This window comes from Eretmochelys imbricata, chromosome 2 (genome assembly GCF_965152235.1).
Source record: "Eretmochelys imbricata isolate rEreImb1 chromosome 2, rEreImb1.hap1, whole genome shotgun sequence".
NCBI lineage: Eukaryota > Metazoa > Chordata > Testudines > Cheloniidae > Eretmochelys > Eretmochelys imbricata.
In genome coordinates, this window is record NC_135573.1 from 13624323 (window position 1) to 13768501 (window position 144179).

A 144179-nucleotide genomic window follows, 5' to 3' on the forward strand; every position below is an offset into this window, starting at 1 on the left:
GCGCTGTATGTTTCCACTAGCTGAGGTCCACTCATGGGACAGGGCATAATCAATAAATCATATGCCAGTTGCAGTTCTTTTGCATGTCAGGCCATATCTCTCCATATCAGCTTCCAGTCTCTTGCAGACTATTCGTTTGCTTTCTAATGTCGTACCTTTTTACCTTCTCAGTGTCAATTTAAGGGTTGTTATTTTTGGTTCAGAGTAATTGGAAAAAAATATATATCCCATCTGTTAGCTCCAAAACATGGAAATGGAATGATGGGAATAGACAAATCCTCTGGCTAAACTCCACTCATTGGTGTATAGTTAGAGGGCCAGATGCTCAGCTGGTGTAAACCAGTGCAACTCTACTGAAGTCAGTGAAGCAATGCTGATGTACTCCAGCTGAGGGTCTGATCATGAAGGCCAGAGGAGACCACTATGATCATCTTGTCTGAACTCCTTCATAACACAGGCTACAAAACTTCACTCAGTAATTCCTGCAATGTTCTTCACTACTATGTAAGTGAACACTTAATAAATTCACTGGTTGAACACATACAACTTTGGTAAGGAAACTCATGATTCGACAGGTTGCATGAAACAAAATGCCTTCCTCAGATGCAATCCATGTGACCTATATTAGTCACGTTCCTCTCTTACCCTGCCACCAGTGTGAGAAACCAAAACATTTTTGACATCTACTGATTAGTCGTTCATCTGTGTGTGATGTATCCACATCCATTTTTTGGAAAAAATGTTTCCAGATAGACAAGCAAACATGGCAAGCCGCTTGAAAGACCCACACAAACCAAACACTGAGGTCTAATCCTGGCCCCAAATTATAATCCTTAGCTCCCATGTTCTTCCCTGGCCCTGCAATGCACTTGCTAGGTGACTGTCAGCAAGTCCCAACATTTCAGTGCCTCAAGTAGCGAGGTGTCTTCACATATGTCGCCAGGAGGGTGACAAAATTAGAAAGGGTAAGGCACAAAACAAGATCATACTAGCTAGAGATATAAAGGGTAACAAGGAAACATTCTACAAATATATTAGAAGCAATAAGATGATCAAGGACAGGGTAAGCCCATTACTCAATGAGGGGGAAAACAATAACAGAAAATGTGGAAATGGCAGAGGTTCTTAATGACTTCTTTGTTTCGGTTTTCAACAAGAAGGTTGGTGGTGATTGGTCGTCTTACATAGTGAATACCAGTGAAAATTAGATGTCTTCAAGTCACCAGGGCCTGATGAAATGCATCCTAGAATACTCAAGGAGCTGACTGAGGGGATATTTGAGCCTTTAGTGATCATTTTTGAAAAGTCATGGAAGACGGGAGAGATTTCAGAAGACTGGAAAAGGGCAAATATAGCGCCAATCTATAAAAAGGGAAATAAGGACAACCTGGGGAATTACAGACCAGGCAGCTTAACTTCGTATGCAGAAAGATAATGGAGCAAATAATTAAGCAGTCAATTTGCAAACATCTAGAATATAATAAGGTGATAAGTAACAGTCAGCATGGATTTGTCAAGAACAAATCATGTCAAACCAACCTGATAGCTTTCCTTGACAGGGTAACAAGTCTTGTGAATGGGGGGAAGTGGTAGACATGGTATATCTTGACTTTAGTAAAGCTTTTGATTCTGTCTCGCATGACATTCTCATAAACCAACTAGAGAAATGCAACCTAGATGGAGCTGCTATAATGTGGGTGCATAACTGGTTGGAAAACCATTCCCAGAGAGTAGTTATCAGTGGTTCACAGTAATGCTGCTGAAAGGGCATAATGCGTGGGGTCCCAAAGAAATCAGTTCTGGGTCCGGTTCTGTTCAATGTTCATCAATGATTTAGATAATGGCATAGAGAGTACACTTATAAAGTTTGTGGCCAATACCAAACTGGGAGGGATTGCAAGTGTTTTGGAGGATAGGATTAAAATTCAAAATGGTATGGACAAACTGGAGAAATGGTCTGAAGTATATAGGATGAAATTCAATAAGCAAATTCAATAAACAAATGCAAAGTACTCCACATAGGAAGGAACAATCAGTTGCACGTGTACAAAATGGGAAATGATTGCCTAGGAAGGAGTACTGTGGAAAGAGACCTGGGGGTCATAGTTGACCACAAGCTAAATATGAGTTAACAGTGTAACACTGTTGCAAAAAAAGTGAACATCATTCTGGGATGTATTATTATGAGTGTTGTAAGCAAGACACGAGAAGTAATTCTTCCAATCTACTCTGCGCTGATTAGGCCTCAACTGGAGTATTGTGTCCAGTTCTGGGCACCACATTTCAGGAAAGATGTGGACAAATTGGAGAAAGTCCAGAGAAGAGCAACAAAAGTGACTAAAGGTCTAGAAAACATGACCTATGTGGGAAGACTGAAAAAAATGGGCTTGTTTCGTCTGGAGAAGAAAAGACGGAGAAGGGATATGATAACAGTTTTCAGGTACATAAAAAGTTGTTACAAGGAGGAGGGTGAAAAGTTGTTCTTCTTAACCTCTAAGAATAAGACAAGAAGTAATGGGCTAAAATTGCATCAAGGGAGGTTTAGGTTGAACATTAGGAAAAACTTCCTAACTGTCAGAGTGGTTAAGCACTGAAATAAATTGCCTAGGGAGGTTGTGGAATCTCTATCATTGGAGATTTTTAAAAGCAGGTTAGACAAACACCTGTCAGGGATGGTCTAGAGATAGTACTTAGTCTCGCCATGAGTGCAGCAGATAGGACTAGATGACCTTTTGGGGTCCCTTCCAGTCGTATGATTCAATGATTCTAAGTTTCAGACATGTAAATAGGGATGGTAACAATTACCTACATCATAGAAATGTTATGATGATTAGTTAATATTGGTGAAGCTTTTTGAAGACATGAAGCTATACATATATACATATGCTGTAATTGCCAAGTATGTCAGTTTCTCAGAGACAATGTCAAAGACACAACAGCAAACTATCCCAATGCAAAGGAAAGATAGGAAGAATAGCAAGAGATCGATACAGCTGTGTTAGGAGCTCTTTAATGACCTGAATATCAAAAAGGAATCCTACAAAAAGTGGAACCATGGACAAATTATTGAGGAGGAGTACAAAAGAAGAGCACAAGCCTGCTGGGACAAAACCAGAATGCCTAAGGCACAAAATGAATTACACTAGCAAGGGGCATAAAAGGCAATATGATGAAGTTCTATGAATACATTAGAAGAAAGAGAAAGATGAAGGAAAGTGGGTAGATCCACTGCTCAGCAGGGAAAGAGTGCTAATAGCAGATTACAGCAAGAAGGCTCTGGTGTTTAATGTTTATTTTGCTTCAGTCTTCTGTAAAAAGGTAAATTTCTTGACACAATTAATATTGACAACAGGGGTGGAGGAACGCAAGCCAGAATAGGAAAAGAACATGTTAAAGAATATTTAGATAAGTTAGATGTATTCAGGTTGGCAAGTCCTGACAAAATTCACCTTAGGTTACCTAAGGAAGTAGCTGAAGGATTAGTGATTATCTTCAAGCATTAGTGATTATCTTCAAGAGCTCATGGAAGGCAGGTGAAGTCTAAGAGGAATGGAGAGGGGCAACATAGCACCTATCTTTCAAAAAGGAGAACTAAAAGGACCCAGGGAATTATAGACCAATAAACCTAACTTTCAGTTCCTGGAAAGATACTGGATCAAATGATCAAATACTCAATTTGTAAACAAGTAGAGTATAATAAGGTGATAAGTAATAACCAACATGGATTTGTCAAGAAAAAATCATGCCGAACAACCTAATTTTATTCTTTGACAGAGTTACTGGCCTAACAGATAAAGGCAAAGCAATAGACATGATATATCTTGATTTTTGTAAGGCATTTGACACAATCCCTCATGATATTCTCATACATAAACTAGGGCAAAGTGGTTTAGATTAAATTACTATAAGGTGGGTATACAACTGGTGGAAAATACTCAGAATAGTTATAAGTGGTTCACTGTCAAACTGCAAGGATGTATCTAGCAGTGTCCCGCAGGGGGTCTGTCTTGGGTCTGATACTATTCAGTATTCTCATTAATTACTTGGATAATGGAGTAAAGAGTATGCTTATAAAATTTGTGGATAACACCAAACTGGGAAGCACTTTGGATGACAGAATCAAAATTCAAAGTAATATTAATAAATTGGACAACTGGTCTGAAATCAACAAGATGAAATTCAGTGAAAACAAGTGCAAAATACTATAAATATAATACCTCGGAAGGAAAAATCGAATGCACAGCTGCAAAATGGAGAATAACTGGGTAAGTGGTAGCACTGTTGAAAAGATCTGAGGTTATAGTAGATCACAAACTGAAAATGAGCCAACACTGTGATGCAGTTGTGAAAAAGGCTAATATAATTCTGATGTGTATTAACAGGCGTGTTGTATGTAAAACATGGGCGGTAATTGTCCCCCTATACTCAGCACTGGTGAAGCCTCTGCTGGATAGGGTGACCAGATGTCCCGATTTTATAGGGACAGTCCCGATTTTAGGATCTTTTTCTTATATAGGCTCCTATTACCCCCCGCCCTCTGTCCCGATTTTTCACCCTTGCTGTCTGGTCACCCTACTGCTGGAGTACTGTGTCCAACTCAGGGGGCCACACTTTATGAAAGATGTGTAAAAACTAGACAGAAACAAGAGAACAGCAACAAAAATGATAAAAGGCTTAGAACCTGACCTCTGAGGAAAAGTTTTTTTAAAAAAAACCACCCAAAACATGCTTAATCTTGAGAAGAAATGACTGAGGGGGCACCTGATCACTGTCTTCAAATATGTTAAGGGCTCTTATAAAGAGCATGGTGATCAATTGTTCTCCGTGTCCATTAAAGGTAGGACAAGAAATAATCAGCTTAATCTTCAGCAAGGGAGATTTAGGTTAGATATAGGGAAAAATGTCTAACTATAAGGAAAGTTAAGTACTGAAATAGTCTTCCAAGGGAGGTTGTGGAATCCCCATCAAAGGAGGTTCTTAAGAACAGGTTAGACCAGTTAGGGATGGTCCTGCCTCAGAGCAGGGGCATGGACTAGAGCACTAAATGACCTCTTAAGGTCCACTGCAGCCCTACATTTCTGTGGCTCAAAGATTATTACTAGACAAGGCATTCTTGAAAATCATTAGTCTGTGGTATAAGTAAAGAGGATATTTTATTGTAGTTAGACCTGTGTATCATTCTAAATTAAGGTTTCAGAGTAGCAGCCGTATTAGTCTGTATCCACAAAAAGAAAAGGAGGACTTGTGGCACCTTAGAGACTAAATAAATAAATGTGTTAGTCTCTAAGATGCCACAAGTCCTCCTTTTCTTTATTCTAAATTAAGGTTCCCAACATAACTGCCACGTTTAGATGTGCAAAACAGAGCCTTTTCCTTCAGAGAACCATACTATATAATAAATTACACTGAAACACTCTGTTACAATGATCCTAAGTGACTGTGATGGCTGACTACATAACTGACAAAGGAGCAGATTTGTGGCCACTAAGCTATTTGTTTTCCCAGTGCTGCTTGGGGCTCAATCTACATATAAGCTCATGTAGTTTGGGGCTTACTCTGACCCCATCTCACTCATTCCACAAGCTCTTTCAGCCTACAGAGCACAGGATACTTCACCAGGCTACGTCTTATTTTGCAGGATTTGATTCCAAGCTCCCATCGCTTAAGAAATCTCCTTCTCCCAGCACAGACAGCTGCAATGCTGAACTCAGTGCTGTGGCTCTCTCTGTTTCGATTCTCTTATGTTCTCTAGTAAGCAGAAGGAAATAGCACATTTATTTTTTGTTAACGGTTGCAAACAAGTTTCTGTGAAGTCTGTTTCTTTAACACACACAACAAGAGTCTCTCTATTGTCACCAAGGGATGGTAGAGCAGCTGTGCTAATTGTTCAGATATTAAGCTCTTATTTCTCCAAACAATCACAAGTCCTCTTTTTTTTTTAGCATATTTTGCTCCAGCTGTTTAGGAAGAGGGAATGCAGTGTAGGACCACTTATTATGAGGTTCTAGAGAGGAAAAAGACCCGCAAAGCTCCAAATATCTGCCTACACAGATACCTGAGAGTTGAACACCCTGGGTAGGGTTGGACAAAAAGTTTGATTGACATGCCAGGACAACCAACTGCAGGTCCATATGGCTGGCACTGCTCAAGCATGTGACTCACCAAAGAGAGGCACTGTTTGGGAGACCGGAGATGGATGCAAGAAGTTGGCTTCCAGGAACATAAGGAAATGCAACACCTCAGTTGCTCCTGAGGCAAAGGCGTTCAGAGAATGCAGCACCCCGGTCCCACGGTGAGCCGCTGAGAAGAGAGGAGTCAGTGGGATCTTCTGCTTTTGGGTGCCCCAGGAGGAAGACAAACATAATTTCCTAGCTCCAGACAGTTTACATCCATCCAGAAGGAGCCGTTAGATCATCCTGTCTGTGACTGCCTGTCCCATATGAGCCCAATGACTTCAGTTAAACTAAAGCATTTCAATCCTCAGGAAACAAAACCGCTGGGTGCCACAGGCAGAACACAGGAGAGGTTGAGGTGTCACCAATACCTGAGACCTCTCAGTGGTAGGTAATGAATGTGGTTGAGATATGTCCAGATTGTCCTAGTGGGAGATCTGTGCTCCAGGCTGCAGAGGATGGCGAAAAACACCTGTAGGCACCCACTATTGGAGGAGCCTCTGTACTAAATCGGGGGTGTTCTGGTTGGGAATAGCCTGAGGGCTTCAATCCAGCCTTGGACACTGCCATGATGCCTTGGGGAACAGAGAGATTTCTGCTTCCAGAGATGTGGGGAGCCTCAGTTTGGAGGCAGAGGTATTATTAAGTGGCCTTCATTTTGTAAGGGCTTCAAAAAGAGTAGCTTTTGAGTGGCTATAAGCCATGGGCACTGACTTTTCATTTTGCCGGTGGGTGCTCTACATCAGTTCCACCCGCTCCCCGATACCCCCTCCCCTGAGCGCCTTTGCCCCCCCCCCATTCCTTTCTGCCCCCTCCTGCCTTAAGGACAGGAAGTAATGTGATTTATCTAAACCAGATAAATGTGGCTTATTGAAACCAGATGAAGGATCTGTTAGATAAATGGGTCCAAGGAAGGGGTGTCACTAGCTTTAATGGAATGCGTGATTTGATAGCTCAGGAGCAATTCCTGAATATGTCCAAGGAGGAAATAAAACAGTGTTTATGGGATAAAGAAATGGACTCAGCAGAAAGTCTTGCTTCTTATGCTGATTGATACGAGCAGTCCCAGACCGCCAGAGAGGCGGGGCAAGCCGGAACAAAATGGGTGGAGGGAGGACAGAGGAACAACCCTGGTCGCAGTTGGAGCGGATACCAGAAGGGACACCCTCAGACCACACCTTACTACCGGGGGCAGCCCAAGGCCCCAACTACACACCAAGGAATACTCCAGTCACCTTATCGTCCTGCCACACTGTTCTCCAGCAACCCACCTTGCCCCAGTGATCCATCAGCTGGACGATGTTTTAAATGTAACGAGCCGGGGCATGTGAAGGCCAACTACCCCAAGAATCCCAGCAGATTACAGTTCATTGCACCTGAATCACACCAGAGGTCCTCAGGCCCAGATACCTTCCAGATACCCTTGGAGCAGAAGGAAACTGTGAGTGTGGGCGGGAAGAAGGTCACCGCGTGGAGGGACACTGGAGCACAAGTGTTGGCTATCCATGCTTCCTTAGTGGACCCAAATTTAATCGACCCAGAGATCCAAGTGACAATTCAACCCTTCAAGTCCAACTCTTTCAAGTTGCCTACAGCCAAGTTGCCTGTCCAGTACGAAGGCTGGTAAGAAACGTGGACTTTTGCAGTCTATGATGATTATCCCATCCCCATGCTGTTGGGGGAAGACTTGGCCAATCATGTGAAGCTAGCCAAGAGGGTGGGAATGGTCACCCGCAGCCAGGCTAAACAAGCAGTCACGCCTAGCTCTGTTCCGGAAACTTCTACCAGGATCCGGTCAGAGGTGATGAACCCAGACCCCAGGCCAATGTCTGCAACACAGTAGTGGATCCAGTCCCAGAGACCCACACAGAGCCAGTCCCAGTCCCAGAACTGGAACCGGCGGAACAACCAGCACCAGACCCATTGCCAGCACTGAATCCAGTACTTGCAACCCCAACACCAGAGGGCCCACCAAACCTGAACCGGCAGCAGTTGATAACCCTACACCAGAGGCTCAGCCAGAGCCTGAACCCCAATATAGTGCACCAGTGGAGAGCGGTTCACAGTCAACGGAAACAGCCCCATCCCCTACATCGCTTCCAGAGGGACCAGGCCTAGGTACACAATCCAATGAGGAACTGATGTATCCAGCATCAAGGGAACAGTTCCAGACCAAACAGGAAGCAGATGAAAGCCTCCAGAGAGCTTGGACGGCGGCATCTAGCAACCCACTGCCTCTCAGCTCTTCTAATCGATCCAGATTCGTTGTAGAAAGAGGACTTTTATACAAGTAAACTCTTTCTGGTGGACACCAGGAAGATTGGCATCCTCAGAGACAGTTGGTCAATCTCTTGAGCTTAGCTCACAATCATCCTAGTGGCCATGCTGGGGTGAACAGGACCAAAGACCATTTGGGGAGGTCATTCCACTGGGAGGGAATGCAAAGGATGTTTCCACCTATGACCGGTCTTGTGAGATATGCCAAAGAGTGGGAAAACCCCAAGACCAGGTCAAAGCCCCTCTCCAGCCACTCCCCATCGTTGAAGTTCTATTTCAGCAAGTAGCTGTGGATATTCTGGGTCCTTTTCTGAAAAAGGCACCCAGAGGAAAGCAGTACATACTGACTTTCATGGATTTTGCTACCCGATGGCTGGAAGCAGTAGCTCTAAGCAACACCAGGGCTAAAAGTGTGTGCCAGGCACTAGCAGACATTTTTGCCAAGGTAGGTTGGCCCTCTGACTTCCTCACAGATGCAGGAACTAATTTCCTGGCAGGAACTATGGAAAGCCTTTGGGAAGCTCATGGGGTAAATCACTTGGTTGCCACCCCTTACCACCATCAAACAAATGGCATGGTGGAGAAGTTTAATCGAACTTTGGGGGCCATGATATGTAAATTCGTAAATGAGCACTCCAATGATTGGGACCTAGTGTTGCAGCAGTTGCTTTTTGCCTACAGAGCTGTACCACATCCCAGTTTAGGGTTTTCACCATTTGAACTTGTATATGGCCGTGAGGTTAAGGGGCCATTACAGTTGGTGAAGCAGCAATGGGAGGGGTTTAGACCTTCTCCAGGAACTATCATTCTGGACTTTGTAACCAACCTACAAAACACCCTCCGAACCTCTTTAGCCCTTGCTAAAGAAAACCTAAAGGATGCTCAAAAAGAGCAAAAAGCCTGGCATGATAAACATGCCAGAGAGCGTTCCTTCAAAGTAGGAGACCAGGTCATGGTCTTAAAGGCACTCCAGGCCCATAAAATGGAAGCATCATGGGAAGGGCCATTCACGGTCCAGGAGTGCCTGGGAGCTGTTAATTATCTCATAGCATTCCCCACCTCCAACCAAAAGCCTAAGGTATACCATATTAATTATCTAAAGCCCTTTTATTCCAGAGAATTAAAGGTTTGTCAGTTTATAGCCCAGGGAGGAGATGACGCTGAGTGGCCTGAAGGTGTCTACTACGAAGGGAAAAGTACTGGTGGTGTGGAAGAGGTGAACCTCTCCATGACCCTTGGGCGTATGCAGCGACAGCAGATCAAGGAGCTGTGCACTAGCTATGCACCAACATTCTCAGCCATTCCAGGACGGACTGAACGGGCATACCACTCCATTGACACAGGTAATGCTCACGCAATTAAAGTCCAACCTTACCAGGTTTCTCCTCAAGCTAAAACTGCTATAGAACAGGAGATCCAGGATATGCTACAGATGGGTATAATCTGCCCCTCTGGCAGTGCATGGGCATCTCCAATGGTTCTAGTTCCCAAACCAGATGGGGAGATACGTTTTTGTGTGGACTACCGTAAGCTAAATGCTGTAACTCGCCCAGGCAACTATCCAATGCCACGCACAGATGAACTATTAGAGAAACTGGGACGGGCCCAGTTCATCTCAGGAACCTTGACACCTCCCAGAGCTAAGTGTTTCAAAATGTGTATATGGGGGTCAGAGGGGAGAACAAATAAAGGACAAACCTGTCTGTGTCTGGGTAGGGGAGAAATGAGTGTGTGAAAGGACTTCTGCCTCTAAGGGACCCATTGCAGGTAACATATTTTTGTGGCAGGCTGTTCCAGGGAAGGAAGTGTGATCTTATAGTATCACTGAATGGGACTCAGGAAACCTGCATTCAATTCTCAGTTCAGCCATGGACTTTATATATGATCTTGGTAAGTAACCTTAGGCCTGATCTTCAGAAGTGCTGAGCACCCACTACTCACCCTGTAGAACTTCAGGAACTTAGGCCCTCTGAAGATCAGGCCCTTAATCTCTGACCCTTATTCAGCAGCATACCTAGACACGTACCTAACTTTAATCGCCTGAGCAATCCCATTGAAATCTACAAAAAGAAAAGGAGTACTTGTGGCACCTTAGAGACTAACCGATTTATTTGAGCATAAGCTTTCGTGAGCTACAGCTCACTTCATCAGATGATGAGCATCCGATGAAGTGAGCTGTAGCTCACGAAAGCTTATGCTCAAATAAATCAGTTAGTCTCTAAGGTGCCACAGATACTCCTTTTCTTTTTGCGAATACAGACTAACACGGCTGCTACTCTGAAACCATTGAAATCTGTTTCCCATCTGTAAAATGGAGCTAAGGATACTTCCCTGTCATGTATGAGCCCTGTGAGGATGCATTCATTAGTTTGCCAGGTCCTCCAACAATGTGGTGATGAGGGCAGATATGTGCATCTATACTTCCTTTTGCAGACCTTGTTTGATTTCTTTCCTGAGACATCACTGCACTTTCTTCCTCTATCTTCATCCTCCTCAGCTGGCAATTGCAATCGAGACTTGGAATGCGATCTTCTTGTAGTATCATCTTTGTACTTGGCAGATCCGCTGGTGACATATGAGTCTCCACACATACTTGAGGCTGCTGATAAGCCACATAGTGTAAATGGCCTTCTCAGACTGAATAATATTCTCTTTGAGCTCACGTTACATTTGGGAGCGGAAACAAGCTGCTGTATTCAGTTGAGTGTAATTCCCCAGACCATAATTTGCAAGATCTCTGTTTTCAACATGAGCCATTTAAAGTTCAAGAAAAATCTGTGGACTACATGCGTTTTTCTATGTGTAAATCTCTTTGCTGGTCTTAAAGCTAGTACCTAAATTCTCCCCAGCTCTTCCACATTGCAACAGACAAAGCCTTTTGTTGGGGAGCTAAGAGTAAATTTCGTCCATTGTAAAAGAAATTAAGTAGTGCTTCCTCTTCCTCATAACAAAGCTTTTTCCATATGGTGAGAGCCCTGGAGTGCTAAGGAATAGAAAAGCAAACTGAGTGACCCATGAGTCTTTTAATTATGTTTGCAGAACCTTGGACATGCATAAGCATCTTCACCCTAACCGAGTAATTAATAAGAAGTCTATACGTATGAAATAAACAAATAATAATATCCAAGCAGAGATGCTCAGTTGCTTCACATTTCACTGCACCAAAGAAAAAGGATATTAGTTTAATTTTTAACATTTAAGTTTTACAAAATTTAATGAACCCCAACATGCCAATTGAACGTACAATGTATATCCGATATGGTTGATGTCTAGTACTATATATGACCATTGAACATGAATCATCACATGATTATTAGGTATGTGTACTACAGTTGTACCTAAAGGCCTTAAATGAAACTGAGGCCTAAATGTGCGACATGCTGTATATACACATAAGAAACAGCCTCTGCCCTATAGCATAGCAATGAATCCATGTATTGCAGAGAACTGCAGATTATGAGAGATATATTTTATACACCTGGGGAGTTGGAATTGGAATCCTGGACCTTCAAGCACCAAGATCACAGGCCTCTATTACTTGAACTAAAAGAAATCTATTGCCAATTGTGCCCACATATCTATTCAGGGGACACCATCACAGGGCCTAATAACATCAGCCACACTATCAGAGGCTCGTTCACCTGCACATCCACCAATGTGATATATGCCATCATGTGCCAGCAATGCCCCTCTGCCATGTACATCGGTCAAACTGGACAGTCTCTACGTAAAAGAATAAATGGACACAAATCAGATGTCAAGAATTATAACATTCATAAACCAGTCAGAGAACACTTCAATCTCTCTGGTCACGCAATCACAGACATGAAGGTCGCTATCTTAAAACAAAAAAACTTCAAATCCAGACTCCAGCGAGAAACTGCTGAATTGGAATTCATTTGCAAATTGGATACTATTAATTTAGGCTTAAACAGAGACTGGGAGTGGCTAAGTCATTATGCAAGGTAGCCTATTTCCTCTTGTTTTTTCCTACCCCCCCCCCAGATGTTCTGGTTTAACTTGGATTTAAACTTGGAGAGTGGTCAGTTTGGATGAGCTATTACCAGAAGGAGAGTGAGTTTGTGTGTGTATGGGGGTGGGTTTTTGGAGGGGGGTGAGGGAGTGAGAGAACCTGGATTTGTGCAGGAAATGGCCTAACTTGATTATCATGCACATTGTGTAAAGAGTTGTCACTTTGGATGGGCTATCACCAGCAAGAGAGTAAATTTGTGTGTGGGGGTGGAGGGTGAGAAAACCTAGATTTGTGCTGGAAATGGCCTAACCTGATGATCACTTTAGATAAGCTATTACCAGCAGGACAGTGGGGTGGGAGGAGGTATTGTTTCATATTCTCTGTGTATATATAAAGTCTGCTGCAGTTTCCACGGTATGCATCCGATGAAGTGAGCTGTAGCTCACGAAAGCTCATGCTCAAATAAATTGGTTAGTCTCTAAGGTGCCACAAGTACTCCTTTTCTTTTTGCGAATACAGACTAACACGGCTGTTACTCTGAAACCTATTTTAGGTCTGTTATTGTCTCCAAGGACCCATCACTAGGCCGCAGTGTTACACACAAGAAGCAAGCACGTTACTAGAACTCATCAAAGTGTTCCTGCAGAAAAGTGTTCTGTTGGGAAATGCTGATTTGAAATACTTGATATGTTTTGTGGGAACTTATTCCATTGAATTTTGTTATCGGAAATTACTGAAAGATTTTCATAAGGTCAAAATCTTTCATTCTGAGACGTCACAAACATTTCAATAAACTATCATATAAAAGTCAAAATGATAAAGTGCAAACAAAACATTATGATAAGGTCAAAATAAAATGTTTTTCACAATATTTTGTTTTTGTTTTATGAAAAATTCTAAGATTTCAACATTTAGTCCCAATTTGGGATGAGACCAAATTTAAAAAACTCAGAATTTCCCATGTGACAGAAATTCCAAATTTGGACTATCTCTACACACTACATTATGGCTTGAAGTGTGTGCCAGATGAAATCAACACATTTAGGCAAAACTCATCCATTTTAACTTAGTGTCACTTTGAGCTTTTAGGTTTGTCTGAACCAAAACTCAATGAATAATACCAGAGTTGCAAACTAATACTAATCAAAACCAAGGAAATTGAGAAGCAAGACATTGTTTTGATTTTGAGAGTGAGGTTAAAAATTACCACCATACAATACTTTCTGCTAAAGAATGGCATTATACATTGTCCTTCCATTTCCCTTTTATCGCTTGTAACCTTGGGCCTAATCTAAAGGCCACTGAAGTTAAATCATTGACTTGTGACTTTTTCAGTTTTCATAATCAAAAGGCTCTCAAAGACAATTGGCTTAGGTCATTGGTCAATGGACAGTGAAAGTTCTAATCTTTTGTAGTCTAAATTTTCAAAATGACCACCATTGACTTTGAGTATTTTGGGGTAGCCAAGAATAGACACTTCAAAAGCGTCTGATTTTCAGAAAGTGGGTGCTCAGATCTTTTCTGAAAATCAGGCCCCTTTATGGTATGTCTAATCGGCACCCAAAATCAGTAGGCACTGTTGAAAATTTAGGTCCTCACGTCTCTGGTAAAAGTATGGTACAGCTATAACTCCAGTTAATTCAGCTGAGCTGTACTAATTCACACCCGCTGAAATCTAGTCCTTAATTCTGATATTCTGTACTCTAGAAGACTACGTTTTCTGTGATCTTTCTATTATTCAAAAATGAATGTCTTCTGTTTTCTATTCATAATAAAAACATAAGAATATGGAACATGTTCTTATTTATTCCCTAGTATTATAATAACAAAAGAACTTTCTCCATGATGAGCATTACATTGTAAATCACTTTTTGCCATTCACTCAGCCTGAATGCAGAGTTATCTGAGATTATTATAATCTTCCAAAAATGCAAATTACCCTTTTTTTCCACATTCTCTGTGTTACAAACACAAATCAAAACTTTATGACACTTGGAGGGCATTTTTATTGGTCTCTATGAAGAGGTACTGTAAGAGAGCTGAAATCTCATTTGTCCATGTAAATGAGCCAAACAACAAACAGACTTGAGTTCCTTTAGTACTTCTGAAGCTGCAAAGGAATAAATCAACATCAAATAAGATTGGTATTAGAAGTGGGTAATGAGGAAGAATACGTTGGTTAATGAGAACACTACATCCCACAGATGAAAAATAATTACAAAACATCATAAATCTGTTTTTTATCAGATTTGATTGAGATGAAATTTTGGGTTTTAAGAATGACATTTGGAAAGAACTGATCTATAATTAGAGTTTTCTAAATTATGCAGATGAAAGAGAGCATGGAGATAGGAGACAAATAAACTGACTTACTGGGATATATTAAATGTTGTAGATAGAATAGACGCTTTTAAAATGAAAGTACTTTTCTGAGAAAGAAAATTGTGATTTACAAGAGCAATTTATGAACCAATATAAGTGCTTCATCCTTTGATCATTGAAGTCTACGGCAAAGGCCACATTGATTCAGTGGTGAAGAATCAGGACATAAGGCCCTGGTTTGGGAAAGCATTTAAGCATGTGATTAAGTCCTACTGATTAAAGCATTTCCATGAGATTCCATGATTTCTGTGGGAGTTAAATGCCTAGGTGCTTTTGAAAATCCTACTAGGTGCTTATCTACACATTTAGGTCCCTAAATACCTCTAAAATCTGGCCTGAAGAGAACTGTCCAAACTCACAGGGAGTCTGTGGCAGAGCTGGCATATGAACCCGGATCTCCTGAGCTCCACTCTAGTGTCTTAACAGCATGACCAACCTTCCTGTACTTGTTTCCTAAACAATTGTATTCTTTGTAGTTTATCCTTCTCAACAGACATTTTAGGAGCAAAACATATGAGTGGCAGTGTAGCCCAGAGGCTTGTTAGGATATAAATATTCAGGCCTGTCTTTAAAGACCTATACTCTAAGAGTTTGGGTGTATTCTTATCACTTAGCTAGTTCTAGAGGTATAAAAAAAAGAATCAAAATCACTGTCTGCCGGTGTAAGGGCCTTCTCTTACTGTGACAGTCTGAGGTCCTGTTCTTAGGCTAAGGCCTTTGGCTAAGCAGCAGAGGCAGCCATAAGCTGGGAAGCGACCGGTTACATCCTCACATCCCAAACTAGTCACATGGAAATAAGGTGCTATTGGGCTGTTAGGAATACAATCCTGTCCTGATAATGCCTATCGCCTCCAGAGAAAGGGAAGTGCCTAGAAGATGTAAAAGGAAACTTAGTTTGATAGCATCCTGTCTGGCAAGAACTCACTTATCAATAGCTGGGATGTGAAATCCTCACTTCTGTATTGTTTTGTCATTATAGTTCCCACTTTGCTATTGTTTATTTGCACAGTCTCTGTCTGGTTCTGTGATTGGTTCTCTCTGCTGTATAATTAATTTTGCTGAGTGTAAACTAATTAAGGTGGTGGGATATAATTGGTTAAATAATCATGTTACAAAATGTTAGGATTGGTTAGTTAAATTTCAGGAAAATGATTGGTTAAGGTATAGCTAAGCAGAACTCAAGTTTTACTATATAGTCTGCAGTCAATCAGGAAGTGGGGGGTGGGAACAGGGAATGGGGGTGGGGAAATTGGAATCATGTTTTGCTAAGTGGGGGGAATGAGAACAGGGAATGCGAGTGGGGACATTGGAATCATGTTTTGCTAATGAGGGGAATGGGAACAGGGACACAGATAAAGCTCTGCAGTGTCAGAGCTATGAAGGGGGACACTAAGGAAGGAAACTGGAATCACGTTTGCTGGAAGTTCACCCCAATAAACCTTGAATTGTTTGCACCTTTGGACTTCGGGTATTGTTGCTCTCTGTTCATGCAAGAAGGACCAGGGAAGTAAGTGGGTGAAGGAATAAGCCCCCTAACAGAGCTCATGCGCCAGGTCCTAAATTCTAATCCTGGCTCTGACCTGGACTTCCTGAAGCTAGTCACTTAATCTCACTGCCTCAGTCTCTCTATCTGTAAAGTGGGGATAATAATTCGTATAATTACCTACCACAAAGGACTGTTGTGAGGATTAGCTAATGTCTGCAAAGAACTCTGTGCATGCAAATCATGTTAGTCCATAGTAAGTAAATGTCTGATAATGGGAAAATATCTGTCAGATCAACATGTGAGACAGTTTTTTCTGTCACTTAGAGAAATGGGGCTACATGGAGCACACAAAGTCATGTTATCAAAGGAGAGTTATTAAAGAGTGAAGTCTTCCGCAGTACTAGCCAACACATATCAACTGGAGTAAACTTTCAAAACAGGGGTGTATGTGGGGGGGGGGGACAACTCCCCCACATTTGCAGGTACATTCAAATAAGTAATTGCAATCAGTGAGCAATTAGTAGGGCTGGACAGAAAACAAGAATTCCATTTAGTGAAAAACATCAGTGTTTCTAAAATTTATTTTTGTCTTTCATTGGAATGAAATGAAGACCTCTCCAAATGAGTGAGAGGGACAGACAGACAGACATCAACAGACATGTGAGTATAGCACAGCAGTTTAGGGCATTCACCTGGGATGTGGGAGACTCAGGTTCCAAGGCCTTGCTCTAAATCAGATAGAGCAGGACCTTGATCCTGCATTTCCTATGTCCCAGATGAGAGCTCTCACCATCATGTTATTGGCTATCCTGGAGTAAGGATGCTCTCCCTCTCTGCCATTGATTATAAATCCCAACCTGGATCTGAGAAACCTTCCTGAACATTGTCAAAACAAAAACATTTCACGGAAATGTGTCAGTTTCAAAGAATTGTCATTTTCTGATGAAAAAAGCATTTTGTCGCAAAAATTCCCAACCAGCTCTAGCAATTAGCTGATTTTTGCATGTGCAGGCTATGTTTTGGGGATACCGCTAGTGCAAGGCCAGTGTTATGAATGAAGTCGTGCTATGTTTTGGAAAATCTGCCTCAGATTATAATCTGAAATTAGACTCCCCCCCAGTTCAGAACCTTCAGTAGAAACCTGTCCAGACTAATCTTCAAATATCAGAATGTTACTTTTTCCTTTGCTAAACATTAATGGCCAATAGAATGGGAGAAATTGGACACCATATATCCAATATATCAAAGAATCAGGACTATAGTACATGCGATTTCCCCAGTCCTAATATCCAGGAAGGATTAATATATAAAAATCTCCAACAGGATAAGAAAAGGAGTACTTGTGGCACCTTAGAGACTAACCAATTTATTTGAGCATGAGCTTTCGTGAGCTACAGCTCACTTCATCGGATGCATACCGTGCAAACTGCAGCAGACTTTATATACACACAGAGAACATGAAACAATACCTCCTCCCACCCCACTGTCCTGCTGGTAATAGCTTATCTAAAGTGATCATCAAGTTGGGCCATTTCCAGCACAAATCCAGGTTTTCTCACCCTCCACCCCCCCCACACACAAATTCACTCTCCTGCTGGTGATAGCCCATCCAAAGTGACAACTCTCTACACAATGTGCATGATAATCAAGTTGGGCCATTTCCTGCACAAATCCAGGTTCTCTCACCCCCTCACCCCCCTCCAAAAAACACACACACAAACTCACTATCCTGCTGGTAATAGCTCATCCAAAGTGACCACTCTCCCTACAATGTGCATGATAATCAAGGTGGGCCATTTCCAGCACAAATCCAGGTTTTCTCACCCCCCCACCCCCATACACACACAAACTCACTCTCCTGCTGGAAATAGCTCATCCAAAGTGTTCTCTGTGTTTATATAAAGTCTGCTGCAGTTTCCATGGTATGCATCCGATGAAGTGAGCTGTAGCTCACGAAAGCTTATGCTCAAATAAATTGGTTAGTCTCTAAGGTGCCACAAGTCCTCCTTTTCTTTTTGCGAATACAGACTAACACGGCTGTTACTCTGAAACCAACAAGATAAGCACATGTTTTACAATAGCAATTCTACACACCACTTCTGGTTCATGGTGACAAGCCTAAAATACAAGAAAAGTGTACTACATGCACCAAACATAATCAAAATAACTAGCTCCTGTGAGGCTCTCTCTGAATCTTATAAATTGCTTGTGGAAATAATATTAAGCACCTCTACCTCTATAAACATGACCCTACGTTATAAGCAATTTTCCTGTAATAAGAATGTCAAGAAACACCACTGGGGCTTCATAAAATAGCTTAGCTGCTATTAATGTGCAATCCTTTTCTTTAAACATTGCTGCCTCGAAGGGGTAAGGATAAGGAACTTCTTTAAAAGTCCAAAAGTCGCTCAAGGGCTTCCCTCTAACGTAAAAATATTCTGTGGGCCAAAGCCTCAGCAATTGTAAATTTGATGTAGCTCCATTGAAATCAATGGAGACATGACATCTTATACCGCTGAGGATTTTGTCCTGTGGGTAACATTTTCAAGTGTCCACTAATTTCCAGTGCCTCAGCTTTTGGGTGAACAACTTGAGACACTTGGACTGTGATTTTCAAAGGTGTGATCATCTGCTGTTCTTGACTTTAATGGGAACCGTGAATGCCCATCACCTCAGAAATTGAGGCATCTTTAAAGTGCATCCAGGTGGGCAACCGAACATGGAGACACCGAACATTAGTGGACACTTTTAAAATTCGGGTCTATGTGATTTAACTACAATGTTAACGGCTAACTACAGACTACTGTAAAAGAGAGTAATCACTACAGGACGTCTAATAATATATAAAATGTGTTAAATATAATTTAAAAGAATAATTAACAATGACAAACAAAATTTACCATTCTGACAGTTTAGTGATGTAGAATAGTTCTCAGGGAATCCTGGTCCCTTTTGAATTAATGAAATATCAGAAGCCTTTAAAGTTGTTACAAAATGAAAGCTCTTAAATAAGTTCTTTCTATAAAAGCAAGAGGAATTAACCAACAAAGCTTCTGCAATTAATATAACTTTGTTATGGGCTCTGATCCTTCAGTATGTTGTAAACAGAGCTTGGTGGGAAATGGTTTTCTTGCCCCATGAGAATTTTCAAGATTACAAGATTTTTCCCATCCCAAATCAGGAATTGAAAATCTGAAAAAAAATCCAGATCAGGTCAATCAAAACATGTCAGTTCAATAATATTGAAATATTTTGTTTCAATTTGGTCCTTTTAAAATATTTTACATTTTTTTACTATGAATTAATTTAAATTTCAAAGCAAAAAGTCATATTGACCCAGAAAATGAACTTCTTAGTTTTGAAAATGTTGCAATGGGAAATTCGTCAAAACTGACGCTTTCCAGAGACCCATTTCGGTTTTGACAAATCAGCATTTTTCGATGTAAAAAATATTTCACTGAAAAATGCCCTACCATCTCTAGTATTAAGGTGATAATTCCCTGAACCCATCATATCCAAAAGATCACCTAAAGCTCCAGGGTGAAGACCATGGGTGGCTGCTCCACTCCTTAGTCACAATGAAACGGTCTACCATATGTATACAGCTCATTGGTGAAGCAGATAGAGATTTCTCAGTGGCCGGCGTGAGACTCTGGAATGAACTCCCCCAGGAATCAAGCACCATCATAACCCTCACAGTTTTCTGCCCCAAGTGCAAGTGTAACCTTTAGGTGGGTTTGAGTTCACTTCATTGCCCTTCTCCAGTGCCTAAAAACCCCCAACTCCTATAGAAAGAAGCTGGAGACCCAGAGTTCAGTCTCTAAGGATTTTCAGCAAGGATTACACAGGGTCAACCTCCCCACATCCAAGTCCCAAAAGGAACTAAAGAAATGAATTTAATCAAATAACTTTATAAAATCTTATGATAAAGAAACCAATAATAATCTAATTTTTACAGCCTAACATGGCTATTTTATAATCTACAGACATTATCTTCACAGTTATGCATAAACATAAATAAAGAAAACAAATTCAGATCTGAACAGTTCAGTCCCAACAGAAACACAGTGAGACGAGACTGAGAGTTCCCAAAAGCTTAGGTTGAGTTCACCTAGGTCTCAGTCAGTCTTTGATCACCAAATCTATACAAAGAAAAGGAAGACTTGTGCACCTTAGAGACTAACAAATTTATTTGAGTATAAGCTTTCGTCAGCTCACTTCATTGGATGCAAGGATGCATCGTAGCTCTCGAAAGCTTATGCTCAAATAAATTGGTTAGTCTCTAAGGTTCCACAAGTGCTCCTTTTCTTTTTGCGGACACAGACTAACACGGCTCCTACTCTGAAACAAATCTATACAGTTTGCTTAGTCTAAAACAACATCTTTCCTCCACTTGCTTGTAGAAATCTTAAGTTGGAATCCATGCAGAGTCTTCCTCTGTTGAAATCACTGCTAGCCAGTCATAGACTATCAGGGTTAGAAGGGACCTCAGGAGGTCATCCAGTCCACCCCCCTGCTCAAATCAGGACCAGTCAGCTGGCTGGTTAACCAACCACTCAGTTAAGTGTATAGATTTAAAGAAAAGCCGGTTACAAGAAAATACAAAACTGAGAATAGCAAAATAGAAATGACACTGTCCCCATTACTACATTTACAGAAAAGTTGGTAAATCGCACTAGTTGAGACAATGTAACTAGAACAGTTTGGCTAAAATCAAAACAACATTCAAAGCGTACAATTAAAATAGACAAAAGTTATTTTCCCCTCCCAGTTTCCCCTGGCTATAATTAGCATTGTTCATGCTGCCCTGTTAGAGGTTAACAATATCACTAACCTGCTGCAAAATGCTTCAGAGTTAGGGACAACAGCCTGCTCCTGGGCTCAGCTTCTCTTAACTCACACTGGCACATGGTCCTTTGTAAAGCAGCTGCCCTGACCGCTTGCCATCATGGAGTCTGACCCCAGCAACAGGGAACCAGTTGGAGCAGACCCAAAACTACAACACCCAATTCCAAAAGCTTCTGGATCTGGACTGCTAAATCTGCCTAGCAACAATGCCCCAGACACAACTCACTCCTACCTAAAGAGATATCTCCCTATTAGGCACATGGGTTACACAAGAAACATTTCTTCAACTAGCTTTCTGCATATCAACACAGAGCAGAGTGTTCATTAGAAACAACAACAATAATAATAAAGGATTGAAACACAAATACACCACTGCATACAATTTGCCCCTGTGGGAACAGGAGGAGGAGAGAGAGAGAATGAACCATGTTGCCATTGTTCGTCAGCCACCATAGTGATAAGGGCAGTAGAAGAACAGGTATAGAATAGTGATAAGTCCCTTAGAAATGTGATAGACTCTGGAGGGGCAATGGAGGTGGGACCTGAGCAGAGTCATGGACCAAGCAGTAAGGAAACGTTCTGAGAACAACGTGCCCACAGATTTCCCTCAAACCAACTGCACCGTTTCTCGGCATTCCTAGAGTCTAAATATTATTTAAAAAGTCAAACCTGTCAAGCACAATGAAGCACCTTGATCTGATTTTTGGTAATTGGTTATTTCATAGGGTACAAATAATCATAAAATCAAATGGTCTCTACTTATAATTTTATAGTAATTGCTTCTATATCACTTGTCAGTTTTTTTCCATAATAAAGTTCATGCATAATTAGCATATAATCTTCAGGCATAAATAACACCCTAATTAGTCTGTAATCTGTAATTATAATGTATTTACTGACTAGTTATATGCGTGTTTGGACTCTATAAAATAAAATATCTTTATTAAAGAAATTGAAGGAGAATTATGTAAATTTTGTGTGTGCAGCTCATTCTTGGAGCTGTCAGGACAAAGGAAACAAAGTTATAACAAATAGTTATTCTCCTTAATCTAAACAAAGAGGTGATACTAGGGGAGAGATAGCGAGCAATACATATCACTGCTGGGTTTTTAAAGGTAAAGCCAAGTCTTTCCTGAACATTTAAGGGTGGAGGCAAAATGAATAATACTATTTAATAGTCAATCAGAGAAACACCCTGCTGTCATGAAATGTACGAGCAATCACATCTGGAGAAGATGAAAGCTCCCGATGGACAGATTTAGTCACAAATTCATACATTAGAGAACAGCAAAGTTTGGATAAAAGATCTGGCAAATGACATCCAAGGAGGATAATGTAATTACAGCCTTAAAACTGTGACAATATTAGGTTAATTCCATAGTAGCTTGACTTCCCCTTAAAATTGTTTTTCAGAACTGTGGATACATGTTTGTGCTGCAGTCATGTACAGTAAAGTCTGAGGAGTATGCTTTATGATCAACATGCTCTGTAGCACTTACGTTTTCATTCTGAAGTTCAAATGATTGCAGATAGGCACTGGTATGTGTTCTGTCTCACAGTTTTTATTAGTATGGTTTGCAATACAGTAGCACCTAGAGGCCCCAGCTCAGATCACAGCACTATTCTATTAGGTTCTGTACAAATGCATAGTGAGAGACAGTCTCTGCTCTGAAGAGCAAACTCTAAATTACAGTTGGGATGAAAAAAAGGCAATTCCTTTCTGTGAAACATTTCTCAATTTGTTTTTGTTTAGCAAGCTGTTCTGGGGGTGGGAAATTTCAGCCAGCTGTCTTCTTAACAGACAATATAGACATAGGGGCGGGTAGAACCGTGGCTCAAAGGGTGTATCTACACAGCAGCTGAGAGGTGAGTCCCAGCACAGGTAGATAGACTTCCGCGAGCTCTGCAGTGTGCTGTCAATATCAGTGTGGATGTTGCAACACTGATGGCAGCTCTGAATAGGACCCAGGGGGTCAGGCATGCTTGGCCTTGGGCAACTAGCCCAAGCCACCACCTGTGCAACAACATCCACCCTGCTATTTTTAGCATGCTAGCTCAAATCCGTCTATCACGCTGGGAATCACACCTCCCAGCAGAAGTGTAAACATAAAGTGACTTGCGCAGCAACGGGGAAGCAAAGTCAGTATTTGGACCGATGATTCCTGAGACTCTGTAGCAGTGTATGCATGCCCCGTCTCCTGTTGAAGCGGACGATGGGTGTGCTAACACCACAGTTACAGTCTATCCAGCTGTTTCGGGACTCACCACGATAAGGCACAATAGCCAGATTCAAAAGGGGGGCTCTTGGGTTCAGGGCAGTGAGGCCTAGCGGCCAGCCTCAGTACCACAGCCTTTAAGTCCAGGGCCGTGTGGCCTAGGGGCCAAAGTCAGTTCAGCTGCCTCGGGGTCAGGGCTGTGCGGCCTTATGGCCAGAGTCAGCACAGTGGCCCTTGGGGTCAGGGCTGTACAGCCTTGTGGCCAGAGTCAGTACAACCGCCCCTGGGATCAGGTCTGTACGGCCTAGCAGCTGGAGTCAGTACAATGGCCCCTGGGGTCAGGACTGTACGGCCTAGCGGCCAGAGTCAGTACAATGGCCCCTGGGATCAGGGCCTAGCGGCTGGAGTCAGTACAATGGCGCTTGGGGTCAGGGCTATGTTGCATTTGGAGCATGCCCAGTCTGGTCCAAGGGATGGGACTTCCGCCGCCCATAGGGTGGGATTAACCCTTTCCTGCATAGTGTGGGGTATGTACGCCCTGTCACAGTCCCACTTTAGTGCCCTATCTTCTTGACCACATTACCTTGCAAATTTGAGTGTGATGTGAGTGTCTGTGATATTCTAACACTCTCTTTCTCTTATTTGGTTTCCTTTTACTACATAGGATGGTTGTAACATGAAAGCAGATCAAGTGTCCAGTTGACTGTCCTCTGTATGATGCTGGTGGGTGACATATAATAGATGAGATGGTAATTATTGTTTATTTGTTGTTGTTAGAGCTGCTTGGGGGGAAAAAAAAGGAAATTTCCCATCCCGTGGGAAATTTTGAGATTTTGACATTTATTTTTCTCCTAAATCAGAATGAAAAATCAAAATCCTGGATTGGTTTTGTGAAATTAAATATTATGATAAGGTCAAAATGTTATTTTGTCTTTATCTTTGTATATTATAGTCAACCTTATTGATTTATATAATATAATCAAAAGAATAGAATCAATAGAATAGAATCACCTTGTCGACATTAAGGCCAGAAGGGACCATTGGGATCATCTAGTTTGACCTCCTGCACATTGCAGGCCAAAGAATCTTACCCTACCCCACCACCAAAATGTTTTGAACTTATTGAAACAAAATAATCTGGTAGTTTCCTATTGAAAAAAAATGATAAAATGTACACTTTCCTGTCAAATATTTAGATTTTGTTAAATCAGCATTTTCAAAACCGCTATGTTGGAAAATTTCCTGCCAGCTTTAGTGGTTTTATATGACTGTGAGTCACTTGTGACCAACACTTCCATTGTATTCATACATAGTAGTTGTATAATTTTACTGCATTTTATTCTTCAGTGACTCAAAAAAGTAAAATGTATAGAAGTGAGAAAGGAAGAAATCCAATTATTTTTGTGTATGGCACCTGCAGGAATGAGTGCTTTATAAATGCTCTATAGCTAGAGGATGATTCTTAGTCCCTTTGAAGCTGTATATAGACATTTATTCTATATTGTTACACTGTCCTGCATGAGGTGACATCCTAAGATTCATGAAGAACTGAGGTTTAGTGGCATCATCTATAATCCAAAACTGATCTTTAGTCTTCTTACGTAAACACACCTAGATGTAACACTACTGTATAGACTAGCTCTTTGCACCTGTAGACCAATTCCCAGGAGCCCTCAAGAGAAGTAGGCCTTTAGGTGGATGTAATTTTCACGATTTTATGTGCACTTACAGTCCTGGACTGCTGCAAAGGTTCATTTCAGTATTGGGCAAAATCCACACTGAGCTGGGTCGTCTTAATAGCTACAAAACAGGGTCTGTTTTTTCCTGCTTTGATTCCATGGTTAAATGAAAATGCCATCTCCTACTCTCCTTATTGTCCTGTAAGTCAGTCAAATGGGGCTTGACCTAAAATCTATATAGCTCATTCCTAAAAGCCTAAACACTTACCTTCTCTGAATAGTGCCTATCTGTAGAAGGAGAACACTGGCTTCAGGGGGGTTATGTGTGCAATAAGGTACTATTTAGTGTTAATAAGGTGGCAAATTCTGGCTCTAAGAGAACCAGTGAAGGCCACTACCAACTTGAGTCATCCTTTCTACAATAGGAAAAAATAACAGCCTCTGTTTGTAACAGAACCAGTTACAAACTTTCTCTTCACTTCTTATTTTAATGTGACTATTATAATTTAAAACACAGAGCAATATTTTGTAGCTAAAATATGACCATCATTTTAAATCCGATCTGAACAAGGCATGGAAGAGGGTGGATTCTGGTATTCTTCTTTTGTTTTCCCCTGAGACACTTCTCAGAAATATTTGAATTGTATTCCTATGCTTGTAATTTCTCTGAAGCTTTGTTAGCACCAAACATTGTAAATAGCAAGTGGCATGGGAAAACAAACAAACAAACAAAACAAAAACCCCCCACCTGTCAGCTTCTTTACACTTGTGTCTTTTATGTTCCCTGAAAAGCTATCCTCTTGTCATAAAAAACAAACCTTCCTCTTTGCAAAATCACTACATCCCTATGTAACAAATGCCACTACACTAATAAAGTAAAGAATAAATCCATGGCAGGAAGGGAAACTGTGTGTAAGGAAAGGAATAATTGCTTGTGGATGAAATGGAGAAGCAATGGGCAGCCTAAGGAATTTCCTTTGGATCTTTATTACAGCAAGGGATTGGGGGAATTTGAAAATCTAAGGGTACCAGCAAACAGTAAAGTAGGAGCTGAGAAAATCTCTAAAAAAATCACAAACCTGGAATAAAATGGAAAAATTGATGAATTTAAAAAACAGGGTAAAAAGTATTTGTTGATTGCCTCCATCTGCATGAACTCTGTGGTGAAGTTTAAGCAAAATGCTGGGTAGAGCCAGTAACTAAGCCAAGGGCGAAGAAGAAATGGAAACCGTGAACAACACAGCAGAAGAGAAGAGCTCAATTTAAAAGCAGATCATAGTATTAATTCATCAGTAAGAATTGTAGGAGTTTTAAAAACCCTTTGGAGTCACATTTATATACAGTTGCGTGGAATATCTCTAATTATATTCACAATTATAACACCTATCTTTAGCAGAGAGGCAAAACGTATAAATGGAAGCCACAGTACAAGGATTCAGAGTAACAAGGTGACAAGCAGCTCAATGAACTGCAGGAGGAAAACCTTTATTTGAAATTAGAGAAGATGAGCGAGCGAGAGAGAAAGAGATGTAGCTAATAACACTGTAAAAAAAACCCAAATCCACACTCCAAATTGTAGCAGAGGAGGTGCTGTTTGCATAGGATCAGACCACTCAAGTGGGCCAGGCGGGATCAGACCACAGGAGCAGGGGCAAGAATAGACACACCATATATGTGCAGGAGGAGGTTCCCAAGAAGGATCACAGAAGGGAGGCACTCTGGGGTTTGTCATGCTGTCTGGAGTGGAGTCTATCAATCACAGGGCAGACTGTTAAGAAGCAGGGCACAAACCCAAAAATGGTTATGAGTTCTACACTGAGATTATACTTGTTACTTGGTTGGTGAAAACTCCTCAGGCACTATATAGTCTTAACATGGAGTCACTGACAGTCCCCTTGGGCATTCTGGTCTATCTTGCTACCCAGGCAAGCTTTATGCTGTATAGCCACTTTACCCCAAAGATCCACAAAATATTCAGGTTACTCCAAGTCCCAAAGGACCAGTCACTTACCCCAGGTCAATTTGCACCTTAGATCTTGCACCAAAGACAATGCTTATAGCCAATCCTATTGTAAACTACCTAAGGGCTTATTAACTAATAGGAAGAAATGAGTTATTTAAAAGGTTAAAACTGGCAAACCTACACACACAAGTGAATTGCAGTGTTAGGTTTCAGATAGTTATAGAGCTCCTGAAATATGCAATCTCTATAAATCCTTTAGGGCTAGCTCAGATTAATTCTGGGGATCCGTTGCTTATGTTTAGGAATATCTTCCCCTTAGAATCCAAACAGCATAAAAAGACCCTACTATCTTCTGGTTAGGGATTTTCATCCCCATCTCCCTAGAGTCCAAGCTGATGGGATGAGGGCTCCTACATGTCTCCATCTTCATGGGTGTACTGGGAGCAATCAACAAAGTCTGTGTTCTTTGATGGCTTCCAATGGCCCATTTGGATTCAATAAGCCTTCCTGTTGGCAAGAGATGACCCCTCCTCCAGAATGAAAACTTGTATTTCATGGTTGGTGACTTTTCTTTCCTGACTGGAATTACAGTTTCAAAGCAAACACTTTTATAGTTACAGAACAAACACAAATATTACCTTATAGAATTGGTAACAGCTATTATAAGGATTATATTATAAGTAGGTTTATATTATAATGCATGCAACAATTTACTAGCATTTCATAAAGTCTAAACACACTAAATACATGGTCACAAGTCTACTACCTGTTTTCGTAATACTAATACATGGGTGAGTCACACTCATTTCCAGCTATGCCTTCAATGGTGCTCACTTGAGGTCTAGGGACATTGGCATGAGCTGGCACCTGGTCTACCAGCATCACAAGGTCATCATGGTAAGCTCTGGTTGGCATGCAGTGATCAGTCACCTTCTATGCACTAGAAAACTAAAGCATTAGGAACTAACCTGGTGGGATAGCACCAGTCAAAGTACCAAATGGCCATGCTGTTTTGGATGCAGGTCAGTTGTACTGCACCACTGCAGCTGAATTGCCCTCTGGGTGCTTATCCCTCAGTTCCCAGTACAGCTTCCTGAAGCAGTGGTATCTGGGATATTTCAAAAGGCTTCAAGGAACCCAAAGGCACTGAGAGCTCTGAGATTAAACTCCCATATCCCGCCAAGAAAATTCCATAATGTGGTGAGTCTTCTGTCATTGATATCGCATTTATCCTGCATGTGCTAGTCCAAAGATGGATAAGTCTTGGATGCGATACTAAATTCATCATGCCACATGAAATCATGGTCAACAAGGAAAGATATGATCATCACAAATAAATATAAACCACATGTGTTGATGTATCCAAAAGCTCCTGATATAAATCTTCTCAAATTCTTCTGGAGAACTTACTTTCATCTCTCATCCTGCACCTGCATGTAATATTGTCATGTAGAAAAGAAGGGAAAGCATGATTAGGGTTATCACACAGGTGACATTAGCAATTAGTCAGCAAGTGTCATGGCATGATACTTTGGTGATACCTCTCTAAAAGCCATTGTGGCATGATAAGTCCACAACCATACGACAGAACAGTTACATGAGTGCACCACTGTGACGTTATCTGATAAAATATGACCATGTATATCATTGTTGCTATGGCTGTTATATAATTTCAACAAATCTTGTACAAAGTATGTCAAGTAAGGTGTCTATGGAAAGATTATGATTTGCTGAATACGATTATGTTATTTGTATGCATGCATCATTTTTATCTGAAGTTATGAATATTAACTATGTGCCTGTATTTCAAATGTTTGCTCATGTGGTAACAACAACAAGGTAATTAACTTGCACATCTTGAAGGGACTATTCAAGTTAAATGGCTCATTAAGGAAAACTTAACTCACAATGGACCGCGGAAGATGCCTATCTACACTTAATGGACTTTCCTGTTATAGTCTCTGCTATGACTAAGTGAAATCATGCATGGACATGTGACTTGCCCATGTGACTCAAACCACCATCTTGTTACCTGTAATTTTCCACAGTGAGAATAATGGGTTTCCTTTCCCATTGGAATTGGCAGAAGCTATAAAAGGCCCTGAAAACATCTCCATTTTGCCTCTTTCCTGCTCAAACCTCTGGACTATGGACTTACACTAATGGGACATTCTAACCAAAGGACTGAGGACCTTCCAATGATTTGGAAGCAACCAGAAACTTAACAAGCCAGCAGTTTTTTCCATCACTGCTACAAGCCTGATCCAAGAACTTTTTGTATGTATTTATTGTATGTATTTGATTCCTTTAAACAATTTTAACTTTCTTTCTTTCTTTCTTTCTTTCTTTCTTTCTTTCTTTCTTTCTTTCTTTCTTTCTTTCTTTCTTTCTTTCTTTCTTTCTTTCTTTCTTTCTTTCTATAAATAAACCTTTAGATTTTAGATACTAAAGATTGGCAACAGTGTGATTATTGGGTAAGATTGAAATAATGTATTGACCTGAGTGTGTGGCTGGTCCTTTGAGCTCAGAATAACCCTTTTGTTTGACTAAATTGGTTTTAAATAACCACTCAACTTTAAGTCTAGTGTCTGGGTGTTGAATTCAGGACTGGAATGCCTAAGGAGACTGCTTTTCTGACTTCTTGTTAGCCAGTGTGGTGAAACAGAAGTTTACTTTTGTTGCTGGATTCGTATATCTTATGAGAGAATAACCACCAATTTTGAGGTGTGTCTGCCCTATTTCTTAGCAGTGTGCCCTGAGTTTGGTATTCTCAGTTGTAACCCACGGAGGCATGGTTACAGCCACACACAAAAAATTGTTGCAGTCACAAAAATGATGCAAGCAATTATTGCCAATGCCTTACTGCCGGGAGGAATGAGTGTACTTGTTCCTATCTAGGTCACCTTCCAAGTGCAACACGGAAACAGCTTTTGCTGCTGGTGAGCATCATGCAATCCTTGTAAGTTAAGTCACAGTGGCTCTCTTGCCTAAAGTCATTCATAACAAATATACCAGATTATGATTTACTGAAATGGCAGAATCTCCTGTCACAACCATTGGATAATCACATAAACCTTTATGCTCGTGATGCCAGGGTCAAAGGCCTCCGCAGTAGCTCTCCTAGTTAAAGCGGCAAAGAGTCCTGTGGCACCTTATAGACTAACAGATGTACTGGAGCATGAGCTTTCATGGGTGAATACCCACTTCGTCGGATGTATGTAGTGGAACTATTTTGGGATGAAAGGCATTTCAACATCTGACTACACTGCTCACCCCCATGACCTCTAATAGGTGGCAACATTTCTCACATGTAGACCCTGAGGCAGACACACTGTTTGGGAAGATACTTCAGATTCACTAAGTGGTATTCTGCTCTGGGCTGCTACAGTGGTTGGGACTGGAATCCATGTTGGTTGTGGTGAAGCTGAGACAAGGCCCTGATTGAAAATGTCCACAATAGAGCCACCAAATGTTGAAGCAGGGATTGTTCCTTGCATGCTTAAACAGCACCTGTCTAACATGCGTCTGAAGACTATGTTTCCTGGGGGATGGTGGCATCGAGATGCTTGAGCCGACTCTCTAGATAGTTTAATTAAAGCAGCTACTCAAGTTGTTGGGTTTAACATGTGGATACTAGGTGTGTTGGTGGCCTGTGATATGCAGGACGTCACACAAGATGATCTGGTGATCCTTTCTGACCTTAAACTCTTACTTCTCTTATGAAAATAAAAATGAATATAAAGCACCAAAATCATAATTGAAACTGGAAGCTAAAGGGAGGAAGGTGGTTACTGCATATATTTCATATAGATTCCACTTCACCTCAGACAGTTGAAGCTTCTAAAGATATATAATTGGGCAATTATGACACAAAGAAAGGAATGATAATTTTTGTGAGTGTTATAGAACAATGATAAGCCATTAATTGAAACTCTAATTACCGCTTATAAGTGTTTGACAAAGTAGACGGTTTTTAGCACAGTGCTAGAAGCAACACTTAAGGCATTATTTCTATCAAAGCTTTTGGATTAAATTGCACAATTGTTTAGAACTATTATCTTCTCCTTTGAATGATGTGCCATTCTGAATCTTCAGTTTTATGACCATTTTGTACTATGTTAGATGCTATATAATGTAGAGGCTAGATTCTGCTACAAGCGCTCACATTGATTAGTAACTTACTGTGCTAATAGTCCTATTTGGTTTGATTGTCATAGATTCATAGATTCTAATGCCAGAAGGTACCACTGTGATCATGCATTCTGATCTCCTCCTCCAAGGGAAGAAAGTCAAGGGTTGGCTCAGTCCCTTCAGGCTGACACTCCAGATCAGCCTCCCTCAGCCACTTCCTACTTTCTCTGGGTTGCCTTCATTTTGGGTTATAGCCCAAGCCTTCTGTTTATACAGTCCCAGTAGTTCAGAGCCTCAGGTACAGGGAGGGCAGGGTGGTGGTGGGGGTTCCAAACTCACTTTCAGTGTCCAGTCATTCCCCTTCATCAGGAAAAAGGGCAGGCTCCTTCCCCTGTACATTGCTTTGCCTCAGCAGCTATAGCTTGTCTGCCTTCATGCAGCCAGTCTCTCCTTCACACTCCTCACTACCTAAGTGCCAGAGATCCCTTTTGAGCTGGGCTTCCATAGGGAGCATGCCCAACAGCTGCTAAAGGGGAGGGCCTCCTTGGTGCAGTTTTGCTTCACCACTCCTTTAACCTTAGGGGTGGGGTCTGTAAACCCCATCACTTTTGTCTCTATGTGTGTGTGTGTGTCTGCACATGAATGAACGAACATATTGTATGTGCCTTTTGGTGAGGGTCCAGCCTTATGGGCCTTTAGTCAGGGCCTTCATTATTCTTTATAGTTATATCTATGTTCTTTTGGGAAACCCTAGAATTAAAAAAAAGTTACTTACAAATAAATTTTAGTTTGCTGGCAAAGAAAACTATACTTCTAGTAGTTTGACCTCTTTTCCCACAATTTCCCTGGCCACCTGGGGTTGGTTCTTTTTAAGATCCATCATTCTCAGATTGGTTCCAGAGAATCATTGACTTTCCAGAGTATCGCTGTACTTCTGTCCTTTTCTCCAAGTTTGGCCTCGGGGTTTTCCTGTCGGGGATAACCTTCCTGCCACTACACCAGTCTTGGCCTCCTGAAACAATCCAGGTTAATCATCAGCACTTCCCCTTGGAGCTGTTTTTTAATAGTGATCTAACATGGAAACATTTGTAGACCATGAAGGGCAGGAGTATAAATGAAGAGGAGGCAGGCTCTCCGCCATACTGAGCCCGCTCCCATCAGCTGCACTGGACAAGGGCTTGGTCTGCCTAAACAAATAGCTAGCTCCTTCAAGAGACTCTGAGGACAACTGGTGTCTTATCACTTTGAAGTGTGGGAGGTTACCACTAGCCCCTCCTCCCCCGGGAAGTGGGAAGCTGAGGGGTAAGGAGTCATTAGGGAACTTCCAGCAGTATCCATTTCAGACTTACTGGTTATTCACTCAGAAAAGATTGCCCAAACATTGTGGAAAGCCTTTCCATTGATAGGATAACTGCAGAGGAAGGTATGGGAAAGCAATGACTACCCAGATAAGAGATGGAATTCTGCTGAAGAAGAGGCTCTCCTACATATAAAGATGATCTCCCTTGAAGGAATAGATAGTCTAGGGTACCTCTACTGCTAAATGGAGATTACCTCCTGCCATGATTCATTTGATGGGATCCAAAGGAGTTGCTGGGCATTGGTCCCAGTTTATGTGGCCTCAGTGACCTTGGTCCATGGTGACCCAGTCAACTGAAAATCAGCACAACACTCAATCTGGAGCTGAAACAAAGGAGTCTGTGGGAGCAGGCTCTTCATCCACGGAGCAGAGGAAGAAGAGCCTGCTGTGGGTGTCAGGCGCGAGTCATCCCTGTGGCCATTTGTCTAAGTGTCAGCTGATGGAAAGTGGAGGGGAGGCTAAGCTCTAGATGTACAGGACTAAAACAGCTCTTGGTTTCTGGTACAGACGTAACCCTCACACACTTGCCAGTACTAGTATGTGAAGGCCCATCAATGAAATACAATCTTACTTTATTTCACAATGATAAAGATGTAGGATCAGATTGTGTGTTCATTCTCCAGGATACACAGCCCAGAAGGTGCAGTCCAAAAAGAGTAAGGTGGGTATCAGGTGGTCTTAAGAGCTGAACTGGGGGAACAATGCAGGTGCACCTATGACAGCAATTCTACCCCATCCCCTGGTAGGCTGTTTATGGCCCCATGTGTCTCCAGAACGGCCTACAGGAGCCAGAGTAGGGGAATGGAATCCTTGCCCCTGTTTGGGACTGGTATTTTCAAGTACTGTAGAACATGAGGGCCAACTTCTGCTTGGGTTACTCATATGAGTTAATTGTTAGTGATCATTGGGAGTCCTTGGGTGAGCAAGGCAAGCCAGGTTTGGCTCTTAGTTTATTGGCAATGAAACCCAAAAGTGAAACTAATATTTACAAGGAAGCAGCTATGATGTCCTGTCCTTTTGCGCTGATCACTACACTTAGGCTTTTAATTAACACTGCATTATCACACCTCTCACATCACAACTTCAATTAGGGTCCCATCCTGTGGTGTGCCGAGCTCCCCCAGCTCCCAGTAGAGCCAGTGGGAAATGAGGACACTCAGCACCACACAGGACAGCACCTGGCAGAATCAGGTCTTTAATGGGGACAGTGCAGAAGCTGGGGAAAAAAGGGAGTTTGAAGTGTCTTACAATAAAAGGTGCAGGCAGCTCTAGAAAACAATTGTCCAACTTGCCTCAGCTGAATCAGGGAGCCGCAACTGGGCCTTTTGTGGTCTTTTATGCCCAGCAGAAACTGGTTGCCACAGAAAAGCCCTATACAGATGCCGCACCTACCTAGTTAAATTCCTGATTTCAGCATCCGAGTTCTGCATTTGCCAGGGAAACGTCTTCATGGCCAAAGGCTGTGATGAGCTGCAGGTCACATGACAGGAGGTGAGAGAGGGGAAGAAAAAGCACAATGAATCAACAACCTCATCAGTAACGGGAGGAAGACAAAGACAGAGCATTACACGTTTCTGTCAGCTCGGCTTTTCAAATGGCTTTGCTAATGAGTAGTCAAACTAAAATTACAGGCTTTGGTTTTTGCCACATTTCCCCTTTTTCCATTTACTCCTCATACGTCACAATTGTATGGTGCCACTCTTGCCTGTCTCCCACCTAGAGGAATGGGGAAACCTGCCACTCACCATGCTAATTCAGAGCAGACAGAGAGGCTAAGGACAGTAATAATAACAGCTTTATAAGTCTGTGGTGTGCCAGGGTCGATAGGAGAGGGAGGCGGGAAAGATGGGAGAAGGAAAAAAAAATACAAGAGGTAAAGGACAAGAAGAATTAATAGATTCAAAGGCTAGAAGGGACCATTATGATCATTGAGTCAGATGTCCTGAATCACACAAGCCATAGAATTTCACCCAGTAATTCTAAAGGAGATACTGTAGTTCAACCAGAAGTCTTGAATTTAACTCAGGAATTACTGGGTGAAATGCTATGGCCTAAGTGTTGGAGAATTTATCATGCCTCTTAATTGAAAGGAAAAAAAAAAAGGAAGGCAGAAAAGCGAACTGGGAAGAGAAACAGCACTGCAATGTTGGGGAAAGCACTCATTAGAATGTGGCTCAGAATGGGCTACTTGGGAAAGTGGCTAGAATGAGTTTTATTGCTGATGAATGTTGCAGAAGAATGCACATCCATACAAGGCCAGACTTTGAAAGGGCCGGGCACCTGTTCTGGCCCCCCCGCGCCCCAATAAAACTACTATATGTCACACCAGGTAATTGTGTTACACAGCCTGCTGATGTGCACCCCAAATGGGCAACTGAACAAGTCACCGTAGTCACACAAAGGATTATGAATTTGTCTCTGCAGTCATCTGGCTACATGTGCATTTGTGGCAGGCACGTGCACGGTTAGGGTACCTTCTGAAAACTGAGGTTTGATGACAACAGGCAGGAGTAGGCAGCAGGTTTAAAACAAAGAAAAGGAAGTATTTCTTCACACAATGCACAGTCAACCTGTGGAACTCTTTGCCAGAGGATGTTGTGAAGGCCAAGACTATAACAGGTTTCAAAAAAGAACTAGATAAATTCATGGAGGATAGGTCCATCAATGGCTACCAGCCAGGATGGGCAGGGATGGTGTCCCCAGCCTCTGTTTGCCAGAATCTGGGAATGGGAAACAGGGGATGGATCACTTGATGATAACCTGTTCTGTACATTTCATCTAGGGCACCTGGCATTTGTCACTGTCAGAAGACAGGATACTGGGTTAGATGGACCATTGGACTGACCCAGTGTGACCATTCTTATTCTGAGTATGGAATAAGTGGTGCAAAGGCTCTCTGTGGAGCTCTTCAACACATTCCCAAGAAAAGCTGTAACCACATTAAACTAACTTGATCTGGATGCTTGACTGGAAATGTGGGGCCTGAATCTTCAACTTTTGCATGAGTAGTTCTTCCTCATGTGAGCTAATTTCAGTCAGACCCCTCTCCTGAACTATTCCTCTGACTCAGCTTGTAGGAGTAGACACTTGAAACTCAGGCAAGTTTAATCAAAACTCTCTCAAAACTGAGCCAGTCTTTTGGTTTAGTGACAGGATCATGCAGAATGTGTGGCCTTGAGCAGCTCTGATGTGAAACTCAGCAGTTTTAGCTGAACTCTGCTTTGATATTCTAGAAACCTAAAGTGTAACTTCGTTAGGTGCAAACCCACATGGATTAAAACCACATGAATAATTTGCCTGGAGTCCTCTGAAGCCCTAGATTTCCATAGTGTGGCCAGCTGTTCTCTGTTTCTATGCTCACTCCATGATGCCATTAAAGCACATTAAAGACTGGTTAAGGTTGGGGTAAGCAGAAATGTTTGTATTTAAAAACAAGAAAGTATACTAAAATTAGACACAGAGCACTGAGCGCTGGTTCTTATGTTTGAAAAAGGATCAGGTTTTATCTTTGAATCAGCTACAGACAAAGAAGGATACTATTGTTAAAGCTATACCACTACATTTTGGGAAGAAACACTGCACATAGGCAGTGGCTTAACAGTGGCAAATAGCGGCTTGTATTTTTGACCCTCTCTCTGTTCTTATAATTTTGATGTGATTTACCAAACCATACTCTTTTTTTAAATAAAAGGAGCAAAGAGAGCACAGAAGATCACATAAAACGAAGTCTGAGAGAACGATCTTCCTTCTGAAGTTCTTAAAGAACTGCCCTTCAAAGGAACTCACTAGCATAGCTGCCACCAACAAAGGAGAACTTGCTGTGATGGCAGCTGTGGATGAAACACGTCCATTATGATGACCATGCTGGCACAGCCCTTTGTTGGTGGGGTGTCAACCACCCAAGTGGGAGTTCTGGGCGGCATTTGGTTTTCACCTCTTCAGAAAGTGCATGCTCAGACAATGAGGAAGGGGATCTGAACCCACCCCGTTTGGAATGATTAAGGCAGCTTGTTCCATGTGGTACTTTATCTAAGTTACTTATAGGGTCCGCATTAACGTAATATCAGAGCACCTCACCCTTTGTAATATATTTTTCATCACAACACCTCTATGAGGTATAGAATGATCATCTTTGTGTTATAGATGAGGAACTGAGGCTTAATGACTCACCCAAGGTCACGTAGAAATATGTGGTGGAGCATGGATTTGAACTGAGGTCTCCCAATTACTAAAGCATTGCTCTAACTACTGAACCATCCTTCCTCTCTGCTTTTGGAGGCCTTTGCTTTTCAGAGGGCATGTGGGCAGCACTTTTTGAAAATACAAGATGACTCAAGTGGGGCAAAAACAGAAGCACCCCACATCACTAGTCAAGTGAAAAGAAGAAGCTGTATCTCTGGTCTCATCCCTATAAAACCAGAGACTACTGGCAACCCAGGAGCAACTGCAAGGGAAAACTCATTCCTTGAAATAGGCCACCAATATTACTCGTTCAGACAATATTTAGCCGTTTCTGTCACTGTGGTACTTAGATTGGGTCCCAGGTATTCAAAGCCACAGGCCTGTGGGTGGAACGTTACAAAATTAAACGACCATCATTCAAGCTGCCAAATATCCGAGCACGTAGTGTTTTATGTAGCACTGTGCAAGTGCCTATAATGGCTGCACAGCATCTGACTAAAATGGCATCACTGTGTGAAAAAGGGGGGGAAATCCTTCTTTTGAAAGTTTGGGAATCAATTTGAAAGGTTGTTTTTTTTTGCAGAAATACTAAATCTTGAATCAAGAGCATGAAAATTAGTTCAGCTGGAGGGAAAATATTCACTGTCCAACCGTTGTGCTCACTGTACTTTCCTTTTTTTCCCATTTCTAATCTAACCATGCCCCTTTATGCAAACAGGGGCCTTTCTAGCATACCATTTAGTCTAGCAAATGTCAACTGTTTGCCTGGATTCATTTTATCAGTCTTTTAACCATATATTTTTACTCCACCGTAAGAAGAAATCTGAATTCAATCCCATTCTTCAAAATATATAGGATGGACAGCTGAGTGGCGCATGTGGTATTGAGCTGGCTAGTATGTAAGTGAAGAAAACACTGCCCTCTGATGGATCCAATCAGGACTGCTCTACTGTTTAACATAGCTCCTATACTGCTAATAGCCAAGAGAGATTTTCCTTTCAGCCCAAGTGGCAAGCACCTGTGCTTTTAGGGGCAGGAGGACCTGAGTTCTATCTCTACTGCTTTCTTAAAATTAAAGAATCTACATGAAGATGGCAGGTTTCTTGCTACCCTCTCAGGGGGACTGCTGCTACCTGAAAACCTGGCCTTATATTTACAGTATTATCCCTTACCTCGGTATCAGAAAACAAGCCTCTTCCTATTATAAACTGTCAGCACAGATTTTGCTCCCCTTGATTCTCTATTTCCTTTCCCTTAGTTTTCACAGGGCCTGTCCGAGAGCCAGAATTTCTTGGAGCTTTGTTATATCCCTTTGTGTTTTCAGGTGTGCTATCACTGCCTCAGACCTAGCGCTGCAACAGAGGTCAGGCAGTTTTGACGTTTGCCCAGCAGAGAGGCTTGGACGTGTTTTGTAGTTTGGGGAAGTGATATGGGAACAGCTGGGCATAGTTCTGCTCACTTGCCTTGGGTGTTAGCTTTCAGTTCCTGGGTTCTCCTGCATGGGCAATGCTCAGGGGGACTATAATCTATCTATTGTAAGTACTAATATGCCCTCCTCGTTACCACAGTATGGGAGTAAAAAAAAAAAATTGTTCAGAAACCAAAATCTGAACATTTTTAGTGAAAAATGAACTGGAAAAAAAAGATTTATTTTACTGAACAATAAAAATAGCTACTGAAAACAATGGAAAGATTCCCATTGACTTCAATGGACTCTGGATCAAGCCTTAAATTTTCAAAAGTTGCACTCGTCTCTAGTCATGTGACTCCAATCACAGTAAATGGGAATTTATAATGTGAGTCACTCTCTCCCCAACAACCAGATTTTTTAAAAACTTGGCCCACTAATCAACACAAAGTATTGAAATCTTTATTATGAAATTTCTCAATGCTAAAACCGGCATACTGATCACCTTGCAATGGTCTAGTGGAGGAATCGGCAACCTTTGGCACACGGCCCACCAGGGAAATCCACTGGCAGGCCAGGCCAGTTTGTTTACCTGCAGCATCCGCAGGTTTGGCCGATCGCAGCCCCCACTGGCCGCGGTTCGCCGTTCCAGGCCAATGTGGGCTGTGGGACGCGACGGCCAGCACATCCCTTGGTCGCGCTGCTTCCTACAGCCCCCATTGGCCTGGAACGGCAAACTGCAGCCAGTGGGAGTGGCGTTTGGCCGAACCTGTGGACAGTGCATGTAAACAAACCGTCTGGCCCGCCAGCGGATTTCCCTGATGGGCCGCGTGCCAAAGGTTGCTGACCCCTGGTCTAGTGCCAAATAATGTTCCCAATGTCAGTGTTCTCTGTTAAAGTCAGTGGAGTTACTTTGACTTATGCTGGTGTAACTGAGAGGGGAAAAAAAGGGCCCAATTCTTGTCTCAGAGACTCAGCTGGAAATACTGTCTGGTAAGCAGTTTTACAAACAGCATCCCAATGCCTGATATTCCTTAGTGTTCTCAGGCTCCCCTGCAACCTACACGCTTGTGTTTTTTTTTATTTAAAGAAAACTTGTGTTTAGTGAGGGTCCCCAAATAGCTCATTTTTCATTTTTCCTTCCTTAATTGTTTTTTATTTCACTTGCTTTAGCTTTTTTTTTTTCAGAACATACCCGAACTTCCCCTGTCATATCTTTTAAGTAGTTCAGATTTTCCCCATCTTACACAATAGTCTCTTCAAAGAAGTTTTGTGTCAGCTGTTCCACACCACAGACTGCTGGCTGTCTTCACTTTAGGTATGCTCAGGAATATAGGATCACAGATCCCTCAACCCCAGTATCCTACTTCCAACAGTAGCCAATCTCAGGAAGAAGCTGAACTACTGTGGACATCTGACACTTTGGGAGACCTTTTCTAATAAAAGAGGGGAAGGGGATGTAATCAGAGCTGTTTGCAATTTTTTTTTTCCTGCTGTAAATTTTGACAATTTAAAAAAAATCAACAAAATTTACTACAGAAAATTTTGAATTTTAGTCAAAAACCAGAAAACTGCCTCTCTTTGTTTTGTTTTCAGATGAAAACTTTTCAGAGTGAGTTTTAGTTAAAAAAAAAAGTTGACATTCTCCCTGGAAAGCAAGCACTTTGCACAACAATTCCCGTTTAATGAAAAAAAAAAATTCCCACCAAAAACCAGTTTCAACTGAAAATATTCGTCCAGCCCTAACTGGCATAGACAGTGTGATCATATTTCCCTGTATTGGATGGCTTAGCATCTACACATTCACAGGTAACAGGGTAGTTCTGTTAGATCATGTGGTTGGGCCTTTGGGATCAGTCCCCTCTGATGACTGTGGTCTCTGCATTTATAAAGCCATGAGTTTATTGTTAGCACTATACATAAATGGAAGGAATTATTTCCTGGCCCTTAAGATGATTGTTTTGTAACTTGAAGCCTGAGATCTAAACCTAAAACTGCAAGCAAAGCTCAGGCAGAGGGGTGCCCACCCAGAAGGAATGTTTACACAAACCCTGTGAAGAGAAACAGCAGAGTCTTGCACAGCTCTAATCTTTGTCTATAACATAGAAGGAACTAGATTGTAATAACATCAAGGTTTCATTTTAAGTCCACTAAACCAGTGACATTCTGATTTAAGATTCCCTCAGCACCATCAACTCAGCTCTGTTACATAGTACAGTTAAGAGGGCACAGTCTGTTAGAGCATCATGTGATATATCTCAAAGTTCTTCAGATCAACATATTGTAGATTAGCCTTATCACCACTACACTAGGATATTTTAAACATCCCCTTGAAAACACTGTGGCTGGTAGAAAGTCAGTTAAAGGGAAAGTATGCCAGAATGCATTCCAAGACCACCAAGGTTAACATACACAAGTAAAAAAAAAAAAAATGTAGCAGGCTAGCATACAATTCTTTACTATGTTTCAAACAATATTTGATACATGCAGTAAACTTTGTAGGCCAGGTAAATGGCCCACGGTCTAACACATACACAAATATCAGGGAAGCGGGAAAGGCTAGTGGCGATGTTTGAAAGTCAGCAGGCCAAAATGACCAAATACAAGTAAACTCAAAGCAAGCTTGCCCAGGCAGGTCAAGATCACACTAGACCTAACTTGAAACAGGGTGGACAAAGTCTAATCTTCCCCTTCTAAGTGGCTCCCAGTGCTGGCTAATCACAAATATTAGTCATGGAGAACAGAACTCCTGGTTGGGTGTTTCGATACTTGCCTTCCTTTAAAGTTAATGAAAGATACAGCTCTCAATCTACTAGAGCCAGTGCTTTGAAAATCTCAGGCCATACGTTTCACCTCAAATAAAACAGGTGTCTACCCAGTCAAAGCCCATCTTTACGACTTGATTGCCTTCAATTAATCCATATAGTATGTAGGCAACAAAGCACCAGTTTAAGGCACTTGTGTGCTGATTTCGTTGGCTAAGTTAGCATTGGGGTGTCTAGAATGAGTATTTACTGGTCTACATATGGATGTAAGTGCCTCAATTTAGCTACAAAAATTTAAGAATTGGGCTGCAGCACTGTTTTTGTTCCTTGATTGGATGAGCATCAGCATTTCTGGCAGAAATACTGTACTCGTGCGTTTGAATTTAAGTCCAGTTTCTGTGAATACTAGCACCCGTGACTTTGAAACTCATTCTTCATGAACATTCGTGCTAGTGCCTTTAAGAGACCAGGGTGGAACAAGGTTGTGGCTACTGCTCCAGAATCCAGCATGGCAGCGCTGTGCCTTTGCCGTGAGGTGGGGCTTAATTTCAGCTACTAGTCCCAGCCACACTATCACTGAAAAGAACCTGGTTACACTTGTGTTATGAAGAACTGGATTTCTGCAAGTAAGTACGAGCCCTTCCTTGCCACCCTTATTCACAGGGACATTCTTTCTGCATTGAGAGGGGTGCATCACGAGGCCATAGCTCTCTGCAGCTAACTACACACAACTGAATGTCATGGTAACTTTCTGCAAAATGTCACTTTTTGAGAAAACAAGTCCTTGCACATCTGGAGCTGCTTAAAATCAATTTCCCTTTCCTCTTATTTTTTCTGCTCTATAACTAAAATGAGCCTAAACATTTTACATCTCTTTTTGCAATAAATAAATAAATGCCATCTGGTCTAACAACTCAGTTGCCAATTATGAGCCTGGAGCAATCTGAAACTGCCAGATATTCAGCCCCCAAAAATATGGTTTCCAACAGAAATGCTAAGAGAACCTTTGTGTTGGCTCGGTGCCAAGCTATGGTGCCATGCAAGCATTTCCTGCCACCTCACAGCCATTTGCAACAAATCAGTGCAATCTGCCTTGCACGAGAATTAATGCATTATGGTAACTTGCTTAATAGAATCTCAGTTCAGTACTTACTCTTCTATCTTCTTTTAATCATAGATGAAATTTTTTTGCAAGCCAGCTATATTCCTGATGATCAAATCTTCTAGAGTTATATCCTAGTTAAAAACCATGTCTAGAAGTTTGCAACAAATGCAAGAAAAAGCATCCACTTGAAATAAGTAGTCCAGTGTTTCTTTGTAAAGTCAAGGTATTACCGTGGTCTATTAAACCTCTTAAGATGTGGGTTGAAAATATGTCTAAGAGCAGGTGAATCATTGCAAAACCAGTGAGTTTTTTTGCATCAAATTCCAAACAGCTGCTCAGTTTGACCCTGTTTTCCTTTCTTGTAGTCACAATTTCTGCACAATCATTAGAACAGGGGTTTTTTTTCAAACACATGTCTGGAGACAGGCTGTTCTTCACATGCAGAACTGTATGTACAAATGAACATACCGTTATGCAGGACGTGAAAATTTGTTCTTTACCATTTACCTATTTATAATATTTCAGTCAACCCGTTAGGAAGCAGAAGCCGCACCACATGCTGTCGGTGACCACTCACATGCTGTGCAAACCACCTGAGCATTGAAAACTGGTCCTCCAAATCAGTCACTGAATACTTACGAACAGCAAAGACATTCATAGGAATCAGGGTTGGGTTGGGACCAAATCATGAACAGAAAAAAGGGATACATATAACTGTGAAATTATTTGCAATGAATAAATGCACCAGCTCTAGTTGGGAGTGAAACCTATGCCCTGACCCAGCAACATTTTCTCATGTGAATCGTCCCACAAGGCAGATTTGCACATGTGAGTATAAAAATACTCCAGGGACAAGTCAGAGGAGGGTAAAGGAAAAGACATCAAGAAGTCTGATTTTAGGCTTAAGGCACTGGAGTGGGACTCAGGAGATATGAGCTCATTTCCCAGGTCTGCCACAGGTTCCCTCAGTGACCTCAGCAAGGTGATTCTCTCTGTGCCTTAGTTCCCCATCTGTAAAATGGGGAGAATAGCATTTCATTTGTACAATTTGTCTATTTAGGTTCTTAGCTTTTGGGGGAAGGGGCTGTCTCTTGTTATCTATAAGTACTGTTCACACAACGGGGGCCCCAATTCTTTGCTGGGGCCTGTGGGTGCTATTGTTACATACATGATTAATAATAACACTGACATTTCAGTGGGACTGTACCTATGAGTAAGGGCTCTAGGATCTGGCCCTGAGTTCATTGTTTTCAGCCAAATCACTGACTCATCCTTACATAAACTGGGTGTGATGATGATGAGACTTTCCTTTTAAGGGGGCAAGGAAAGGATTAGCCAGGGTTTGGGAGGTGATGTTTACATTCCTTTAGCACAGCTATAAGGAGAAGTGGAGTAATCCTTGCCTGGTGCTACAAGATATGCTACTTTGAAATTCAGGGGTAAAGAGAAGAGTTGGTTGAACTACAAATGGCATGCGGTAGTAATACAGCAGTGAGATGAGGGGTCTGTTGTGCAAGGCACAGTACGTGCACATAGTAAGAGAAAATCCCTGCATCTAAGAGCTTGAAATCTACATAGACAGACAGACAAAGGGTGGACTTGGAAAAAGAGGGCTAGAGAGGTGAAGAGACTTGCCCAAGGTCACACAGCAGGTTAGTGGCACAGCTCGGAATAAAACCTCCTGACTCTGAGTCCAGTGATCCATCCATTATAGCATGATGTATCTCTCCCCACCCCCAAAAATGGTTATCACACTGTCTGGAGTGGCTCACGACTGTGAGTGCCTACCTCAGGGCAGACTGTCAAAAGCAGGGCAGAAACCTCAAACTGGTGGTGTGCTCTATAATAAGAGGTCACCAAGCCAGTAACAAATCTGAACTCCTGAATCATACCAGTTTCACCAGGGAGTCAGACAATTCTCTTTTATTCTCTGGTCTATCTTGCCACCCAGACAAACCGGACTTAGTAATAAATGATCATTTACACCAAAAATCACACCACATTCAGGTTGCTCCCACTCCCAAGAGGCCAGTCACTTACCCCAGTTCAATTGGTACATGAGATCTTACACCACAGATAACACTTGTAGCCAATCCTGTAATAAACTATCTAAAGGTTTATTAATTAGAAAAGAGAAATCAGAGAGTTATTTACAAGTTAAAGCAAGTGAACATATGCACAAATGAGTTACAAGCTACATCCTAAGAGTGACAGAGTTGTAGCGATCTGTCAATTCAACACGTCTTTCAGGGTGGACGCTGGAGTCAATCCCTGGGGATCTCTGGCTTCAGTTTGGTATCTCTGGCCCTGTGAGAGTTCAAACAGCAAAGAGATGAAAAATCTTCACATCACCTATTTTTGTTTCCCTTTTCCTGCATTCAAAGTGATGGTACTAGGCCTTCTGCATGTACTTCTCTAGAGGTGGATGGGTAATTAACAAAGCTTTTGTTTTATAATGCCCCGCTTAAATTTGATAGTCCTGGATGAGTGCGGGAGGGATGATTCTCATCCCTGGGTTCACAAGTTCAGTGCAAACATTTTCAAAGTTATAAAGCAAAACTTACCTATGCTCCTATAGCATGGAACATGGACATTACAAGTGAGATTAATGCATGCAGCAATTTGCAAGCATTTTGTAGAGTCTAAACACTAAATACATTCCTATAACCCTATAATACCTATTTTGATCAAAACCAAGATATAGGTGAATTGGTCTGGTCTCAAGTTACGAGTTTGTCAGTTCTTAACTAAAGCCTGCACCCTTGGCAAGAGCTGACACCTGGCTTGCCAGCATCACCATGGTTAAAGTTAGTACCTTCGAAAAGGAGACCAGACCACCCTTCTTTAAAACTTACCCTTCAAAATGAACCTAGATTTGCAATACACACAGAGAGAAGCACACCTGATGACGTCACCTACTGGGTGACTTTTGATCAGTGCTGGAGGTCCAGTGTTTGACTGATCTACGTTTTCCTTAAATCAGCTTCTCAGTTCCATTTATTGTTGTTGCTGGTTTTTGTTTGCTTGCTTGGTTTTGTGTTTACAAATGTGGTTAATTGTCTTTGGGCTAAAATCCTTAGCTATGTGTGGTGATACTCCTGGGCACCATGGTGCTTCCAAGCCCTTGTATATGAACCCCAGAATAGCTATGGGTACCAACACAGTGTGGTGGGAATACTGCACCATGCAGTGGCTGCTTCCCGCCTTCCCTGCTACCTGGCTCTGCTTTGCTGTGATCTGTGGGCCTTTGCTCCCCTGTGCACCGGAGGAGAACATTTGGCCAAGTGAGTGACAGCTTACTCTGGACAGCTTACTCTGTGTGGAGTCCCCACAACTGGGACTAAGGCCTTCAACGGGCACATGAAGCGAACCAAAGTGGCTGAGATCTTTGGTCAGTACCTTATGCTACAAAGAACGGCAAAAGAAAAAAAGTATGATAGGTCTGTCCAGAGGACTGATCAAACCTACTGAAGTCAATATAAAAAAAACCTGGTTGTCTTCAGTGGGCTTTGGCTCATGTTCCAGTTTTGCAATAGTGTGGAGCAAGGCAGGATGACTCCCCGACCTTATGATGCCTTGAAGCAGTGACTTCGATTATCTTCATTTGAAGCTGATTTGCTTCCAGAGTTAGTATCTCTGTAATTAACCATTCTCTTTTATGGATCCATGGTCCCACCACAGGGTTTTATTCACTGACTTCACTTGAGAGAGTAGTGCACAATTTGAATACGCAAACAGCTAGAGGACTCAATTCTCATGACTAGATTTGGATTGGTTTTTACCCCTGTCTGCATTCCTTTTGGCTCCGTGAGGAACACCCTCCCCCCCCCATTCCCTTCATTTTGCACACCCCTCCCAACCCAGGTCCTGCTTCCCCACGCAATTAGGGACTTCCTTTGGGTATACAGAGTGGGGCAGCAATACGAAGCCTCTTCTGCCCCTTTCCTTCCTCTGTAGCAGACCCTGCCCTCCCTGTGCTCTTGGGGACACAGGGGCTGTTCATTCCTCCCCCTAGGGAGCAAGTTACTGAAAAAGGGGCAGGGAATGGACAGGACCAGCGCACCTTCCTTCTCCACAGTAGCCCACAATGCAGGGCAAGATAATAGGACGGGACAATCTGCTTCAGCTGTGTGGATGGAGCACATTGTTCCCCCTTTCATAGAATCATAGAGTATCAAGGTTGGAAGGGACCTCAGGAGGTCATCTAGTCCAACCCCCTGCTCAAAGCAGGACCAATACCAACTAAATCATCCCAGCCAGGACTTTGTCAAGCCTGACCTGAAAAACCTCTTGGACTCTGCACTGCTCCAGGAGAAACTGCCTGCTTGGAGCACAAGCTCTCTCCAGGGCTCTTCCTCTGGGAGCACTGCTCTGATCTGTCCCTATACAGGGCGGCAGCATAAATATCACTCTCTAGATTCGAGACCTTATTCTGTAGTTATAGACATTTCAACAGCACTCCACACAACCATAGTGCCTTTGCGCCTGTACACCACGTGCCACATACCATCCTCCTTGCCTTATAGAGCCTCTTCTTCTACACACCTCGCTCCGGTAAATCAGTTGCTGTTGAACCACACAGGACTCTGCTTTTCTGCTTTCTGACACCCAGAACCTTCCAGGGGGATGAGTGTCAAGTTGCTGGGCAAACCAAAGCCTCGGATTTATCAGTGCATGAGGGCCCTTAACACTGTGGCTGTGGCCTGTGCCCTATTTGATGTTAATGACATAAGGGGCTGAATGTCTTTGGCATAGAAATAAGAGCACGAATCATGCTACAGAATAATATTACCTGGAGTAAAGCATGTGGATGTTAAGTAACAACAGGCCGGATATAAGACATTGAGCTGGGATTCTCAAAATAGCCTTGCTCCTTTAGGCTCTTTTGAAAATACCAGCTTCAACCCCTACCATCCCTTGTGGTGTCAGGTTTTGTGTCTGGCACAAAGAATTCAGGGAGGAAGTGGTTAAGAGACCCTCCTGCATATCACTTTTGTGCAAGGGGAAAGCATAAACTAACATCTGTTGGACAAATAGGATTGAAACTGTCTCAACGCGTAGAGTCAGCTAAGACTTCATAACATTAGCCATGATCAAGTGGGATGTTGTCATAATCAAGAGCAGCAAAAAGCAGCACTCAGATCAAGCCACATTCCAATGTTCAAGCAGCCAGAGTCAGAGCACATTAATATACCATGACAAAAACATCGGTTTAAGCAGACTGTGAGCTGGGCAGGGCTGAAAATCCAGGTTGGGATTTCTCAGAGAGTACAGTAAGCAGGGCACAGGTCAGTTGCCTCTGCCCTTAAAGACTTGGGGTCACAGTGACCCCTGCTCTAAGCAGTCACAAATTCAGGGAAGGGATGTTCAAATCAAAGGCTTCTGCCTGGTTTGTTCTATAGATGAAGAACAGATAGGAAATTCAGGCTTGTATTTGAATGTACCCGGAGTTCAGGCATGTTCTCCCGGTTTTAGTCCTTGTGCCCTGTGCCAGTGAGGCGGCCATTACTGTCAATTGGGGTAAAGACACATATCCATAAGAACTGGACTGAGAGCATCAATTTATTATCCATAGGCCAGCACTATTAGGTGGTTATTTTTTTTTTGTTGCACTACTCTGAGTTGGGTTTGACCTAGAAAACAGTATCCTAGTAGCACATTCCAAGCCACCCACCCCCTACAGCTTTTGGAAGTTTCAATATGTAATTTTACTGAGTTGAGGCTCTTTAACAGATCTCTGTTTTACAAACAATTCAATTTGCTCTTACAGCTAGCTGTAGCCACCAAAAAAGCAAGTGCTGTATGAAACATTTTAGCAACAATGAAACTTATCTCAGTGAAGATATTTAAGATATTCCGATGGTATAAGACTGAGAGAGCAAATTCCAGATTGCAAATTTTAACAATTCTACAGTATATTTCTATTAAGTGACCTTCAGCAGACTTTCTATAAGCAAGATACTTTATCTCTCTGTGCCTCAGTTCTCTATCTGTTAAATGGGGATAATAATACATCATTTCCCCCATCCTTTGGTGTCTAATTATATTGTAAGCTCTTTGGGGCAGGGATTGTCTCCAACTTTGTGTATGTACAGTGCCTAGCATAATGGGGCCCAGGTCTTGGTTGGGGTACCACAATACAAATAATAATTAATGAAACATACCTGGTTATAGCTGCAGTAATGTGTATTTCTTTTTCCTCCACTAAACAGACTGACAGCTACAAACTTTGGCAAACACATACCAGATATAATGATGAACTCATAATACTCATACAATGCATTTCCCAAAACACCACTTGCACTTGAGTAGGAAAGCGAGCAGTTTGGCTGTAGTGATGGGTAGATTAAACCTTCTCAGCTAGTCTTAATGAATTCCCTTCAATGCTCCAGCACGTATGCATGAGAACACACACACACACAGAGTCCGCAAGATGCTCTGGAGAGTCGAGTGTGTATCCAGGTGCAGGTCTGGTGCAATTCAAGTGGTGTAAATCCAAACAGCTGTAGAACAAGTTTCAAACAAATGTTATGTGGTCAGTTGATCACAGCGCCTTTTTTAATGACATCTTAATGCCCTTACAGTGAGCACATTGGAATTTTTATATCCTACTTATTCCTCTCTTATGGCAACCGCAGTTAAAAACATAACATAGTCTTGAGAGTGCTTGTTTAACCCTAATGACTCCGTGTTAGAGCTCTGGAGCGCCATCCTGTGAGGTGCTGTGCACTCGGGCTCTGATCCAGGAAAGCACTTACTCACATGCCTAACTTTAAGCATGTGCATAGTCCCAGTGAAGGCCATAAGCTTTGATGGATCAGGGCTGGAGCGCTCAGCACCTTGCAGGATCAAGCCCTGTCCCCAAATGAGAGTTTTATCCAAGCCGCTTTATCCTAGAAACTTTGAATTTTCACATTGCAAAACATCTTTTTTTTTGCCTCTGCAATTGATAATGGGCACAAACATGGAGCCAGGCTGCTCCTGGTCCTTGCATCCTGTGGGAGACAGTGCAGAAGCAGCACTCACCCCCACTGCACAACCTGCTAAAAGGGTAGGGATGCTTGCCGGCCTCGTGTCTGGGGCAGCACAAGCACTGTTCCATTGATGGATCCATGGAGGAGCCATCCGCCCCCAAGGATTGATGAGGATGCAGAGCTATTCCCCTGGCCCCATCGCCTCCACCCCTGGATTGCGATGTTGGGGATCAGGCTGTACCATTGCTCTCAGAGCTCCCACTAAGGCATTTTTGCTCTATATTTTACCCCCGCACAGGTCAGGACACAATCTGTCCCATTAATAGTTGAATCTGAATGACCAACAGCCTGGTATGACGATCACAGACCAGGTCACAAGCCATCCAGATGTTGATATTTACACCCACAAACCATTTTCAGGAAATTCAGCAGTAATCCTGATAGCTCATCTTGTGCCGGCAAAATACAAGACAGGTTAAGGCCTAGCTGAATACACAGTGCCCAAAGTCCTGATAAATATTAATGTTGCAGTGAAAATATTCCCATAGGAAGACAAATGCCATGCAAACTCTTGCATAACAAATTGACGTGTCTCTGAAAGGTGGTAGACTACCCCCTGCTCAAATGAAACTGTCTTTTGTTTTATTAGCCCTGGAGCATTCAGCCACCAAGAGCAATTTTGAATTCAGAGTGAAATGGATAAATCACAGGACACCCTCCCCTCCTGCTTAGACTATATTGTTTCCATCAGAAGAACCACCAGGGGGAATTATTTCTTCATTTATCGGGATATCTCCAGTTATGCTTCCTCAGCTGCTGTGATCAACCTGTATTATCTGGACCCATAGCATATCTGAGAGATTATTTTTAGTAACCTTCTGGGGCTGAATCTCTGCCACTCAGATATTCAGCTTACCCAGGGTTTTCAAGCAAGATCTGGAGAGGACTCTTGTTTCATTGGACTGGAGTGACAAACTCTGGCATGAATGATTCTTCCATTGGGCTGCAGTCCATACATTGCATTGGATGGAGTTTATTTTTTTTCCCCCTGAAGATGCCCTGATTGATAAATCAACAACAAGTTAGTTCAAGCTTAGTGCAGACATCACTGGGTGAAATTGTATGGCCCTTGTTTTGCAGGTCAGATGTTATGGGTTTCACTGGGTTAGGCTTTTCCTTTGCCTCTTGCTCCTAGGTCCTGTTAAGCAAAGCATTTAAGGGGGAAATTTTCAAAATCTCTCAACATTGTCCTAACTCTGCCCCCATTCAAGTCAATAGGAGTTTTATCCTTTATTTCAATGGGAGCAGAGTTAGGCTACAGCTGAGTGTTTTTGAAAATTGCAACTTTAAGTACATGCTTATCTTTAAACAAGTGCTTAAGTCCATCCTGCTTCAGCAAAGTATTTAGCTCCACATGTGTTTAACTTAAGCATGTGCTTAAGTGTTTTGCTGGATCAGAGTGTTAGTGTCTAAAATCAGGAGAAGAGCTGATTAAAGATGCACACTCAGAAACCTTTGATACTTTGGGAACTGATGGTACTGTGCATCCTTCCAGGATCAGGCTCTACATTTTCAGTCTCAGCAGAAAGATCCTTGCAAAAGCGGAATTATTATTATTATTATTATTATTATTAATAATAATAATAATAATAATTTTTTAAAAAAGAAAACCAAAGGGTTATTTTGACTCTTAGCTTGTAAGCTCTGCACATGTTGTTTAATACCACTCACACTGAGAGTAATAGAAAAAACCCTCATGCTTCAAACACCAAATGTCAGAAGAATCACTTTGTACCAGACATGGAACCTTTAACCACATTTAATAAATCTATTGCTAATTCCACTGAGATTACATGAATTAGCCTTTCCTTAATTGGTAGTTCCAAAATAATCTCCACAGGAACATTTCCTCTAACAGAAGATTTAAAATTCCATTAGTGGCAATGACAGCATTGTAGCTGAGTGAAGGTAGGGATTGTCTGATCTTTTGTCTAAAATATTCAGGATAATTGATGATAAAAATGGAGAAACCATTAGCTGAATGATTGATACTGGTCCCTTTCTAATTACATCAGCCCTTTCCATTAGAGACAGGTCATGGAACTTATAGATCTACAGCTACAGGTTTAAGAGTTTTTGACAAATAACCATAATTTAAAACACAATTATTAAAAAATAAGACAGATGCTATACAACTTTTTGCACATGTAGTGCAGCCAGGGAAATGCAGGGCTTTTTCTCCTGTTCTGAATACAGCAAGGGTTATACATAGAGCTGTGATACCCCACAATAAAAAGAAATTGCTCTGATCTTAGACAAATGAAATGCTTTACAAAGAACTGAGTGAGCGGGTGCATGTCATCCTCTAAAATGGTAAGGAGTGAGAGGATATGTGTAGCAGTTTCATAGCGTGGTATTATATTTTATTTCAAACAGGACTACTGTAAAATTGGTGTTTTGATTTTCATGAACACATCTATATAGTACATAGGCAGCCACACCAGCCAAGGAGGAGGAGGGATAGCTCAGTAGTTTGAGCATTGGCCTGCTAAACCCAGGGTTGTGAGTTCAATCCTTGAGGGGGGCATTTAGGGATCTGTGGCAAAAAGTGGGGAATGGTCCTGCTTTGAGCAAGGGGTTGGACTAGATGACCTCCTCCAGAGACTTCTCTGTCTCTTTTGGGGGGAAGGATAGCTCAGTGGTTTGAGCATTGGCCTGCTAAACCCAGGGTTATGAGTTCAATCCTTGAGGGGGCCAATTAGGGTTCTGGGGAAAAAAATGGGGCTTGGTCCTGCTTTGAACTGGGGGTTGGACTAGATTATCTCCTGAGGTCCCTTCCAACCCTGATATTCTATGATTAAATTCTATGATTAAAACCATTTTACTGAGAGTTGCACAAATGAAATAGTGGGCATGGATCAAATTTTTCAAGCACAGGGACCTTATTTTTGGAGGTGTTAATCTTCCTTTGATTTCAATTTGAAGTGTAGGTGCTCGGCACATTTGAAAGTCAGGACCTGTGCTCCAGATGTTAAGTTCTGAACATAAATTTAGTTCCCTAAGTAAGTGGACAGGTTTTCAGAGATTCTGAGCACCGACAACTCCAGTTAAAGTCAGGGGACAGTAGTCGATTGGCCATTAAAGTAGACACTCGGCATTTTCTAGAATGAGGCCACTTAAGAGCTTAACTTTAGGCACTAATGTTAAAACATTCAGCCTTTGCCTCAGGGTTGTTCTTTAAGATCATTTGCAGGAGCTTTCAGACTTTCCCCAGCTTTACCCATTTAGACTGTTGGTGGAGATTGTGTTGAAGATGGTAAAAGACAGCTTATAGAGTTGGCCAGAACAAGGCAATAATTTCTTATATACATAATATATAATTACTGTGGGTATGTATATATATAATTACTGTATATAATATTATACACGCTATAATTTCTTGGAAATGTTCTGATTTTTCAATGAAAAACTGCAAATAAGTTTTTTTTCGTTTAAAAAGCTACAAGCAACCTAGACCTGCTATTTTTTGTTTCCGTATGTTTTTGAAAATGTAAAACAACAATTTTGGATTTGTTTTTCATTGAGAAGCTGGACAAAAAATGAAAGAACTATTTCCATGGGAATTTTCATTTTTGAAAATAAAAGGTTATTTTTGTCCCAAGTGAACTGAAAATGTTGAACCGATCTAACAAACAAGTGAACACTCAAGGATCCCATAATGATTAAGCCCACACTACAAGAACATGTGTAAAATAAGACAGGTCAAAGCGACCTCTTACCAGTGTGTAACTCTGCATGGGTGCAAGGATTAAACCACTCAAGACAGAATTCCCAAGGAGAGAGCAAAGTACACCTTGGCCCTTTCACCTCTGAATGCTTTACTGCCATGCACAAAACACGCAAGGCATGTGACTCTTATGGATTGGAATTCACGTTTCTGCACCGCCTTCCCGTGGCTGATAGCTCCAGAAGCAATAGTCCAGTGCCAGGAATAAATCCTGAAGAATATTACATTTTAAATAGCTCTACATGACAGGCAGAACCTACCTATCTGTCGGGACTACTTGACAAAAGTAACAACAACAAAAAAATCTTTTCCCTTATACTTTTTAGATCCAGGACTACAAGCCAAAAAGAATGTGTATCTTTGAATACCACTAGGGTTGCTCATCCCTCACTCAATTATACTTAGTGCTATTCTCTTTATAAACACATTAGTTGGGGATTGGTCCTGCTTTGAGCAGAGGGGTTGGACTAGATGACCTCCTGAGGTCCCTTCCAACCCTGATATTCTATGATTCTATGCCCTATTTATTTCCAGTGCCAACTCTCTTGGGCAGTTAATCAGGTTTTTTGATATCTGCTGCCATTTTCTTTTCTCCTTTCCTGTACTTGTTTGAGCATTGGCCCTTTGATTAGAAGAATGAGTGATGCTGTCTGGCTGTCTTTACTGTATAGTGAATTCCTTCTAACAGTGGGTGATCTATAAATAGTTAAAAAACTTAATGTTACACTAAACACAAACTAGTAGTAAGCCACTAAAAGACAGTGTTACAGATGCTCCCCCCCCCGCAACCATCACCAAAAATACCCCCAAAACACAGCACTCGCAGTATGAACTTGGCCAATCCAATCTCTTTGCTGTGTGATTGTACAGTGCCTAGCACAATGGGGCCCTGATCCATGAGTGGGGACCCTACATGCCCCCATGGTACAAATAATAAATAGTAATGGCAATAGTTCTCACACACTGCTATTTCATCGATAATTCCACAGTCTCAGATGTGCCAGCTCTAGAACAGGACCCTGGACAGCTCCTTCAAACTGGAGGCTGCTACAGCTCTTACTGGAGCCAATGCACCCCTTGCTATTAATGTTAAGGAACAGGATGGGGTCCTTGAGACACAACCTACTAAAAGCAGCATGCAACCAGCCTGCGTTAAAGCTGCCCTCCTTTTGTGGAGGGGGAGGGTAGAGGCAGTTGCACCACCCTTGCCAAGCCTTCCTCGGGTGAACTGTCCTTCCGGCACAGCTCTGCAAATTGCACCCACGGGGGCGAATCAAGCCCAAGCTATCCATTCTGTGCTACATGCTTTTGCAGCAGCCTTTATTTAAAGACCCCCCGCGACAGAAGGCTTTTTCTCTGCCTCTTGAATAGCCAGTTAACAAAAGTTTTGCAGTGAAGTGATGGGACTCCAAGGGAGTTAATGAAGTTGATGGCTGCCTCAGGAAAAACAACTTCCCTGTACCATTCAACACAGTGCCACTGTACCTGGAATACAGGGTTCCACACACCTCCATACCACAAGGATGTAGACAAATTGGAGGGAGTTCAGGGAAAAGCAACAAGCAGTCTCTGGGAGACTGGCAAGATTGAACTATAAGGAAAGAAAAGCTCAGCAGAGGCCATCATTTTCAAGCCTGTGCTTTAATTCAGAAGAACCTATAAAATCTCTCTTTAGGTTACTGTATAAGAGGGGACTAACTTTCAAAGGTATTGAGTACTGTGGTGGGGCGGTGCCCCATCCTCTGAGAAGAAGGACTGGACCAGGACAGAGAGGCTGCGCGGATCCGCAGCCAATCAGAGAAGGCCTGGGGAGACCCAATCAGGGCAGCCAATCAGAGCCGGCATAGGCTCTATATAAAGGCTGCTTAGCAAAGAACAAGGGAGTCTCTCCCTGGTGATCAATGGAGGAGGAGTGGCTTTGGAGCTGAAAGGTAGCACCTTGGACAGAGCAGTGCTGGGGAAGGGCAGAAGGAGCTGGGGAGCTCCGGCCAAGGAAAACCCCAGGCTGCCAGCCTAGCTACCAAGGGTCAGGCAGGTGCTTAGGGCAGAAGGGGAAGTGGCCCAGGTACAACAGCAGGGCAAGGGGAGAGAAGGAGGGCAGAGAGGCTGCTGCTAGAGGGTCCCTGGGTTGGGGCCCAGAGTAGCAGGTGGGCCTGGGTACCCCCTTCCCCTTTGTACTACACCTGGCTGAAGAGGAGCGTGGCCTGATCCAGGCTGTGGCTGGTCCCTGCGACAAGGGGGCTAGACTCTGAGGCTGCAGCTGGCCACTACAGCAGCTGCAGATGGTGGACTGCTGATAACAGCAAACCCCCGGAAGGGGGCTAGACCGGAGCATTGGGCACTGCCAGAGGGCAGTGTCCTGAAGAGGATGCCGCCAAGTGAGGATCAACAAAGGTCCAGACACCAGCAGGGCAAGAGACAGATGGGACACCACCAGCCAAGGGTGCCCCGCAGAGGACAGAGCTAATTCCCAGACATGCCAGTGGGAGGCGCTGCTATGGTGAGTCCTGGACCCTGTCACAATTACCCACAACTCCCATTGATTTCATGGCATTTTTAATAGGTTGGTATAAATATGTATTATGAGGCTAAGCAATAACTAAGAGGTAGGGTCAAGGTGATATCCTACAAGTATTTGAAAGTTATGAATGCTAATTAGAGAGAAGACTTGTATAATTTACATTGGACATAAGAGAAAACAGTTTTTGTAGACTCTAGGCTCACTTTCTGAAGAATATGGTGGAAGCTCTATTGTTGGAGATATTTAAACCTTGACAGGACAAGAACAGTACCCAGTGTAATCATGTAAGGAGCAATCCTTCTTTAGCAAGGGGATGGAGTAATGTCTCCATATCTAACTTTTATGATTTCAAGTCAAGTTTCCTTTCAAATGATCTCAAACCCATTTGGTACTTGACAAGTTAAGTACTTTGGTCCAGAACATAGGAAAGAGGCACACAAAACCCTCATACAAATGTCCTTTTTTCCATACATTTCTATGTATTGGACTTCTGCCTTTACAGTGCTAGACCTATGTATTGATTCACTCAAGCTTCCTCATGTACTGTCTCTGGCCTGACATGTAGATAAATGAGACTCAAAAAGACTAGGGACTAAGCATGCATCAAAATTTTCTGAACAGACTCACTGCAGGTTCCCAACACTCTCTCAGATTTTTGGACTTGTGTGTGAAATTCTAATGCTTGTAAATGTGAGATAGGCTTTTGGCAATTCCCAGCGTTAGAGTTTCATTTTAATCCCTTTAAATAGCTTCTGCATTCTATCTCCCTCTATTAGACATATGCCACACAGCAGCCAACTTCCAGTCGGATTATGGATACACAAATCAACCCAAAGAAAGAAATTCTGAGCAGAGAGCTCTGAGCTTTTTATTCTCCCCTCCACACATTCTGTGTCACTGGTAATCCTGGGTTGAAGCGTGGCACAGGGAGGTAATAGAATTTCTCCCGGTCACACTCATTTGCATCTTCTTCCTAGCAAAAAAACCACCGAGCTTGACCCAAAGCTGATCCTGAAATATACTGGTTGGAAGAAAGAGTGGTGCAGCTCAGAATAAACATAATGCAACCAAATTGACACACTGAAGAAGATGAATGCAGAGCCAAATCTGTATATGGGCTATGACATATTGCATATATCGTTTAATTTAACTATCCTGAAGCATTTGAAATCCATACCCTGGTTTATTTTTAGTCATGTATCTCTTCTTTTAAATCCACCAAAGTGTGTATTTATACAGCATCTTTCAATGGAGAATCTCAAAGCACTTTCAAAAAAAATTCTTTAAGCCTCAAATTCCCCTCTGAGACAGGTAAATATATTTACCTATTTTACAGTGGATTAATTAAGCACCAAAGTGTTAGGGGGCTGGTGCAGAGCCCTCAGTGCCCCTTAAATCCTACAGTGGGGTAGGGTGAGTCTCTAACTCTGTATATGATAGCGGGTCTTGTATTAGCTCCCTCAGAGGCTGGTGCCACAGGAGGGGTTGGGATCAAGTCAGTGGTTGGACTGGGGATCCACAACATCTGCAATTCAGTTGTTCCAGATAACCTAACATCCTGGGCAAGCGATGTGACGGGGCTGTGGCCACTCTTTCAGCCCATAGGCGGAGTCCCAAACACGAGAAAGGGGAGAAAACAGCTTGCCTTGATTTGGCTCTCAGATTGATCTGAGAGCTCCCAGCCTTCCTTACCGACCTGGATTAGGTGAAGAGAGAAGAACAGTCCTCAGATAAGCTGTCAGATTCCCAGGGTCTTCATGCCTCTTGATTAGAACTTGGTTTGGAAGTCTCTTGGTTCTACCACCTTCCTGGACACAGAGCAGAGAGGAAGAACATTTCCCCTCTCATTCTGAAAGCCTCTAAGCTACTTCCCCTTCTTGACTATGTACCTGCCTTAATGAGTCAAGCTGGGTGTCCTCTCTTTCAGGTTAACAAGCTGAACATCTTCCCCAGTGGTCCCTCAGCCTGGCTCCCTTTTGAAGGGAGTTAACCCCATTTCCTATCTGATTCAGCATGACATGCGTGCACCCTAACACACCTACCTAAATATTCAAACTTTATTGGGGTTGAATTTCATCCACCGAAAAACCAAACATTATGGCATGGCCTCTCATTTTAAGTACCTTAATTTAGGGATGCCTAAATTCAGCAAACTTTCATTTGAATGCCTGAATATGGATTTAAACTTTAGTCACTCAAGTCTAAAAAATTTGTTTTACCTGTATGCCAAAAAATCAAGGTACTGAGAATTAAAGACCACTTTTGAAACTGTGACCATAAGCCATTGTCACACAGTGATTCCATGGCAAAGCTGGGAAGGAAACATTGACTCCCCTCTTGCTCTAAAGCCAGCAGGACATATTGTCCTCTTAACTGGCATCTGGCTGTAGACCCTAGGTGGTTGTTCAAACATATCTACCTGTAAATAGTTGACCAGATATTATTCAAATCTGTTATGTTCACAGTATACACACAACAAACCGTCTTGCTGGAAGGTTACACTTGTAACAATACTTTTTTTCTTAGAGTTCAGAACAATAACACACAAGAACTGAAAAGAGAGAGATGAAGCAGGCTGCTCTATAAAGCAGAGATGCACAATTCACGACCCCACCCTCTTGTTCTAGATTGGGTTTTTCAGGACTGATTGCACATTTAAATACAGAGCCTCCTAATCTCTAAGCAAGACCAGAATACCACCCCCTATCTACACACACACACCCCTGAACTGATAGTTCACTATTCCAACACAATCTTCAATATGCCACACTCTAACGTTAGCTTGATTTTTTTTTTGGGGGGGGGGCCTATTATTTAAAAATTATCTGTGCATCAATGACCTGAATTAGACTTTTCAAAATGAGCTCTAGAGAATTTTGCATTAAATCCTATTGTGCTCCCTTCAATACCATCAATACCTTTTTGGATTTAACTGTAAGCTAGAATTTGCTTACCACTGTGCCAGATGATTTAGTTTTTGCATCTGATTGTTGTATTAAAACAGATTATCTGTCTTGCCACAGTTCCAAGATTCAAAATCCAAATTGCCCAGAAAGATCAGTCAGTAATTTTGACACTTTTCACAACAGTATTAACGTGTTGCTCTTTAAAATCTCTTATAGACTCAGAAAAGAAAAATATAAAAATTCATAATCTGGCAATATTGTGCCACTTGTCCCTATTTTTTTCTTTTAAATGACTATCATGTGAAAGGCAAGAATAACACTGGATACCGAACTCCTCTCCTAAGTCACAGCACTATAACTTCAAAAGCACTTTGAACAGGCTAAAATATTCATTGTATTCAGAAAATTGGGTACAGATTCTGATCTCATTCTTACTAGTGTAAGAAGGTTTAGCTCCATTGGTTTAAATGGAGTGTAAGTAATATCAGAATATGGCCCCAAACTATTAACCATATTTCTGAACTAAATGAGTATTTATCACTGGCATACAAATTAGCCATAGGGATTTCTTTATGGCTTCTATCTTGGATTCATTTATTCAAGACAACCGGTTCCAGCAGCAGCTAGTTTTCAATCCTTACAAACTTTAGTTTTCACTTGAGAAATATATGATCAAGTATGCACTTCCAATCAAACATACAAAACGTTTAATCATTATTGGGGTTGAACAGCCTCATTTAACAGAGGGGTGAATGCAGGCTAGGATTTCATGAGTTTCATGGAATCATGCAAAAACTTCGTGTTTACTGCATACAGTAATCATGCAAAAACTTGACCAGGAGGCTCTGTATTTAGACATGCAATCATGCAAAAACTGTTTACTGTGTCCTGTGAACATAACAGATTTGAATACTATCTGGTCAGTTCTATCATACTTTTTCAAGCAATAGCACAAGACAAACTCTGGAAGTATCAGCTTCCATGCACTGTGGATCTGCCCTCTTCTGAAGGAATCAGTACCTTCAAGAGCCATGGTTCACAACTTTTCCAGGTACCTCTACCAATTTACCAGTCTAAGGGAACAGAGGGGAAACCTTCAAAATCAAACACACAAGTCAGAAGCACCCAGTGTCGGTACAAAAAAAGCACCACTGTTCTTCAACATGCTTATAAATATAATGGGTTTGAGCCTCCTTTCACACCAGTTTTACACTGGAGTAACTTCACTGACTTTTGGAGAGTCGCTTCTGATTTATACCATCTTAAGTGAGATGCAAATGAGGTGCATTAACTCATAGAAAACAATAAATGAGGGATGGGTTCTTCTATATTTCTTTTTTAGAAATTAAATTAAGTAAATACCATGCTAAGGGTCATATTCTGCTCTCATAGGAAGAGCTACTGCATATCCAAGGCCCTAACTTCATAAAACCAGAATCAACATTAACTTGAACACGCAATATTCAGATTTTGCAAAGATGCAGGGCCTATTCACGAGTCAATTCCACCCATTTTACACTGGTTTAATTCCACTGAGCTATTGCTGATTGACACCAGCATTAGTAAGAGGGAAATCAGGTGCATATTGAAACCTGTACCTAAAATCAGCCTTTATCCAAGTAAGATTACCTGATTTATATGTAAGAGGCGTGAAGTGAGCTACAGTAATCAAATATTATTGCTAATAAACCCCTCTCTATAGTTAAGACAAATTAATTAAACTCTCAGCATTGTACAAATGGCTCTGTCATTGACTTAAAGTAAAATGACCTGTTAATCTTGCGAGAAGAAACTCTTTACTTTATTGTCTTTACCTCCTGTTGAAAGATAGGAATCAGTTGAAGGCAGAAGAGGGTGCCAACTGCAATTAAGAAAGCGCTAGCTGGTCATTTCCCCCCATATTCAAGGAGATCTCTGGAGAAGGGAACAAAGACAGATTCTAACTGATCCTACGCCCCTGGTTCTTTGCAAAAGAGACAGGTTGAACTATTGTTGTCCATTTCCAGAGACCCAGAGGAACTTGGAAATTATCTGATCACCTAAGTGAATGATTTATAACTCCCTTTTGGCCCCATGCAAGGATTTGCCCTTTACCATTCATCTTTCTGGATGTAATTGGTGGTAAAATTAAAGCTAACTTACACCTCAATTCATGGGGATGAACTGGGTCTGGACATTGGTAGTAGCTTCAGGTAACACATCCATTAACAGCATGGAATATTGTGTTTTGCTGGCCAAAAAGGAAAAGGGGGGGAAATAGTACAGATAATAACCTGTTTAGTAAGGAATCAATACCTCCCAGCCACAGGGTTTTACCTTATCTAGCAAAGGCTTCAGCAGCAATTATGTGGTATTGGTAAAATGAGGCTATGCTAAACCCCATTGGTATACACCACATTTTAATATAATGAGGGATGCTAATTTCTACTCATAATCCAATACCAGCAAAGAATCAGCTAGCTCTGTAATGCTTGGAGTATATTGGTATGTGGAGTCAGATCCAGTTCCATAGTCCTGCCCACAAATTGGTCTTCTGCAGAAAAAGGGTCTCCAATCTCTTCTTGGTTAAGAGGCCTGATCATTCATTTGTAGAGAACCGACACAAAGACAAAAGTTCTTTCATAATGTCCCCGAGAACCTTCAGCTGTTTTTTTCAAATGAGGCTCTGCTACACAAGACAGACAATAGGATGTGCATTTGGAACAACCTCTCTAGGAATGGAGCACAGTCTTCTCCTAGATTTTTGCCTTCTTCCCTTTGGAGGATAGATACATGGTGGTTAAGACACTAGATTGGGACTCAGAAGTTCTGAATTCATTTCCCAGCTCTGCCACAGACTTTGTGTGATCTCAGTCAAGTCACTTAGGCTGGATTCTGGTTCCCATACTTGTATTGAATAGCCCCTTACTCCGTGAGTGGGACCTACTGATTTCAGGTGGGAGTACCTGAAGATAAGTTATTTCTCAGTGTAAATAATGGTGTCAGAATCTGATCATTAGGGAACTGAACAGAGAAACTATCTGCAAAATAGGGATAACAATATTTCCCCAACATCATAAGCAATCTGTGAAGAATACATTCCTTATCATGAGTAAAAAGAAAAGGAGTACTTGTGGCACCTTAGAGACTAACCAATTTATTTGAGCATGAGCTTTCGTGAGCTACAGCTCACTTCATCAGATACATACCGTGGAAACTTTTTGCGAATACAGACTAACACGGCTGTTACTCTGAAACTTATCATGAGTGCATCTCTCAACTATTGTGATGATGAGGGCCTATAAGTGCATAAGTAGAATTTGCCTCCTTTGTTAGGGAAACTGGGACTTGAGGAAATCATGACTATAAATTGTCCGTCATGGTATACTTTGCTTCTCATACAGGGTTACTGTATGAACAATTAACAGCCCCATATGCAATTGCTTGGAAGCAGAATAGAGCTTTCTGCTGTCACTTGCTATTGTGTGTTACATAATTAAAGGATCTTTCTCCTCACACTGTTTCTTCTTCTTCCTGTTGTTGCATATTCAGAAGCCACATCGCCTCTTGGGTTTCAGATGCACCATAATCGTTTTCCCTCTGTCATGTGTTTTCAGTGCAGAATGCCATCCATGAGGAATAGACTGCTAAATGAACCTGCTGTTGACACTATCTTCTGCTTTATGCCAAGACAATACAAGCTCCTGCTGTGTAGTTTGAGCTAAGGAATAGAAATACCAAATGCAAAAGTGAAGGGGATGGAGGATTTCAAATTTGCAATAAACTTTCACACCACTGGTCAGCCTCAGATGCAATCTAGCTAAGTAAATTATTGCTGTTATAATAGTTGTTTCTAGAGGCAGCAAGCAAGATCAAGGTCCCATTGCGCTAGACACTGTACAAACAGATAGCAAGAGACAGGGTTTTCCTGGTGGAACTTACAATCCAAGTAGACAAGATGAAGAGTTTCGTAAAACCCCAGTGAGATTTGAACTCTTGAACCCTGGCAGAGAAATCCAGTGCAACCTCAAGTTAAAGGCGTCCTGAAAAATGGCATTTGCCCAGTGACTTGTGTGGGATGGATAGGTATGCTCAGTCAAGTAACTTTCTTGTGAACTCAGCCTCACAGAAACCACTACCATAACTAACACCTGTCAATCTCCAGCAGGGAGGTCAAAGATTGAATAGGAACTGAGATAAAGCTCTCCTCTCACCGTGAGAACTATGTCCTTCCAGGTGAGCTGACAGAGGGAAGCAATCCTGACTGTTACCTGTGCTGAACATGGATAGGACATCTGTCAATCAGAAGCTATTAAAATAAGAAAACCACAAATGTGCAAGGGTGTGCATGCATACATAGACACACATACACACCCACCACCCTTCCCTGCATTGCGGACCCAAACTAAGATTGCCTCCCCATTGTGCCAGATTCTGTACATTAAATCCCTGATCCTCCAAAGGCTGATGTCGATATCTGAGTAGTTCTAGTTAAGTCAATGGGCCTACTTACATGTAGAAAGTTAAGCATGTGTATAAGCCTTTGCAGAATCAGGGCATAAGTGACTTGCCTCCGGTTACATCGGAAGTCTATGGTTGAGCCAACAACTGAACCCACATCTCGAAGACCCAAAGTAATGCCCTGACTCACAGATTTTTTTTTCTCTGTCAGTTTCATAATTGGTAGAACATAAATTGTGCAGCTCAGTATCATTAAAATCCCCATACTTCCCAGACTTCTGTCAACCAAAGTCCAGTAGATAGTTTCTGGGCTGCATGTGTCTTTCAAAGGAAGAAATGTATGGACCAGTCATTCAAGGATTTCATACGAAATAGTCCCCAAGGTAGGTAAAACACCTTTCCTCAGAAGAACAGAATTAAAGGAAGATCTACCTAATACATTTAGCTTTTCCTTTAATGCTCCAACAATGAAAGATTATAGTGAGGCTTTACAAAGTAATGAAGACTTAAGGCATAAGGGAATGAAAACTGCTCAAATTGTCAACGCATCTTGTTTTGCTGTTCAGTATAAATCTTTTCTTTGCAGATGCAGATGTTATTCATTATGTTGTAGATAAATTCAGAAATGTGGTTTACACTGATTTAGCATTGTACTTAATTTGTTTAAAATCTAATCCATTGAAATAAGCCTTAAGTGCTACTTTGCTGTGAAATTTAAAACAGAATAGTACTATAATTTTGCTTTGGTTGGATTTTTCTGGAAACAAATACACTTCCAGAGTTTCTCCACAGGAATAAAAATTCTCCTTAAAACAAAATATTGTATTTTTTTTTAATGATTGGGATTTCTAAAAACCCACATCCCAGGCCTATAGTGTTCTTGGGCTGAAGGTTTGTGCGACAGACAGTAGAGCAAATCTGGAACAGTGACACTTAGCCTAATGCTGTTGCATTATAAGGAGTTAAATGCTATCAGCAAGTTACAGCTGGTGCGTCAGAGTGAAGACCACCTTAAAAAGGCTCACAAATATAGCAGATTTGTGGCAGAATTGAACACTGAACCAAGAGTAAAGCTGTACAAATAACTGACTTCTTGGTTCGCTGGCCAAACTGAAAAAGGTGAAAAAATTCATTTTGGGTTGTACAAAATGTTTTGTTCATCACAAACTGAAATTGTGTGTTTCGCTTTGGGGGTGGTGGTAAATGTTTTTTTTTCTAAAAAATAAAACCAAATTGACAGACTGTGAAATGTAATGTCTTTCTGAAATGAAACATTTTCCATTTTTGTTTCAGAAATGCCAAAAAACTATTTCAACATTTTATTTTTGACTGAAACTATTACCTGAAATCATCCTGAATCTGAAAATTGCTTCAGTTGACCTGAATCTGCATTTTTCATTTAAAAAAAAAAGTTTGCACACAAAATTCACCCAGTTCTACTACTGAGTTCCAATCCAGTGCCTCAAGAACAAGACCATTTTTCCTCTCCATGCGACAATGTTTTATCACTTGGGGCAGGAAAATTATGTACAAGCTCAAGACTAAGAGTTATTTCTGATTTTTCTCAACTTTCTAAAGAGACAAGCTTTTCAGGCTTACTCAGAGCTTTTATTCTGAGCTCTGTTTGAAAACTTGTCTTTCTCACCAACAAAAGTTGGTCCAATAAAAGGTATTACCTCACCCACCTTGTCTCTCTAATATCTGGGGACAATCCTGGCTACAGCACTGCTGTCAAGGTTCCTTCCCCACCCTGAACTCTAGGGTACAGATGTGGGGACCTGCATGAAAACCTCCTAAGCTTACTTTTACCAGCTTAGGTTAAAACTTCCCCAAGGTACAAATTTATTTTACCCTTTGCCCTTGGATATCCACTGCCACCATCAAACTTTATCTGGGTTCCTGAAAAAACAGAGTTTGGACACGTCTTTCCCCCCAAAATCCTCCCAATCCTTGCCTTTATATTTATGACAACTGCTAACAACTTTCTAAACTGGTACATCATTGTCTTTTGAGGATAGCCACACCAGGCTTCCTCCCTCCCTAGTTAATTATTGGCAAAGAGTCCTGGTGTACCTTATAGATTAACAGACATATTGGAGCATAAGCTTTCGTGGGTGAATACCCACTTCGTCGGATGCATTTGCCGCTTTTACAGATCCAGACTAACATGGCTACCCCTCTGATGCTGTTTTTTTATTGTTTCTTTGCTTATTAAACAGACAACACAAGCTGAAGAGGAAAGATATAAAATCTAATTTATTCATAAACCTAATAAAAAACAATATACAAAGGGTGAAATCCTGCCCCCATAGAAATCAATGCAAGTTTTGACATTGACTTCAATGCAACCACGGCAAAAGGAACACTAAAAATGAATGGCCCAGATCCTCCACTAGGCTGCAGTTACTTTGTACTGCACCCTTGGTGCGAAATAGCACTGAAGCTATAGCCAGCCATGGGAACACCAGTCCCTGTGGATAACCTAGGGGCGGTAGCCAGGGGAAATGGGTGCAGGGCCCTTTTTACAGATGTAGAGTGCTTTCTTTTCAATTTGCCAACTTGCCTTTTCTTCTTATAGAAGAGACAAATTGTCTGGTGCAAGGGAAGGAAGAGCACAACAGATACAGGTGGGAAGGAAATGTTGTGAAACAAGGGGAAAAGCTTAGCAAATGCCAGAGAAGATGTCTGATGTGATGGAGACTCAGTCCCTTCTCTTAATACCTATAAGTAAACATACAGGATGGACAATTCTACATGAAGGGCTGTGTATTCTCACCCTATCCCCATCACAGAAACTAGCCTGGCAGGGTTCCTCAGTACATTGCTGAGAGGAAGGGAGGCAGGTCCTTGTATGTGGATAGCTTATGGAGAAATGATGCATGATCCTTTAGTGTACTTTACTATGCCTTAGCTAGCATATTGAAGGCATCCTTCAGGGAATGGTTCAGTACATTATTTGTTTTGATCTTCTAGTATGTGTGTACGAGGAGACTATTTAGGGCTGTGGTGAGGTGCTTCTGTACGAGACTTATCTGCAGGAAGATGTATACACTAATAATAATAGTTATTACTGAAAATGTCTTGGATGCAATTAAGAATCTCATTGTCTGAGGAGATAGCTCAATATACTTATATAAGTTTCATCCAGAGATGGGCCCAAACTACAAAGTTTTGGAAGCTGATCCAGAATGAAACTAGCCTCAATTCATTTCCTCTATAGCTACGAGAAATCATTTACAGCCAAACATTGCTTCTAATACAAACTGAGCAACTGACACTAGGAGTGAATCCACTACTCTGCCTTCCACATTTCAAGATTGAAGAGACCTTTCTTTCTCCAGCTCTATTTTTTAAGGTTGTCAGGTAACAGTAGGACCTACCAATTTTTGGAAAACTTCTTTGCATAACTTTTTTTTTTTTAAAAGAAATGTCACGACAGTCCAGGGGACTACTGAGAACTTTAAAATGTCTTTTAGTTACAGCTTAGATGTGATGTGAAAATGGAGCAACTAGCCAGCATCTACTTAACATGTGGCTAGGACATCTTAATATCCCTACTAACAAGCCAACTTGGCTGAGGGTGCAGTGGGAATTAATGGCTTGCAAATGTAGCTTACCTGTTGTTCTTCACTAGGTTTCTTGGCATCTCACAAACCTTCAGGAAAACTGCCTTGTCTAGTAGAACTTCCCAGCAGTGCATTCTTTGGGTGAAATAAAGTCAGCCTTGAAATGTGAACTGATCTCCCTCGGCTTAATTTTCTCAGCAGCACATAAAAATATCTGGATAGTAATAGGCATATGCTGCACGCATCGAGTTGATTCACCATACCCTCAAACCTAATCTTCATTATCAGCTTGCTCATCTTCACTTTCACCATTCTGTATCGCTACATTATGTTGTTTTTGTCTCTGTCGCCCTCAATTTCCAGGGCACTCCTAACTGCAGCTATCAAAATAGACAATGTCTTACTTTACACCAGCCCAGTTCATCAGATTCACTTCATATCAATTTACCGTTAATGCAAACAATGAAGGTGCATAATTTGAAAATGGCAAGGGGTGTGTGTGTGTGTGTGTGTGTGTGTGTGTGTGTCAGAGAGAGAGAGAGTTAATCATAGAACTGGAAGGGACCTTGAGAGGTCATAGAGTCCAGTCCCCTGCACTCAAGGCAGGACTAAGTATTATCTAGACCATCCCTGACAGGTGTATGTCCAACCTGCTCTTAAAAATCTCCAGTGAGGGAGATTCTACCAACCTCCCTAGCAATTTGTTCCAGTGCTTAACCACTCTGACAGTTAGGAAGTTTTTCCTAATGTCCAACCTAAACTGCCCTTGCTGCAATTTAAGACCATTACTTCTTGTCCTATCCTCAGAGGTTAAGAACAACAATTTTTTCTCCCTCCTCCTTGTAACAACCTTTTATGTACTTGAAAACTGTAATCATGTCCCCTCTCAGTCTTCTCTTCTACAGACTAAACAAACCCATTTTTTTCAATCTTCCCACATAGGTCATGTTTTCTAGACCTTTAATAATTTTTGTTGCTCTTCTCTGGACTTTTTCCGATTTGTCCACATCTTTCCTGAAATGTGGTGCCCAGAATTGGACACAATACTCCAGCTGAGGCCTAATCAACACGAAGTAGAGCGGAAGAATTACTACTTGTGTCTTGCTTACAACACTCCTGCTAATACATTCCAGAATGATGTTTGCTTTTTTTTGCAACAGTGTTACACTGTTGACTCATATTTAGCTTGTGATCTATTATGACTCCCAGATCCCTTTCTGCAGTACTCCTTCCTAGGCAGTCATTTCCCATTTTGTATGTGTGCAACTGATTGTTCCTTCCTAAGTGGAGTTCTTTGCATTTGTCCTTATAGAATTCCATCCTGTTTACTTCAGACCATTTCTCCATTTTGTCCAGATCATTCTGAATTTCAATCCTACCTTCCAAAGTACTTGCAACCCTCCCAGGTTGGAATCATCCACAAGCTTTATAAGTGTACTCTCTATGCCATTATCTAAATCATTGATGAAGATATTGAACTGAACTGGACTCAGAACCGATCCCTGTGAGACCCCATTTTTTATGCCCTTCCAGCATGACTGTGAACCACTGATAACTATTCTCTGGGAATGATTTTCCAACCAGTTTTGAACCCACCTTATAGTAGCTCCATTCTAGGTTGTATTTCCCTTGTTTGTTTATGAGAAGGTCATGTGAGACAGTATCAAAAGCCTTACTAAAGTCAAGATATACCACATCTACCACTTCTCCTCTATCCACAAGGCTTGTTACCCTGTCAGAAAAAGCTATCTGGTTGGTTTGACTCAATTTGTTCTTGACAAATCTATACTGACTGTTACTTATCACCTTATAAGATGAGGGGGGAGGGATAGCTCAGTGGTTTGAGCATTGGCCTGCTAAACCCAGGGTTGTGAGTTCAATCCCTGAGGGGGCCATTTAGCGATCTGGGGCAAAAATTGGGGATCGGTCCTGCTTTGAGCAGGGGGTTGGACTAGATGACCTCCTGAGGTCCCTTCAAACCCTGATATTCTATGAGCAGTGTCTAATTAGGAGTGACCGCCTATTGACCTCTGTTAGCGAGCCTTGTGTACATAGGTTATCAGTTGCTACATGGAGGTTCCTGTTGCATGAAAGAGCTCAGTGATGATGAACTGCCATGGAAAGTGAAAGAAGCCTTTGTAACTTTTCAGATTTTGACATAGTATTCTGCAAAGGACTCCACGTAGCCAGGGTTGTGTGCAAAAGTCTGTGAGCTGTTTGGGGAAGTGATATTCTAGTCTTTTCCATGTGCAGTGCCATGGTCCTTGACTGGGGCTTCTGGGTGTTACAGCAGTACTATTAATAACAGCTCAACATATCAACACAAATATATTCATCAGTAGAATCACAGAGCTGGGCTGGATTAAGGCACTCAGGACTGTAGCTAGATCACCATAGGGCTCCTTGGTTCCAGACTCAAACTCTGGCCACGCCTTCCACTGGCCATATCTCTCCACATTATGACCCTGCTTTCCCTTGAGGTGGCAGTGATAGGGTCCACCTATGCTAAAGCCAAGTGTCAGGCTGTTGAGAGCCCAGTACCACTCAACTTTAGTTCCCTGGACTATTTCCCCCTTTCTTCAAGAGGGCTTAGATCTCCTCAAGAGAACTGAGGTTCTACCCTCCACCCATCTATGTGTGGCCACCTTCCAACACCACCCCAGCAGAGACCTGATAGGGTTGCAGCAGCAAGGGCTCTTCTGTCATGGTGCGGGCATCACCTTCCAGAAGTAGGGTTCAGAGTTAAACAACCAGCAAGATGATTTGCAGTAGTTCACCCCTCTCAGACCTATTATTATAGGCCATCCGTAGACTCAAATGAATGTAACTGCATCCGTTATGCTTGGTTCATGTTTCAAAGCTTTTCCTTCACACTCAATGTGCAGCGGCAGTCAAAAAAGCAAACAGAATGTTGGGAATCATTAAGAAAAGAGATAGATAATAAGATAGAAAATATCATATTGCCTCTATATAAATCCATGGTACACCCACATCTTGAATACTGTGTGCAGATGTGGTCATCCAATCTCAAAAAAGATATACTGGAATTGGGAAAGGTTTAGAAAAGGGCAACAAAAATAGTTAGGGGTTTGGAATGGCTGCCATATGAGAAGAGATTAATAAGACTGGGAATTTTCAGCTTGGAAAAGAGACAACTAAGGGGGGGATATGATAGAGGTCTATAAAATCATGACTGGTATGGAGAAAGTAAATAAGGAAGTGTTATTTACTCCTCCTCATAACACACGAACTAAGGGTCACCAAATGAAAATAATAGGCAGCAAATTTAATACAAACAAAAGAAGTATTTCTTCACACAACACACAGTTAACCTGTGGAAGGCTTTGCCAGAGGATGTTGTGAAGGCCAAGACTACAACAGGGTTAAAAAAAGAACTAGATAAATTCATGGCGGATAGGTCCCTTAATGGCTATTAACCAAGATGGGCAGGGATGGTGGCCCTAGACTCTGTTTGCCAGAAGCTGGGAATGGATCACTTGATGATTACCTGTTCCGTTCACTCCCTCTGGGGCACCAGGCGTTGGCCACTGTTGGTAGACAGGATACTGGGCTAGATAGAACTTTGGTCTGACCCAGTATGGCCATTCTTATGTTCTTAACCATAATAGCTAGAAAGACATTTTTAAGGAAAACTGAGATTTCTGTCATAACTGGGTGATACTAAGAGCTTGGGCCCTAGACAAGTGGCTACAGCACCTGTACTTTCACCTGATCCTTACATTAAGCTAGGGATTTCTGGGGATCAGATTAAGTCAATCTTCAGTTCAAGAGTTTTTGCATAGTATTGGTGGAAAAATTTATAAATCCTTAAAGATACATATATATTTGCACCTGAATGTGTTGTTTGTTATTTTTTGTAGACATTAATCTCCTGTTTAAAATGTTTCCATCCTCCAGTAAGGAAACAAACACTATGGGCTCAATTTACAAAGGAACTTTGGTGTGGCAACTCTCATTGTCACCGCACATAACTTCTTGGTGCCTAGACAATCATTAGTATTCACACACCCTGTGAAGTTAGGTGGTCAGGCACCCTCTACAATTGTTAGACCAGCAGCAGGAGACTCCCTATGAGATAAGGGAGCAGGCAGATACCTGACACAGTGTTGGTATATAATCCACAAATACTCTTTATTGCTTACAAAATAAACCACTCACTTCACATTCATAACCCAAGCATACTACACCAGAGTCTGAAGATCAGAATTAAAGTCCCAACAGCCAGTCAACATTCAGTCCAACCACAAGATGTGGGGAGTCAGCATTACCACATCTTAATCCAAACCGGTCTCTGAATCCACAAATGACTCCAAATTGCAAGTGTATTGAACATCTTTTATAATCCACTCCTTCACCTCATCGGTTGTCTGGGCAATTTCAAAGAGACGGTTCTGGGCAAATTGCCAAAACCCAAGATGTTTAGAAACAGCCCCAGCCCCAAGATGTTCCTCTTTCCCCAGGTCTTGTTTACAATTGCAGCAGATACATTGCAACAGGTACATTGCCATGGCAACACCCACAAAGTTATTCCCTTCTCTGGTATTTCCCCATCTTTCTCATAACAAAGTTATTTTTCACAAACAGCTCTTGACTGCTTAAAACCTCAAATTCTTGCTTCCATTATCAACACGCAACTCCCATCAAGCACACTTCATCCACACTAGGCCTATATCATATTATATGGATATATGGATTATGTATGGAGATATATATCCCAACACAATGAATGGAATGATATAGGTGTCTTAGAAAGGAATTCAGAAAAGGCAGCATGCTGCGCAACTCCCTGTCTAAACCATTGGAAAATGCCAGGATGAGGATTGTCCTGAACCCCACCCCACTCGAGGAGTTCAGCTCATAAATCCAGGCTGGAGGGAGATACTTCCCTCAAGTGTAGATACTCAGCTCCAATTCCTCTCTTTGCATTATGTGCCTATGCCATTCTTTCCTGAAGCAAGTGGGGGAGAGTGGGGGCAGGGAAGAGGCCCTCCTACATAACTTTTAACCCAGTGGTTAGGGTGTTCACCTTAGAGGTGGCAGATCCTTGTTCAAATCCCATCTCTGCTTCGGGGAGGGTGGGGAGGGCCGCTTGAACTGGGGGTGTCCCACATCCCTGCTAAGTATCCTGAGCTAGGTTTTGTGAATCCCACTGGTCCTGATCCTGGGATGTAGGTGCCTAAAATGTCAGTTGGGTACCTCAGGCCTTTTATGATTGCAGCCCCATCTGACTTAGGAGACCAATCACAAATCAAAACTAGCAAAACATCAAAGCAAACTCTGCAGAACACTGAATGAGAGTAGCCCAACCAGACATGGGCCAGAGACCAAAAAAAATTGTCTCTGCATTCAAATGTTCCCTGAGTTCGGGGGTATTTGGACCGGTGGTAAAATCCTGGCCCCATTTAAGTCAATGGAGTTTTGCCATTAACTTCAATAGGGCCAGGATTTCACCTCTGGACTTTAGGTTTGGGATCATCTCAACTTACAACCGCTGTACAGCAAAGGTGGATTTCAGTTTCTTTTCTTCAGGACTAGTCTCCTCTTGAGATGTATGAAACTCTCACTTATGGCAAGGATTTCCACAATGGATTTTAATGCAGTAAAAGAAAACTGATATAGATGTTATGTGAAATGATAGAAGCTTTTAAAACAGGGAGCTATGAGTCCCTAATGATGAGGGTTAGTTTCATAGGGGTCATACGATCTTATGCAGATCCCTAGAAGGTCTTGTGATGGGTTGAGAGACATAATGCTAATATAGCTATTGGAAAGGGTGGCTTCCTGCTACAGTAACTCACATTAATATGCAATACACCCATTGCTACCTCTTGTTGTAGGGATTTTATTATTAAAAAAACACCATTTTATTATAAAAAAACATTAAATTGTGATCCATTTGGATAATCACCATGACACTTTGATATGCTCCTTTTACAGTACATCATTTCATTGCAGTTCTTACAAAATAATGTCTTAGCAAGATGTCTATACCTTTCCCTCAACAGGCATTTTAAAAACTGCACAAGGATAGTCTGATAGGTGTAAAGAGAATGTTTTCAGAATATAATGCAATACTTGTCAGCTCCAAGAGATCTAATTATTAAGGGCTTCAGTAACAAAAACTAAGGAAACCTAGACTCTTTTAAAAACTCCTGTAAATGCATGGTGGGTTTTTTTTCCAGATGTGAAGCATGCCATTTTTATTAGCAACAGGGTAGATCATCATATTAATTCAGATGCCACAAAATCTTATTTGTTGAAACTGAGGGCAACTTTGAAAGAACACAGAACAGTAGACATATCCCAAGAGTCCAGTCAATGCCCTTCGTTCTGACCTTTTAACTACAGCCTTCTCTCTAAGACAAACATGTAAACCAGGGGCAGCTGATCATTGGAAACCTGATCCAAAGCCCATTAGAGTGGATGACGATCTGTCTGCTGATTTCAGTGACCTTTGGATCAGACCATAGGGACCTCTGGAGTTAAGCCTCCCCAATAACACCCTACCTATTATCAATGACAAAGATGCTGGGTAGACCGGCAGATGTGCTGCAGGGTGGAGTCCCACCTGCTGCTTCTGGGGCTTCCTGGCTCCTACCTCTGGATGTTGCTGAACCATGGGCTGCCACTGGGAACTCTCTGCATGGGTCCTTGCAGTTCAGGGATTGCAGGGCCCAGAGGGAGGAGGCACAGAGCAGGGAATAAAGGTTTTCATGGGGCTAATTAAGATCAGGGTGCCCCTTTTCATTCCCTGTCTGCTCACTTCCTCACGAACCTCATTTATCTCCCACCAACACACTTCTCTTTCACAGCCTCAAGCATGGTGTCTCCATTTGGAGAATACAATCAAGCTGCTGAGTGCGGGGGGGGGGGAGTAGTTTGGGGTTTGCAGCCTGCAAACTGCAGGCCCACCACTTACAGACCCTCCACTTACCCAGGTAGTAACAGCTACCCCTGCCAAGTGAATCTTGTAGTGCCTACAAATCACACCACTGGGGGTGATTTGTATTAACAATCCATCACAGTGATGGTTACCTCAGCATTTCCTCTTAACTTCCCTTGTGCTTATGGGAGGAGTGAACCTGAACTCTACAAATATGCAGAGTAACTAACGACAGATCTGTTATTTAATCACTGAAGGCAAAGTTTTACTGCACAACTATTGCACCTTCTCTCTAACAGTAGGTTCCTTATATACCATGGACTTACATTTTTAGATGAGTTGCAGTAGTTTAAGGGATAGTCTCCCACAGAGAAGTTGGAATCCACCCTTTGAATTCGCACATTAATTTTGTGGTGGCTACCGAATATTTGGGCAACATCCTGAACACCAGTCTGAGGCAAACCTTCCAGGATATTCTATATATAATGGGCCAAATCCAAAGGAAATGCCCATTTTGAACCAAAAAAAAATCATATTTTGTAGTTAAAATCCCAAATTGAAAAGATTCAACCAAAGAATGAATAGGTTTTGATTGCCAGGTTTTTGGTCTCTCAATGGAAAAAACAAACAAACATACAAACCTCTTTTGAAGAAAGTGTTTCACAAAACTTTTTCATTTAAACCCTTTGCAGGAAAAAAAAAAACATCCTATTAGTGTCTCACAAAATCTACGGTTAACAAAACCAGCATAAATCACTTTTGAACCTTCCTCAGTGCATGAGCATCCACAACACCCGCAGAAGTCATTGGCAATGGCAGGTGCTCAGCACATCTGCTAATCAGGCCCATATAGTCCTGCAGTCTAAACATTCCCATTATCCTGCTGGGAAGCAGTGACTTTTTACAGAACCTCACCCTGCTGAGGGCAAGAAATCCCCTGGACTGGTGGACCTTCATATCTCTGTTTCTGCACACCTAACTTGAGGCAAGATTTATCCTCAAACATTACAGTCAAGGAAATGATGAATCTCCTGTATGAATGAGGCTACATTCAGATACTCTTATTATTAACACAATATATTCCTTTATTCTGGGACTGGTCCCACTGAAGTCAATGAGGATTTTCTCAATATATTATATTACTAGTATAATATAATATATACTATTCAATATAAAGGTGTCTGGCCCATGTTGGCTGGGCCGGGTTTTTTAATACAATCAAATCTTATTATAGTCTTGTGACAGTAGCTGATGTGTGTTAGACAATAGAAGATTCATAAGATGTGTGCAATCACATAGTAAAAGTGGATTGAAGTATGATTGTGAGATGGGAATAAAATGAATTTTTACAAGTTAAACCCAAATTGAAGCTTGATCCAAAGCTCTTGTCTATGAGAAATGCAAAATTTGGATCACCAGAAACATGTGAGATACCTAAGGGAGCTCATTAGTTAAAACACGTTGCCTATAACGTGCCTGGCTTCAAGATTCACATTTGCATGTTTCAAAGGTTTATAAATACAAAGGCGACTATAACACTCGCCCTAATTTATATGTAAACCTCACTGAGCTGTTGCAGAGTGATCTTCACTCTGTGTAGCAGCTGTTAGGAGAAACATATAAAGCTATATAGGAAAAGTGTGAATTAGATGCAGCCCACTTGCTTAAAAAATATAATCCAAAAATACATGGACTTTAACTAATATAGCAGAGAACTTCAGTAGAGAAGCTGTGCTAAGAACCAATTTAACTACATTATTTTACCCCATAAAACAACTAAAAGGAAAAATAAATATTTCAATGCTAAGGCAGTGGAAATGAGCAAAGGATTTATTGACATCTGTTGTCTGGCTCTTTGTCTGGAGTGGCTAGACTTTACATGGAAGGTTAAGAGTTTGACAGTGTAGTCCTTGAGCTCAAACAGTAGCAACTCAGGCTTTTAGATATGAAGGTCCTGGATTCAGTCCCCCGGCCCATCAATAACCCATCAGGCTGTGGTGTTACCATTACAATATGCCAGAGGTGCGCACTCACTCATTCTTGCTATTTTGTCTGCAGTGTGCACATACCTCTGACTTAGAGCTTGGCAGATCTAGTTTTGGCTGCTTATGGGTAGTAAGTAATAAGGCTCTGACTCAGAAAGCTATTTGAGAATTTATGCAAATTGACCTCCATGGGATTGCTCACATGATTAACATTACGTTTGTGCTGAAGTAGAGCCTATGTGTCAGACTTGCTGCTAATCCTTTCAGGAACATTGCTCAAGAGAAGGAAATCCAGCTCAGCTCTCAACCCCCGTACATTCTCCCCCAAATAATTGTAGCTTTGGAGCATGAATGCATTATTCTAAAGAGGTTTTTCATCTTATCTCATGCAGGGAGATCAATCCTGCCTGAGTCAAGCTGTGACTGAGTGAGTGAATAAGAGAACTGAACTCCAAAGCAGGTGTTCAAGGTGGGCTAGGAAAGGTGAACTCCACATCCCATATAGGCTCCATCGCCATGGGAATGATCCAACTCCCACGGAAGTTCATGCCCACACATGGAACAGACATTGGCTCTCCCTCTCAGAATCACTGTCATGGAATCAGAAAGAAAAGGGGGCATGCGTGTCTTGGAGGAAATGGACTAACACCGGCCCCCAAGCTTTGTAAACAATAGGTGTGACCATTATTACTCCTGCCCTAGAGAAGGAGTGAGGTCCTTGCTCAGGTCCCAGATGGCAGGAAATGGTTCTGGTAATGTGAATGCCACATGCCAACAGAACGCCACATTTAGAGACGTATTTCCCTACCCTTGGCTTCCCCGCACTTCAGGTTGCTTTGTGAATCCAGTGTGGTGTACTAGTTCCCTACCCATTAGCAGTGCGTGCTCTATCTATGTGCTCTCCAGTAACCAGGAGCCTGTGATGATAACCACTCACTAAGCGCCAAATCCTGAGTCTAGCACCCTGCTTCAGCAGTTTAAAGGAATCCGTCCTGCCTACCTACAGCATGGCTATTGAGCTGCTTCATAGAGGCTCCTGTATCCCCATGGATGGACTAGCTTCCATGACCCCTTAGGGATCAACACTGTGTAGCAGCTCCAAAGCTCCCCCAGGTCATTCACTCCCACCAGCCCTGGCTCTCTGACAGCTGCACAGGGAGAACCTGCAGAGTGAGGCTTCATATCACACTAGGAATATACACAGTCCTTGCATGTCCCCAAATCCTCCTCCCCACCCTGGGCAGAAGAGCCTAATTAGCTCCACTGTCACAGGTCCCTGTTCAGCTACTCAGGCAGGCTGAGGATTTGTTCCTGGGGGGAAGCCCATCTTCTAATGAAGTCAACGGCGACCAGGAGGAGCATAATTAAGTCAGCCTCGAAGTAGCAACTGAAAAATTAGCCCCATATCTGGGGCTGGTGATTGGAGTGAGTGTCTTCTTCTACATTGCCAGCCCACCTACAACTAGACACGCCCCTGCCATGAGTATCTCCTTGTTTATTATAATCCAGAGGGAAGCACAGTGATGGGAATTCCTAGCTGCCTTAACCATTTTTCAAAGTGCAGGATCTGGCTCTAGCTGGTCTCTATTTAGGGCCAAATTCTGCTTCCCTGACTCACTTGAGTAGTGGAATTGAAGTCAATGGCAATGCTCATGTGCATAAGCAGTGTACAGATTGGACTGGAAGGAAAAGCAATGATACAGTTTGTGGGATTTATTTTGTCTAATATAATATTGAGTCAAAATAAACGTGTTGAGTGGGTGCCTATACTTGACACCTGAGCAGGTTGCACTTGTACTGGGCATAAAAATGTCTTCATTTAAAATTTATGCAATATCGTCCAAGTGCAGACGACAGAGTTGTCAACGGGGAGCTTTTAATGTATCACACTGAGATAATTCACACACTAGACGATTCTAAGCAGGTCTCCTTTCTCTGTCTCAGAAGCTGTTCCATAGATAGCACAAAAGGCACGTACAGGGAGCAGCAATGTGGCAGACACCTTACTACCTGAGAGGAAGGCTGGCCTGATGGTTAAGGTTGTATAACTATACCCCAAGTGGCACCGTGTACCCCACCTGTACCCCATGTTCACCACTTTTGGATGGTTGTGATATATTTGGTACAAAGCATGCCTTGTGAGGTATCATTTGAACACTCATGATCTACGGAACATCATCATCCCTGCTGACGTGTGTACCATCGTTGCAGTTATCTCATATGGAGTTATGAGATTTTGCTACAGGTTTGTTACTGAAACATATTGTGAGTCTGGGGAAAATAAAGATAACAAACATCCTGTAAACAAAGGCCTTGCATGTTATCTCCAAAGATGCCTCAAATATCATGTGCACAGAAGGTCTGAGCAAGAAATTTACAATTCACCTGAAAGATGTCTTGAATCTTATGTACACTACAAATGGCTTCCTCATTTACCTCTCCTCCCGCACCTCAGCACATAGAAGCTAGATCATTTGGAAGTCAAAGAGAAGCATCATTGAACTGTGGGAAGGGAGGCCCCAGGCTGTAAGGAGACAGCCCACAAAATGTGTTGCCACTTATGGTGAGACAACCTGTTTTGCTTTTAGAACTGTTGGCCTTGGTAAAGATTAGGAAATAGCTTGCGTGTTTATTTCTTTTTTTTTCTTTTGTAACCAGTTCTGACTTTTATGCCTTTATAATATATAATCACTTAAAATCTATCCTTTTCCAGTTAATAAACTTGTATTATTTTATCTAAGCCAGTGTGTTTGGGTTGATGTGTTTGGGGGACCTCTACTCAGGTCAACGAAGGCTAATGCATATTCATTACCCTTTGATGGAACGACGGACTTATAATGAGCTTACCCTGTCCAAAATGGTCTCGAGCAGTGTAAGATGCACATTTCTGGGGTGCAAGGCTGGGACTGAGGGATATGTGGGTATCGTCCTATATCAGTGTATGGGAGCATGGGTGTCACTGTGCTGGGTTTGCATTTACATACTAATGGCTGTGTAAACAAAGCCTGGAGAGGCTGCTTTTCACGAGCAGAACAGTGTAAGAGACAGCCTGAGCTGGAGAAATAAGGGGACACTGCTGTTCAAAAGTCCAGGCTGTACCTTGGGGGATGTCATAAAGGTGCTGCCTTGAGTGTGCAGAAAAGCTGGGTTAAATTCCCACCTCTTCTGTAGACTCCCTGTATTGGTCAGTTTGTCTTTCTGCATCTCAATTCCCCATCTGTAAAATGGAGAAAATACTTTCTTTGTCTGTCTTGTCTATTTAGAGTGAGGCAGAGCTTGTCTCTTACTGTGCATTTGTGCAAAGCATAATGGGACCTCATCTTCTGTGGGATTTCTAGGCACTATAGTAACACAAACACAGAAAAAACGTGATTCAATCTCAGTATAAATGGGATGGAAATATGCTATGACACTGTTCTCCCTACAGCCGATCTGGAATTTTTGCAGGGTTGTAGCATGTATTGAGAAAGTTTACACGCACACACAGCCCTGCACTGTAAAACCACACTATTTTAACTCTATCAGGGCACTATGATCCAGGTGCCCTGAGGTGTTAAGCATGACAGTGAAGATAGGACCAAAGATTCTGGATCCCTGTGGCCAGATCTTCATCTAGTGTAAATCAGCTTTTGACGTCGGTAGAGTTACACCGATTTACAGCACTTGAGGGTGCGGCCCCTGCTGTCTTTCCTTAACACTGTAACCCCTTTGAGAGTACCTTGGTTGCCATGAGTGCATTTTGCCTGACTACATTCATCGGGGACCCACACTGATGCAGGTGCAGTACAGTCCATTTTTCTTTATTTCTGGGATTGTTGCTAATTGTTTGAGGGCAGCCACTTCTCCATGCCTCTCAGGTTGTGCTTCCTGAAGCTTAAAATAAGGATGACTGGATACTGCTAATGAGTACACTAGCAATCTTAGTGTGCTTAGCTTTCCAATTTAGGCGCGAGACCTGCTTTAGTTGCAAAAAGAAAATCCATAACGGAGATAATAATTGCCAATTGTGCAGCGAAATCACTATGGGTTTTTTTTGCAATACGCAAAAAACCACTTAAGAAATCTAAACATTTGCGAGTTCAAGACTAATCATTTTCCAGTCTCCCTTCCTCCTCTCGTGCAGCCCACTGGGATGCTTACAATGCGTCTTGTACAAAATTAGTCACTGATGGGCATAGCCATTTTGCAGTGCTAGTTTAGTTTCTGAGCTCTGTGGGCAGGGATCATGCCCTTCTGGAGAGGCACAAAGCTAACTTTTGAGTGCTATGATAAAGTACAATGCAAAATGTATGCAGCAACTGCAAATTCCAACATTTAGGGCCAGCTTTTTAGCACATGGAAATCCATGTAGCTTCACCAGCTTCAACAGAATGATGCTAACTTACACCATAGAAAGTAAAGACCTGATCTCAACCTCCATACAAGGATGGGGAGGTCATCCCACTCCACCGTGGCATTCCTTTCCATCCTACAATCCCCTGTTCCTCCATGGCTCTCCATGGAATCCAGGGAGATGCATGGAAGCAAGGAGTGGTGAGTGGACCAAGGGAATCACAGTTCATTCTACTACAAGCTCTGTGGAGATTGCATACAGTCAGTGGCTGCCTCACTTTTTTGTGTCCCTTCCTGCCCAGCTCCATATTGGGAGCTAAAGTTCACCTTGAAGTGAAACTAGCAGCATGGCAAAACAGGAATTGCAGTGCTGGCGGGAGGTATTGGAGATCCACAGCCACCATGGGAAGATGCTCAGATGCCCCTGTGTCCTCCCCTGGATGTATGTGATCTTTATGGCTCTTGATGTTTTTTGGGCCAGATCTTCACTTTTTTTCTGTGAGGGCCAAGGTTTCCCACTCCCCCACCCACAATGGAAGGATACAAGCAAAACGCCAGGACATGAGCCCCACGGAGTGTTTCCTGTCCCTAATCACAGCATAACAGGGTGTCAAAGTACAACTTCAGATCCAGTGCTTTTGTTTTGCCATATAATGGATGAAACTGAAGTGCAGAAGTTGATAACCCAGAGATTTGTGAGGTTCCAAATGCACACCTGGATTTTGCAACTCAGCTCCATTTTATATGAGAACAAAATCAGTACTCAGAGAGACACAGGCAGTCAGCATCCACAGGCCCAGCTGAAGTCAATGGGAACTGTAGGTGCTCAGCACCTCTCTAAAAACAGGCATTTGGAGCATGGGGTGAAGGATACTGCAACAGTTAGGGTGTCTGCATAGGACTCAGGAGCTGCAGCAGCAGATTCAGATGGCTGTGATGTAGCCGTGGTCATGCGTAGAATGGATTTCCATCTTGAATAGTCCCTTGCAAGTCTTCTTCCTTTGGCAAGAGTCAATATGGGAGGATTTAGGGTTCTTAATCCCCTCAAAATTGCATCTTCCCAACTCATTCACGGTTGGCCTCATGCTCTGTTGCCTTTGACCTCAGCTCTATAAACCTTCAGTAGAAACATACCCTCTTCTGCCCATTGGGCATAACCCAATATTGCAGTTCTCTTGTTCTCAGCTGGAGAAAGACTGCAATTTGCCCGGATTGTCTAAATATCTCCTCATTGGTAACAAAACCAAGTCAATGGATGATAAGAATCTGATCTGCCTTAACTTTTGACTCCAAAAAACTGTTACGTTTCCTGGCCTCAGCTGTTTTTAACAGCCTTGTTTCTGTTCCATATAACAGGGTTGTCAGCGTAACCGCATTGAACACTTGTATCTTAGTGATCACACAGACTTCCCACTGTCCAAACACAGGCCTTTGACGATGCTGAAATGCAATTGATGCAACTTGTGACTACTTTGGTTATGAATAGAATTCAGGAGTTCTTGGTTTGATTCCCTGCTCCACCACAGACTTCTTGCATGACTTTGTCATTTAGCTTCTCTGTGCCTCAGTACCCCATGCCTAAAATGGGGATTATAGCACAGTGTAGCCCAGTGGCTCTCGATCTTTCCAGACTACTGTACCCCTTTCAAGAGTCTGATTTGTCTTGTGTACCCCAAGTTTTACCTCACTTGTGTGCTTACAAAATCAGACATAAAAATACAAAAGCTTCACAGCAAAATGTTACTGAAAAATTTCTGACTTTCTCATTTTTACCATATAATTATAAAATAAATGAATTGGAACATAAATATTGTACTTACATTTCAGTGTATAATATATAGAGCAGTATAAACAAGTCATCATCTGTATGAAATGTTAGTTTGTACTGACTTCGTTAGTGCTTTTTAATGTAGCCTGTTGTAAAACTAGGCAAATATCTAGATGAGCTGATGTCCCTTGTGGAAGACCTCTGAGTACCCACAGGGATACGCATATTCCTGGATGAGAATGACTGGACTGTAGCCAATTAGTCAATTAGTTGATTTTATCATTTAAATGTTGTCATAGTTAACTCATATGTTATTTTATATGTAAACAGTGTGTGATGAATAAATGTAAGTAGGATAGGAGTACAGGACTGATAAGTATTTAGGAATAATGAGTGTGTTCTTGGTATATAATTAAGCAGAGCTGTTATGCAAGCCCTCCAGGCAAAGGCCTGTAAGGTTTCAGCTTAGACACAGTAGCCCTCAGGGTTAAGGAGACTAGACATGAATGAGTGTCCCAGGAATGACTCTATACCAGTAGAGTTACAAGATTACTGTAAAGGATGTGCCAAAAAGTGATGTTCTGGGAAAATCTGATGCAATGGACCTGTCTAGACTGCAGTGGACCTGTCTAGACCACAAGACACCTGATTGAAACATTATGGAATGTTTTGTTCTGACCGCAGGTTACCTGGGGACGTGTTTATGGAAATGTTAATGAGATGTTAACAAGAATAAGGGGAATTAAGAGGACAACCTATGAAAAACAGGGCATCCCAAGATTTCTGGGGTGTGGAAATACAGATGATGAAAAGAATGTTGGCACTCTCCTGCATATGCATAAGGTAATAGGTATGATCACAATGACAAGATCAGAGGATTCCCTGGGGTGGGTAGGGTGAGAAGACTGTGAGGGAAGACCTTATTGGGAAGAACCCAGCAGGAACTACCCCTTCATCAATGACCACCTTTTGAAAGATCCACCAGACTCTTTAAAAGGGGTGGCGAAACTGTGGCTTGTGAGCCACATGTATCTATTTTACAATTAAATTGCAGCTCGCAGAGCCCCCCACGCCTCACCTTTTCCACCTACCAGACTTGGGGGCAGAGCTCGGGATCTTTGCCTTGCTGTGGGTGGCAGGGTAGGGGCTTCTGCCCAGCGGGGAGCTGAGGGGGTCTAGGGCCTTCAGCAGGAGTGGGGCTGAAACCCTTAGCCCCAGCAGGTGCCCCTGGCTTGCGAACTTCTGAAGATTGTTCGTATGCAGCTCGGTGGGTCAGTAAGTTTTGCCACTCCTGCCCTATAATATCTTTGGGTATGTGAGTATGAATACGGCATTGGCTATGGCTTGGACTCTCTCAGGTTGTGTAGATGGGTATGTGAGTGTAACTTATAACACAAACAAGATTTTTTACTTGTAACTATGTTTGTCATCACTATATTCATTCTTCGCATGCTCCTAAGACTCTCCCAATCTAAGAAAATCGTAAAGGGTAACATTCACCCTATTGATCTGAAACCTGCAACACCACAGGAGCTGAGCTCTCTCCCTAGGAACCCTATAATTTAACACAGAACTATCAATTCAATCTTAGATAGACGCTACAACTGCCCTACCTCACAGGGGGAGTTGGGAGGATAACTAGGTTAAAGACCGTGAGGTGCTCAGATTCTATACTAACGGCGGGGGGGTGGGGCATGCAAGTGCGATAGATAGATATTAACCTCCTGGAAACTGTGTCAAGCACACTTGACTGTCCTTTACCTTTTTGTAGAGTGTCACTAACTAGAAAAGAATGGGAAGATTCTACAAGAGTTAAGGTCTCTCTTCCTGTACAATTTCACTCATTGTAAGTGACTATTATCAAGCTAGTGTGCGATAAAATAGATAAATAAAGGTCTGGAACCAGATTTAAAAAAAAAAGTGTGTCCTGCTTTATAGCTCAAAAAGAGATTCAACCCAATATTTACTTTTTAAATTGAAGATAGTTTCATCTGGACTGACAAGGTATATTTCAAGTTTTAACTCAATGCAATTTGAAATGGCCAAGGTATTATACCCTAGAAATTGGAGTTCATGATAGAATTGCTGACACGCAGCCTTCTTTTAGAGTGGTTTGAGTGATGCTGCTGTAATAAAGATAGGATCCCTGTCATTTTGGACACTACGCTCCTCTCTATTTATCTTTCATCTGCCATGTAATTAAGGTGGCTTGTTTGCAAATACGTCTTACCTGATCACCATTTCATGGTTCTGAAGACTGTTCATTCCATTTGGAGCTGCACTTGAATATAGAGGCCAGATCCTTAGCTGGTGTAAATCAGCACAATTCCACGTGTAAGGTGTATAGACATTAAAATATTCCTTGAAGTTATGTTTTAACAACTCCAGGTCTCTTATCTCGCTTGGATCTTTTAACTAGCTGGTGGCAATCCTCCTTGTGCATATGCCAGACCTTAGCTTCCTCTTGGAGCTAAAGACAATGAGAGTTAACAGGCTCATCCCAAAAGGTAGGACATCTTGTCTGGGAAGCAATAATTAAGTTAAAGCTAAAATACACACTTCCCAGCTTGGATGCTAGATAAGAAATTTTCCAACGATTGTTAGTTTCCCAACCTAAGGACTCCCATTATTTTATTTATGAATGAGACTCCCATCTCCCTTACTTGAGCTAAGGAGAATCCCTGTCAGACAACAGACAAGAGCAGCTGCCGCTTTCCTGTGCAGAGTATCCCATTGTCTCCTATATGCTAATTATGAGCCAGAGGAGAGGAAAAACTAAAAGTAGGTTTAACCCCGTTAGGAATAACTTGCTAGTGACCCCAGAAAGTTCCAGATGTCAAACCTCCTGATACCTCAAGAAATCTATCTATATCTTTCATCCCATTTTGGAAACTAGGTATCTTGTGTGCTTGATGAATCAGATATATATTTCTATATGTTCATAATTTGTCCTGTTCCTCCAGTGTAACTTCTCGTATCCTATGATGAGACTCAAAAATGTGAAGTGAAATATAATAAAAGAATATATGGATTTCTCCACTGGATTTAGGGGAAGGTATATAATATTGAGATCGCCATGTGGGACTGTGTTGGGGTGTCCAAACTGTCAGGAAAGGAACTAGGGAACCTAGGTCCATCAGTGACTATTAGCCAAGGTGGTCAGGGATGCAACCCCATGATCTGGGTGTCCCTAAGCCTCTGATTGACAGATTCTGGGACTGGACAACAGGGGATGGGTTGCTTGGTGATTTCCCTGTTCTATTCATTACCTTTTTGAAGCATCTGGCACTGGTCACTGTTGGAAGACTGGATACTGAGCTTGATGGACCATTGGTGTGACCCAGTATGGCCACTCTTATGTGTGCTAAGGTAATCCCATCCCTGCCAGTTATGCATGATGGGGAGAAGGGCTTTAAAAGGTGGAGCTGCTGTCAGCAAGGGTGAAGCCCTGAGAAGGGAGCTGCTGGAGGAGTGCCTAAAGCAGAAGGAGGAATCACAGCTTTGTGAGGACCCTAGTGAACTCCAGGGGCAATCCTGGTAGGAAGAGACTGATTCAGCTACCTGACTATAAGGACTCCAGTAAAGCTACTTCCCAGGCACCCTGTTAATATCACTGACCTTTTTGTTGAGCATGCGAGAGGCTTGTTCTCTGATGAGTCTGAACTTTTGCTTTTCCCCGACCCATAAACAAAGTAAGATGGGCTGCAAGGGTGGGGCTAACTGCAAGGACTAAAGGGCTGGGACCTGGACTAGGTAAAGCAAGAGGTGGTAATAGGACATGACTAAGAGTATTGAACCAGCCAGGGAGTTGACCCAGAGACACTCTTTTTGCAGGGAACCTCGAGCTTTGTGATCTCCAGTGCAACTGACTCCTGTACCAGCCATTCCAGAGTTAATGGGATACGAAGTGGTGAAATTCCATTTCAAAGATTGTATTTCCCTTTCTGTTCTTTCACATCTAAAACTGAAGGTTGTTTTGTTGCCTTCTCTAGGGAGACTTCAGGTAACCATATCTTAGATTTTAACTCATGCCCTCCTTTATAAGTCAAGCAGAGTGGCCTAAAAAAGACTGAAAACAATTTTAAGCTATTGCTTTTGGTATTCTGAACCTGTCCCTTTTGAACCAATCCATTCAAACATCAGGGCCCACACTCTCAAAGGTGTTGACACATGCATCCTTACGCCTTTGAGAAATATTGGAAATGCGATAAATGCGTTAGGTACTAAAGAAAAGATAAGTGATGGTCATAATTACATGTTATAAGAAATCTCAGTTACTTGCATTGTTTTTTTGGGTTCAACTGCTTAGCTTTACCCTAGTCTCTGACAATTGTTTGCAAGATTGTACAGGCATATGCAGTTCATACCTAGAACACTCATTGTGTCTACACTTGAGTGCTGAACTCTAGATTGTATATTAATGCGGTGCTGGGTGAATTATTAAATGGTTTATTGGTTAAGAGCAACCAAGTATCTTGATTTGAGAAATACTGTGCAAGATAGAAGTTGACCTGAAAACAATCTAATGTTAAATTAGTAAGCTAACCCTACTTGGACTCAAGACAAAAGGGTTAGCCTATTAGATTCCATTTCAATACTGGTCTTAACATGTATACAATTGGTAACTCTAATTTGTTAGATTTGAGATTTGGAAAATAACTGGCACCTTGGCAAATTAATGAAATTTCCCCCTGTCATGCTTCCGTTCTGAAATCAATTATTTCAGTGGAGCTATGCTGATTTATGCCAGCTGAGTATCTGGCCTCTTGATGTGCAAACCTCAAAAGGGTTGGAGTTTGTGTTTGGTTTGGATGCATATCTGACCTCTTGACGACAAAACAGGGCCGGATCTTCAGATTTTGGTCGTAGTTATTAAAGCGGGGGCATTTAAGGAACTGAAGGAATTAGGTGCTGGTTGCCTACTTACTTTTGGCCGCTTTGGAAATCCCACCTTAAACCAAAAGGGAAAAAAACCCTACTGGAATCTAAAACCAAAGTTCAGTTCTGGAACCAGGCAGAGGTTGGAGGAGATGCATTTTTCCTACACCATTTCCCCCACTATGGGTTTGCCCTATTCACTCAACACCCTAGGGATCTGCCCGTACACCTCATTTTCTTCTCTAACTCTGCTCACTTGCAGGGCTTCCATTCCATCTGCCAGCCTTTCAGGGCCACAAGGACAATCTCTGGAGCCCAATAATTAGCCACAGGAGAGCACTGTGATACAATAGCACTGCCTGCCTGATGATCCACTGTCTGAGCATCGAACTGCCAACATGCCTCCTGTTCTGTTGAACTCGTGTTGGTGCCCATTCTATTCATTTGGATTCTACTGTATAACCCGCAGCAATGGCCTTGGGCAAAGATTCAATATATGACTGCCTAGTGCACCCTGTGTAAGTTGGATACTGAGATGTACTGGGGATGCCATACGCATTGGCCTACTCCGCTAATGCTGTGGAGCATTGCATGCTCTCATTCCAGTGGAATTACAGCTCTGTATAATTGTGGACAGAATGGGGGATCCCTGAGTTAAAAGCATCTCAGGTTTCAAACCTTTTTCAACCAAATAATCTCAACCCTTCTACCCAAAAGCAAACAAACAAAAACCAACAACCCACAAACCTCTCTCTCTCTCTCTGAAACACAAACAAATGTAGAAGTTCTTAAAATATATATATACACACACGCCCACACCCCAGCATTGGGCCCACAGAGAGTAAAGCATATAATATAACAATATCAATAATTTACTGTGTAAAATACAAAGCATAAATATTTCAATTCATGTCAACAAACGCATGACATGTAAAAGACAAAAGCTTAAGTTTTCTTCTTAGGGATTCAGACATGACAGGCTGGATACTAAAAGTTTTTTTAAAATATATATATATATTTCCATTAGCGCAAAAAACCCCATAATCTTGAATGTTTGGACTCAAACCCACAAAAGCACAGCAATTCAGAGTTAAAGCTCCCTCTATGCTCTTAACTCAATCCCCTTATGCTGAGGTATTACAAGATAGAGTGCCATCTACCAAATCAAGACACTTGATTACTCTTAACCAATAAACAATTTAATAATGCACCCAGCACCACATTAATGTACAATCAAGAGTTCACCACTCAAGTGTAGACACAACCAGTGTACTAGGTATGAACTGAATATGCCTATACAGCCTATTCAGAGCCAGGCACTGTTACGTGGCCTTAGAGGGAATGTCAGGAATACAGAGCAGTAAAAATACAGGGGATAATAGATAACACATTACAAGTATGGGCACAATGTGACTTGCCAGCCTCCTGTGGAAAAGATTAACCTAAGCACATTGTTCTTTGGTCTAATTCTCCGTGATATCATTTAGCATACTTTCTCCATTTGACTTCCTGCCTGCTGCATTCGGCACCTTCTTTCAAATCTGCAGGCCAGGATTCATTCTCATGCTTCTTTCCTACTGTTGCTGTGGCCTTGTCTACACTAGGGATGTGCCCTGATTTCACCCATGGGTAGCTAGCGATCAGTGTAGTTGCACAAAGGCATAGCCCAGCCTAGACAACTCTTCAGCTAGGGAGCCATCATGAGCTAAGACTCCCCTTTTCTGCTCCCTCAGTACGCTCCTGTTAGCCAGACCCCTCATATAGTATTGTCCACCCACCCTGCCACATTCCCCCCACTTCACACGCTGGAAATGCCCCCCACTCCAACTCCACAAATCTTCAGTGCCTGATCCAGCTGTGGGTCATTAGCCCAGACTCCACTTTCTGAACCCATTAACTCCTTCTCAGTATTTCCATATGCCCAGCCATGACCTTTCACATATATTCTCCTTCCAGCTTCATTAATGCTTCCCCTCCCCACCCTACCTCATAAAAATGGCAAATAACGAGTGTGGCCCATTCTTATGAATAAGGTACGCTGCTGTGCACTCGTGCGCCGTTCACTAACATTCTAATGACTCTTGGGTTAGTCACGCTGACTAGGAGACTCTTAGTGATGTTTTCACAGCTCCAATACCTGTGTTGACACCCCATAGCATCTCCTTTGAATTCATCACAGCATTAAGTCAAAACAGTGACAGCAAAAAAACCCACTGGGTACTTGCAAATACCCCCTTCTTCTACTTTGCATTACGGAAGCACCCAAATGAGACTGGGCCCCATTGTGCTAGGTGCTGCACAAATAACTAGTGGAAGAGTCTCTGTCCCCAGTGATCTTACGGTCAAAATAGACAAGGCAGATGCAGGCAATCAGAGAAAGTCACTTGTCCAAGGCCACACAGAAGACCTGCCTATTTTGGGACAGATCTGTCTGGCCCTAGTAGTGGGGAGGGCCCAAGGAACTCATTTTGTCTACTTTGTCTGGCCTACATAAGGGCCTCGCATAATTGTAGCTCCTGAACTCTGAGGAGCATGGGTGCTGTGTTCCATCCTTATTGCTACCCTCTTATAGGATTTCAGTTTATACCCTCGCATCCTCTGCACAGCTGGACAGGTCTCCTGACACCTACCAGAGTCATGGCCCCTAGCTCCACTTAGCCCCTTTGGACTCTGCCTGTCACTGGACATCAGAGACCTGGAAGACATTCCTGAGTGCCTGGTGCAGAGTGCCTCCTACTGCTCCCCCTGGCATGGTAGAGGCCTGTTCTTCCCCAATAATGGGCTCTGCCTAAGTGGCACAATGTAACCCTCAGCTTTGACTCTTACAGGCCACCATTCAGCAAAACACTTCATCCTGTGATTCTAAGAACTTGCCTAAATCCCAGCAAAGCCAATGGATTTATCCACGCACTGCAAGCTAAGCACGTGCTTAAGTGCTTTGCAGAATCAAGGACATAGTTCAATAAGAGATTTTGGTTTCAATATTTAAAAAAAAATCAAACCCAATTTTTCCTAGGTTGTGTGAATAGATAAATTCAATGTGTTTTTGTTCTGATAATTGTAAAGCCAAGGATGACTTAATTTACTCTTTGTTGACAGTTGTTACCCAGAGTGCAATCTCTTTGCTTATGCAGAGGAGAATTAGTGTAAAGACATGGATCCTGGAGAGCTTTACCTTACACAGAAGCACCTTGTTGTTTCAATAAATGTCTCCTTTGAGCTGCTAAATGACACATCCATTGATATCACACTGATGCAGCCACCGGCATTATTCTGAGAGATGGAGACTGTCATTGATAATCTAAATGGAGGGCACTCACTCAGGTGAAATTATAAGAGCTCCTGCATCAATGGAAGTGTGCGAGCCATTTCTATTGACAGAAGAATAACATTTGGGTCAGCATCATGCCATTTCTAGCACATTTTCCCAAACCCATACGTCCGCATGCGGCCTCCCAGCGATTAAGCTATTACATCACTGGCGGAAATGTCTGGATATTTCCAACAGCACTGGGAGTTGGCACAGGTGAACCAGCTCTTAAAACTCTCTGTATCTCAGCTTGATTCCAAAACCAAACCACTTTTTTGTAAAATACTTGGCTACATACCCTCATTTCCTTTGCCCAGTCCTCAAAGGGCATCTGGACTTGGCTGAAACGGCATTGTGACAGCTCTGCTGGAATGTTCATACTGCCCCCTAGGCTTTGGGATCATAAAAGTCTTATTTCTTTAGGATGAAGTCCTGCCCCCACAGAAGTCAATGGAAAACTCCCATTGACTTCAGTGAGGTGAGGCGCTCACCCTAAATGCTCGCTAAGGGCCTGAGCCAATGCCCATTGATGTCACTGGGAATCTTCCTACTGACTTACGTCAAAGCTGGACCAAATCTCCAGTTTTCTACTCGTGACTCTGGTATGTTTTGGTTCAAGTGTACATTTGTGCATATTTTCCGCACACTGTCCTCTGCGCATGCAGGGGGCGGTGCCTGGAAATGCGTTTGGGTGTGCAGCTTTGCATATTCACAAAAGGAGATCGCATAGGGTCACATTTTCAAAGGAGCCTCAAAATGTCGATATAACATGGTGAAATCAAACAACATTTAATAAACAGTCACGTAGCATGGGAGGCAGAGCCTCCCGGGTCCCGGCCATTACAGCAGGCTTGCAGAGAGAGGATGCACACACCACCTTTTTTAAAGATGCCTCACATCCAATATTAATACAAGAAAAAAGAATATACATGTGTTACATCTTCCCAAAACTTAGAGTGCTTTGGCTTGTGAGGCTGTGCTGAAGCCTTTTCTCAGGCTGTCCTACCTCTTGGGAGCTCTTTGCTGAAGCAAATCTTAAATTCCTTCATTCAAAAGCACTTCAGAGCAAGACTGGTCCTTCTTAAGTGCCTGGAAAGTGTGGGGCACTGACTGGGCATGACTCCAAATAAATAAATTAATTAAATAATAAGTAATAATGAGAAGGTGAAGCAGCAGTTATTACTTCAGGGCTTTACACAGCCGAATTTTTCACACTGACTCATTCCTCCTGACTTCATCTGACTCTTTAAACTAGCTGCAAGTTGTCCTGTTGTCCTTAATGTCAGTGCATAATCAGGGGAGTGGCTAATTGCTCAGCAGATCCAGATCTCCTCTGGATCAATCTAGAGAGAGGGAGCTGTTGCCTCTACAGCTTTGGGCTAACAAAAGGGAAAATTGATTAACTAAGCTAAGGCTTTTCCCTATCTCCCTTCCCAAGTTTTGCTATGCTGCAGCTACATTGCACTAGTCAGTTATCTGCTTACAGCCCTTAAAGAGGAATAGTAGATAAAGGGAAGATTTCTCTCTACTCTGGGCCAGGGGAGCTGGCAAGACACTGTGGCAGTTCAGAGCAGAGGAGGAAGCAAAAGATAATTAAATGCCACCCCTAAGCCGTTTGTATCGGAGATGTGTGCACATGAGAAAAATGATTCCGAGGGCAGGAGTGGCTAGGGACAACTGTAACTTCAGAATGAAATCCTGGCCCCATTGAATTAATGGCAAAACTCTCAGTGATTTCAAGGGGGGCAAAAATTCACCCTTAGGTAGGAAGATGGGAAAAGATGAAGCTCCCTCCCATCTGCTCTTTGAGTTCAGTAAACAAACATGTAAAAATGGAAGGCATCTTTGCAATGGGAGTTCCCTTCCTTTCACCTTTGACCTCTAGGGTCCCTCCCCCAAACCCATGATAGTCATTTAAACAAGGGCAAATCACCGGTTCAAATTGCTATACATTAGTATATGAGAGAGGCACAGGCCTTGTCCACACTGAAGATTTTCCCCGCCTCTAACAGTTGGAGGCCAGCCCCTCCCGTAGCTGTACCACCAACGTAGACAAGGAAAGCCATGGTGTGCCCCAGTAACCTAAGTAGATACTCAGAGTCCCCCAGCGGGCTTGCACTGGGGCACCTAACCTATACTGAAGCCTGCGCTGCTCCAGTGATTACCCATACCAGCTAAATTAAAGCTAGTGCAGAAGTATTTACTGGCACAGCAATCACAGTTTCATTTATGATGTGAATGTATCCTTAGTGGAGCTTCCCAAGGTTGCAACTAAGGTCTGCCAGTGCAAATTGCTGCTTCCCTCATCTAGGGATGGTTCCACACTGGGCTTCCATCAATATCAACACTGTCTGCTTTCCCTGGCCCCCAAGAAACCTAAACTACATAGCACAACTGCAGAACAACTGAGGAGCTTTTGTGTGTGTGGGCTTAAATCACAGAATATCCATGCTAGGGCACCGATGCCATGAACCACAACAAATTTGTCTAGCGCAGACCGGGGGTAAGGACCCAATCCACCAACTTCAGTGGAAGACTTGCTGGCATGTGGTCAGGCAATTACAATGAGTTTACCACAATTTTGTGTTGAATGTCCTGTTTTAAATGTGCTCTTTTTTTCTACATGTAAAAGATTTACCAGTGTATTATCAGCTGTTTGAAAGGCAGGGAATCCTTTGTGCATTGTACCAACAAAGAGGGACTGGATTGGGTTGAACGCATTCCTAATGGAAGCAGACTGATGTTTCTTTCCGCCAGCAATTGCAAGCTGCTTACAAGCCACCGCTTTTCAAATGCAAAACCATTATCTGTCACAGTTTTCTCAGTCAGTTCAAATGGAGGAAATAACAGAGTGGTTTACTGCATCGTCCAACACCTGGCTGAAGTTTTATTAATGATTTCTTTTACACCCTACATATGATTGGTGTGAATTATGTTATTTTTTCCCTTTCACCTGGTTCAGATCAGGTATCAGAATGGTGGGAGAGGAAATGTCATTTCTTTAACTGTGCACAAGGCTGCCTCAGACAGAACATGCTCATTATAAAAAACAAGATACAAAGGGAAGAAGAGAAGAGCAGGACACACAAGCACCCTGGAAGTCTGAGCAGACTTCATTTCTGCCTGTCCCATGCGATTATGCCAGGCACAAATTCTAATTAACACAATCTGAAGGCTCAGATATGTGACTTTGAATGTGTGAGGAACATGCTGCCTCCGGTTGCTTTTATTCTATATGTATTTTATCCACAATGATGCTGCAAGGAAATTGTACATTGTGACCCCTATTCCTCCTTCTCTCAAAAGCAGGCGGTAATGATTATGTCCTGAAGTTCCCTGTCAGATAATCCCATCTGCTCGCTCTGTGAGCTGTTCCACTGGAATGTAATTTATGTCAGCCAGTTTGGAGGTTGTGTTTCAATATGTTTCTGTGCTACCAAAGGACATTTTTATTTTTGTATGCTGTTCAAAACATTTATGCCAATGATAATAATAACCGTAGTGTCTGCGAGCCCTTGTGATGTACCAGGACTCCATTATTGTCTTGCGATAGATGAGAAAGTACAACACAACTTTATTTTTTAAAGCTGTTCCATACTGACTGTGTCTTTATATTCCCTGAAATCCACTAGGAACTTTGTGAATTCTGTCAATTTCACATGGAAGGCGCTTAGATATTATGGGGATGTCTGATAGTATAAAACCCTGAAATAGATCTTAAAATGCTTTACAGGGTTAACTGAAAGAGAGAAGAGGGAGGGAGAAAGTTAGAAGAAGGTGCAAGTGAGAAAATACATGATTTTTACCTTTGGGTTTGTAGAGATATGAGGCCCAGTCCTGTCACACTGAAGTCAATAGTTGCTTTGGCATTGATTTCTATGTGTTAAATCAGTGTTTCTCATCCAGTAGGGCATGACCGCAGGATGGTCAGGAAAGACAATTGGGGAGCTGTGAAGTGTTGAGAATGTTGTTACAATCTAAAGCAAAGAAAATCTCGCTGCCACCCACCCTGACCTTTCGGAGTCAAGTATTCTCTGTTAGCCTCTTGAAACACACACAAGTCAATTCCGTAGGATTACCAGTGTCATCACTGACAGATTCCTTAGTTTTGCAGTTCATGGAAGGGGGTCATGATATTTTTTGACTTTGAAGAAGGACTCACCTACCTGAAAAGGTTCAGAAACACTGGGCTATATTTCGCCTTTACACGCTCCCTTGAGCAAGGGGTGATTGCGAAACTGAACCACCCCAGGAGTAGCACTAGGGCGCAGGGTGACTCAGAAACATCCCTCTGAGGCATAATTCCCTCCCCTACTCTGCTTTCCTTAGGGGAATAGTTATTTTCTGCTGGCCTGAAGCAGCAGTACCCAGTTACTCAAGGTCTGGGTAGCCTATGCAGAGGTGTGGCTCTCACTCTTCCCTGGATGGGCATGCAGTCCAAGTCTAGCCCTGTGTGAGCAGAATTGGACCCAGAGAAGTAAGGAACAGATTGACAAGAGGAGGAGCTTGCAGGCGCATCAGAGGAGAAGCAAAATCGTAAAGACTTACTGAAAAGGCAGACAAGAGGTCAACCTGATGGAGAAGGGAGGATGGTGAGAGATGAGGATCTGGATTAGTGAGTGGAGTCCAGCTTCTTTGGGCTGCCTGGATGATAGAATCTGGTGGTACAGGTTATTTTAATGTATTAATTTGTATCGTAATAGAGCCTAGGAACCCTGGTCCTGGAGCAAGCCCCCGTTACGCTCAGCACTCTACAAACAGAACAAAAAGCTGGCCCCTGCCCCAGAGAGCTTCCAGTCTAGCTAGCATAAGAGTTGTCATGCCTCAACCCTCACCTCCCACCCCCACCACCTTCAGCCTCTACTGCCAATGTAGGAGGCATTGCTGGATCAAAGGGGACTGTGACAGAGTGATGGGAATCAACAACTGAGCCAACCACTGTGTACCCAGTTGGGTCCCCATGAAGGCCCTGACTGAGGAGAGGAGTGCCTGATTCCCAGATGAGATCAGGGCAAGGAAGCTAAGGAGCTAATTAGCCCATTAACAAGACAGCTGGATAAAAGAGCACAGGAAGGAAGTGCCAGGCGGGAGAGAGAAAGGCTCATGGGGCCTGATGAAAGGGAGTTCTCTGGGAAGAGGCACCTTTTCTCCCCCAACCTTTTGAGAAGGGGTTGTACAGCTGGAGGACACTGTAAATACAGTGACTACACCAGCATGCAGCAGATGGTGGAGTGAAATACTGTAAACAAGCTGCATGGGGGTGTCTATATGATGGGAGATCTCTGAGCAGTCTGTTTGAAGCAGAGGATGAGAACAGTGGGTGCTCCACCTCAGGGACACAGCTAGGGCTTTCCTACACCCCAACAATGCTTGACTATTGATTCAGCCCTATAGGGCCATTGGCCACTGGGTTAAATTGGAGCAGACTTTGTGTTGTTCTATTACACCAGGGGCTAACCCAAGGTCAAATGAATGCTATTAGCCAAGATGGACAGGGATGGTATCCCTAGCCTCTGTTTGCCAAAAGCTGGGAATGGGTGACAGGGGATGGTTCACTTGATGATTACCTGTTTTGTTCATTCCCTCTGGGGCACCTGGCATTGGCCACTAGCCGAAGACCGGATACTGGGCTAGATGGACTTTTGGTCTGACCCAGTATGGCCATTCTTATGTCCTTTTGTTATGTTCTCCTGTGAGCTCGAGTTGTTCCTTGGCAATAGCCAACGATCATCCCAAGGCATGTGTTTTAAGCTAGACCATGTTTATGGGAGAGAAAAAAAACAAATTCACCCTGTTGTGGCCTTTAAGCCCATTAGAATCCTTCAGAATGAAAGGTTCTATATAAATATCATGTTATTGTTATTATAATACAGATCTGCCTATAGCCTTGGGCTTCCACCTCCAGTTTCCAATGCAAGTGTCTCTTTTACGGCCAGATCCAAAGTGCATTTAAATCAACGGGGAGTCTTCCATGACTTCACTAGGCTTTGGATAAAGCTTTTCCTTCCCCAGCCTGTGCTGGGAAGCCTTCCTATCACAGGCCCGTTTTCCTCAGATTTGTGGTGGACTCTGCGTCATAGTGAACGTGGAAAGACTGAAATAATCCCAACAGTGAGCTAAATCTCTGAATCTGAGAAAGGTTATTGTAACTGTACGGTAAAGAACGTGACACATCCCCACTCTGATGTCCCATTTTCATGACAAAGAGATTAACCCAAAAGAAAAGAAAAGGCTAGACAGGAATCCATTGCATTGACACCAGCTGCAACCGGGGAGGTAGCTGACTCAGAATTAATGAGTTATTATAACCCTTTGACATTTTATGGAAGCTGCATTTCACACTTACATGGCTTACCATGAGCTCCTTTTGAGCAGCTTGGTCTAGGTGACAGCCCCGGTTTCTGGCCTTCAACGAGTCAAAGTAATGTTGCTCAGAAAAAGTGATTGAAACAGAGGATGACTTGGTGTTTAGTGTGAATACACCCTCTCTACTGAGTCTATGCACTTTTTGTTCCAGCTATTTGCATGACTGTTTACATTAGCTGCTTCAACTGTTTCCCTCAATAGTTGATTCTGCTTATTAATAATGCACTGCTCTCGGTGGACAGAAACTCACACTATGTTTCTTTAAGGTACTATTCACTTTAATTCTTTCTGCCTTGTTCTTGTACTTGATGCAATGTCAAATAGTCCCATCCCCATCTATTTCAGGAAAAGTGCATTAGCAGCCATCTCTTTATTCAGATCAGATACTGGAAAGATCTCAACCCCTTTCTCCAATCTATTATAGAAAAAGATAAAAAAGGTTAGCTAAGAGCAAATACTAATCTTGCATATGTGCATATTCCTTTGAAGTTAATGGGACCCCTGCAATCCCACATCCAAGGGCCAAATTTGGCCAAATTTTGCATTTTCAAGAAGAGATCGTATGGACAGTTGCAAATTCTAGAAAACTGACATCCATGATATTTCCAGCTCTGCTGAGAACTTAAGTGTTGGGCTGGCTTCAGATCTTATTTGCTTCAGACTTGACATAGATTGCTCGAGATATCAGCAAAGCAAAAAGGACCCTTATGGCAGAAAAGGATACATCGGGCTCGGTCGAGGAATGGTTAAACAAAGAGAAGGACTGGGAAGGAGAGGAAAGAAGAATATCAGGGAAGAAAGAAGATTCAAGAGAAAGTATATCCATATGACATGGAATCAGCTAGAAACCTGATTACTGTAGGAGGGATGGTTGGGAGCAGGGTCAAAAGACTTGGGAAGGAAAGGAAGAATTGGGTCAGTAGAAGGGAGATACACCTGGCTAGAAGGAAAGGGGAGGTGAGGGACAGGATATGGAGAAATGCTAAGGGGCCTCTAATGTTTGGGATAAATTTGGCAACTTATCTGAATGTCTTTGTTTGCACAGTCTATAGTACTAGTTAATCCTAGTTAATAAAACAACTGAATTCTTGTTGTTTTCTGGACCTTACTTTTATCTCATCCTTTAATATCCTTTTCTAATAACTCAGTGGGATGTGGCTTCACCACTAATGCCACAGGGTGTGCTAGAATAATTTCCTGACTTCCTTCCATAAAATCTTTAGCTTTCCCACTTATTTCTAAGCATTGTGCCAAAGGCTTTTGAGCTCGTCTTTCTGCCAAAGCCCTTCTATTATCACCAAAATCTAGTATTGTACTATGCACCCTGGAAGATATATTCCCTTTTGACAATATTTACCCACAGGCTCCCTACTTTATGTTGCCTGGGTCTCTGAATTCCTTAATCCTCTGTCCTTCCTCCGCTACCTCTCCAAAGGACAATGAATGTCGTTCCCCGCCTGCTTGATATTAAATGTTTCACCCACCAGCTTTACATAGTCACCTTGCTGTACAATTCTTCGCTGGTGTCAAAACAAGACTTCAGGACTGTTAATGATCCCCATAATGGCTTGGGCAGCAATTTAGCGCCAGCTCGTTCCATCCTAAATTATCTTCAGCCACTAGTGCCCTTGGTCTTCAGACACCAAGCCAATCTGCAGCTCCCCTGGAAAGTGGAATATTTGCTGAGGTGTTTATTCAGTTTAGCGTAGTACACCACTGGGCCTGGACTTGAACTCTGTATAAATTATGTCCACAGAGCTCCCTCTCCCCTATCATCTCTGCTTTTCCAGGGACAGTTTTCACAGGCTGTTGAAATATTAAGTTTCACCAGGTTTCAAAATGATTATTTATTCTTATTAATCATTTGTGTGATAGTAGCACCTTACGTGCCTTACTTACGTATTGGCCCTATTGGGCTAGGTGCTATACACCCATAATAAGAGAGAGTCCCTAACCTGACAAACTTAAAATCTAATAGACAACATAGACAAAGAATGGGGGGAAGGCAATATTATTATCCCCATTGTACAGGTGACAAACTGAGGCACAGAGAGATCTGAAGTGAGTTGCCCACTGTTACACACACAGTCTGTAGCAGACCTAGGAAATGAAACCCCGTCTCCTGAGTCCCAGCTCATTGTCTTAACCATAGACCAGCCTGCCTCTAAGTCTTCAGCAGAATTGTTTCCAGTTGTTTAAAGCTAAAGGTTGAGTGCAGGGGAAGTTGGGATAACAGAGAGAGCTACTCGGCTAAAACCAGATTCAGTGGACAATCCAGTCAATGCCTGGGGGATTAGTAGTTTCTCGGTTGTCCTCCTGTCTTCACATCTGATGCTCATATCCACTTCAAGCCCAAGAGTAAAACAAATTCCTCTTTTTAGCAGCAGAATCAACAAACTCAGTGGGGGCTTGTCCAATCTCTGTCAAAATGGCCCAGCTCCTCTCAACTTTGATTTTTTCTTGAACAACATAGAAGTAACCAATCCTTGTTATTTCCCAATAAAACTAAAAATAACCAGCTTCTTACCTTCCTAGCTCTGCTTCTGAATCTAATCAAACCACCATGCTTTGCTCTAACTGCTCTCGGGTCCTGTCTCTGATTAGTATTGCCAGTGGTTTCCCTGCTGTTAAGGGTCAGTGTTCGAAGCCTGATGGTGACAGATTTAACTTCATCAGCTTCTCTTGAGCACTTAAGTAATGTGACTGCCTCTAAGAACACTTTTGGAACTTCCCTCTCCTCTTTGTTGTCAAGTCTACTTCTCTGGCTCCAGGTGCTTTTGCAATCAGCATTAAATAGATTTTTTTTAAAATCATCTCTCCTGGGCTGAGCACCGACTACTTCAGCACAGTAACTGAATTGCATCAGAGCTTGTTTCTGGTATCAGGAGTGTTGAGACTGCCAGCTGGTACAAGGGCCCTTGTGAGGACTTAACCAAAGAAGTGGAGTCCTCATCCGGTGGCTGGACTGGAAGTATGTCATCCTCGTATATTGCCACAGTCCAGGCTTAAACTGGACCCATTGCGTTCCATGGGAAAAGCTCTTCTGCATGAGCCAAAACCTTTGAGCCAATGGGAGGTGTCTCAGCTGGAAGGCATTTCTTGCAGTTTCTGCAAGATCCATCCTTGAAACCACTAAGCAATAACAAACACCGGGCTGCAAAACTAACGAGCAACTAGGCATCTCCAGGAAGGGGCCTAATTGCCAGTGAAACAGCATCTGCCTCTCCCTCTCTGCTACATCTCTATAGCGGATACAGAAGCAGCAGCAGCCTCTATGGCTGTGCCCCATCTCTGGGCCCGGTAGCGCTGGTTCATGGTGATTAGTATTTCCTCACCTAGCTTGTAAAGCCACGAGGCAGTAGAGCAGAGTCCTGATCGGAAAAGGAAATATTTCCACATAGCACAACCCAGGCATTGGGCTTTTTCAGCTTTTGATACAATACAATACATCCATCCTGCCTTCTTCTCTATAGTGCTGGGGGGATCTTCCTGACCTTGAAATGGTGTGGCTCCTTTGCCTGAAAGGAGCAACATTTAATGAACCCATACTCTTGGCTCCCTACAGGGTCTGTGTGTCTCTGTGCTGCAGAGATTTAGGGCAGGCTGAGGTGGGAATGGTGGACCCACTATTATGCAGATTAGACAGCCGCTCCCTCCCACCCACGTAGGAAGCCAGAGACACAGTAGTCTTGAAGGTTACTGCCGTCCTGAGTTTGGCAAAGCCGCTGTGGAGTAGTGCTGGTATCATTTTGTAACCTACAGGAACAACTCCTTCCCCCAGTTCAGAAGGAATACCCCAGCACACAGCAAGCTGCTGAGACTGTCCACTGGAGACAGGATTTGGGGCATATTTAACTGAGATTCAGTAACACCCAGTTGCTAGTGAAGTAGACCAAAAAGCCCTGTATTGTTCCAGTACATTGCAATGTTCCAATTATGATTCCATTTGTAAGTTAACATCAGCTAAGAGTAAATTTTTCAGTGTCAATGAAAATGAAACAGTTATCTTCACTAGGAAAGGTTTGGTCCCATAGGATTGTACGTCATAGATCATTTGGGTATATTTTAACACAGTGTGTTGAAAGAGAAACATATGTTGCCAGCTTGTAATAAAAATAGCCAAAGGGGACAGATATACTCTGGCATATAATGGGATAAGCACAGACCCAGCAAGGAAAGAAGGTGGGAGATCCTCATTTAACAGGGATGCTGCTTAGAAACTTAAGGTTCCACCACAACAGGAATTTTAATCATGACAAGATGGCAGCTGATTAGGAATTTTTCAACAAAACCATTTTTTTGAGTCCAGGATGGAATATATTGTCTGAGAGTGAGAGAGCAACAGAGACTTCCACTCATCCTAGAATAGCCAATAGGCCAATGGCTGGGTACTCACCCAGGTTGTGGGAGAATCAGGATTAGGGCTGGGCCATGGGCAGCTTCTAGGCATGAAGTGAGCTGCTCAGTATCAGGGCTGGAGGTCAGAGACCAGCCCAGGGCCAGGCCAGGTCAGAGCCTCAAAGTCAGACTCCATTACTAAACTGAGTGTATGAGGCAAGAATCAAAGTCCGGCCAGGGTAGCAGTGATATTAAGCTGAAGACGGTAAACCAGGATCAGGGTTGGGAGCCAAGCCTAGATTAGGAGCCAGGGATCAAGTCAAGTTAAGGGTCAAAGATAGAAGCACACCAAAGGCCTGTGTTGCTCAGAAAATTCCCAGAAATGTCTTCCTGGTTTATGTGGGGAGTGCCAGCCAACCAGGGAATCCTGGAGGCCTGTCGTTAAGGCAGGACTTCCTCCAGGGCTTATCCTCCAAGTACCTCTTAGTGTCAGCTTTGCCTGAGCCCCTAGTTGCAGTAAGGAAGCAGCACCCACCTCAAGCCCTATAGACCCTGAATCTAGGCCTGTAGGGTCTTACAAGTCTTTGTTATCAATTAGGCAGATCAGGGACTTGAACATGCATCTCCCACATGCTGAGTGAGTGTTTTAACCATCTAGAATCATCATAGAATACCAGGGTTGGAAGGGACCTCAGGAGGTCATCTAGTCCAACCCCCTGCTTCATGGCAGGACTAATCCCCAATTTTTGCCCCAGATCCCAAATGGCCCCCCTCAAGGATTGAACTCACAACCCTCGGTTTAGCAGGCCAATGCTCAAACCACTGAGCTATCACTCCCCTCCAGTTGAGTAGCACTTGATTGTGCTGGGACCTCTCTCCTTTTTTCATGAAAAATATCAAAAGGCCTTGGTTTCATTCTAATGTGGAAGAAAAACCAGTGTTGAAACTCAAAAAAATTTGAGGAATAGAATTCTTGTTTTCCGGCCAGCTTTAATAACAACAGTTAAAGAGAGCCTGATCCTTGGAGATACTGAGATCACCCTCAACTTAGATTAACTTCAATAAGATTTAAGTTTCCTGAGCCCCCTGTATCATAATCCTTTGAAGATACTTAGTCAAATTCTGTTCCCAATTATACACGCATAACCCGACTTCACCACATTCAGAGTCCAATCCAGTTTGAATATAAATCAATGAGATGTCTCAGTCCAATGCTTTCACAACCGTAATAGCCTTCCTCATTATAAAATAATGCTGTAAGACAAGTAACAGAGGCAGTTCTGTTGCTCTCTTGTACTTTCCACAAGTCAATCACTGTGCAAAGGAACTGCTCCCCAGCAGGGAATGAGGAGAATGCTAACCGTTAACATCCCATGTTTTCAGCCTCCCTTCAGACTTATTACCAATAATTCCTATGGATTGTCACTCCACCTGATGCAATCATTCATTCTGGATCATCACCATTTCATATGAAGCCATGGAAACTACTTGAAATGGCATCAGATGGAGATGTAGCAAAGCTCCCACCAGACCTTTATTTTTCTAATCTAGCTCAGCCTCTGGCTAGTCTTGTAAGGCACATTTCGCCTCTTTTCCACCCTGTTTAAAATTCCTGTTAAAACATCTGACCCGAGAAATGCTCTCCTATTCTTGCTAGAGTGTTATGAGAGGCTTATTAGCCTCTTAATGTGGTAGAAGCTGACTAGCTGAGTTTTAGCCTGCTATTTTGCTTGGTAATGTCTTGTCAGAATTCTTGCTAATGTCAAACTTAATCAGGCCCTGTAGTTTTATGCCATAGAAGGTAATTATCATTGAATTTTCATACTGGAAATTTTAAGTACATAATTTTAGATCTATTTTTAAACTCTTACTTTCAATGGGAGGCAATCTTACTCATTTTAGCCTAATCCGGCAAATCACATTTACGGGATATGGCAGTTTTATAAGACTGACTGAGGAAAAGTCATATTGTCCATATCAGAATTTCTATCTGAGCCTCCACACAAAATTATTCCTAGACTCGGTACATGGGCAGATTCTCTTCCAGAACTATACAATGATTTGTAATGTGTGCTCAGCTGATGGCCAAACATGCAACCCAGTATAACCAGTTAGTAGCGTCTCCATCCACTGGCCAGACTTGGTGTAAGTGTGGTAATTTGTATATTACCTTTAAGCCAGGAATTGGATTGTCACCTGCATGATACAAAAACAGCTGTTCTACTAGGTAAATCCAGATGAGAATCTTTGATTCTTCTAAAAGTATATGGTGGTCTCTACACAACTTAGAAGACAGAGAGAGAAGTCTCTCTTGACAGAGCTTCTTGTTTATGACACAAAGGCAGGGAGAGAAAGGTGGAAATAGTGTGCTATGTGTTACAATAATCCAGAACAAAAGAGCTATAAGAAAAAGAAGCAAATGGAGGTGGTTAGAGCTGTGCACAATTTTCACAATCAAACACAAAATCAGAGGCAAAACTTTGCCAGATTTCCTGTTTTGATTAAAAATGCAAAATTAGGGCCAAGTTCACCTTGGATCCACAAAGCTTTGGAGTAAATCTCAGCAGAGTCATGAGTTGTGCCTGGGTCAGGTTTCAAGTGAATCTGTGCCAGTGTATTATTGGGGGTGGTTTTGCATGATTTCAGCTCAAAGACTGTGCTGAACTTTGGTTGTTTTGGCTAAGCCTTGCTTTCAGACTTTGGGTTTAACTCAAAGCTACATGTACAGGGTGTGCAAATTCATTCAGATCATAACCAATCAACTAGATTTGCACAGGTTACTGCAAACAAACCGCTGGGCCGTATGCACGTTACAACTCCAAAACCCCTTACCTCCAAAAAATGGTGAAGATATCAATATTTGAGAAATAAAAACCAAAACATTGAGGGAACATGAGAGTTGGGAGTCAGCCTGCTGATGTGTGACTTAAAAATCAAATTAGGGGAAAAACCACAAAAGTCTGTGGGTTCTTTAGTTCATATAGACCCTTTTGTCCAAAAAAACCCACACCAGTGATTATTATTGGTTAGCTATGAAAATAAATCATTGCAATATTAGTTATATAATGCTACTGCTGTTTGGCAAATAGACGTCAGTTGTTTTTTTTTTAATGTATTTTGCTGAAAACTTGTGATGTTTCTAGGAAAGTAGACGTGAAAATTTTCCATGAAAATCGGCATGTAGCTGAAAACCTAATTCTGTCAAAAAATAGTTTCAATGGAAAACTTTTAAGATATATTTATTACTACTACTAATACATTAGTACACCCTCCTAATTAGTAATTATTAACAAAGGACCTTCTGATGTGAACAGAAAATGTACAAAGAAAGGCAGCTGGATGGAGTCAATGGAAGGTTGATTTAGTCAGGGATTGGTCCTGATTTAGTTGGGGATTAGTCCTGCTTTGAGCAGGGGATTGGACTAGATGACCTCCTGAGGTCCCTTCCAAACCTGATAGTCTATGATTCTAAGGCAGGGTGATGGAATGGTGAGTTTAACCATGCATCTTGGGAATTCAAAGATTCTTTTGTTAGTTATTTTTAATGTTTACAAATTTTAGTCAACCGATATCTCATGCTTGTGTGTGTGTATGTTCTAATACCTAAACTCTGTTTGAAAGAGGTTTATTTTAAAGAGGAAGGTGTGGGGGCCATGTCAGACTGAATCAGGAAAGTGATTATAGAAATAATTGTTCCCATCCCTAGGGATAGGCAAAATGGTCAACGGGTGGGCCATCCTCATAGTCTGGGATGGAAACTAGACAGGAGCCACTGACTCATTTTCATTGTAAATGAAGCTTGACAGACAATGTCAGATGCTCACTCTCAATATGTCAGTGCAAATCACCAGGCCATAAATGGGCTTCTATTAGTTAGAGTTCAGCTCTGCCTGTAAAACTATAAGGTTTCATTACTTGCTGAGGTGGAAGTGGCAATACTGGAAGCAGGGCCATCATTCCATTTCTGGAAGCAATTCATTCATGATTTGTGGCATCTGAAAGATAAAGATATTAGCTGAGCACCAAAAGCTTGGGTTCATTTTGAGGAATTCCAATACTTAGTTGTTAATCTGAAGTTTAGCTGAACTGATTTGGTATGAAGATTTTGTGAGATTTCACTTGTGAGATTTCCAGTGCTTCTTGCTTACTGTGGGTAAGAAGAAAAGCTGGACCAAATGCAGCTTTTTTGTTTTGCAGAGTTTTTTGCCAAACATGGTGTCAAGTTTCCTCCCTCACTCTGAACTCTAGGGTACAGATGTGGGGACCTGCATGAAAACCTACTAAGCTTACTTTTACCAGCTTAGGTTAAAACTTCCCCAAGGTACAAATTAATTTTATCCTTTGTCCTTGGAATATCCACTGCCACCACCAAACTCCAACTGGGTTTACTGGGAAACGTAGTTTGGACAAGTCTTTCCCCCAAAAAATCCTCCCAACCCTTGCACCCCAATTCCTGGGAAAGGTTTGGTAAAAAGCCTCACCAATTTGCATAGGTGACCACAGACCCAAACCCTTGGATCTGAGAACAATGAAAAAGAATTCAGTTTTCTTACAAGAAGACTTTTAATAGAAATAGAAGTAAATAGAAGTAAAGAAATCACCTCTGTAAAATCAGGATGGTAAATACCTTACAGGGTAATTAGATTCAAAACATAGAGAATCCCTCTAGGCAAAACCTTAAGTTACAAAAAAGACACACAGACAGAAATAGTCATTCTATTCAGCACAATTCTTTTCTCAGCCATTTAAAGAAATCATAATCTAACACATACTTAGCTAGATTACTTACTAAAGTTCTAAGACTCCATTCCTGGTCTATCCCTGGCAAAAGCAGCGTACCAACAGACACAGACCCTTTGTTTCTCTCCCTCCTCCCAGCTTTGAAAGTATCTTGTCTCCTCATTGGTCATTTTGGTCAGGTGCCAGCGAGGTTACCTTTAGCTTCTTTACCCTTTACAGGTGAGAGGATTTTTCCTCTGGCCAGGAGGGATTTTAAAGGGGTTTACCCTTCCCTTTATATTTATGACACTTTATACTCTTATAGTATAGGCCTTTACAGACAGGCCTGAATATCTATATCCTAACACACACCTTACAAACAAATAATGAATACAGGCCTCTTAATTTAAAGCATGTGCTTAAGTTCCATTGAAGTCAATCATATCTAAAGCGAAAATTCAGCGTGTGTTGAAGTATTTTCCTGAACTGGGACTATACCCTAGAGAGGTCACAAACTAAGATCTAGACAACAGTCAAAAGGTGAATAAACAGGCAAACTGGGGGGATGGTGGAAGGATAGGGATGGGGATTGGTCCTGCTTTGAGCAGGGGGTTGGACTAGATGACCTCCTGAGATCCCTTCCAATCCTGATATTCTATGATTCTATGACAAAGTAGCAGCAGGGACAGGTACATTAGCACAAGTTAGTAAAAAGTATTTTGAGATGTGTATTTTAGAGCTGAATGTCACAGCTTGCACAGGATCCACTCTACAATTTTTCCTCTGGTCTGACCGATTCCCCTGGCCCTCATTTGCTTTCCATCCCACCCTGCACTTTCACTTCACCTCTGCCCTTGTGCATTTGGAAAAGACACCTCGATTCCCAGATGCTAAAATGATGAAATAAAAAGCAAATGATATCTCAGCAACCTTGACTTTTTTTCATCACTTGAGGCACAAACTTTCTTTGTGAATCACGAATGAAACACTCGAGTCCCCTTTGTTGGAGACAAAAGAAAAAAAAATGCTTTTTGTTTTAAAGTCAGTTTCATGCCAGTGAAAGGTTCAGTGTGACAGCCCTGAAGACTGAAGTCCTCTAGTTATCCTCACAGGAGGTACAGCACACATAGCGGAGCATTGAAAGCTTCCCCCATATCACCTCATCAATGTACCTGAAGAATGAGTTTTGGAGGAGTCATTTCTGAAGGGGACACAATAGGTCAGTTTCCTTGGCTCATTTGGTCCTTGGCCTCTCACCCAAAGAAATAATGTACTCATAATAACTTACAATTAGGCCCTAATCCATCAAGGTACTTAAGCATGCACATACCATTAACCTTTTAAACTCAATGGGACTTCTCTGAGCTGAAAGTTATGCACGAACTTAAACACTGTGCTGAATCAGGGCCTTAATATCTTCGGAATAGTAAAATGAGTCTATCCAGTTCTGTTTTGTAGCAAGATTTAGTAATTTCTAGTAATTCAGTATCAAGTTACTGGTTGCCTTAGTCTTGTTTTTTTTTTTTTTTTTTTTTTTTTTACCATAGCAATTGAATTACATCATACTTAGCTACAATAAATTGCTGAGAGAGTTGGTAACTTCATAAAAATAATAACAATAGAAGGTGCAAGTTGGAAGCAAAACTTGGCCCATAGAAACTGAAAATAAGAAAATATCAATCAAGCAGAGTTATTATGGAATAGAGTATCCCCTTCTCTAAGGGCACAGGAGGAAAGGAAAACTCCATGAGATGAAGTTCACCGTGGGCCATAGGTTATCATCAGTATTTAAGCAGAAGTTTCCAGTGGTACAACATGGCCCTGAATTTCCAAGGAATTGTAGGCTCAGGTGCTAGAAGATTAGGTAGGCATGAAGTGGGCACACTCCTGGGAATCTAGAAGGTCACCAAATGGGCAGAGGCAGAGAGGTGGGTGTAACGACCACTTGGAGGGCACAGATGATCAGTGGCTGCAAAACAATAGGTCATAGTAAGGCATTAGTTATTCTTCCATCAATGGGCCTGATCTGCACAGTTCCATTGACTTCAGCAGAGCTATGCTAGTTAATACCAGCTAAGGGGCCCTAAATCTTTAGCCTCTCATTTCAAATGCGTATATCAATCTGGATCCATTACATATGAGGCATCCTGCTATGAAGGAGACCCCATGGCTAACAGGCTGAATAGGAGCCCTAATGTACAACATTTGCCTGCATAAGTTAACATTATGCAGCTAATTCATAGATGCAGTAAACTATATATTATTTCATTTAACTGAAGGATCCATTTATCACATTTCCTACTGCCACCACTAAATATTCACAGCTTATAAAATGTTGTGTTATTGGGGGGGAGGTTGTTTCTTCACACTCTTATTGGAGTCATTTAGATTTCCCTTTGAAGAATGTAGCGATTTGCGAAAGTGTAAAGATGTAGTGAGATAAGGATGGGAAATGTTGCCTGAAACTAGGTGCAAATTAGCCGCCATTCTGAACCCTGATGCTTCTGGACAGTTCACAGACAGAGTGCTGATCTATATTTAGGCTGTAATGAGGGACCAACTGAAGTTCAGTGCCTCTAAGCATAAAAAGGCAGTTGTGTGAAAAGAAAGGCAAAGGTTACGAAAATCCCTAGGTGGGAATACAGAGAAAGGCACTGTTCCTTCAGAGGAATGAGAGGGCAAAAGAAGTGGGTGGGCTGAGAGCCAACCTTAACATGTAGGGATGAAAACAGTTATATAAGCACTCCATCCCCAAACGTTGCTAGCTCTTTTCAGCCACAATCACTTACTATGAGCAGACCTGGCCTCAGGATCTATAAAAGGATTATGACAGGAAAGGGTTCTCCAGGCCACCACCAGCCTCCTGGTGCTGGAGATACAGTGCTCAACTGCTTGTCCTGGTCTCTGAGCATAATTTCTAATGTCTATAGGGAGGTTTGCTGGTGATGGCTGTCCAGATAACTAGGGAGCTGAGTCACCAGCCACTGGCCAATTTTATGTCTATATTCTCTTAATTTTAGCACTTCCTTAGCAATGTCAACTAATTAACTGTCACCACAGTCACCCCTGTGAGGATGACTTGTCCCAGAATGTTAGTGTCACAGCAGGAGTCACAATCCAACAGTCTCTGAAACCTGTCAACTAGACTAGGTTCTCGTCCATGCTAATGAGCTGCCCCAAGCTGTGGCCAGACTCATATGAGTGGCTCAGGACTGGAGCTGGATTAGCTTCAAGTAGGCAGGGAGGGAGAAATCTTGTGGTGTCACCTTCTTCAGACAGAGGGGCACTGCCCCTCTCAGCCACAAATTATATCAAGGCCCACCCAGAACTGAGGAACTAGTTTCCCAGGTCCCAAAGATCAGCCTGGGTGCCTGCAGGGTGGGTCATGTAGAATAATAGCTCCCAGAGAACCCAGTGAGGATCAGGACCCCTTGTGCTGGGAGCTGTGCAAACATATATTCCTGAAGAATGTATTCACTTTTTAGATGAAATCTGAGGCGATCCTTTATGCTCATAGGTCTCCAAAATCAGGCAGCAGCTTCTCGGGTCCCAAAGGCCTCAGCATGCCAGGCCAAAGTGGTGCTTTGAGTGAGGGGCTCCTTTAATGATCAAAGGCTCAAATCATACAAGTGCCTTCTGACCGCTGCATGAAAATCCAGCCGTTTTGAAGTTTCTGTTAGGAATTGTGTTTGCTAACATTTACTTCCCTATAGAGATAAATCTTCTCTCTCTGAGAAATGCTGAGCACCCACAACTCCCACTGAAGTCAACTCACCCTGTCCCTTAGCCAGCAAACCATGCCCCCTCTTATGGCTATGGTACACTAGCCAGCCACTTTCCAGGGATGTTTGTTGAGCTTTAGGTAGGAATCCTGACCTCCCATTGTGTAGCTGATGGGTAGGTTTCCCTATGCCCTTCTCCCACTGTCATGTAACTTGGCAGCACAGAACAAGATTAATCCCTTCTTCATATCTCTCCTTAAATTCCTCTCTGCCATCTATAAAACTCTCACTTATGCATAGGTGGCTGGTGTGCTGTGACTGATGCTTATTACACTGATCATTAAGGCTAAGATTTTGTCATGTTTATTTTTAGTAAAAGTCATGGACAAGTCACAGGCAATAAACAAAAATTCTCGGAAGCTGTGACCTGTCTGTGACTTTTGCTGCGTGGGTCCATGGGTTCCCCTGCAACCATGGTGACTAGGAGCAGTGGATTCCATTCCTCTTCTGCCTGCGGCAGTTGGAAGATGTAGGGGAGCCCCCCTCTACCCACAACAGCTGGAACCTGCAGTGTGACCATATTTTCCAAAGAGATAATGGGACACACCCAGCCGCTTGCCCGAGATGTCCCCCTATGCCCGCACGAGGCTGTCGCCCATCACTAGAACCCTGAGGAGGGCCCCCACAGAAGACTGTCACCTGTCACTGGAACCTTGCAGGGGGACCCCGGTCACTGCTGTCGCCTGTCGCTGGAACCCTGCCAGGGCCCCGCTGGCTGCCAGCTCCAGAGTCCCACAGCCCCTGGGGCTGAAGCAGAGAATGTCATGGAAGTCTCTGGAAGTCAGGTAACTTCCATGACCTCTGTGACATAAACATAGCCTTACTGATCATCACTGTCTCCCCATTCCCTTGAGCTCCCACCGTCTGTTTGGCACACCCACCTGTTGTCTTTTGTCTTATATGGAGATTGCAAAATCTATAAGGTAGGGTCTGTGACTTTAATATATAATATGGTCGTACAGCACCTAGCGCCATGGGCCTTGACCCCTGACTGGGAGTTCTTGGTGCTACTGCAGTGCCAATATGATATTAATAGTAAGTAATAATAAATAATCTCAGCGTTTTTAAGCAATATGAAAAACAACTGTTAGCAATGGTTAATGTTCTCTGAGAGGGATCAGGCTGTCCCTAAACCTGATAGAACTGATAGCTTGTGAGAGAACTAATCCCTTTCTGTAGCCTTGATAAAGAAAACAGTATCCCAGCTGGAAATAAAATATGAAAAGGAGTGGTTTGAGTGGCTGCATTGGCACGTTATCGCAACTGGAAGCGCAGGTTTTGCTTTCCTTTCTGCCCAACAATATGAGAATGTTGGACACATTCAGTGTGTAATATCCCTTTCCCCTGCGACTCTTTAATAACTCTTGCTATATAGCTTTCTCGCTGGATAGAATGAGTAATTCCACTGTCCATCAAACGAGGATGTAGCTGCATGTAGAGAAAATAAAAGTGTTGGTGTTACAGATATATCCTTGGTCGTACTTACTCCCTACAACGTCAGTTCTCCCTTCCCACATTCCCCAGCAAGAGGTGTTAATAGCAAGCTATTTAATTAAACACTAAACAGAAATTAGATATCTAATTCCCTAAGACTTTCTGGTGCTACTGTATTTACCGTACGTGCCAGACCTCATCATTCGGTGCTATCATAGTTGCCAGACTTTCAATATCTTCTCACTATATTCTATTGATATAATTGTCAAACTGCATCAATCTCTGCAATGGTTAGTTGCTTCTTAATAACCAGAGATATGCAAATACATAGAAAATGCACTGGAGTAAAGAATAGGAACCCAAACAAAGACTATTATGAGTCGGGTTACTCATTGTAGTAAGAGACCTAGAGATGGTAATGGGCAGCAGATTAGACACGAGCATACAATTTGATAGAACAAAGAAGGCAATGAAATTATGGGCTGTAGACCTATCGACATGGAACAGGAAGTTGACAGTCAATTTAAGCATCAATAGTCAAAAGATATCTAGAATCCTGTGCTCATTGGTAGGCACCTTGGTACCAGAAAATTGTCAACATAGTAGAATTTGAAGAAAAACAGCAAATGATTAAGGATCTGGAGGGACTGGTTTATAAAGGAAGATATATGGAACTAACTATATAGTTTGGCTAAATGATACTTGAGACTTATACAGCACTGTCCACCCAGAGATCTCAGAGAAGTGTACAAAGATGGTAAAGGATCCCCTTTCCCACTTTACAGATAATGAAACTGGGGCATGGAGAGGTTGTGTGACATGCCCACACTCACACAGCAAGGCAGAGCCAGTCATACAAGGGTCCAGGCTCCCAATCCCAAAGTCCTTTCTACCACATTACACTGCTTCGTTGCCTGATAAACATCTCCATGGGTTAGAAGGTTCTGACCACCATCGAAAAACAAACAAAAAAAAATAGCATTAAGGGCAAAATAGTATGAAGCTGAGGTGAGGAGAAGTTAGGCTCAACAGCAAGAAAAAATCTACCCAAACTGATGATTGTCTGGTTTCAGAGTAGCAGCCATGTTATTCTGTATCCACAAAAAGAAAAGGAGTACTTGTGGCATCTTAGAGACTAACAAATTTATTTGAGCATAAGCTTTCGTGGGCTACAGCCCACTTCATCAGATGCATAGAATGGAACATATAGTAAGAAGATATATATATATATATATATATACACACATACAGAGAATCACGAAAAGGTGGGAGTTGCATACAAACTTTAAGAGGCTAAATTAATTAAGATGAGCTATTATAAGGAGGAGAAAAAAACTTTTGTAGTGATTATCAAGATGGCCCATTTAGACAGTTGTCAAGAAGGTGTGAGGATACTTAACATGGGGAAATAGATTCAATATATGTAATGACCCAGCCACTCCACTTACTATATGTTCCATTCTATGCATCCGATGAAGTGGGCTGTAGCCCACGAAAACTTATGCTCAAATAAATGTGTTAGTCTCTTAGGTGCCACAAGTACTTCTGTTCTTTTTGATGATTATCTATGATGGAAAGCACCTCATTTAGGTCTCTTAAACCCCAATTGATCAAAATATTGTATATAATGTAGGGAACAACCCTGCACTGGCAATTAGATAACAATGGCTTTTTTTCTTGTTCTGCTTTCTATGATTCCACCTTGCGTCAGGTTTATTCCCATCTTTCTCTCTGCTGGGAGGTGCAAGATCTTTGCACTTACACTTAAAATGCCGCTTTCAGCATCATCTCTCTTCAGGGCAATCAAATGTCTAGCTGAAAAAGTGTATTGTTAATAAATAAACATTGATTTTGTTAAGGCTTACTTGGTCCTGGAGCCAGGATAAAAGCAGCTGGCTTTTTTGTACATATTGTGAGGAAAATAATAAAGCCAAAACTCTCTTCTATTCTAGTCTATTCCGTGTAGGTTTTTATACTGCACTCCTCACTGTAATATCTGTGCCTCTTCCAACTGTGCATTAAGCAACATAACTACCCATCTGTCATGTGTGATTTGCTCTCTCATCCTCTGCTCGGAGGCAGAAGCATGTGAAGTGGAATGTCTTGGTTTGGTCGGGATTTTGGGGGAAGAGGAAATGGGAGTTATGTTAAATATACCAGTTGCTATGGGTTTATATTAGAGAAGGCAGGTCAACGCAATGTGCCTTGTGTTTGGAGAGGAAAGTAGTGAGGTTTGTGATAGTCCTGACTTCCTGGGGGAGTTCATTCTTCAGCCTTGGAGAAGGTTCTGCCTCCCACACTTTACGAGCTTTATGAAACTTTTAGAGCATGTCTCTGCCACCTTTATTCACAAATGGCTTGATCTAATGCCCAATGAAGTCAACAGGAGTCTTTCCATTGATTTCACTGAGTAATGGATCAGGACTGCAAAGCTGTACCTTACTATGCAATCAGTCCTATTGATTCCAGGCACTCTCTCCTGCTTATGGCCACAGTAGTTTCATTTTTAAAAGGCCAGTGTGACATGTTCATCTGGAGGATTACTATCCATTGTCAGACTCAGACAGAGCATCAGCAGGTGTAAATCCCAATGGAAGTTGCATCTGCCTTGACCGGGACTGAATTTGTCCCCCACAATTCCTGAAATATCTAAAATAAAAATAAAATGCTCCCCCAGCATCTTTCCGCACCCTCGCTGCTTGCATCTCTTCCCTCCATCCCTTCACAGGCTTGCTGCTCTCTAGACCCACTGTGTAGTTTGTTTATATTAAACTGCAGTTCCTTAGCAGAGCTTGCTCTCACTTTCTGCCTGTAAAGCACCACATACAACTATGGGCCCAAGCCTGCATACTCTGTGCAACTACATTGACTTCGGTGGGAGCTTCAGGTGCATAGGGAACCCAGTGTCGGTCATTGGCGCGACGCACACCGGGCAAAGAACCCAACTGTTGCTTGCTCGGGCACTCCTGGTGCCGGCAACACCAGGACATACTGTTGTTTAAATAGGAACTTTCTCTATGGGGAGACAAAATGCACCCGGGTAAGGGTTTTTTTGCAAACTCAAAACAAGGCCTTTTGTTTTGTTTCGTTTTTTAAAGCAGTGTGGCCAATGGGTAGGACTGTCAAAAGTGGGCCATTTTGAAATTTTACACTAAACAGTTTGCATTTGTTTCTCTTTGAGATCTTGCATATTCTTAAACCAAAAACTCAAGCTGAAACTCATCTGGGCTGGGAGGGGGTTCAAACTTTGCACGGCGCTGAGGAAACTGTTTACAGTCCTGAGAAAGCTGAAACTGCCAAGTGTCATGAGGCTCCAGAAAAATAAACACCCTCCCACAGCCCCTCAGTGGATTAGCAGTTTGCTAAGTAAAGTAAAGCATACTTATGCCTTGAAACCAAATGCACCACAGCTGGCCCTTTGCCCTTCTGAAATATTTTGCAATTCCTAGAGGATCCCAATCAGAAAAGCAGTGAGTGAAATTGTGAATTCCCCCTGGAGCAGCAGAGGTGCTACATATTACTAAAAATTTATGAAAAACCTCCTTTAAGCATCTGAGGCATTGGGAGCATTTCATCCAGGGCCCTGCTGCCAATACCTTTGAATGTATTTCCCCCTCCTTTATTAACTTTTACCAATGTTTTAAATATGACACAGTTAATAAGTGAAACTATAAATAAGCCTTTTTTTTTTCTTCCTGGGTGGAAATACAGTATATTAGGTTTGAAGCCATCACTTCTGTTTTGCATAATTGACATCATTATCTGCCAGGTTGCTCAGCTCAGGCTGGCAGTCATTATGAGATCATTAGAAAAAGGGTTGTAATAAGTTCAGAAGGCCAGTCGGCTGTATTCTAATCACTGGAGAGGAGAGTGCTGATGGTGGCCTCGGGGAGAAAGTATTGAAGCAACTAGAGGATTTTTAATGACCAAATCAAGTTAGGAAAATCACCACCTGTGCCTCACCGAACAGGATAATTTCGGCTTGGAGTGAGGGCGCGCATAGAATGGATGTATAATCACTTCCCTCCCCCACCTTCCGTCCTTACAGCTGATTGTGCAGCCGGTGAGCAGAGCATCAAAAAATATCCAAGTAGGGAAAGGAGTGGCACAGGAAAATGAAAATAAAATACAGTTTTCAATAAGAAATGATTTGGAGAGGGGACCAGAGGCATTGCAAACTCATTTAAGTGTCAAGCTGCTCAGAAGCCAGGCAGGATAGTCTTGTGGTTAAACTGCTGGCGATCTAGGGTCAATTCTTAGCTCTGACACAGAATCCCTGTGTGAACATGGGGAGGTCACTTTAACTCTGTATGCCTCAGTTCTTCATCTATAAAGGACATGGTTTCTCCCTCCTTTGTCTCTCTTTTCTATTAAGCTGGGGCTAGAATTACCACCTTTCTTCACTCTTTGTCTGCTTTGTCTGTTTGACTAAATTCACCAGGGCAGGGACTGTCTCTTGCTGTGTGTTTGTACAGCACCTAGTACAGCGGTGCCGCACTAGCAATTGAGGCCTCCAGGTGCCTCTGTAATACACCCAATGAGAATGAGGCTAACCTCAGGGGCTGCTTTGTTGTTAGCCATAACTTTGTCAAAATTTAAACAAAACAACAGAGATAAGAAGAAAAAAAAACTCACACATCTAATGGAAAGACAATTCATTTGAAAACCTGTCTTTCTACTGAGTTCACCGGATGTCCTATTTCAGCAAGTCCTATTACCAGGAGTCCACTTACTCTGCAGCCAACAGAAATATAAAGAGAGAGTGGGGAAAATTTAGAGAGAGAAATGGATAATGCTCGATGTTAGGGGGCTTATTCCTTCACCCACTTACTTCCCTGGTCCTTCTCGCATGAACAGAGAGCAACAATACCCGAAGTCCAAAGGTGCAAACAATTCAATGTTTATTGGGGTGAACTTCCAGCAAGCATGATTCCAGTTTCCTTCCTTAGTATCCTCCTTCCCAGCTCTGACACCACAGAGCCTTACACCTGTGTCCCTGTTCCCATTCCTGCCCTTAGCCAAACATTATTCCAACTTCCTTACTCCCATTCCCTGTTCCCATCTCCCCCTTTAGCAAAACATGATTCCAATTTTCTTACCCCCATTCCCTGTTCCCATTTCCCACACCCACCCCCACTTCCCCCCACACTCACTCACTTCCTCATTGACTACAGATTATATAGTAAAACTTGAGTTCTGCTTAGCTATACCTTAACCAATCATTTTCCTGAAATTTAACTAACCAATCCTAACATATTGTAACATGACTATGTAACCAATTATATTCCACCACCTTAATTAGTTTACACCCAGCAAAATTAATTATACAGCAGACAGGAACAATCACAGAACCAGACAGAGATTATACAGACAAACAATAGCAAAGCGGGAACTATAATGACAAAACAATACAGAAGTGAGGATTTCACATCCCAGCTATTGATAAGTGAGTTCTTGCCAGACAGGATGCTATCAAACTAAGTTTCCTTTTACATTTTCTAGGCACTTCCCTTTCTCTGGAGGTGACAGGAATACAATCCTGTCCTGATACTGCCTAACAGCCCAGTAGCACCTTATTTCAATGTGACTAGTTTGGAATGTGAGGATGTGATTGTTCGCTTCCCAGCTTATGGCTGCCTCTGCTGCTTAGCCAAAGGCCTTAGCCTAAGAACAGGGCCTCAGACTGTCACAGTAAGAGAAGGCCCTTACACCAGCAGACAGTGGTTTTGATTCTTTCTTTTATACCTCTATAACTAGCCAAGTGATGAGAATACACCTAAATTCTTAGAGTATAGGCCTTTACAGACAGACCTGAATATCTACATCCTAACACTCAGGAACAAATGCAATGCTCAGTAGTGCCATGTAACACATCTTCAATAACCTAAAATATGCAGTTCCAGTAACCTCCCTAACCCAGGCATCGCTATGGAGACTGGTGCTAAAAGACAGTATCAGGTAAAGATTTTTTTTCCAGTGGAAACCTTTGACTTTAACTACTATAGAGTTCATCAAAGGAGGTGATTTAAAACAGAAGACAGATGGTGACACCTCTCCTTCAACTCTCCAATATTTGAAGGCTCCTGATTTATTTTGTTCAAAACTAGGTTATAGGCTGGCCAAGAGCAGGCTATCTTGTGTAAAATCAATACATAAAGATAGGCAGCACCTACCAGATTTCATGGAGGTGGGATTTTGTTTCCACGAAAATAATATGTGGATCTGAAGAATCCCCAACACAGGGTAGCCCTATGTGGAGCACCATACAGTGGCTGCAGCAGGACAAGCATGTCTACTTCAGTTTCCCTCCTTTAGAGTCCCCACCAACTCCACACATGCTTTCTTGCTTCAGCGAGACCCCTCCATGGGGCCAGTTTATTACAAAAACATTGTTGGAATAGTCCAACACTAAAGTCCCCAAACCTAATGCATTTATCACCCCAGTGCCTGTTCTCCTTAAAGTCATAAGACATCGAGTCCCTTGATGCCCCTCATAACACGCTCTGGCATCTTCCACCCCACCTGCCCTCTTCATCAGTCCTCTCCTGTCCTTCTGCCAGGACAGCCCACCCAGCCCTTCCAGCTGGAGTGCAACTCCGCTCTTCCCAGTGGGACTCGCCCCCACCCAAGATTCTCCACTGGGTGTTCCTCCTTACAAGATCATCCCTCACTTCCTCAGCACTCTCCGGCCCTCTGGTTCTAGCTGTCCATCATGGAGATGTCAATGGGTAAGCCATCTCCAGCCTCCTGCCCCTGGCTCTCTGACTTTGGGAGGTCAGCTGGGAAACCCCTCTTGCTGTTCTCCTGCCTTCAGCCTTCCCCAAGGAACCACCTACAACTTCTTTCAGGGACCTCCTACAGTATCCTGGTCTCTGGCAGTTATTACCTGCCCATCTCTCATTCCCAGGCAGCTCTCACCTGCCCCTTTCCTGACAGAGACTCCATAGTCACCAGCCTCTCCTCATTTATATGGGCCAGATGCCTTCTTTTAATCTCAATTAGGCAGTGGCTGATGAGTTACAGGTGCACTGGCCCTTGCTTAAAAGACCAGTGTCACCTGTGACCCCCCCACACACACCTCATTTCCCCCCCCCATAACCAAAGGAATCAAAAGATTCTTGAGCTGAATTGCATGGTGAGGAGTGGAGGCAGGTTCGCCACTATGAAATTGGGGTAGAACTCTGTTTTCTGTAGGTGAAGTAACACTCTGCCTCCAGGAACTGTAGAACAATTTGGCTATAACTGGAATCACTGAAAGACAGAATTTGTTTGTCCTAGTTTTGGGGAGGCTGATGCAGTTATTTTTGTTGACTGTATATTTTTTTAAAATATATGGCAAAGTTGCTTACAGCCTTGGCTAGCTGTTTTGTTTTTTTTTTTGTATATATGATGATTCCTCCATCATCTTAGCCTGGATTGAACCAAGGCTCTCCAGTACCAAGTGTCTTATTCTCCGTATTAATACAAGGAGGCCTCATGAGAAACAAATATGTCCCCTTATTTATAATTGCACATTATGTGACAGCAGACAAAGCCTATTCCTGGCTGCAGCAGGCAGCTCACTGTTCTGATCAGCATTCAGAACCCTGCATTGCCATGTGACGAGTGACCCTTTGAACTCCCATGTCACACCCTTACCTAAGAACATCTGCTGCTCCACACACCTGGGGCCTGATCCAAAGTTCATTGCTGTCTGTGGAAAGATTAAAATTAATGGGTGTTAGGTGTCTACAGTCCTTTGAACAATTTGGCCCTAACTCTTTTACAACCGTCTGCAATAGGCTCTTCTCCTCCTACAACTAGAAGAGAGGACATATAGCACATGCCAGAGCAGTGACTTATGCATCTTAATTAATTAATTAATTATCAATAAATAAAAAAAGACAGCCCAGCATGGCACTGAAGTGCCTGCCTTGTTATGACAAAAGACTTTGCACATGGGTGCCTCTCTATGAAGAAAATATTGCCAAGCAAATGGCAAGATGCAGCATCATGCTTTTTTTTATTTCCTTTCCAGCTCTCTGTTTGTAGCTCAGGCCCCAACTTCCAGTCAGCTTGGCCTTGAAGTTTATGCTGGCCTTTCTGCCCAAGCAGCTTCCTGTGTTCCTGCAAACCGTGTCTGTTCATGCTGGCAATGTTTGCTCGCCACTAAAAACATGTGGAGACCCTCCGATGAGAGCAGTTACTCAAGTGTAAATTTCTAATGGTATGGGGCCAAATTCTGTTACCTTGCCTCATGCTGAGGAATACCTCACTTTCAAAGCAACCCCTCTGCAATTGGTGGACTTGATGCAATTGGTGGACCTGATTCTGCCAGCCTTACATTCATTGAGCCATAGATTCTAAAGCCAGAAGGGACCACTGTGATCACCTAGTCTAACTTCCTGTATAAAAGGACTTCCCCGAAATAGTTTCTGTTTGAACTAGAGCAGATCCTTTAGAACAAAGGTCCCCAACCCTAGGGTGACATGGAGGAGCATTCAGGGGGGCACAGTTAGGGCCCGGGCCAGCCCCCAGGGGTGAGGAGCAAGGGAGTGAGTGCCACCCAGCTCTGCTCTTGGCCTGGGCCCTCGCTGCCAGCCCCATGCCCAGGGATCTGGCTGTTGGCCCTCTGCCTGGGGCTTTGCTTCCAGCCATGGCTGCCAGGACCGTGCTCGGCAATCTGGCTACCGGCCCCACGCCTTGGGATCTGCTCCCAGCCACAGCTGCCAGCCCTGCTCGTGGGGCTTCAGCTTCTGGACGAGGTCCCGGCTGAGCCTCTATTCCTGGCCCCACCCCTAGCTGTGGCCCCAGCCTTAGCCCCCTTACCCGGTCCATGCCCCGCTTCCAAGAGTTGTGGCCCCATGCCTAGTCCCGCTCTAGCTCCGGGGAGTTGAGGGCATGGACACGGGTAAGGGGAGACATGAGGAAAAAAGTTTGGGGACTACTTTTTTAGAACAACATCCAATCTTGCTTTTAAATTTGCCAGTGATGGAGAATCCACCACAACCCTTGGTAAATTGTTCTAATGGATTATTACCTCACAACATTGTGTAGTACCTTTTGCTGCAAATAGACTCATTCGACAAGATTCTGTCACCCTTACTCACATTAATAAGGACCTTACTAAGTACATAGGTTTGTTGATTTCAATCAGGCTAACCATTCAAAAGATACCACTCAGTGTCAGTAAGAGTAACAGAATATGGCCCATAGTTATTATTGATATACATTGTAACAACGGCGACATTTTCCTTTTCATTTTAAATGCACTGTTTCTTTATTAAAAGTAAATAGATTTTCTGATATTTGCTTTGAAAATACAGCATTTCTTTCAACAAGGGCTGTGGTTTCCAGCAATGGTCTGGGGAGCCTAGCATGTACTGTTACTGATGAGCTTCCTTTCCTAGCCTTTGAACTGCATAGAGAGGAGCATTAATCTGATAACTGCAATTTGCATAATTATGATTCTCTTCTTTAAAGAATCAGTTTATTGCAGAAGAGGACAAATAAGTTCACACTTCTGTTGACAAGTATGGACTTGTTATGTGGTTCTTCATGGTATGGTTATATTATTCATCTAATTAAGTCTGCTTTCACATTTACCTTTGCAGAGAACAGTATAAACACAACAAGAGAACAATGAAAACATATCTGTCATCATTTTGTAAGTTACCTCCTTCAGATGTCTTGCTTTCCCCCTTGTAATGGCACAGTGCATCCATTTTATTTTTACTGTTACAGACAAATGCACATGGTTAGATATTTCCTCTGGATTTAGAATCACTTGGTCCAGAGATGTAAAGAGGCTGGTGTCATTTATCAATAGAAACTTTGCAAAAGTTTTTATTCCTCAACTGCAGAAGCCATTTTGGATCAATTTATGCCCAGTGTATCCATCCCATATTGATTTCCTTCTGAGCAGATGGTCCTTCTTCCCAAAGGGAGGTCAATGTAGCAGAATTTTAAAGCCAGCTTAATGGTTGATTGATGTTTAAAAGTAAAAACAAAAACAACAACAACAAAAAACCCCACACCCAAGAACCATATTATATCTTCAGTAAAAGCAACCCACTTTTTGCTTCTTTTATCTACTAAAGATATTGTCTTCCAAATTCTCTTCTTTATGTAAAAAAGGCCCTTTTTGCAGCAATTCCTGATTGTGCACAGTTGGTAAAAGGGTTATCTTTCAAATGCAATTTACTTTTCTGTAGCCTTCATCATGCAGATGATATGAACGAAAGCTCGAGGAACCACTTATGAGGCACAGGGTTGGGAGTGAGGTAAATGAATTTTATCTTTAGCAGACAGAACAATAGGGAGTCGACCATAGACATCAGGATACTGCCATTCTGGATCAGATCAGTATGGAGCAATGGGTTGCTCTAGACTAGCAACCTGTCCCCAACAGCAGCTAGAGTGGATTTTTTGGTTTGTGGGCAATTCTGAAAAACCAGGGGAAGCATTATTTTGGGTCAAACAGAAAACTGTTTTTGAAACCTGGTGAATCAAAAAGTTGTTTTGGGTTGAAAGAAATATTTTGTTCATCCTGAAATGAAACAGTTTGTTTTTTTTATTTCAACCTTTTAAAAATGTTTTTTTTTTAAACCAAAACTATTCACAATATGATTTAGTGTTGCCAAATTTTCATTCTTCACCAACAAAAAGTTTTATGCAACAAATTTCACCTAGCTGTAGTGGGTAGTACCAGCTCCTTCAGAGGCAGAAATCCTCCAGTCGGCAGTTATGGGGTACATCACAGAATGCTCCCTCCTAAGCTCCAGTAGCTAGAGGTCAGTTTATGCCCCAAAGCTTGAGGATTTATATCCCAAAGTTCTTTTTTTTTTGCTCTTATAATTCTACATATTCTTGTTATCCATATAAATATCCAGTCCTTTTTCAATCCAGCAAAGCTCCTGGCATCCATCACATCTTGTGGCAATGAGTTCCGTAGGGCTATTTATGCATTTTGTGGAAAAATATTTCCACTCTCTGATTTCACTTGACATGCATTTGTATCTGGTATCATACTCCCATCCCAGCACAATGGAGGCCCTACCACTATCAGAATGAAATAAATTGGCCTTCACTTCATTTCCACTCCCCAGTCGCAGCCATTGCTATTTTAACTTTTCCCAATGATAGATCCTTGTGGAGCAGATGCTGTATTGTAAGTGAATGTCTCAGTGGACCCAAAAGCAGCAGCAGAACTTCATTGACCTGCCTGCTAGTCACTAGGTAGCACAGCGGGACACTTTCAAATGTGAATTAATGACCTCATATAGATCCAAGAGGAGTTATGGCACCCATCTTCAATTGTTGGCCTTGAACCACTACTCTCCCTGATTTTTTTCTTAGCAGTGGAGTGGGCTCGTGAATCAGTGTTGCCCGATGTTGCTGAGAATTTTACTAGAACTCTGCATATTGTTCTTTCAGGAACAAAGGAGTTACCATATCTGACCAAATCAATTGTCTCTCCAGTTTGGTGCCCTACGTTCAGCAGCAGCAGCCTACATGAACAACTTCAGAGGAAGATAAAATCGGACGTGAATGCATTTTAACAGCTATCCAGAACTATATTACGAGGAATTGCAATTGACTACCAGGTTATTCCTTAAAGCACAAAAACTGATCGACTCTACAGTATTTATCCTAACTTGAATAATTGTATATGCTATCCCAATTTCTACAGTAGGTACCTAATCCTATCTTTGAGTTCTCTTATGCTTGAATTTACTAATGAGCAATCTCCTGTGTGGCAGATTTATGCCTTGTGCCTAATTCGCTTTTCAGTTTTTTTCATGGTGTATGTCTCTATTCTGCCTCATGTTTCAGAAAACTAGAAATGAAGTGGAAGAAAGAACAAGTAATCTTCAGCTTTCCTCCCCATAGACCAGACCAGAGGCACTGTTTTTATCGAGTCAGTCCTCAGAAAGGATTATCTCTCTCCCATGAACTCTGAGTCTTTAAAATACTTGAAAATCATAATAATTAAATGCATGATGTGTTTAATGCAATAGTCTGCAATTTGACACTCCAGTTTTCCTAAGGAGCATTCAGGTTCCAGATGGAATCACTAAAGAACAAATTATTCTATTTATCTTCTAAACAGGTATAGCATGGGCAGGAGAAGTGCAAGTTTCTTAGGGCTCGATTCACAAAGGGACTTAGATGTCTAACTGCCATTTGAGGCACTTAAACCCCAGAATCAGGCCCCTCTGAGATTCACAAAATCCCCACTCATCTGCCACCAAACCCTGTAGGTACCTAAACTCACTTGACCCTAATTTTTTTGCTGTAAACATTCCCTGGGTGCTTATGTTTCTGCCTGTGAGCATACACACTGCTTCCTCCCTATAGGTGTCTTGATGCCTAGTCCCTAGAGCAATTCACATCCTGTGAGAAGATCCTTGTTCCTCCATTGAACTCACCTGTGGGACTTTACCCAGTACGCATGCTCAGACTTTGCCTACTGGGTCTGCCCCAGAGGTAACCTAGTACAAAACAGTCAAGATGGAGGAATCTGTCTGTCATAACTTCTAACCTAGTGGTCCGGCTACTCAGCTAGGGTGGGGAGACCCCGGTTCAAATCCCTGCTGCATCTGAGGCGGAGAAGGAATTTGCCACTTCTTATGTGAGTGCCCCACCCACTGGCCTAGGGGATATTCTGGTGTTGGGGGTCTCTCCTGTTGAAGCCTGTCTCATTGTGAACAAATAATGAAAGAATCATTGGGTCAGAGAGAGAGCAAGCAGGAGTGACTCTATAGCCTGGTGGTTCAAGCACTCATCTGAGTGGTGGGAGATCCTGGTCCAATGATGTTTTGCAATGATTTATTCACAGTGGAACGGCTTCCACTGAGCTGAGGGAGGGAGGAAGCTGCCACCCTCCCCTGTCACGATATCCTGATGCCCAGTGGCTAAAGCATGCATCTGAGAGGTGGTAGATCCCTGTTCAAATCCCTTCCCACCCTCGGGGGAAAGGGAGACTCGGACTGGACATCTGTAGCCCAGGTGAGTACCCCAATCACTGGGCTAAAAATTCCAAGGGAGGGCCTCCTTCTCCTCCCTTGGCCTCTTGCTGAAACAGCACAGACACCTAAACCCAAGAGAAACTTTGCAGCAGAGAATTCCAGGCAGAGGGAAATGCCTCCCTGTGTCTATCTCTGCGAGAGAGGCAGGGCTTAGCACACACCCTTCAGCTTGGCGCCTCCCATTGGCAAGACAGAGAAAGGACAGAAGGAGAAACCGTCATAGAGCTGTGAACTGACAAGGGCAGAGCTGCAGAGGGCAGCTCGGTCTCCAAGTCTCTAATTTAGTGCTGTTCAGAAACAGAATTTCTACTTCATGGGAAATTCTGATATTTTGACATATGTTACTAACCCAAACCAGGACTGAAAGCTCAGATAACAACTAGCACAGGATGAAAGGTTCTGAAAGGTTATGATTTGGCAAAGTCACCATGAAAAATGTTGATATTTTCAATCGAAACCAAATATTTCATATCAATTTGAAAGTAATCTTATTGAAAAGTCAACATTTTTGACATTTTCAGCATTTTGAAACTGAACATTTCATTCTGAATTTTCCCATTATAAAAATCAGAAAATGTCATAAAAATCAGCATTTTTCCATTAAAATTTCAATGCTTACACAACTTCATATTTTGTCAGTAAAATGTATGGTTTAAATGTTTTGACCAGCTCCTATCCTAATTCAGCGACTATCCCCTAGACCAGGGATTGACAACCTTTCCATCAGGGAAATCTGTTGGTGGGCCGGGCCGGTTTGTTTACCTGCAGCGTCTGCAGGTTTGGCTGATCCCAGCTCCCACTAGCCACCCCAGGCCAATGGGGGCTGCAGGAAGCAGTGGCCAGCACATCCCTCGTCCCGCACCACTTCCTGCAGCCCCCATTGGCCTGGAACGGTGGCCTGGATTGGCCGCACCTGCAGACGCTGCAGGTAAATAAACTGGCCCAGCCCACCAGCGGCTTTCCCTGATGAGCTGCATGCCAAAGGTTGCCAGTCCCTGCCTCTCAAACATCAGACCTCAAACTTCTCATTTACTTGTGGGAAATAAACCTACACAAATTCTAGGTTCTTGTATTATCACACAGTGCTGATCTTCCACATATTTTGAAGAAAAGCAGGTACCACCTATCGGGACAGGTAATTTTCTCAACATCCCTAATTTCTCACCTGCCCCCACATGAAATATTCCATACTCAATCTCTGATCAGAATGTTGTCACTAACTTCACCCCCAATGTGTTTTAGTGGTTACAGCACTGGACTGGGCACAGAAGACCTGGGTTAAATTCCTGTTTCTGCCACAGGCCTGCTGTATAACCTTGGGCAAGTCACTTCTGTTGCTGTGTCTTGGTTTCCCCATCTGTAAAATGGGGATAATGATTCTGGCCTCCTTTGTAAAGCACTTAGAGCTTTTTGTCTGTGTATCTCAATTTAAGAGCTACGTATTACTATTCCAATATAAATAAAGAAAAATATGTACTCTGAGCTACTCTCAGTCCCAGAACTTTCATTGCCAAGTAAGGGGGAACTATATATTTTTTCATATTGTTCGGATTAATTTTGTCCCTGGGTGAAAGTATAAGCAAATTTTAAGATCTCAGAGTTGAGGATATTAAGGCAAGGACATCTCAGCCTGGTATCATCTCTGATTCTTGCTTCAGACTCTGCTACTTTCACTATCTGTATGTGTTTTGCCAGCTGAACACTTAACACACCCAAGTGGGCATGACCTCTCTATTCAGACACATGCTATCATCAATGAGGACAATAGAAAATGGCAAGCGGCAATTTTTGATATATATTCTGTATGCTTGGTGGGTAGGATATGGCCCATTTTACTTCTCAATGAAATAAGTGGTCCTGAACACACATTCATTTCTGGTAATTGCTTTCTGTTTGCATCACCGAGCTGGAGGAGGTATGTTTTGGTTTTGTTTTTCTGCTGAAGTTTTTAAGGCTGCCTAATGGACTTGTTCTCTTTCTTTTTACTTAACTTGTGATTTTTGGCATTGTTCTAGCAGAGGGAGCTGAATAGATGGTGGATATCACCATGTCCAGGTTACTCCTGAGCGGACAGCTTGCAGCATGATGCATTTTGGGGGAGGTAGCAGTTTCCATGTTAGATTCAAACCTACAAACTTCTCACGAGTATTAATCATCCTTATTACAGTAGAGCCCAGGGCCAACCCAGAATGGCATCCCATTGTTGCCGGCACCCAGTGCCCAGAGGCAAAATAACAGTAGGGGTTCGTTACCCGGTGTGCGTCACTCAATAATCACAATGGGGTAGAGAAGCAGAAAAGTTTATTTGCAGCTGCAAACAAGGTACAGGGAGAATAGAATCTCAAATCCTGCACACAGAGCAAGTCATTACACACACTTTTATATTCCTTAATGCTACTGCACTACACATTAGCCAATCAAAACTTTACACAAATACTCTGCCTTCCTTATATGGGTTACAACAATATTTATTTCCTGCAACCTCTAACAAGCATTCCTAGCAACTTAAACAACCAGCACATCACGTCTGGCCTTGTAACTGTCTCTCCTGTTATCTTTAACTTGGCATCCGCAAACCTTACACTATAAGGCATTATCTACAACTGCAACATTGTTTTAAGAGCAAAAGAGCTTACTCAAACCAGCCAGGCCTGAATTCTATTAAGGGGGGGGTTGAGAAGAAGCCCTTAGGCCTTCAGCAGGGAGACCACCTCGACCCTTATGGCCTTCCATCCCCTCAACTTAACTAGTGGCCATGCCCTGGGGTCTCCAACACCATTATGCAAACACAAAGCAGTAGACAGGTCCTGCCCCAAGAGTTTAGAGCTAAATAGACGAGACAAACAAAGGGCATGGGGAAAAGGCTAGACCACACAGACTAGTATCACAAGTTCTGTTTTCAAAAGTTTAGATTGTGACTTTGGGCACATCCCCGAGCCAAGGGTAAACTGCACCACCACACTCGTAGCCTCAGCAGGCTTTGCACCTGACCCACACAATTCCTTCCCTGTTCCCCCCTTCTCGGGGGCAGGGGAGTAAGTTATTTCACCTTGTATGGAGCTGTTTATTCATGCCTCTGCACCCAGACAGCAAGTAGAGGAAGGTGGAGCCAGGAACCTCCCACTCTTCTCCACTTCCTTCTGCTTTCTTGCTCTTAGTGATGACTGCCCTTGCTCTCTCTGCCATGGCTGGAGTCAAAATCTGAGCAGGTGTATAAGTGTGTGTGTGTGTGTGTGTGCGGTGGGGAAGAACATCTCCATCACATTCCTCACCACATCCAAGGCTGTGACCATCTAACCCAAAGAGAGTGCAAAAGGTTATTCCCTTGCAACACCTAATTTGAAGAATCATGTTCACAGTCTTCAGCAAACCCTTGGTCTGTAATGTTATTGGGCTACAACTCAAAGTCTTTATTCAGCTTTTTCCTCGGTATAAGGACTGCAGGATTTGGTGCACATAATGATAATACTAGACCTGTTTCATATGTGTATAGCAACTTTATCCTTTCGAGGGTACTCCGGAATACGAGTCACTTCACCCATCTGTCAAATGCAGCTTCTCTTTGGTGGGTCTCAGTAAAGCGAAGAAGGAAATCTAGAAGAATACTGTAGTCAACAAAATCTGCAGGGCAATTCTCATTAGCAGAATGTAATGGTAGCACTTTTATTTTACCCAGAACCCTGAAGTTATGGCTGGATCTCTTGATAGTAGTGATGTGGGGGTACTTAATGGCTTTGATCTTCGTGAGTTTCTCTATATTCCATTCAAAGTATGGCATCTCCAGTAGCTTTTAGCACTCTCTCCAGACCTGAAAGTGGGTCTTTCATTCACATTCTGACCTACCATGTCTGTACTTAGCTCAGTTCCATAGCAAGTGATTTTAGCATTTTTTACCTGAAAGATCCATAGTGCTCTGACCCATCTGCCATGGGCCATATGGAACCCACTGACTGATGCAATAAACAAAAACATTATTAATCAGTTAATTGTTGCACATCATATTATTTTCTCAGTTGATCTCTAGTGTTTCCGAGTCCAAAGTGAAGAGATAGCTGATGTAGTCCCTTTAAAAGAAACTGCTTCCACAAACTCATAGGTAGAAACCTCTGCTACGAGGTATTCCAAATAAAAACAAAGATGTCTAATTCAACATACGGCATAAATAGTTCTGTACTGTGAAACAAGCGTCCTCATGCCAGAATTTTTTTTATTGTTTTGGCTGACTGGTGAAAATTTCTACTCTCAAAGGAATACTTGTGACATACTGAGATACATCTGTATTGTTGGTTCTCACTAAAAGCCTGATCCAAATTCCATTGAGGTCAAAAGTATGTGAGATGCTGAGGTAACTTGGTGCAAAGATTGCCCTTCATGTGTATACAGCACCCTAGCACAATGGACAGCCAGTCCCAGCTTATGTTCCCAAGGGAGTTCAGAGGAAAAGGATGGTGAATCTGGAGAAAAAGCCCATAGATTCCCTTACAAATATCATATAACTGAGATGGATACAAGGTAATATGAGGTGTAATTTCTGCACTATTTGCCTGCCTGAATGAAGACCAGGTAAAATATATCTCCCTCACAGGCAGAGTAGGTTCTCTTCCAGACATAAAGGTACATGGACTTGAACAGCAATTGAAGTCACTGTGGAAAACCAAGGGAGCAAAACTGAATGAAACACAAAAGGAAGGAAAAGTCACACATCAAGGGCTGACATAATGAATGGTGTAGTTGAAGGGAAGTCATACGGAAGAATGCAGAAGCTAGGAAAGTAGAAAGATCAGCAGAAGGCAAAACATCTAAGGTGCCTTTCAACATACCAACAAGACTATCTAAGGTACTTATGGGGCCCTAATTACTGTAGTATCTGGGCACCTCACAATACCCCTACATGGTAGGGAAGCTCTATTATCCCCATTTTACAGATGGGGAATTCAGGGGCAAAGTGACTTATGTGACATCACACAGGAAGTCTGCGGTGAAAAAGGGAATTAAACCCACCTTTCTTCTTGTGCTAGGTTGCACCCTAGCCACCAGACCACCTTTCTTCTCTGAAAATGACCCCCATCACTGTTATTTCAATACACAGCCTCCCCTTCTGTAGGTAGTTACATTACTGTTGTACCGTGAGGTCGCTGAAGCTTGCGTATTCATGGGTTTGGTGAGGAAAGCCATAGGTAGTTCCACTGACTTCAGTGCAGCTTCTCACGTGCCTAGAGTAAGCACATACATAAGTGCTCGCATGACAGGCCTAAGTTGCTATATTGTGTGCACACCGATTCTGTGCTAAATCATGCTCACATTACTGACACTCATACTACCCCGTCCGCATTCCCCTTTGCCCCGTGACAAAGTCAGGCCGGGCAGCTACCAGACAGTGGTGGTATGCTAGCCCTAGAGTGCTAAAGGCCCTTTTCCCTGTGGCCTGAAAAGAGGTTAGCTCAAGTCAACAAGGGACACTGGAGGCCAATGAAGGGCTGCCTGTGACCCTTAACTGCTCCCCTTTCTAGTGAGAGCGAAGGAGAGACAAGCTGCAGCAGGGCTAGTAGCAGTAGGGAGAAAAGGCTTCTCCAGGGAGGAGGCTGCTCTTCTACCTACAGAGATATCCACTGAACGAATGGCCTGTTTGGGACAGGACTCGCACCCAAAGGCCAGCATTACAAGGCAACACCTTGGAGAGGGGGCAGGGAGAGGTATTCCCTTTCAGTGTTATGAATTTGTTTCTTTTTGTTAGGCTGAAGAGTACTGCTTGGGCCTACCCTGAGGCCCACCTTGTAAACACTGCAAAATAAAACCCGACTGGAGAATAAAAACTCTCCAGAATGGGAATGATTTCCTCCAGGCCCACTGCCAGAGGGAGAAACGCTGAACCTGGCAAGGTGGTGGAGACTCCTTGCCACAGCCCCCATCTGTTTATTTTTTCATCTGTGTATGCATCTTGTTAGTTACCAAGATTGTAAGCTCTTTGGGGGCATAGACTGTCTTTTTCACGTCATGGGGGTATAGCACCTAGCCCAAGAGTGTCCTGATTTCTTACTGCAGCCTGTAGAGTCTGCTGTAATACTCACAATAAATAACAGTGATTATAACAAGATAAGTATTCTGCTTTAGGGGATGAAGCAGATGAGAGCAAGCCATAGACAATCTTGGTCCAACCAATGACCAAGAAATGAGTGATAGGGATCCACTTAAAGAAAGGAAGAACTGATGAGTAAGTTGTAGATGAGAAATCTGAGATGAGGCGACAGGAACCTAATCACTGTAATGGGAATTCACAAAATAGTTCTCTGTTTCTGCGTTCAATATTGTTTACCCTGAACATTTTGCTAGTAGGAAGAAGCCCTTTTCCTTGATAGCAACATTGAACACAACTGGCCCAAGTGAGTATGCTAAAGGGAGAATTGTTCAGCTAACACTGGAAGTTCAAATTTTAGCTGTCAGAAGAAAAATCAATGCCAGGCCAGACTTTTGCACTGTTAAAGTGAAAGCCCCTTCTTGTGTTGCAACACAAGAGACAGTAATAATGACTAGTTTAGAAAGGATACAGCCCTGGGCACTAAATAGCACAGAACAAATACATTGTCATTCTGTCTCTAGAGATCAGCTGAGCTCATCAATAACCTAGTTTTGTTAGTATTAGATTCAGACTTTAACAGAGGCCTTAATGTCATACTACTTTTACAGCAAACTCATGCTTTTTAAAAAAAGCCAGCTTTAGATAGCTTGAAAAACCACATCTGTGGTCCTTAGTTTAAGGGATACTTCTAACTACTACAAGCTAACCATATGCCCTGCTCTGATCTCAGAGAACTCTAAATGAGGGGGAAGCACTTACTTATTTTAGTCAACTTCTATGCAAGATATGGTTAAAGCAAAGTAGGTGGTACTTTTGAAGCTCCCAATGGAATCTATGGGTGCTCAGCACCCCTAAAAATCAGACTAAAAATGGGTTTAGATGACTGTAACAACTTTTATTGGGCCAACTTCTGTTGGTGAGAGAGATAAGCTCTTACCAACAGAAGTTGGTGCAATAAAAGATATTACCTCACCCACTTTGTTTCTCTAATACTCTGGGACCCACATGGCTACAACTACAGTTCATGTAATGACTTTAGGCACCCAAGTTTGAAAGTTTGGGCTTTGAGTTCTCTGCGCAATTGTCTCATCTGTGAAAGGGAGTAATTATATTTACCCACTTTTGAAATGTGCTTTAATAACATTGGATGGAGAACTCTAAATGGAAAGAATAATTATTATTATTTGATTCCAGAAGGAATTTTGCCTTCGTAAAGAGTTCAGGATTGGATCCTGAAGTATGCATATCATTGTGTAGTTTCATACCATGTACAATACAAGACGCTTCTGTACGTGTCAGTTATATTTTGCATTCATGAACAGTAAATTTGGACACATATATGTAAAAGTAAAGTTTGTGTTTATTTTCCTCCAAACGAGTTAGTATTCCCGTGCTTCAGGGTGAGTGCCTCTGCATTTCACTCTTTTATAGCACTGTTAGCTCGCTAACATCAGTCTCCATATGCTAGGGAGGGACATGCTGAGTGCTTGCGCTTGCAATTATGGCAGGTGCACAGCTCTCACAAAAGAAAATAACTGATCGAGAAAGGAAATATGAAGCCTTTTGTGGCAGGAGAAAATCGAGGACACAGAGAAGCAGATGACTCAGTGATGACAAATTCAGCCCTGTCTTAAAACAATCTGTCACTCCATCAAGAACAATCCCTCACAAACACAGTGCAAAACTTCTAATCACAGGGGGACCTTTCAGTGGTGATGGGAATGTAATGAAGTATCTGCTGTGTTGAACGTACCGTAAAATAAAGCTAGAGCTAAAAAGAAAAAGTGCAGGGAGATGCGAAAAACCATCTAGCAATAAGCACACTGTAAAACTAACGACTGGCTCAGAGAATGGAAAACAAACACCTCAGGTTACCTGTGCCACTACCTAGAAGAACTAGGACTTAGATTCTATTACATTCAGCAGGGGATATTTTCATGGACTAATTACACATATTAGCCACTAGATCAACAGTAGGACTCAGCCCTATTGTACTGGGGTGGCTGGCTTTCATTTACACCACTGGTATAAAAACAGATTGGTACAAAGCGGCCTTAGTGTAAATGAGAAAGAAGACCTAATTTTTGTGGCTCAGGCCCATGTCTACTTTTCATTTACCCTACTCAAAAGCAAGAGTAACTCAACTGTAGGAATAGTAAGCTCTTTGGGGCAGGGACCATTGATTTTGTTCTACGTTTGTGCACCACCTAGCATAAGCAGAACCTAGTCTATGACTGGGGTTCCTGGGAATTACAGTAATACCAATAATAAATAGCAGCATAAACAGGCACTCAGTGTTCAGTTGAAGACTATTTCAGTAACCTGGATTACAGCATCCACCGCACTACAGAATATATGTCCGTACATTGGCATAAAGTTTGATACTGCAAAATAATAGAGCTTGTGGCAATGTAGGACTGTATTCACCCGCAGTCTTGCATTTGAATATATTCTTTTTTTTTTTCCATTTTGGTATTAATTTATAGAGGGGACCGGAGCAAAAGGCAAAATAAAATATACTTCTTCTGTGTCTATATGTATCAAACTGGGTTACCGAACACTTAACTGGTGATTTATTCAAGACATAGTCCAGACAGGTTGCAATAGTCCACGAAGTTGCAATAGGAAAAACAAGAAGGTAGCCTCAGACTGGTGAGAGACATAATGACTAAGAAAGGGAAATTTCAGAACTGTATTGAGAAGGAATGGTATCAGAGTTAGATCAGCCGCTGGAAAGTTATCAGTCGCGACTGGTACTTACTGTGCTTGACAGATACTCAATCTTTTGATTTACTTTGGTAATATTACAGAAGGAATCCTTTTGCAAATCTGGCCTCTCCTTCCATTTACAATGACCCAGGCTATCCAAATATGCTCATTTGACAATGATGAGCCTCCATATTCCAACTGCCTCCTAGGCAGAAAAATTCTTTCCTTCAGCACTACACAGGGAATGACACATTTCCTCATGCCTCCGTGGTTCTAGGGTAAAAAGTGAAACCTTGCAAAAAGTGAAAATTCGAAAATGGGATGTGCAAAGCCAGTTTTGTAAAACCAATGAAACACCCTCGCCTCCCTGTCTTAGTACCCCACTACCATGTATCTAACAGCCTTGCAATCTTTAATGTATTTCTCCTCATGATGCACCTATGAGGAAGGGAAGTGCTATTATCCCCATTGTTCAGATGAGGAACTGAGAGGCCAAGTGACTTTCCCAAGGGCACACTGGGTGTCAGTGTCAGTGTAGTGAACTTGACCTAAGTCTCCCAAGTCCCAGACTAACAACCTAGACACTTTTCAGAGTAACAGCCGTGTTAGTCTGTATTCGCAAAAAGAAAAGGAGTACTTGTGGCACCTTAGAGACTATCCAATTTATTTGAGCATGAGCTTTCGTGAGCTACAGCTCACTTCATCAGATGCATACCGTGGAAACTGCAGCAGACTTTATATATACACAGAGAATATGAAACAATACCTCCTCCCACCCCACTGTCCTGCTGGTAATAGACACTGATTTTATTTCCTATAGGAAGAACTGAATCTAGTTGTTATAAGGGCAAAGCTATGGGTGAGGAAAGGAATCTTACCATTTTAAAATCTAGATTGGATACTTTTCTAAAAGATCTGCTCTAGGAATTATTCTGATGATAGTCTCTGGCCTGTGTGATACAGGAGGTCAGACTAGAGGATCACAATGGTCCCTTCTGGCCCTGGAATCTATGAAACTGAGTGGTGTCACACACCGTCCATCATAGTTTTGTTGCCGTATCAGTGAGTATAAACTCTCCAGTCCCAGAAAAATGAACCAAAAATTAAGTGTACATTTTAGAATTTGGCAGAAATCTGTTTGCTAGGCTTTGTGGAATCCCGATCCTGAAAAAATGGATCAGGATCCTTTTTTTCTGACTCCTACTCCACTCCACAAAGTTGATCTGTGCTGACTAGAGCTGGGCAAAATTTTTCATCTGAAACTTCTCTTCAGCTAAAAATGCAAATTTGGGCTGACACCTTCAGCTGCCTCCTTAAACCCTCCCCAATTAGTATGCCCTTTCTCTCGCTTTGCTCTGGGTCACACTGACTTTAAAAAAAAAAAAAAAATCTAGATTAATAGTGCTTTCCCTTAGTCTATCCTGTCTGTCTCTTCCCCCCACCCCCCCATGCTCAAATGTGTGTAGAGGGGTTCTCACTCTATGTACTGTCTATTTTAAGGGTGAACAGATTGCAGAGCAGCCAGTTAGGGCCTACTGCTTGACCATCATAACCTGCACCTCATGGCTTCTGATAAGACTAATTTTTTCAGCTCATGGAGCAACTCTTGAGCACCTCAGGACACTTCTGAAAAGGCTATTTGAGTAGTCACCTGACAGACCATTCTTAGAGCCAATCCCTTGAAATGCTCAAGTCACTAGTTCCTCAGACAACTTGCCACATCCAAACACCAGCTTGGTAAATTTCCTGGGCCTCCAACTCCAACATGAGCCTTTAGATGGGAGCCCAAGTTCACCTGACCAAGCTCTCAAAAGAGGTGGCCGTAATCAATTTGTACCTCAGCTACTCAGCTACATTTGAGGGGCAGAAATACTTCCCAGATTGGTAGTGTGTTTGAGACATACAAATGAAAAACAGCATGTGGGTCTGATTTTCAGTAGTGCTGACAATCTGCAGCTCCTGCTAACATCCACTGGAATGACGGGTGCCCAGCACTTCTAAAACTCCAGCCCAATCAAGGAAGAGTTTTGTTAAAATTTTAACTTTCTAGAAGTGTCCACAGGTGGCTGTTAGTTACCTGACCCAGGGGGTTCTTTCTTACTTAGAAAATAACATCCACGATGTAGTACCAAACATCATTCTTCTTCATATGAGTGTTGCAGTAATAAAATGGGGGTATCTTTGGAGCTTTTCTGAGGTGCCACATGCTAACTCCATCTCAGTCAATGGAACTACCATGCTACCTGCATTTGTTTCCGGTGAGGTGATGTCTCTGCCTCATAGTGTTATTTTTGTAGGTTTTCATAATTTATACTGTATTCTCAATTAAGCTTTATGGTAAACAGCTGTAGCTAAATCCCATTTGTTCATATTTCATATTCTTTCTGATCATTTTGGAGGAAAAAGCTGCTGTTGAGTGTTGACAGTGACAGTAATAAAATGAGATGAGATTCAGACTGTATATAACAGTACCTTTTATTCTGATCTCTAGCATTGTGTCATATGCACACTGGAGGAAAGCAGCGTAAGAGGAGAGTTCAGGCTGAAAAGGAACAACATTTGTGGAAGACTTTAAAAAAAATAGATATCAAATCAAGGGAAATAACCCCTGAAATTGCTTTTGCATTATCACAGGAAATGTCAAACCTAAGTTATAATAGTAAAAATGTTTTGGTTAAGGCTGGTCAAAAAGTTGCCATAAAAACTGTTTTTTGACAGAAAAATGGCGTTTCAATGACACTTCTTCCCCCCCCCCCCCCCGGAGCTGCTTTCTGCAGAAACCCCACTTTTTTTTTTTTTTTTTTGCCAAAATGTAAATTTTTTAAATTCAGATATTCCACCATGGAATCTAATTGGAGTTGTACTTAGATGACCTCATATCTTCAGACATCATCTCTGATGGTGCACCATGGTCCTGGGACTCCCTTAGTGCATTACTTCCCTTCACCAAGAAGTGTGTCATAGAAGATGTAGCCTGACCTGGGAGACCCACCAATAGATGTGAATGGGAGCGTGAGGCACCATGGTGCCATTTCCTAATCTAACTACAGGTATTTCATTTTTTGGCCGAAATAGTTCAGTTTTTGATTTTTCACCAAAAACTCAAAATTTCCAGGGGCAGTGTAATTCTGACCAACTCTCATTTTGGTTAATCAGTTCAAAGCAAAGCAAAGCTAAACCTAGATTTTCACAATTATTTAGGTTTATTGATTTATCACTGGATCATGCTGACATGCCTCATCAGTTGCATCTTTGGGAACTGATCCAAAAGAGTTTTCTCACTGACTCCAAAAGTCTTTGGATCAGGCACATATTGGTTTGTTCAGGGGTCTGGACATGATTCAGATAGGAGGAGGCATGGTTCGCATCTATCTTGCTTGTTGGAGTGGCAAAAACCTGTAAAGTTCTCTGGGCCAATTAGGCAAAATGTTTTTTTTGTTTTTTTTTAAAGATTTCTATTTTGCAGAAGTTGAAAGTAAGCTTATATTTTATGCAACCCCCAAAACAAGTATCTAGTAAATTTCAATGAGTTAATTCATTTTTATAAATTGGGAATAGGTATTTTATTTGGCAGTTCAACAAACAATCCACTGTCAGGGAGAGTATTGTCCAGTGGATAATGCAAGTCAGGACTTCTGGGTTTTATTCCAGCTTTTCTCATTAGATTAGCATGTAATCTTTGGCAAGTCATTGTGACTTTACTTACTCATCTATGAAATTGAGATGATAATACTTACTTCTCTCACTGGGTGTATGTAATCAGTGTTAATAAAGGACAACATTTTTAAGCTTGTGTCTAAAGTTAGGCACCTAAATCCATATTTAGGCACCAAAAAGTCTTTAAGTACCCAAGAGTGGAAAATTTGGCCTAAAGTGACAGGCCAATATTCATACATGAAGTTGGTGTCAGAACTGGGATCTCAGAACCCAGATCTTCCAACTCCGAGACCTGTTCCTCATCCTTCCTTCATAGTATTGATGCCGTGACTTTATACATAGTCATGATCAGTCTCAGTAAAAATGTGCCATATGAAGACAAGAACTTCCCTTCCCAGTCACATTATGTTATTTTGTCATGTTAATGGGTCCTCAGGCAAAATACTATTGGTTACCTATTAAAAGCAGGTAATGGTATGTGCTTCCCATATACAATTTGTGAGACACATCATTCTTCTTATTCAGACCTATGATGATACATGCTCAGCTTCATCTTGTTCCCAAGAGCAACAATCTCCTTTGGCTCCTGTGGTCCGTCATGACTGCACATCACATTGTGTTACACAAGAGAGCAGCATGAGACACCACTATACTCAGAATCCATGCCTTTTCCCTACCCCTGCTTCAGAGACCCTTTCTTAAGCATAGCCTCTCTGAGAATGTTCAGCCGATTTAGAGCAATAACTGCTACCTTCAGGCTTTAATCATTCTTGAAGGACCATTATCTTAAGGTATAATTAATTATGAACTATGCAATTTCTTGAATGGGTCATTGCCATTTCGGAATGCAGGGCCTGATTCAGCAACTCTCACTTCTGTGATTAGTTCCTACACACCTGAATAAAACTCACAAGCACCTTCTCCTTGTTGGGATCAATACATAGTAATTTAATACAGTGGTCCTTATGGAAGTACATGAACATTGGAGTATACTGTAGGCATTGGTTACTGGCAGATCATTTAAACAGGGGTGTCAAACTCGGTCTGTGTAGATGGCCAAATTGCAATATTTAATTGTGGATCATAACCTAGGTCTACATACACTATCCTTCAGCCACAAAGGGCATCCCAGTGTTAACCAATAGAGCTTTGAGCAAAGACTGAATATCTTGCCAACTTCAATATATCTGAATAGAGCTACAGACTAGTAACCGTAGTTCAGAATGTCTTGGTTGAATTAAAATGGGGGGGGGCAGGAGGGGAAGATCTATATTTTTCTATTGAAAAGTTTTGGTTTTCTTCCAGAAAGTGTTTAACCAGTTCAAAATGATTTTCTCTTGTTGTTTTGACTTAAAATGCCATTTAGATTCATGTTTTAAAACATAAAATATTAATTTTGTTTTGAAATGTTAGTTAGAAATGAAAAGTTTAGAAATTTCTCTTGGGAAAAACTCATTTTCCTTTGGAATTGATATTTTCCAATGAAAATTTTCAGTTTCATTAATACCATACTTTTTGCTGGGAAAACTTTCTGCACAAAAACTTGTACTAGTTCTAAAGATAATATTTTGCAAAAATGACAGGGAAAAGCAAAGCAGTAACACCTCCTCTCCTACCCTGTGAAACAGAATATAAATTAACAAACATTACTCTCTTGGTTGAAGCCTTTTCAAATCTGCAACTCATTTAACTATTATTATATGCACATATTAGAGTGCTGCTTATAGGCATGAATGATTCAAATGGCTGTAGAATAAGATCGATCACCGCATACTGTTTGGGAAGTAAACTACACTAAGTCTTTTTAAAATAATCTCGGTCAAGCTACCATTTCCACAATCACTTTAGAAGAAAAATAAACATATTACAGACACTGGTAGCGCTGCCTATTGTTAAGGCTGCCTGACATTTCCCATGATAAGACCCTGTTTTCAGTTGCTTATAACTTTGCCAGGCATCAACCGTTTGGCTGGAATTTTCCATGCCAGGTGTCTGCCTCAATCTGCTTTATTTTTCAGCCAAAAGAGTTCATCGGTTTCCATGATCGGGGCTAGGGGAAAAACACATTGTTTCACCCATGTTAAAAAATTCTGGTGACCTTTCCTTTGAAAAGCTCTAGTAGGCCATGCTTTGGAGTAAAAATGCGAAATTTGTCAGAGGGAGAGGGGAAAGAAGGGTGTGGCCTTTTGCCATTCCCAGGAAAAATGTCCAAAATTTGGCCAAGTTATAAGCCTTTGAAAAAAATATTGCAGTTTGCATATGCTCAGTAGAGACGTCTTTGATTTGCAGCAGGTATATCTCTAAAGAGGCTGGTCTCACTGAATATGCATAAATCTCTCACAGCTCCTAGTATTGACCAGATTGTGCATGCACCATCTGGACAGAGTAACTGAGTGTGCTCCAGCTCAGGGCTACAGAGGCAAAGAAGCTGGACTTCCTCTCTAATGGCTGTTCTGGGCAAGCATGGTGCTGGACACCAGAAATGAGCACAGTGAGCCTGTCTGTTGTGTGCTCTCAATGACCCTCTGCTGGCACCCATGGAGCATGGAGGAGGAAGGTGCTTGATTCCAAAGAAGAGGGGATAAAAGCTAGATCAGGTGGAAAGGAGTAACTTGAAACCAATAGTCTGCTGGGACTGGCGGGGGCAGGAGATCTGAGATTTTGAACTGGACTGGCACTTGCTTGGCAAGGCAACTAGGACTCGAGGCTGGGACTGGTTGGACAAGATGACTGGAATTGGGAGTGGTGAAAGAAACAGGGGAGACATTTGAGAGCCAGTTTGCAGGGAGGAGGGAATATCGAGCTTGTACAAGGAGCTGAGTGAGGTGGAATCTGGGAATGTATGGACAGGGAGATGGAACTAGGATCCAGTGGCGAAGTGGGAAATCAGGCTGTAGGAAGGGAAGACAGATCTGACAAGGAGCTGGGGTGCAGGGGGAGATCTGAGGGGATCTGGGCAAGGAAACTGGGATGAAGAGGTGGGAGTAGATTGAAATTGGATGAGAAGCCCTGGGAGGGAGCCCTGGGCATGGGGAGGTGGGGAAAAGACATGTTGGAGTAGATGGGACAGAAGGGATCATGTTTGAGGGGAATGGGCTGAAGATTGTATCCCCCTAAGACACTCCCCTCCAGAGCCTGGAATGGAACCCAGGGTTGCTGACTCTGACCATTCATCTTCTGTCAGAAAATATCTGTAAAACCCATTAGCAACGTGTGTGTGTCACCACGCTCTATTGCTTGTTCACATAAAGGATGCCAATCGACTATAGCTAGCAATTATTCTATTAGCTCAGGTGGCAGAAGTCTGTGAAGTGGATCTAAAGGTTCTATGTTGATAAGCCAGGTGGGTGTATATATAATGTCACACGATGGAATTTCCATTTTGTCAGTTTCCTTTATTCAAAAACTAGGAAATTACACACACAAACTATGTTAAAAGAACATTAAGCTTGCAAGGTTAAGAATTCCAAAGTTAGGCGATGCCAGACAGGGGAGGGTTAGGGTTTTGTGGGGCTCTGGGCCACAGCCAGTGGGGGCCCTCCCTATCCCATCCGCCTGCAGTCTGCTCTCCTCCCCGGCTCCTCCCCGGTGCTCCTGCTGGGGAGCAGGGTTGGGGTGTGTGGGCTTCCCCTGCTCCCCAACAGGAGCATCGGGCAGGCAGGCAGAACGGATCAGGACATGGGGGCATCTGTTTTGTCCAGGGACCCCCAGTTGGCCATGGACCCTGGGCACGGGCCCCATTGGGTCAAGTGACTAATCTGCCACTGATGCCAGAATTAAAGTTGTCTGTACAATCTTAATTCAATCCCTTTGTGTGTTTGCATGATGAGACAGTCTTTAAATACATAATCACACACTATTTTTTTCCCCACAAGACCCCTCTTTCTGCCTCTTTCTGCGCAAAGGCTGGACCTACTTTTGGGATGAATAAAGGTTGTTTAGTAAAGGAAGTTCCTGTGTGATGCTTCTGTCAGGGTTCCCTCCCCACTCTGAACTCTAGGGTACAGATGTGGGCACCCGCATGAAAGACCCCCTAAGCTTATTTCTACCAGCTTAGGTTAAAACTTCCCCAAGGCACAAATTCTTTGCCCTTGGACGGTACGATGCCACCACCAAGTGATTTAACAAAGAATCAGGGAAAGGACAACTTGGAGTTCCTATTCCCTCAAAATACCCCCCCAAGCCCTGACTTCCCCTTTCCTGGGGAGGCTTGAGAATAATATCAGAATCAATTGGTTACAAAGTGATCACAGACACAAACCCCTGGGTCTTAGGACAATAGAGAAATCAGTCAGGTTCTTAAAAGAAGGATTTTATTTTAAAAAAAGGTAAAAATCACCTCTGTAAAATCAGGATGGAAAATAACTTTACAGGTTACAGGGTAACAAGAGATTCAAAAACACAGCAGAACTTCCTCTAGGCTTAGTTTCAAAGTTACAGAAAACAGGAATAAAGCAAAGGAAAAATTCACAAGCAAAAGAAAAGATAATCTAACATGCCTTGCCTGGCTTTTACTTACAATTTTTGTAATATGAGAGACTTTTAAGATGGTTTATAGGAGAAGGAGTTTTCTGACCTGATGCTTCCCTTCTTCCCAAGAGAACACACAAAACAAAGCCTCCCCCATGATTTGAAAGTATCTTCTTCCCCATTGGTCTTTTTGTTCAGGTGCCAACAAGGTTATTTGAGCTTCTTAACCCCTTACAGGTAAGGAGAAATTCTAGGCTACTCTTAGCTGTATGGTTATGACAGCTTCACAAGTCGCATAAACCAAATTTCTCACAGATGATCACTAATTGTGTGTTCCTTATTTTCTGGGTGCCAAACTTGAAATCCTGGCATCTGATTTGCAGAAGTACTGAGTACTGACAGCTGCAACTGAAGTCAATGGAAGCTGTGTTTTGAACGTATAAAGTACTATATAATACTAAGTACTCTGAAAAAAATAAGGGTCTAGAGGTCTCAGATTAGGTCCCAAACATTATTGGACATTTTTTCCCTTCTCTCTCTTCCCATCTGTAAAATGGGAATAATACCATACACCCCCAACCTCAACGGGGTGTTGTGAAGAAAAATTCATTAATACTTGTGAAACACACAGACACTATAATGATGAGCACCACAGGTAACCCCATTATCAAATGTTTTGTTTTCACAGCATGGTTTGAACAGTGCACACAATAAAAGGTCTATTGCCTCACATTGAACAATGAGGAGAAAACAACATAGCAAATAGCTGCTCATTAAGTGATTGCTGTTCATCCTGTGACCTGAATGAGACAGGAGTCCTGTGGAAAATATACTATGTGATCATTTAATTAAAGGCTATATAATTAAGCAGATGCACAGGGAGTGAGTGTGGGGGGGGAGTGAATTAGGTTCACACAGGCAGTCTTAATTATGGCATTTCTTAGCTTTTGAGTGATTGATTTTGCATTCTTAACAAAATTCTTTTAATGTGGTGTAATTAATGTGTGTGTGTACAGATATATACACATCATCCCCATATAGGCAAGGTCTAATCCTGTAAGGTGCTGAACATTCTTGGGCTTTGAAAATTGTCCTCAGTAACCATGATGCCAATGAGAGTTGAGGGTGCTCAGTAACTTGCAAGATGAGGCCTCATATCTAAGGATCCCAAAGCACTTTGACAGCTTTAATTCACTGCAACATACCAATATGAGATTAGATATTATTATCCCCATTTTATGGATGAATAGAGTGAGTGTGACCCAGGAAGCCCCTCAGTGTCAACTGGCAGAGGGCACGCCCTACCTTAACTCACATCAGGCCTGACACACACATAGCCCCAACTCACTGTTGTCATAATCTGTATCTGAAAAGTGTTGTGTAAGGTTTCATATACAAACTGGTCACACACTGCTCATTAATATTGTTGCATCAACTATGTACAGGTGATGTGTAAATAATTATAGGTGTGTGCTGGAAATATGTTCCTAAAATGTATTTTGGTAGGCAGCGCAGGTTCAAGACAAAGGAATGTTGTTGTGGGGGCTTGTCAGTGTCTCCAATGTAAATTAAGCCAGGTGAGACCAAAGACAATGAAAAGGGCATTTACATGTAAGGTAAGCAAAGCCAACAGGAAGCAAGTCGGGGAAGAGGGCCACTTAACCGGGGATGTAGGCTGCACAGAAGCCTTCCTGCCTCTTGAAACAGCATCAATTAACTTTGGGAAGATATAGGCAGAAGCAAAAAGTCATTTTGTGATCCATCACTTATGGGATGAAGGGGGAGCAGCACCCTTTGAGCTCATGAAAAGTGAATCATCAGGCCTGAAAACCAAGAATATCTGGAACTGACTATATGTGAGACAAAGATCATAATTTGCTGAAGTTAAATTTTAGTCCCCACTAAACGTGTTTTATTTTGTTTTGATTGTAATCATATCTGTGTCTTCTACTCTTACTGATCATCACTTAAATATCTATTCTTTTTCAATAAACTGTCTCTTGTTTTATTACAAATTCATCTCAGTGCTGTGTATTAAACTGAAAAGTGAAGACCTCAGCTAAACTAACCAGCTGTCATGTGCTCTGACTCTTTGGAGGCAGAAAATTTACTAGCTTCTGTGAGTATCCAGTGAGAGGGACTGGAGATGGCAGAGAGATGACTCTGGGGAAATCAGGGATTGGAGCTCACAGATTGTTATCTTCAAGGCAAGGTTTGGACTGGCAGAGTCTTGAGAAGTTTGCTAGCAAGACAGACAAGCTGACTCCTAGCTTAGCAGCACCAAAGCTCAGTCTCACTGAGGCAGAGCAGTAACACAGTTTCTCGCAACTCTGGGTGACCTGAACAAGGCATCACATGAAGGCACAGAGGATTAAACGTTTTACTCAAATTCAGACAGCTAGTTTGTGGCTGAGCTAGGAAGAGACTCCAGAAATCCTCATTCCCTATTGCTGCTAAGCCTAGATAGTACTCCTTTCCCTCCCAAGTGAATCCTCTTAATAGCCATGCTCTGTACATGTCCCGTTGTTCCAGTTATTTAAAGATCACTAGAAAACCTACAAGTGAGTAGGCAGTAGCTTACCTGTCATCCCTGGTTAACCCCCGCCCCGCACCACCGCAAATATATGCAAATTACACGTCAGTGCACCGGCAATGATCAGTCAACAGGCAATGCAACTCCAAGGGTGCATCTATACTCAGTCTGGAAGGTGTAGCTGGCTGGTAGTCATAGTCACCTTGGCTTTGTTTGACCTACAGTCTGGAGTGATAACTAGGCCTACAAATTTACCCTAGTTGTGAGCTCAACTGTGAAAAGTGAGTGTAATGTCATAATATGTCACCATAGTCTGTAACAACGTATGTTGATAGGAAAAGCTGCAAAAGTGAGAGACTTCATTAGTCCAACCAAAAAGGCCTCCTGATATAACTCAAGCAATGTATAAAGACCATGCCTGCTGAACAAAAAAAGTGTGGAACCAGAAATCAGTGAACCAAAATTGGTGTGTCAAAAACTAGTCCCAATTGGTGAACAAAACAACGAGGATGGGATATTCTACTTACCACTGCTTTTTGGGGTCCTTAAGAAAGAGACTTTGGGAGAATAATTGGGTACTGGCGCGAGTTTAACCATCATGGCTGCCACCCCACCAACTCCTGAAACCCCAAGTCTTTGTCATCCTGATCCTGAGAGATAATCTGACTAGACCAGGCCACAGAGAGGGATCCAGATGACATTACCATTTCTGCCACTCCATCTGAATCCCAAACACACCTGGGATTTCAGACTGTGCCATAACCCCCTTTCCCATTGGTTTCCTTTTCCTTCCCTGCCTTATTTCTTCTTTTTCCTATCTCTCTCTCACTTTTTTTCCTTCTATCTAATAAGCGTCTGGCTTATTTCAGTATTTCACAACACTGCTGTAAGCCTGTGACCAGAAAGCGCTAAAAGCAAAGCCTTATACAAGCCGATGCTAATACGAGTTTCCCAGGTCTCCGAGTAGCTGATAAGACCATGCCTGGTGCTTCCGTTCCTCCAGCAGTGAGGTTGCAAATGAAAGTCAACACCAGAGACAGAAGCTGAGTTTTCTACCTTTGTTATTCTTTTCTCTCCCCTTTTGTATATGTTTGTCTTGTTTTGTCTTGTAGGACAGTGGTCTCCAGACTGGGGTGTGCAAGATGATCCCAGGACAGCACTCCACCATTTTTTATCTTCGGCGGCAGCTCTGCATGTCCACGGCTGGTGTTCTCCTCCGGCGGCCCTCCTGCGGCGAGTCCTCCAGCCCTGTTCCGGCGGCGGCGCGCCTGCAGCAGGTCTTCCAGTCTTCACCCTGGGGGTGCGCGAGCCAAAAAGTTTGGAGACCACTGTTGTAGGAAACAGCTGTCATGCTGTCTGGAGTGGCTCATGACCTCATGGCAGACTGTCTAAAAGAGGTCAGACACCCCAAATTGGTTCTGTTAGATTTCACCAAGCCAGTAATGAATGCGAACACCTGGATATCTACACCCTTCATATTTCAGTGTCACAGACAGTTCCCTTATACTCTCCCGTCTATCTTGCCACCCAGACAAACAGGACTTAGTGATAAATGGTCACTTACATCAAAAATCACACCACAATCAGGTTACTTCCAGTCCCAAGAGACCAGTCACTAGATCTTACACCAAAGACAATACCTGTAGTCAATCCTATAATAAACTATCTAAAGGTTTATTAACTTGGAAAAAGATATGGGAGTTATTTACAGGTTAAAATAAGCAAACATACACTCAGATGAGTTACCATCTAAATCCTGAGAGTGA